Below are 121896 nucleotides of genomic sequence, written 5' to 3'. Positions count from 1 at the left end.
CTTAAAGGATCTGCTGCTAACGTCTTGGTGCCAGATACCACAGCACACCTTCAGAGGTCTAGTGGAGTCCATGCCTCGACGGGTCAGGGCTGTTTTGGCGGCAAAAGGGGGACCTACACAATATTAGGCAGGTGGTCATACTGTTATGGCTGATTGGTGTATATATGTATATATTATATATTACTTGAGTTACATTCTTATCTTCTGCCTAAAATGAAACAAACACAATAATAAGTGTTGTTATTGTTGTGTGAGTGTATTTGTGTGTGTGTGTTTTTTTTGTTAGTTTGTTGTTTTTCTGTAGCGAAAGGTTGCTGGTTTACCAAAACCAAGTTAATTCTTTAGTTAATCTACTCTTCAATAAATTCATTCAACTTCAGCTTCTTATTTAGGAAATATAGAGAGCAAATCTGATAAAGGAAGCAGTCTGAGTTGTGCAAGTATGCCTGTTTAATCTCACTCACCCTCTAATTGAGGGTTCGGATAAAACAGTTGAATAGATGTACATGTGGATACCTTGCAATTGAATGGTGACATGACAGCCTTTAGATTATTTGTCCTGCATTTTCTGTCAGACAAAATACCCAGAAGGCAACACTGGAGTTGTTTTCAGCATTGTTGTTGTTGTTGTTTTTCCAGTAAAGAATTATGATCAAAAAGTTCTAAGACTAATACCACATTCATTTAAATTTCTTTTATTTATATTGCATTATTTCAATTTCAAGAATTACACACTAGTCAACAGTAGTTGATATTTACATGCAGAAATTGGCTGCAATATATTTATATATATTTATATATTTTTTATATTTTGTTTTAATTCCAGAAAATATTTCTTATGACACTACTCATTTACAGTCAACAGTTCACCTATTCCATTCATCCCAGCCCTTGTCAATAGTGGCAAGGAGGACATGATACTTCAATGCGATGTTGCCCACTCGCATTTTTGCATTTTTCTAGTCATCAAAAAAAAGTTGCATTATGTGCATACAAGAAAGGCTACAAGGTATCCCTTGATAAGGCTGATGAAAACTACAGCATGAAAAAGTACTAAATACAGAAAAAAAGCTGATAACTCAAATTTTGCAAAGACAGTGTCCCAACAGAGTATAACAAGTTCATTTTATTTATATATATATATATATATATATATATATATATATATATATATATATATATATATTACTACTGATAGAAACTGGGGTGTACAATCTAGTTTTGGTTATGGACTAAGTCAGCCTAAGATTTCAAATAATCCACATGTCTTCAGTTGCATCTATACAGAAGCTGACCAGTCTTTGTTGTCTGTGCGTCAGGGTCTCAGGTGTGGGTCAGTGTAAGACACAGTTACTCACACTGAATACAGGGGAGGAGGAGGGTATTGCAATAGTAATTGAAATGCCAGTCAGTGTGATTAATTACACTGTACTTGACCACAGCCCTGTGAAAGGCTACATACGTCTTCCTTTCATTGATCACATGATAAAATTGCTATGACACCTTTTTTAATTTATGGCGCAGGAGCTTTATTTTTGATAATCAACTCCAACACCAAAGTATATCTTCAATTTAAGTCTATAATCTTTAAACATAAAGGTAATCCAAAATGTAGACTATACATAGATAGATAGAGAGATAGAAAGATAGATAGATAGATGGATAGCTGGATGGATGGATGTACAAATAGATGAACACATACACAAAGACATAGTTCAGATTTAAAATGTACAGAAGCCGAAAGAGATGAATAGAAAGTATAGTGATTCAGTAAATATCTAATATTGTACATAAGAAGATTCCTTTCTGAACAGCAGCAACAAGAAACATGTGGATTTATATTTTAAAAACTATATACAGTATTTACTGATGATATGTTTCCTATTGGAACTCCATTTATTGAAAACATAAAATCATTTGCCTCTTAGGACATGGCTTTTTGTGAATCACTGCGTGTAAATGCCACACGAATCACTTTTTTTTTTGTATAATATTGTAGGAGCTGCTCTGGGCAGGGGTATAAGGCTTTGACTGTAAACCTGTGCAAATCACATTGTCAGAGTGTAGTATTTCTTAGATGGCAACATTAATTGTTCCTCATCATTCACCAAGGAAATTGACCCTACTAGTAGAATACAGACTTATAAAAATATTAGCAAGAAACTTCAATGTGTGGAATAAATAAAATATATTCAATGTGTTGGAGTTACATATGAAACAATTTTAAGCCAACATAGCTTGATTCAGTCCAATATGTTTCATAAGTCACAGCTGTGCATCCCTTATTTATATATATATTTATATATATAAACAAAAAGTATAGTCAGAGTCCAAAATGCTCTATACACAAATCAGGGCTCAGTCTTGACATAGCCTTCTTGGTGATGATGAGCACAAATTATATTTCACTACATTCTACAAGTTTAAATTATAGAACTGATTAGGTGAAAAGGAATCAAACAAAATTTCATAAGAATTATGGTTTCTGTGGTGGTCTGAGATCCTTGTTAGGTCACTCTTATTGTACTAAAATGAAAGAAAGCAAGACGCGATTACTAAGTGTGCAAGTGACACTTTTAGAAATATTTACATTATTGTTTAACACGTTAGCTTAAACCATGAAATTGCGTTGCATTCGCCTTACAGTAAAGTACAAATTAGGGAGTTAAAAATGTCTTTAAGAAATTCGCTAATATTTACAAGAATATACTGTTCCAGTTGATGGTTACTCACAGGATATCTCATATGTACAACTAGCAACATGTTTTGGAACACGGTAAGTAATCCCCCAACGCCCACCCCCCTGAAAAATGTATCACACCAATACTAAGTTTTTTTTTTTTTTTTTTTTTGTCCTAGTAAGCTATTAATTGAAATCATATTAAAGCACCAACGCACTTAGATGATTTGGTAACATCTTAAAATAGGTGTCATTTGGAAACAAGGAAGCAAATTTAATGACCAAATGCCATTGAAAATATAACGGCAAAGAATAATTATGTGAAGGTGATTTTTAAACATCCATTTCAATATATCATTAATAAATTCATATTTAGGCTTTATGTCTGAGTTACTAACTGTACACTAAAAGCCTCCACTACTGAACCTACAGAGGAAACTTATATGACACACACAGTAGATTCCTATCCTTTCTCACTGTATATTAAGTTACTGGTTAGAGTTTCAAATGCTGACATTGCTTGTTGTAATCTCGTGTTTTCGCAACTTTTTTAAAAAATATATACATTTATCAATGCTATCTTATAATGTCATTAAAAAAACATGTTTGTTAAAAAACATGGTGAATCACAGAAGCAGTATATGGCTAATGTTAAACCAAATGTTATTTTTAACTTCACTGGGTCTACAAGCTCTCACACTTTGATTATTCTTCAGTTCTCCAGTTTAAGACTAATCCAGTTCTTTCCTTATGATATGAAGAGAGTCTTGTAGGTACAGCAGTTTTGTACAGCATGGGAGATGATCTTCAATCGTTAATATAGGGGTGAGTGACACTCCTCTTTATTCAAGGTTTTGATGCATTTTGTCACTATTTTTGTATTTCTTTGGGACCTTAAATGACTGCTTTTCACTCTGTAAATGCTTTCCATAACAAAGTATGCATGGCGTTAAACAGAACTGGATCAACCAAGCTTGCTAGACATTTTCAAAGATTTCTGCTTTCCTTTAATGAAAAAAGCTATCAAAGTGAACTAAAGAAAAAAGACTGCTCAATAAGATAAATGTACTCATAGGTCTTACAGCTAAATGAGCTGTATAAACCATTACTATTGAGATTTGTGTAAACAGTGTTGAGTGTCTACGTGTGAAACATACAAACTACTGACCTTTTGCCTGAATTTAACTATTGTGGAAAAACGAATGTGGGAATTAATGATTCATTGATTATTTAATTTAATGTAATTTATGACATTCTAGTTTTAGCTGTTACCGATCATCTAAGGTTCACTGAACATACGGAGTAATTTAAATAAGAGCAGAAATTACAAAGCCAAAACTTCACTACATTTTGTGCATTTAATTTCCCTGTTTTCTTTTCTTTTTTTTTTCAAAAGTAAGAAAGATAAAACATTTTAGTTTCATTACAGTCTATTTTCATCATTAACAATAACCATTCCATGGATGCCTCTGCAGGAAGGTATACTGTTAAAACAATACAGCCACTATGGCTTTTGAGTTTAGATTTTTGTGCAAACTTTTGGTTTATGACAGCCATCCCTCAAGAGACTGCCTCAAACTATTGTACTTAATTTCCCTTTGGAAATATCTCAAATACAATATTGCTTTGTATGAATAAGTCGGTGATAAATATGTACGAAATAGTTTCATTTACACAAGACTGTATTTTTGTTAATATTTTAGAATTGATATTTACTGTAATGTGAGATTGTTGTAGAAGGGGTGCTTCTGAGATAATTTAGGATTATAAAAAACAAGTGCAAAAGATGTTCTAACATTTGAGCAAGAGCTTCACTTACTTTTGCAGCCAATAACAATAATAATAATAAACAGAAATCTGATAAATCCCCCCCCACTAAAATGCTAATGTCAATCACACCATAACAAAAGAAAACAAAACGCAAAATAAAGTTGAATATGAAACCCGATCAACTTCATTTTCTAGTAGTGACACTTAACAGTGTTGTGCTTTTAGTTATCCAAGTCCCATGGACTGTCTTAATCAGTTTGCTATTGAAGACTTTTTAAAATGCCAGTGTTTCTGTACTGGTACACGTTTAATAAAATTAACAAAATGAATGCAGGTGTAGGTCTATGTACTGGTAACTACGTCCTGTAAATATCTATACTGTTTGTAACAGAAGGAAAAACAAAATGAATAAAAAAGTACTTCAACAGCAACATTTGTTTACAGGTACATTTCTGCATTTTGACTAATGAAAAACATGAAATTGATTCAGTCTTATCCATGGTAATTAACATATTTTCACACCCAGTTTTAAAAGACATGCGTCTGAACTGAATAATTTTAAAGACATAAGCCATTTGTGACCCCCTCCAATTCCCTGAAATACTAAATATAAACATAACATTCCTTATGTAAACATGGAAATATGCTGCATGAATCCTCACTTAAATTGAAATGCATATCATAACTGTTAACAATCATATACAATATATATTTACAGGTAAATTGTGAAAGGTAAAGTTGAAACTGTGCCTTGCTATTTCTCATAATTTATAGTGAAATGTCTATTACAGACCCCCTTAACTGCTGGCTCAGCAACCCAGGCTATTCAAATGATTCACACTAACTGACAGTCCAATGCTTTAAATTTCTTTGCATCTCACACATGAAAGCCTACAGTGTTTTATGAGAAAGTAACATGTTCTGTAAAAATAATATACAGCAGGTGTTAATGGATAGATGAAACTACAAAGTTGAGTTAATTGGGGAAAGAGCAGATGTATTGCTCATGTGTGCAACTTTTGCATGGGAAAATGTTATCCCGAGTTTTACCTGTACGTATCGAGATGGAATCCACTACACGATTTGTTAGATAAACCTTATTACGTGGAGGACAGAGTGTAGAAACACGCATGATTTTCCATCCTTCTTAATTATCCTAATTTATGATCTAAAATTAAACCTACTTTTATATATATATTTAGATTTAGTAAAGGACGTGTAAGTTCAGAAACATGGATAAACAATAAAACAATATACCCAGACTATATGTAAAAAAATCCTTTCAACTGAAATTATACATAACATAAAATGAATAAGACAATGTGATTTTATTTAACTGAAGAAATAATCAGACAGAAAAGTAATCTATTGTGTTCATGATTTGGCTACTATTGATTTAAAAATGAAAAAAATATTATATAAATCGATTATGAAAATGTTTATATTGGTAATAACACTATATACTAAAAGTATGTGGAAATAGTAGTTTCGTTAATTTTCCTCTACTGTTATGTTCTAGAAATCAATTTGATTTTTAAATGCTTTTAAGCATTGATTGATATGTCTATTTAAAAAGCTATTTTAATTATGATTTTATTAAAATCAATCTTTCAATTGGCCATGTTATAAATTTCTAACTAAGCAATATTTAGACACTGTAATTTGGCAATAGAACAAAGTAAAGTCTATGTAGAACTAACAAAATTAAACAATAAAACATATATTAAGACATTAATACATGTTTGATCCATTGTGTAATCCAAGGATTTATGAACTGTATTCTGGAACAGGCACCATGTAATTTTTGTCTCGCACTTCTAAGGTTAGCCAGCAATTAAGGTGTTCCAAGGTCAAATGCAGTTTGTCCTGATTTATTTTGGATGTAGTAATTCAAAGTCTCGCTTGTGTTGTAAAATTAACCAACAAACGGAGCGCGGTTTTCCCTTGTTCCAATTTTCTTAATTGACGTAGTAGAGCCAATACACGATGTTGAAGAAAGAGAAAACGGTGGGGAAAATCATCCTTGACCACCTGTCAATAGAGTTTACGTCAGTCAAGTCGGGGATGGTGATTTTCAGCTGGGATGCACGTCTTCGTAGCCTGCTTTTCTTCTGGGCCACGTGCCTCTCCAGAGCATTTCGCCCAAAGCTGTGCCTGGCCAATCCCGCTTTACGATACTGAAGAGTGGAGCTGTCATATGCAAGCATGGTGCTCCTTGGGTCACCTAAGCCTAAGGTGAGCTCTGAGGCAGCCATCTCATTCTTGATTTCAAGAGTGCTCAACAAAATATTTTCATGGGGGTCCATCTAAAAGAAACACATATTTATCTGTTACTTGGAATGGCAGTAGCAATCTTTTACAATTAACAGCACTAAAAACATTTTACATTTTCTAAAATTGTGGTTGAAATAAATATCACAGAAAAATATCTACTTTTAAGAAATTGCAGTATCTATCTATCTATCTATCTATCTATCTATCTATATATATATATATATATAGAGAGAGAGGAATTTAATAATTGTTTTATATATAATTACTATGTAATGTATTTCTATATATGTATGTGCATAAAATTGCTAGAGCTGCTATTTCTACCGTCTACCCCCAAACACAGTACTCTTAGGATTGATGCACAAACATACTCAGACATCAGAAATAAATTCCAAATTGAACTAGACTTCCACATTCTATTTCTATGTGCTCCCTAGACACACCACAAGACTTGTGTTTCTTGTTGTTTGTGTGTCTTGATGATAAAATAAAAATTGATTTGAATACATTTGTGAGAATCTTTTGATATTTACATAATGAACCTGACATATCAGAGATAAAATTGATTCCCAACAGTCACTGACTATTTAAGGTGGCAAGATAAAAAAAAACAAAGCCTTTAACTAAATGGTTAAAAAGCAAACCATCAATCCATCACTGAACTGAGATAATTTAACAGACCGTTAAAATGTTAAAGTCATTTCTAAGGTCCTTACTGATCACCAAGCTTTTGTTTCTTCTCCCTAGTTGCTAATCCTACATCTACCTGATTTATTTATTCATCTTATATGCCAAACTGCGAGGTCATATATACACAGCGACTTCACACATTGTTATGGTTCAGTTGTAGCTCTACTTTCTGTGATTCGCTTTCTTCTTTTCAATGTATATTTTACACAGCCTCCCTTAGTGGGAGTTGATGCTTTATTTCATTCAACAGAGGACATCCTGAAGTGAATGTGAAACAGAACAACATTTTTAGTTTCATTTTAAAATGCAAACACCAGGCTATACATGATTGTACAATAAACAGAACTGACAAAATACTTAAAAAAGAAACTTAACATGATCAAACACAGCTGTCAATCTGCAATGTTGTTTTTTTAAAGCTTGACATGGAATTGAGAGGAGAAAAGAGACAATGGCGTTGATGGTGATGATCATTTCTTTAAAGTTACAAAATAACTACCAATAAATTACCTTCTGTTTCTAATCAAGTAGTCATGGATATTTAGTGTATTCTTAGTTATTACTTTTAGCTTTAGTCCAGTACCTTATTCTTTTGCTCGCCTAGTCCTATTGCTGCATCCTCCACAAAGATCGGTTCCCACATCGAGTCATGAGCGTCAATTTCCCTCTGTTTCATTCTGGCATACAGAGCATCGTCTCTCTGAACTACATTTCCCACCAACCACTGCAAGCATACAAAGTCATCAGGTCACTTGTGTCAGTTGCTGGGAGATGTAACGCAAATGGAGAATTCAATTTAGCCGTGTTCAAAAAGGGCAATGGGAAACCTGTCACATTCGACTTGAGGGTCTCGGGGGAATGTGGGCTTTTTGGATACGGAGCCACAAAAATGTAACCTCCACATTCCCCCACCTGTTCTCAAAAAAGAATACAAAAATATAGAGATTTTGTTTCTGAAAATGTGCCTGTGTTCCAAATATTCCTGTGCACCTCAGTTCATTATCCGATTTGCTGAGCAACGTATAAATCTGTTTCTGTGTCTGGACTTGAAAGATGCTAAAGTGCTATCATAAGGTACATTTGCTATGGAGCATAACTTATACAGAGCGTTACTTGTCTAGGCACAGGGTGCTATTAATCAGAAAAAAAATCTAAATAAAAAAATGTGGGCAGAAAGGAAATCAGTAACGTGGGCAGAACAAATTAGAACTTTTGAAAAAAGTAACTTATCTGCAACATTTTACTGTTACAGAAATTAAAAAGTATTGAATAACCTCTATTTAAAGCTTTGCATGAGTCACGGTATTAACCACATTTTGACTGGTGTAGGTTATAGCACAATGCTAAATACTATAAATTATTTTCATAGCCCTGGCATCAAAGATTAACAAAACTGATGGAAATAAAATAATGAATCAATCCATTAAGGAGGATTGTGTATAAATCAATAGAGAACTAATAAATATAAAGCTTCATAAACAAGAACAGGGTGCATGTATTTAACATAAATAGATTGCAACCCCCAGAGACTAACTGAAGATACAAGATTCAGTTATTTTATAAATAACTGTAAAATATCTGAAAGTTTAATGAGCTTCATTTATTTTTTCAGATGCCTACCACTCGCCTATAACAGCACTGAAATATCCAAGTTCTTAAAGCTTCTGGCTTGTGGTTAATACACAAAATAAAAGTTTTGGAAAAGTCCTAAAATAGCTGAAAATACCCTTCACAGAAAATAATGATACCAGTGCAGTGAAATGTATTTCAATCGAGAACTGGGGAATTCATAATAGATCACATAGATGTATTGGATGTATAAATGTTAAAATGGCAAGAAATAAAATTTAAAAATGCATTTGCTAGGTTACATGCATTAGAAAGTTGCAAAGTTAATTTTCTGTGAAAGTTTTTCATGTTACAGTGAAGTGGTGTTCATCTTATCACTTTTCCATTTCTTTCATTTTGTCATGCAAAGAGTTTTGAAATATCAAACCATTTTTAAAATTTGGATTCTATCGGAGACTAATTCAGTGTCTACTGTGACGTTACAGGGAACTAAACCTAACCTAAGTGTGTTTCAGGGCATGAAAAAAACATTCCACCTGCTCTTTACCGTTGCTCTTGTCTGCAATGGCTGTAAGTGTACAGAACACATGCATTTTAAGTTAGTCCTTTCACTGATTAGTTAGTAGAAGGTTTTGTTTCATTGTTCAGACTCCTTCTCTTGCCGTGCGTTTCTTGTCCTTTCTAAATGTAACTATCCTCTACAGCAAAAATAAAATAAAGGAAAACAGTGAAATCACAGTGAACACATGGTAAAAAACAGACCAGACAAGCACAATTAATACAGTATTGCAAAGCACAGTCAAACCCATGTTAGCATTGTAACAACAGCATAGTATATGTGGAGAAAATCTGGATAAACAGCAGACTCACACAAACACAAAGCACAGTTTGCTCTGGTAATTGACAGTGTTGTGTTATTAAACTGTCTGCCGTTAAATGGCCAATAATGTGTGTGTGTGGGACATTCTGAATCCTTACAATTATGTTTCAATATGGTTTGCTATGCTTTTGGCACAGAAGGAAGAGGCATTCACTTAGGTGTTACATAATATGTATCTCTGTTTATTCTCTGTATGTTCATTGTGGCCATCACAGATTTAGGAGGAAGAAGAATAAGTAGAAGTAGAAGAAGAAGTAGAAGAATAAGAAAATTGCATTATTCACTCCTTGAAATAAATATGTGTTCTAGAGCTAAAATTATGCACCTCCTTAAACTGCAGTGACAAAGAAAAGGTGCTGGTTCCTACCTTATTGGCCTCCATTCGCATTTTTTCATTATTGGCTGTGGCAGCTTTCTCTGCTGCCTTCTTCTGACGCTGGGGTCCCCTTCCAAAGAAGATGTAATTGACCAGAGCATACTCCAGCAGAGCCAAGAACACAAACACAAAGCAGCCCATCAGGTACATGTCAATGGCCTTGACATAGGGAATCTTGGGAAGGGTCTCTCTCAAGTGAGTGTTAATTGTTGTCATGGTGAGCACCGTTGTAATTCCTGAAATACATCGGTTGACATCGGGAGGAATATCACACAGTGCACTGTGACACAACAACTGCAGCTGCAATATTGCATTGGAGTAATATGAAAGATGGAATGCAAAATCACCAGCAAAAACACAGGAAAAAAACGACAATAAAAAACTTACCGTAAAGTTATCCTTGAAATATAAGTTTTTACATTGTGTGGAACAATTGCGAGGTATGGAATGAAAGTCGGTTACACTGGGCTTTCTTCTTATAACAATCACATAAACCAATGACACCGTTAAAAAGCTGCATGTCCTCTATGTAATATACCTGAAGGTGATTCTACATCCGATTGTGTATGATAACAGGTTTCAACAATTCTTCTGAACTGTCTTCATTCAGAAATACATATTTGAACTTGACAACTTGTCAAAAAGATTCTTAGTTTTTAGTCGATGATCCTGTCACAGGACAATGACACATTGTTTATTGAGCTGCTATAGCTCCACGCTCCTTCAAACTCATAGTATCATTTACAACACGGTTTACATTCTTTCTTTTCTGCATTTGTAATACATTTGTAAATCATCCGTATACACAAACTGCATTTGCTCCAAAACAGGTTGATTAGAAATAGCTCTGCAAAGAACATCCATTTATTATCCAACTGAATACAGACAGGTTAATATTTTCCTGATGCCTGTCTATTCACTTTTTGCATGTACCAGTTGGTTCAAAATGAACAAGGACCAAATCCAGGGATTATAATTCACTGATTACACACTCACCTGTGGCCTTATTAAGGCATGGCGCCAAACAACTGTATCGGTCATTAAGGCACAGAAAATTCACATTCCCCTCCCTATGAAACCACTATACAAGAGGGTTAAATCATGTCTCAGTGAGTTTGTTACTATTAGTGTCCTGGCAGTACTGTATTTGTTATTGTTGTTTTTCTAATTATATATACTGCATTGTCCTCTTAAACACATAAATGAATTAGTAATAGCTTTACAATGCAGCAAAGGGTTTGTAAACCTGACTCCACTCAACTTGAGTGCTCTTCTCACTGAAAGTACAAAACATTTTGTTTTTCCTCCTACACATCTCTGCATTTCAGAACTGAATTAATTACAAATCAAAGATGCAAGAAAAAAAGTGTGATTCTTTAAAAAAAAGGACACAGACTGACATAAAGGAATCAGCAGAGCATCTCTTCATAGTTCTTCATAGCACTGCATAAAGTAAATAACAAAAACTAAACAGACACAATGTCATGCTTAAACATGTAGAAGAAATGCATGTAAATTAAATAACCTCAAACTTAATAAAAAGGTGCTTGGTTTTACAATTAGAAAAGGGATGCAGAGAGAAGGAGTGCACATGTAAATCTTTACAAACGCGGGGCTCTAACACCACCTTGCAAGTCATGATAAGGATTCATACCTAAAGCAACCCTGGCAGCCGAGGCGTCGTAGTTAATCCAAAAGGAGACCCAGGAGAGAATGGTGATCAGAATGGAAGGCATGTACGTCTGCAGGATGAAGTATCCGATGTTTCTCTTCAGTTTGAAGCTGAGGGACAGCCTGGGGTAAGCTCCTGCAAAAGCACAGTCGAACAGAGACATTCCCGGTGTCAGTTAATTAAAAGTAAACACAGAGGTGTGTCTCGTGCCCACTGGGGTCCTGGATAACGCTACATCCAGATGTTTCTGCTGCCTCCCAGACTCACCTTTTATTAATGATTACAATCTCTTACCCAGAAAAGGCCTTGTATCTAGATTGCATTTTGTTTCATAGAGCAGCATCTGACCCCGACATGCCACTTGTTAGACAGTTTTGTTTTTCTATCTTGACTTCAATTTCTCATATTTATTGTCACATGCGACCAAAAAATTGGTATTCGTACACATTTTGCAGAAACACATGCACTTATCAGAAGAGCACGTTTTCATTTTAAAACCGTTCACCGAGGAAAGGGGCTTCCAAACTGGACTGTGGGGGATTGGACTACAGTGTCTGCATATGGGTCACAACAGGGGGCTGCCTGAACCGGGGAAAGGGCAGCAGTTTGTTCTCGAAGTCACGATGGCAAATTCTGATAAGCCCCAAAAGGGAAATGCGGTTGCCGAGAGGAGGAGGAGGAGGAGGAATAAATGAATACATCAAGAAAGGTAGGCTCCAAAATCAGGCCAAGTTTTTAATTATAGACAAAGACTGCGGCATCGATAGATGAGTCAAGAGCTACGCCGACTTGAGTTTTTCTCATAAACAAACGTCCTTTCAAACCTTTCAAATATTGAACCTGAAGTGGCAATGAGGGGATGGGTATTGCTCACATGTTTTAAAGCTGAAAGAATACACTGAGATCCTAATACCTGCTCTTCCTATCCAAATACTAGAAACACTTAGACCAAACCATATGGGACTTCTGACCTTATATGTGTGTGAATTTGATTACACAAAGATATAAGAATTCTAAAATCTTTGAATATTTGATCATTATTATTTTAAATTTAAGAGAAAGCTTGTGTAAACATGGTCTTTGTTTATTAACTCTACAATATTGGCTGCAAAGTCACTGTTTCAAACACTCTACTTACAAATTAACAACGTGTAATGGTTTGAAAGAAGCCTCCAATTTATAACATCACGTGATTTATAATCAGTGTACTCCCCTGGGATTTAGAAAAAGAAAGATGTGCCTACATCAGTCAACGCATAGACCACCAAAAACAAGACCATCCAGAGACGTATGCGCATCTTACAGCAGTGCATTCTGTCTGGACGTGATTTTAATGTTGAAGACAACATTAAATGCTCTCAAAATGACCTACTTACCCACCCAGGGCTGGCTGAAAGAAACCCAGTTATTGGAGAGAGGATGAGAGAGTTATCAAATTAAAACTGTTCAGAGAAAACAAGACCCTGCCACTGATGATCTGAATGGACATTCTGTGTTATTAACTGTGGATTGTCCGCACTTGGGCAGATTATGGGAGTCAGCGGGGTAAGGCTGGTTTGAACTGGGTTTATAGCCCATTAATGAATGTGTAATGCTTTCCCCAGCTAACGTTGTAACAAGCAGAAACTGGTTTTAACCCACATAACGGGACATCCCAAAATATCTCTTGCTCTGTCCTATTGATATCATAGCTCATGCTCCAGTAACATCCACAGAGCAAATTCACTTTTAGCAAGTAGTGCGTAAGGCATTTTTCAGTGATGCAATTTCATAATGAATAATACATTGCAGAATCTGTAAACCTCTGTATAGGATCACACTTTTAGTCCCTGCTCCGGCTCCGCTGAGTGCGTTACCAATGGTCACATGACTGCCACACCTACTCAAGGTCAAATTAGACTCAACATAAATCTAGTTTTTTATGTAGTCAACATCAACCCCAAATTAATTATAGATTTATTTAGTTATGCATTTACTTGCGATTGCGAAGTTCCTATCGATTAAGGAGTTTAAAATTATCTCCCATGTTCTGTGCTCTCTCTCTAAGGCTTTTTTGCGTAACATTCATGAATATGGTAATATGTGCCATGAATAAATTATGATTTTGAAAACATTCTTTAAATAACTAATAAGTTATTTCTCTGTGAGCAGAGGACCAGTCTTAAAAAAACTAAAACAAACACCCCCGCCCCCAAATGCAGATGATGTAATGAAAAAGGGTAAGATACCTGAAGCTCTGTGGGTCTAATTACAATACGCTTGTTTTCCCCCCTTAATGACCACTGCATGTGCCTTTATTAGGAATTCTGGGAAATTGTGTTTCACTAGTGTGACTGGTGTGCAAAAGACACTTCAGCCCATATAGACAGGAGGATGGAATTGTGTAACTGCAGATTGCAACGTCTCTGGAAAGAGGGAGCAGTTCTGCATTACATCTATAGAGAAATGTCAACATTAACATTAAAATGCATGGTTGGAATATATTGACTTATTATATTTTGTTGTTATTATAATTGTGTATTATTATTAATAGAAGTAGTATTTTAATTCTTTCTTATAGGGCTTAAAGATAGGTCTTTTTCAGCATCAGCCTTCTTTGACTTTATTCACATGCTCCAACCTGTTAAAGTGGTTGTTATGCTCTCTCTCTCTCTCTCTCTCTCTCTCTCTCTCTCTCTCTCTCTCTGCACGGTGTTCAGAATGCAGTCTATGTAATGCATGCATGGCTGGCGTTGATGAACAGTATATATGGTGCATTTCCTATAGGATACTGACATACTTCAGAATGAATGCCTCGGCATTAGTATTGAGATAACTGAGCTGGAGGCAGTCCCCTACTTAGTATCCTGAATGCACATTGTTTGAGCATGTACATAATGACATACTGTTGTCTACACTTCAGTAACCCCCATATGCCTGCTTCTCCTGAACACTTAGGAAGAAGACTCTTGATCTGATACAAGATGATGTCTGCAAATGTTTATTTGATGTAGTAGATGAAGAATACATTTTGTTTTCCAGGAGAGGGGGTGGGGATGGGGGGCAAGTAGGGGGAGCACAACTTCCAGTATCTCAATCTCAATTTGGTACCATTTGTCTGTAATTTAGGCATCCTATGACTTGGGAAAATGGACTCTGATGGAAACAGCTGTGGCAGAGCTGTTGATTTTTATACTTCAGGTACTGGGATTCCCAGATTGCTTAGAAAACAATTTAGTTTACTGTTCTTTCAGTGGACTGAGACAGACCCATTACCTGAAATGGGAAACCAGCATCGATCTTCTCTTTAAAAGGTGTAATCTATCTAGTCATTTAAACAAAAAAGAAAAGGGGAAAAAAAAGCCTGTGTTCCTAAACTGAGGAAGCATCACAAAGCTCTGTCACTAAAGTGGAGACAACATTTGATTTGTTAAAATACAAAGTCAAAGGAAGAAACAACTGCTGGTTTTGATGTGCACCTTTCAACATAGTTACGGGATTTAACGACTGAACGTTGCATGCAAATTAATTTATCATCCCTTGCACGTACCTGTGGAGAACACCACATTCTTGGAAATCAGCTTGTAGTCCACAATGGAGAACTGCGGCAGCTCTATCCGCTCCACACCGGTCACGGCATGGTCGCCACCCCGCCAGTAGAACTCAATGTCGTCTGTGGTGTAGCCATCTGTGGGGAGATACACAAACCATCAGTCCATTAACCCTTTGGTAGATTCGGAGAAGAAAGGATGCAGTAGATTCCCGACCCAAGTTTAATAGGTATATTGTGAATATTTATTATGCATCATCAGATAATAGAAGCATAATGTACTATAAATATTGTGCTGAGAAGTTTAAAGAACGTTTTTTTTATTATTTGACCTCTACTTAAATTAAAATTCCTCCTTAACTGTATCCTTTCCTTCTTAGGGGAATATAAGCCACTTATAGTATTCAGATTATTTAACATTTACATTACAAGAAAAAAAGTTCAGAACTGATTAAACTGAGACCAAAAATACAGTAAATCTATTCATGATGTCTTTTGATCTCTGATGTGTCAAACCAAAGAACTCCAAATGGTAAAACGGCGTGCAGTGTCAAGCTGCTCGGCCTGGTCCACAGAAATGTCTGTGCTGCAGCTCTTGACCTAGGGCTCCCAGGAAATACCCGAAGGCAATTTTTTTTACTTTCAAGCTTTAAAGCTTTATAACCAGATTAAGCGCCTCATCCACTTGCTTCCGCGAATTGTCGACTAAGAAAGTCTCTTAGCTCTTTTAATACAGGTGGTTTAAACCGTCCTTTTCATGTCTTTCAAAAGGTCATTATTTTTAGTGCAGTCACAAGAAAATAAAGACACTAATGAAAGAGGGGCACTTGTTCCCGTGATCGCAGAGTATACTGCAGTCAATACATTTTAAAGTCTGCCAGCCGGCCCATTCACGGTTAAACCCTTTCTGTCTCTCCTGGTGCACGAGCAGACAAATTGTTTGTTTTCAGGCAACGAGGGGCGTAAAAAGGGATTATATTTAGAACCGAGAGAGAAACACCACAGGGACAAAAACAGACTAACACACACCAGCCTTTTAAAGCAAGAACAAATATATAAATCCACCTTGTCAGAGTATCCAGAGTCGGGGTTATGCAGCTTCGTAAAATAGAGACATGAGGATAAAAAGCCATTTGCAGAGATAACCCCTTCCCACCAGCTGTAAGCTTATTAACACCATCTTTATTCTTTGCACTGAAAATAAATATTTTTTTATTTAAGATATCATACATGCAACTGTCAGAATGTTGGAAATAATAATAATAATAATAATAATAATAATAATAATAATAATAATAATAATAATAATAATACATATAACTAAACTCTAAATTACCAGATATAAGTGGTCACTTGGTTGTCAGATATTATCATATGGGATTATATGTTTACAATGTCAGGAGTTTTCATCTCAGGCTGCAATAATGTCTTTCTTGAGAATTAGGGGTTTTAGTTTTACATGCAAATGTCAGAGCATTGCTTGAGTCTTGATTTCATGCCACGTAGGCTACGGGTCATATTTTCTGCATCTTTCCTCTCTGTTGAGCGTGCATCATCATGTTTCAAAAAGTTTATTTGGAAAAACCAAAACAAGTGTCAGAATGCCAGAAAAGTCCTCTTTAGCAAGCAATGTTACACCTAGAGGAGGACCACCATTTTGTGAAGTTATAAGAAAATGATAAAACAACAACAACAGAAAGTACAATAATAGAAAAATAATCAAAACAACTGTGGTTATTGTGGCACACAATAGGTTTCAAAAGTGAGGCTTATCATACATTATTTATTGAGCCTTTATTATTTACTGCACACAAAGTTAGGGAATGCAATAAATAATGAACATATGAGATGTTTTAAGGAAATTACTGGTTTCTGGCTTCTATACTGCTTGTGCATGGAACTGCCTACCACTTCTTAATGCTTGAATACCTAATTACTGTATACATGCATACTGCTAATTCAAAATTAGAATTAGAATCAAGGAATCAAAAACGTATACACAAATGAAAAAAACAAATGTCACTGGTATGAACAAAATATTGTGAAACAGATTAAAATGAACACGATCTTTCGATCTTCTACGAACTGTTGTATTGTGCACTAACTATGAGTAGAGCTGCGATGTTACAGAGATAATTGGGTTTATGTACACTACCATGTGTGAGTCTTATATTGATAACAGAATGTGGAATAAAACTTACTGCATGGTAGGTTTAATTGGGTTTATCTACTGGTTTAAAGTCTTCTGTTGATTAGGAAACTGGGCGAGCTCCTGTCTGCTCCTGTCTGAAGTAACTATAAAACCCTTCCAAAACCTGTTAGTTTATATAGAAGTTTTCATAAGGTATCTATATGATGTAGGTTTAAAATGAGATTAGATATATATAAAAAAAAAACGAATACAAACTTTATCAGTGCCCTAAATTGTCAGTCTGTAAAGTCATAAATATCCATCAATGAGAAATTATTGCAATTTCTGTGCACTTCAATGTCTAGGAAACTGATGCGAAAGGAGATACTGGGGCAGTGAATGGGACTGGGACTACATTTATAAATGACTGAGTTTTACTTTAAATAATGCTTGCAAAAGTGATTTTACATCAACCCATAAAACACTGATAGGGGATCTCTCCATAATCTCTCTGCATATCCGTGCAGTTGTCACGGCTCTTGAATCCGGGCTCAGTCTATTTGCACAAGAAGGATAATTGGGTTCTACCGGTCTACTGCACTGGTCAAACAAATGATGTGTCTAAACATTATGCAGTGGCAAGATAATCATGCTTACCCACAAAAATGTTTCCCTCATATTTTCTCGTAGAGACTTCCTTTCATTAAATCTGTTGCAATTTGTATCAAAAGTGCAACTACACATTTTCACATGGTGAGAAGAGGATTCAATGTGTGCAGTTTCAAATTTCCATAGAGGAAGACACAGGGTTCACAAAGCACCCAAAAACAGTGTATTATCTTAATAATTCAAGGTTCAAGATACCACTGGAAGAAACACATCTTCTTTTTTGTGGCTTTATGGCTGGACAATAAAATCAAATGACAATGAAATGTAAAACTTAAAGTTACAATATTGAATATTAAATACATAATCTTCAAGAGCAATGACTTCCCTAGTATACACATCATATATCACGTGAACAGCTTAACCTAGAAAACAAGTCGTATTAAAACAATTACATTGACCTCATCTTTGAGAAATCCTGTCTTTAAGCTGACCTGGTACATATAAAGTACACAAGAGTTGGAGACTTAACATAGACAGATTCCTTGAAAAACATAAGTAACCAAAACATTAAGAGAACATCTGTAATCCTGATTTACAGGGGGTTCAGGATTTCAGACCAAGGGCAGTTATCCTTCCAATCCATCCACAATTTAACCACTGTCCCATTTTATTTATTTATATATTTAAATACTTCTATTTATAGAAATGAAGGCATCTAGCATCTGTGCTTCTACTTGCTGAAATATCCTGTATTAACTGGCAAATAATGCTTTTCTGTTTTGTTTTGTGTTGTTGTTTCCAGGTCTGTTATATTTTTAACGTTTTATTAATTTTATAATTGTATTATTTACATCTGCAGGATTCATTTGCTTTAAATAACTCCAGGATTAGGATGTTTATATTTGAAATGATGGGGGATTACTATGCCATTAACTGTGCACAAAGCAATAAATAATGTCAAAGTGAAGTATGAATGTATACTTTACACATTAATTTCATTTATTCGATATTAATAAATTGTGAATTGCCAGTTAATATAAGGTGTATAAGCATAATCTTTATAGACTAAATCATTTCCAATATTCACAGCAGTATTTTGTTTCCAATACAGAGGTCTATGTAACAATTTACAGCACGGCAAAACAAATCACCAAATTTTTACCTCATATGGGCTGTGTCTCAGTTCCCATTAACTCCATTGTTTCTGTACCATTGTGTTTCTGAGTCTGACTTTGTAAATTATCTCTTGCCCCCAGATTTCTGTCATTATTCTAACATCACTTTATTGGGTTTGGAACAAGGCTGTTACTCGAGTTCAGGCAACAGGCTTCTTGTAAGCAAAGGGAAATAAAATCAATCATTACAGTTCTTGCCACTTCTGCTGCGCAGGCTACAAGATGTATTTTCATCTGTGTCTCAACAACTCACTTTTGGTAATATAAACTACTACATACTTGATATTTTTAAATATGTTTGATGTTTAAAAGGTATTGTACTTCTTCAGTTTTATTTACAGTAAATCCATCATGGGCACTGTGGGGTGGCTACTGTATTCCTTTGACTTCTTCCAGAAGAATGATTTATTAATTTATCTTTTTTAAGTGTTTTGACATCATAGGAGATTGTTGCTGTGATGTGGACAATAGATATCATAATAATAAACCAATAACCTTGTTGTAGTTTTATTTATTCTTCATTGTTCATCTAGATGGGGTCACAGGTTACAACAAAACTCAGATTATCTATCTATCTATCTATCTATATATATATATATATATATATATATATATATATATATATATCTTTATTATTTTTAGGATTAATAATGATCTTCTCAATACCTTTACTAAATAAACCACTAAAGTAAAATCCTATCAGGTTTTTTTTGATATACTGTATGTGTTTGTCTCAATAATAACAAAACAACACTGGAGTCTTTGTAATGATGACTGATGTGATACTGAGGATATTCTCTGCAGTTCAATTCATCTTATGGTTTCCATGATCAATATGTTCAATTAAGTCATTATCTACCTCATTGACAGTGTACTAATTGTAATTGTATGAAATACACTAGCATAATAAGTTTCATGAGGTCATTTGCAGTATTTCCATAATCTATTTGACAAACTAGACTGCAGAGAGTAGTTTGATAATACAGCGATAAAACTTAACTAAAAATAACCAAAAATGATCCAGTCTGTGAACCGCTGAACAGAAATGGAAGAGGTCCAAACTCCCAGCTGCCCTCAAAGTCTACCGCTCTCTACTGTCTACATTCTCCTCCTCACTCACCTCAGCCAAGAAGTCTTATTTCCAATCACTCTTTGAATCCACTGTCAACAACCCCCGCAAACTCTTCTCCACCTTCTCTTCACTCCTTGCCCCCCCTCCCCCTCCTCCTCCCCCATCTCTCACTGCTGATGATTTCGCCTCCTTCTTCTCCTCCAAGATCACAGACATCCGCAAGCTCTTCAACAGTCCCCCCTCCTCTCCCATCACACCCAAACCTCCCACCGGCCAAGCTTCCTTTTCTTCATTCTCACCTCTCTCGGACTCTGAACTTTCCTCTCTTCTCCTAGGTCACAAAATCCACAAAATGTGCCCTGAACCCTCTCCCCACTCGCCTCTTCCAAGCGACAGCTCTTGATCTTCTCCCCTTGATCTCCTCCCTCCTCAACTCCTCCCTCCTCTCTGGCTGTTTCCCCTCTGCATTTAAACAAGCTGCTGTCATCGCATTCCTCAAGTAACCTACCCTTGACCCCACCTCTCCTCAGAACTCCCGCCCTGTCTCCCTACTCCCCTTCATCTCAAAGACCCTCGAGCGTGCTGTCCACTGCCAGCTCTCTGCATTTCTTTCCCATCACTCACTTCTTGATCCTCTGCAATCCAGCTTCCGCACAGCTCACTCCACTGAGATGGCTCTCCTGGCGGTCACTGACTCCCTTAGCTGTGCGCAGGCGGCCTCCCTCTCCTCATCCTCCTCGATCTCTCTGCAGCATTTGACACCGTTGATTACTCCATCCTCCTCTCCTGCCTCGCTGACCTTGGAATCTCTGGGACTGCTCTCACCTGGTTCTCCTCCTACCACACTACCTCAAGCTCAACCTCTCCAAATCTGATCTCCTCTTCTTCCCCCCTCTTCCTCACCTTCTGCTGACCTCTCCACCTCAATCCCCTTGGAAACTACGACGCTCTCTCCCTCTTCTGTAGCTAAAAATCTAGGAGTCACCCTCGATCCTGCGCTCTCCTACACCCAGCACATCACCATGCTGACACACACCTGCAGATTTTTCCTGAGCAACATACGCCTCAATGACTACTTGACTTAGCTGCTCGTCCAGTCACTGGTCCTCTCCCGCCTGGACTATTGCAACTCCCTCCTGGCCGGCCTGCCTGCAACTACTACCCGCCGCTCTCTGCCCCGATTTGCACACACTACTCCACTGCTCCGCTCCCTCCACTGGCTCCCGATAGCGGCACGCATTCAGTTCAAGACACTGACACAAGACACAAGACACTCACAATGAGTTTTGAATGGCCTGATCTCTCTATTAGTTCAATCTATCATTACCACACTGAATATTGTTCTTTTTGCCATTTAAATTTTTTGCCAGCTACTGTTCAACCATATTTCCTGTAATTGTCTGCCTTTGAACAATACAGTAATTATAAGGAACACCAAGGTAGGAATAACTATTTGTTCATATGTTCTGAACATTAAGATGCATACTTTCAGGAAATTGAAATGTGTAAAAATGTGTGAAAAATAAAGCATTGGGATATATCCAAATAGCTAAACTCCTATTCTCATACATGTGCTTTTGCGTCCACTGTTTGTTCAGTACAAATTAATTTTTCATGGTACTAGTCTGAAGTTCCTTTAATCTCATTTCTAGTGTCCAATTAAATCAACTTTAAATCCGGCAGCCAAGAGCTAGATTTCTCCACCCAGTTCCCATCTGTATTGCTTTTCAGATTTGGAAAGGAAAAGCTTATGTCATAGGGGACTGATGCATCTAAAGCAAAAATACAATGCACTGGACATCACAATGTACCAACCCAATTCCTTTATACTGAGCAGATCTACAGCACATTACATGCACTCTGATGTCAAGGTTTCCTCCAGGCCAAATGTTGTATTCCTTTAGTATAAAACAAAAGCAACTCTTTATACTGACCCTTTACTTTCCTTTTTTTCATTATTATTTAAGATGTCATTGAATTGAAATGCTCTCAAAGTCAAGCCTGCCTGTAAATGTTACAAGTGTGTTACATGAACAAAATAATGCCAGTATACATGGGGTCATATGCTGTCTTGTTTGCAAAACACTGATAAACACAAAGAGAAAAAGAACGGTATGTGAAATCCCCCCTTGTTTAAAAAATGAACTAGTAAATGAGCAAAGAATGTCCTGGGTTGTAGTACAATTCTGTCATTATCACCTGTAGTCTTTGCTATTCATCACCATCACAGAACTACCTGACAAATGGGAAATTAAATTCACTATGCAAAAAGACATGGAAATATAAACTAAATGGGCCATTATTTCTGTCAGCATCGTGATGTTAATATATTGTTAAGGCAATGATTTCCACTCCGTATCGCTTCAGAGCACTTTCCAAACCACAGGTCCCACTGGAAGGAAAGGCTTTCAGCAAAAATTTACAAAAGCTCTTTACAATCTAAAAAGTCACAAAATCAAGCAACATGCTCACATAAAGCACTGGCACTAGAAAATGTTTAACCAAGGAAGGCATGCTGATCATTTTCTTTACCATCAATTTAATGAAACATATATATATATATATATATATATATATATATATATATATATATATATATATATATGTTATATATACACACACACGCAGTGCTAAAGAAAATCTACACCCCTTCCAAAATATTCAACTTTTGTTTCCTTAAAGTCTGTAATGAAAATGCTGTAGATTATTATTATTTTAAATGTAAATATACATCCTACCCAACAACTTGCAAGTGAATTAAATATTCTAGAAATGTATGGAAAATGTATTAAACATAAAAATTTAATTAGATCTGGTATAGCCAATCGCCAATCACACAATCACACACCAAGTGCCTCCACCTGTGTTAATCTGTAGTGATTCACATGATTTCTGGATCAATTCATCAGTTCCTATAGGTTCCCTGTGCTGGGGAGTGCAAAGCAAAGCAAAGCAAAGACTCAACCATGAGCACCAAATGGCAATGGCACAAAGCAGGGGATGGGTATAAATATCAAAAGCCTTAAAAATCCCTTGGAGCACGGTCAACAATGATAATTAAGAAGTGGAAGGTGTATGGCACCACCATGACCCTGCCTAGAGGACCAGGCAAGAAGACGATTGATCAGAGAGGCTACCAAGTGACCAATGGCAACTTTACAAGAGCTACAAGCTTTTATGGCCAAGATTGGTCAGGTAGTGCATGTCACAACAATATCCCAAGCACTCTACAAATCTCGCCTGGATGTCAGGGTGGCACAAAGGAAGCCATTACTGAAGCAACCCCACCTGAAACACTCAGGAGATTCTGTAGCTACGCAACAAAAATTGTCCTTCTCCAATAAACACTTCAATCCCCCATTTAGTCATGCTGTTCAATTTCAGCAAAACACTGAACCACTTCAAGTCCTCATGCTCTTCTCCTGCACACCACTCTTTCTCCATTTAACACATCCCTCTGCACTCGGCTCTGGTCTTCGTTACCTTATGTTCTTGTTGTCCCTCAGAATGTGATTCTATTAATATTTACAGCAGCAATAAAACAAAAAAAATCCCGCAATATTCTGTGTGGCTTGTTTTTCAGCTCTTTGCAAAAAGTACCTTTATCAAGCAGAAGCACCAAATATAATAATAATAAGTGCAGTGCCATGGATATGCATTTTAAACCTCTCTCATACACAGATAAAATAGTGCTAAACAAGTACAAGAACAGCCAATGGTAAAAATATATTTGATGTAATGCAAGGATATCGTCTCCAGTCCCCTAAAAAGACAAATTGTTGTTAAAAAGGTCACTACAGAAATATTAAGTAACAGCCCTTAGAGGCCACTCACTGTTGTTCTCTTCTTTTTTTTTTTTAATCCAACAAAGTGCAAAATATGCATTTAATTCCTCAGCTGTGGAACTACTCAGAGTGCTGAAGTCACATGTTGTATAGAGCCGGGAGGTTTTCTTTTCTTTGTATACCCACTTACAAAACAAGCAAACACCACATCCTAGTTTACAAACTGTTTCTGATTACTGGATTTGGGCGAATCTGTGATGAGAGTGACTTTGTGAGTGAGGGATGTTTCAATCGCCATAGATGCTTTAGGTATTCTGTACGTAGAAGGAGCAGGAATAGATCAACGTACACTAAGCAATCCCTGCCCACCACCACGACTACAGGACTGACATTCCTGCAAAGCTGTCTTTCCTGAGAATGTTTTGAAAACCCTGTGGTTTTATAAGCAGTATGTAAACATCAAGCTTTGTTTTTTACTTCCTTCATAACAAGTCTAGGGCAACCATGCATCATAGTCTAAGTGTGCCATTGTGTTGGCATGACGTCATTAGTTATCATTTTCATTTTTGAAAGTTCAGGGTTGAGATCATTCTAGGCAGCTCATGTCTGAAAGCCTAAACAGACATAGTCATATTTAACCCAGTGATTTGCCCTGAGCTATACAGATTGTAATTGAATTGTTGCAAGTACTAAAAATATTTGGCTTCCGAATTGCATTACATAAAGTGATCACCTAGCCAAGATATCATACTGCTAATATCGTAAAATATTGTCCAGTGGCAGGTGCTGTTATTCATGTCAGTTTATCCAACAAGAACTCATTCGTGACAGAAATATGACAGGGTTTATTTCTTGTCTGAAAGCCCTGCTTGCATCATCAATTTGCATTTTACTTCTCAACTTTACTTCCTCAACAACCCTTTCACTGAATTTGACAGTTTAAAAGGGGACAGAATAATTTATGTCAGCTGATAAACAAGGTGATAGTTAAAATGTGACAGGGGAAATGACTGAATTGCAATTTAAACTGAATTCAAAATAAGAAAGTACTTGCTGTGGGGTACATCAGACATAATTATAAGGTATAGTTGATACAGAGAAACAGGAAGTGTTGTTATGAGTTTTTTTCTCAGAGCTGACAGGGTGACACAGTGTTTTTAAAAACCGCAACACTTTATAAGGCATATTCGGTCATTTCCGGTCACTGCAACGCAACACAGCATGACAAAATTAAATATATACTGCATAGGAAAAATATGAATATTGTGTATGATGAAGTATTAGTTTTAAATAAAGTATTGATAGTATAAATATGGGCTAGCACCCATATCAGGTGACCTAGTTGAAACTTAGGTGGCTCCCATGTTGAGGCTAATTCACGCTGAACTAAGCCTTATTGTTTTTATGCCTTTGATACAGAAATCTGTAATCTGTCTGAGGACACTTAAGGACAGCGGTTAAGGTATTTCACCTTCAATAAACAATAATGGGGTTTTATATTCTCTGTGCTTTTAAAATGGAATTGCATGTTAGCTTCAGCTTTTTAATTTGGTATTTTATTTGGATCACAGAAATAGAAAAAAATAAAACAAATTAAAACAAGATCAGTTGGGAAATACAACTACTACATGTCAAAGCATTTCAGGATCCCATTTCTGCTCACAAGCCCATTTGCTTGAAGAAAACAAAACTATTTGCAAGACCCTCTGAGAAACTTCATATTACATGAATTTAGTGACATTTCTAAAAAGCTCATGCAAAGATTTGAGTCTGCAGTATTGTCTTTTTTGTGTACCATCTCATGGACCTACTAAAGTAAAACCTTTTTCAGGAAGTAAGTGTGGTATTGATCACCATGAAGGGACAGTTGTTAACTAAGCAGAGACACAAAGGTCATGAAAGGATGACCCATTAACAGCTGCCTTTACTGCTTTCTGACAAAATGAAGGTTAATTATGCTTATGTCTATCAGGGGAAACAGACTGTGCAGCCCTAATTCATACCAAAGACAGCCAGTCCCTTCTGTCCATAATTATTATTATTATTATTAGTAGTAGTATTCTTTAAAGGATAACAGTGAGAGTCAGTAACCTTACTGATATATATCTTCAATTGAGAATCAGTCGTTTATTTATTTCATTCATTATACAAAATATAAGCTATTGGCCCATCATTGAGTTGTAACTAGTCATTGATATCCACAAATAAAACTAGATCTTTTATTCTATAGACCAATCAGTTATTGGTTACATCAAGGAATTGGATGAGAATACGTGCAGACCTTTCATGGATTAACATTTGGGGGACTTTCTTCATTATTGGATGAAGCAAAGGGAATAATATAAGAACCTGGTGCAATCAGGCTTCATGTGTTGGAGGTCAAGAATGTACTAAGCAAAGTTATTGCAATCCATTGAAGTTTAAATAATGCAAAATCGGATTCCCAGCTTTTGAATCAGTTAGCTTGATTCACACACACACACACACACACACACACACGCACACGCACGCACACACATACAACCCACACCTAGATGTTGCATTCTGAGTGTAATTAGAAAAGAGACAACATCTGGATGCTGAATAATTCTCCACAGTTCTGTGTATTCTCTTGTCTTAAGCTGTGAGCCTGAGTCATTTCAGAAAAGGTACATGCGAGGTGTCCTCTGGGGACTTGTATTTATTCTCCCAGCAAATGATCACTTCTGGGGACAACCATGCTTTATTTACTCCGAAAACCAGTCAGGCAGATTTTTATATATATATATATATATATATATATATATATATATATATATATACATGAGTAGAATAGAGACGTTTTATGCACTACTGGTTTGCAAATAAAATTAGAGTTGTCAGTCTTTGTGGTTCTAAGCAGAGATTGGCCTTTATAAGTATATTTATAAATAATTGTGTCCCTGGTAATAAAAACCTATTTTTAACTAACCTCTTGGACTTCCTTTACGCCTAATAAAATGAACAACTATTGATGCATTTAAATCATCATTCCTTTTTTAGATTTTTATTTCCTGGCTTTGGGACATCTAATAATGATTTATAATGCACTGTTTTATGATGTAATTTGCAGTGTTCCTAATCTGTTTGGTATGCAGTGACCCATCGCAAATTACAGGAAGAAAATTTATTGTGATTAATTTTCGAATGCATTTCTTTTTCATAATTGAATAATTACTAAGAGAAATTAAGTGGAATGAGGAACACTATGTGCTTTACACTTCATTTGCTAAATGGACCTAAATAAACATTTGAGCAAGACTGCTTGATTATATTTTGTAACGTGATCACTATTGTGCATGCCAATTGAGAGGAAAAAAACAAAAAACATTTCAAGTTAGCTGTGTTCCATGTTTAAACATCAAATACATTTTCAGTTGTTTATGCCCGAAGAAAGCCTTTATTGATGTTTTTGTCAGTTTTGAAATATTAAGTTAAAAGTAAGTTTTATTTTACAGCTGACTGACTCCTCCAAACTCCAGGGAATACCTGGAGTGGCAAAAATGCCTCAATATTAAACTAATAACATTTAAAACAAAAATACACCAATTCCAAAACCCAAAGAGAGTCTCTTGACGAATGAGCCAGATCTTAGTGCAGAGTGGTCATCAGTGGCAGAGAGTTCAATAAACAAAATATCCAACATTTAATTTGAGCATTAATTACTGCACTGTATTTCAAGGATGCTACACTTTCTTAGTGCAACAAACTGGTTCATGGTCTGGATTTATTCAGGTTCTGCAGAAGGAATTCAGTACGATTGTGAGATCAAACTTCAAAGTTCTCTAGAGAAAAGCTTGACAACGAAAGAAGGAGTACAACAAGGAGCTGCACAAAAGGAGCTCGATCTGTGGAAGTGTCAGCCTCTCTCCTGCTATATTGTTGCTGCCAGCTATGTGATCAAAAAGCATATTTTTTAGATAGATCCACTGCAGTTTCAAATTGCAGCTTCATGATTCATGACACTGGGGACACGGATAAAACAGTAAAGGCCTCATGTGTTTTTCCATTTTTATTAGCAGAAGCATTAGAAATGCACTTTACACCGTTGCTGCTGCAATAAACAATAAGTCAGTCATCAAATTAGGTGACGAGCTTTGTGAGTAAGAACAAAATTAGCTAGTGTTGCGTGAGATTTTTTCTCACATCTTCTGGTTCTATTATTTTTTAAATGACTTATTGCACTGAACTGTGGTTAAAGAGAAGTTTTGAAAAATCTTAATATAAGTAGAATTTGTTTCTATGATAAAATGAATTGCTGATAAAATAAAACAGGTACAATTTAAGTTTATTATGCACATCTTATACAATTTGACATGGCATTAATGCTCCTGTGAGGGCATTATGCTTTCCCTTGGTCAAGTTGTCTTGACCAAAGCCTTAGGCTATATTTAGACAAATCCTGCTAAAATTAATATACCCTTTCACCATCCCTTGCACTTCTTTATTAACTGGTTCACCTGTTTATTTGGCTGTGTTGGAAATATCTTTTAAATAACAGAGTGTGTTACAAGACCTGTGAAACAGAAATATCTCCAATTTGCTCATAACAAGCTCATATAAATCCCTGCCAAGATTTTTCTTATTCAAAAAACATAAAGAAAGTTTAGTTTAGTCTCATCTATTAAAGTGTATGTTCTGGATACAATAGGCTTAAATTATAGGTGCAGAGTGAACAAATCTAATATGTGACAGATGAGGCGTATTGTGATATTAAATATCCTGTTTGTAATGTAAAAGTTTACTTGAGTTTCAAAGTAAGAAATGACACGTACTAAATCATTGTCTGTCCTGTCTCTCTTAAAAGTTTTTCCATATTGCTCTCATGACTGTTATTAGAAGATATGGGTGTTTTTATCACTATCCTATAAAATATATCGATCACTTTCCCCATCGTATATATAATCAGCAGTCTTTCTTTTGTGGTTATGATTCAAATCATGCATATTCGATAGCAGCAGTTGTTAAAGAAAATGATCCTCTTTGTTTTCTGCCATATCTGCCCGCAGAAAATGATTGTAAGAAAATAATGTGATTCATAAAAGTAAATTCCCAGGACATGAGCATCAATGCCGATTTCACTCAGCAAACATAGGAGATAGTTTGTGTGGTCAGGTTAGCAACAGCAATGCCTTTCTTTGTAATAAAACCCCCTGTGGTTCAAGACATTAGAGCAGATTAAGGCTTTTGCTTCTCAGCCCGGCCCAGTAAAAATTCAGTCCATTTTAATACAATTCATTTTGACAAACAGCACTGAATATTACAGCTTCCTTTACTGCTGTCGGCTCTGCCGTTGAAAACAAATCTATCTCCCTTCTAATTCACTTGCCGCAGTGTCTTGCTTAAATTGTTCAGCTGTTATGGAATATATACGATATCAATGTCTTCAGGAATTAATGTGTCAGAACTGTTATCATCAGTTAATATTTTCATGCATGTGTGCCACGATTGTCTTCACACATTTTCGTTCTTAACCTATTCAATATATCTTCATTTAAAAACGTTAATATGTTTTTGCAGTTGTTGACCACAACACTGAATCAAAACTTGACCCACCTCCCAAAGGCAAATTGCAAAACCAGAGCACGATGGCAAGATTCGGTTTCTGAAACCGAGAGGCTCATTTCCTGTGCCCGGTCAGAACCCGTCACTGGGTGTAAAGTGGGTGTTTTGTTATTGGTGGATGGATGGATTTCCTAAATGAATTCAGTCCAAAATAGTAATCATGTGATAACAGATCAAAGATCGAAACAGATCAAAATGGACATTATGTTTATTTATGTTTTACAGGGTGTTGGACTATAATGTGTTTTTGAATGACAGCACTCCATAAGTCTCTCTACTCACAGCTTTCTATCTCCAGAGTGCAGTTCTGTTCATCCAAAGGGTACCGTCTCAGGTCCATCATGCAAGCCGCAGTGGTGGTGATCCTGAAACAAGAGAAAACATTGTACATAACCATAAATACCTCAGATAGTGATCTTAAGTGAATGCATGCCCTTTGGTAGAAAAGAAAGCGACTTCCCTTGTTTAGTAAAAACCAGAGGATACCTAATAATGCCATCTGTATTCAGCGAGATAAAGCTAATGGTGTAATATGGTTAAGTATTAAGTACTAGAGTATTTTTATTGATATCTAATACAGTTAACACCATTGTTTTATCATCCTTACTGTTCCAGTTTAATTCAGTGGACACATTAGAAACACTGTAATAAACACAAAATTGTTAATGATTAATAGAATGATTGTATGTATTTTAGTGCAATTGATACTGCACAATTATTTTCTATTGCTTTAAGCTTTTTGACCAAACTTTGATCTTGAATTAAAATGTTTTGTTCAATATGGTTAAAATATAATTTGAACTAGTTGGACTACTAAAAAATAAAATATTGTAAATACATTTTCCCTAAATGATATTTCTTATGTTATTTCCCCGACAAACATGGAAACAGAAGAGCAGAACATCTCTTTTATATATGATTTTGTGGGAGTTATCTTGAACTACTTTATATTTTTCTTATATACTTGACACTGATTCCCTCAGAGGTAAAAAGCAATGACAGGAGGTGGGGGATGCACAATAAAACAAACAAATGGTTTCAAGAAAAGGGGTGAAAGTAGTCTGATAAATAAACATTACAGCTTTAACAGTTTACTGAGCGTTACATAATTCTGAATTGTGGGCACAGAGAGCGAGTGGATTAAAATACAAAATGAAATCCTTGTCCTAGTTTATGCCTTCTATAAATCACCTTGCCTACACCAGCTACCTAGAGCTCTTGTACCTCAGAATTCAATCACCATAATATTACAGGAAGGGCTGAAAAATTAGGGCAAAAAAGCTAAATAAAAATAACAGTCTCCACATATTTATAGAACTGTACATTTCTGGATATGTCTTAATGTTTTGTTTCAAAAATCATTCGACTGTCATCTCGGTTTCTGTCAAGGCCAACAGGCTTCCTTTATATAATGTGCATACACACACACACACACAAATAGCAAGTATACAGCAGAAACCTACTTAACAGAACAAGCTGTAAACATTTTCAGCTTTTTAAAATTAAGTCATGATTTTTTAACAAAGTCTCTCTCTCTCTCTACATATATATTATCAGCATCATCATCAGCCATTGTCAATTCACTGCTGGATGTAGGGCTCCCTAAGATTTTTCCACTTGACTACAATCTATCCATCTATCTACCTACCTATCTATCTATAAATATCTATACACACACCAAACTGCAAAAAACAAGTTTTGAAGACAAAGTGGGAGCAGCTGAAGCTGTGTGTTTAATCAAGAAAGCAACTGATGTGGTTAGTTAGTTACCATATCACCAGATTGGCATAATGCTATTATTGTTGCTCTTAAAATATATAACCACAGGAGCACAGGGCAAGTTCAGGCTGCCCTGATGAAACCTCAGATCATGGCGATCTCTGTGTCAGAAGGAACTGACACAAACAGTAAAGCATGAGTACAGATCACAGTGTGCTGCAATTTGTATCTGTTTAACCTAACTCTGCCTGAATCCGCATGAACCAATCTGCCTCAATATGCTTTTGCAATTCTGTGCAGTTTTTTATTGCAAAGCATCAACAGGAAGTTCCTGCCGGTAGCTGTTCATTTATTTTTTTCCGTCCTTTAACTTTAAGAGATACGTGCTCTTTCTGATTCATGTAAATATCACAGCAATCAAAGAAAACACGCTGAGCGTCCACCTCTCCGAGTGGCATGAATCCTAGCTGTGGTGCATGCAAGCGTGATAATTCAATAAATAAAACACTTAGTCATACACTCTTGTGTCAGTATACAGAGGATGCTTTTAGTTGTTGACCTGGAGTAAACAGGAGTTCCTAACAGCAACTTGTAGAAGACTGTAAACGCATTACATGAAAAGTAATACATAGATTATTAAAACATTAATTTATAAACAAAGCTGAAAAAAAATATTATTAATTTCAAAAGTATGAAACAAAAACACACAGCAAAAGATTGCTATGTCCTTTTGGGAATATGTAAATAATAGACATGTTTGCATGTTTTGTGAGAGTGTGTGATAAAACCTCATGATGCATCGCCAAACAGATTTGAACTGCATTCAAACTTGGAATGCAAATGGATTCTATTTGTTTGAGAAATTAGAGACAGAAATTAAATCACTGGACTAATTACAGTAAATGATGAAGTCACATAATTATAGGTCTGAACTGTCAGAAATATCTAAGAGAAGAACATGCTTTAGGAATTAAAGTTTAATTAAAGGAATTAAAGTAGGGGTAAAAAACAACAATAAAAACAGGTATTATTGCCTTAGGGAGTATGCTTTGAGATCTCTACACCACTGCTTTTTCCTTTAGGTCAATGAAGAAGAGGCAACTGTCTCTTTAAACATGAATAACATACAAAATAAATATAAGAATATGAAACCTGACACCATGAAATGCGATTTATATGTAAATAATGTGCAGCTGTAAGTATGCTATATTTAAATGCGTTAAAATCGTAAGTGACGGTAACTAAGCTCCATGAAGTATTTATAACTGCTGCTTCAGATGTGTACAGCTCTCCATCCCTGCCTTCTCACTGATGTACCTTTTTATCTCAGAATAATTCTGTCAATCTATCAGCTTTGTTGTTTCTATCTTATACCCACCCATTTATTTCCCAAAACAATTGATGAATTTAAATTATGTTTTTAGAAAAAGGTGTGTGTGGGGGAGGAGGTTAATTGTTAAACATAAATGACGGCAGTTCTGTTTTCATGTTGTGAACAATTACAAGAATGAAAAGTAATGTGAGTCTGTTCTTCACAATAGGGGCCCGACTGAATTAATACATGTCTATAACACAGGTCACTGTGTGTCATAATACATCAGTGGAAAGAGGGACTTATCAGAAGACAGAGCTCCCAAAGTCTCGTCAAGGAATTGCCTCCACTGTTCTGCTAGGCCCTGCAGTTCCACATATTTATTATGGTCAGCATGAACCGTGCTAAATGTCTAATCCACTGAAATTGGGTGTTGCATTTTATAGCTATTAGCAGATAGAAATCAAATAAATTCATTGGCAATTCTGAGTAAATTAAGATGCATAACAAACACTGCTTCCTCTCTCTGCGGCACAGCAGTTTCAAATTGGAGGAGATTTGGAAAGGGTGGAACGCTGAAAACAAGGTTGTCATGCTGTCGGGAATTCACTAGGTATTTAAGTTTTTGTTTTTTTCTTTGTTTCTGTTTAGTTCGTAGGCAGACGGAGTTGTACTGCCAAAATTTAGTTTTCTTGAACTTTCCGAACTATTTTACAGTTCATCTGATGTACAGGCTTGGACCCCATAGGGAATAATGCACCTTTATTCTAAATGACAATCTCATTGTCTACTGAGGCTTAAAATACTCCAAAGTGGGGCCCAGACATAGTAAAGTTTTACAGTGCTAGAGGCTTGACAAACAAATACGGTGCAAGTTTTTCTCAACAGAAAGAGCAAAATGGTGCACTGATTGGATCCCCCTAATGTGACGCTGCTTGGTTTTTTAGTATCTTCCTTATGATACTTCCATATCATTTCTCAAATTACCAATGCCTCACTAAAAAATAAATCAAATAGTAGGTTGATAGCATAAATATATCTATTTGTTTATTGATAGTGAAGTAAAATAAACAAACCAAAAAAACACTGAGACAGAGGCCTGTCAGGTTAAAACATTCGATCTTGGATCAAATGCAATCACTTTAATGCTTCTATTTGCCACACAATCATGTCCAGGACTTTCTGGCACAGGAAATTCCATTAATTAGAGGCGCTGTAATTAAGTGCTGTTCAACAAACACAGGGCCTCTTTATAAATACTCCATAAATAATGGCAAGGCTAGAATGCAGTCTGTGATATGGTGTATTTTCTTGTAGCACTGAGCTTAAGTATCCTGGTAAAAACCCCAAGTGTTTCTGTGATGAAAAACACTTCGGTGACATCTCATGCATTCATAGCATTCATAGCATTCATCTTCATCATCCGCATAATGGATGTCACTAGGGTTCAAGGCACGTATCAGGCAATGCTGGTGCTGGGTAGTAGTAACCCCCAGAAAAGATAATTGTTATTGAAAGAACAATGCATTGTCACATTGTACTTACTTTGCCACTACAGAACGTGTTCATGTCGAGATTTCTGGAGATTTGCTTATGGGTTACAAGAAGCTTATAAAGGAGGCAAACATCTGGAGCAGCTGTGGGCTCAACACTTGGAAGTAAGCTGCCTGGGAGCATTAGTGAGGTCAGTGGCGTCATATTCTCGAAGAAGGAGCAATAGCAATCCCGTGTCTCGCAAGGGGATCTGTGTATATTATAAGACATTGATGCCACTTATTTAACGGTTGCATTTTGGTGTGTGTATGTGTTTGTCATTCCGCAAAGCAAGACAGGGTATTTATTGAAAGGACATTTTATTATTGATGACCACTCTCATTCTAGAGGTACATGGGTTTCTCAAAACACCATTAAACTGTTTCAAGTGTTCTATGTTTTAAACATGGAGAACTACTTGTACAGATGAAGGCAAATACTACCGAATCTGACAAGTGGTCAAGGTGAACAAGAACAATACAGGGAATGATTGTCCTTCCAAGGAAAGCCCAGGATGACCGACCATTGTATGAAAGTGAATAGGCAGCCCAAGAGAAAGCCAGCATTTATTCACTTTCCCTTTAAGCAGCTTTTCCAGCTCGGGCCTGACCTGCTGTCAGTGTTTCAGTGGGGTGCTTAGTGTGTCTAGTTATTCTGCAGCTGGAACAAGAGAGGAGCCAATTGTACATAGATGAGAAACAACTACTGTGCAGGTGCAGATCACAGAAGCCTCACTGAGGATTATCTGTCAGTTCACAAGACAGCTTATATCAATGTTGTAGTAAAATATATATACACATATACGTAAGGTAACACGTGACATGCTCTGATGGAGAGAAAGTAGAGTTAGAGGTCCCTGTGAAAGCAAACTCTGGCCACATTTTGTGTTTTATATTCTATATGTCATCATTCATTGCATGTTGTTATATCAGGTGATGGGATTTTGTCACTGGGAAGAACACAAATTCTTAATGGAAATGTATATATTGTTCTACGGTGTAGTGAGGGTGTGAGTTTTGTCTAACCCGACCAGCGATCACCTTCTTAACATTGAACATGTATATTCAGGGACCTCCGTCAGCATTTTATTTCACCCGGATGCCTTGATGACGTGTGCTGACTGCTACATCGAGAGATACGTATACACTTGCTGTTGGCTTCTGGAAATAACTCACAGTAAAGCTCAAGCAGAAATCCACAGGACTCTGGCAAATGTCTTGCTGTTCTTCATCCTAAAGCAAAAGGTGAGCCTAGTGGTCTCACCCCACGGTCTCAAAGGGACATCATGTTCGAAACGTTAGGCCAGAGAAAAGAGAGGTAAAGGTTACTGCGCCCCAGAGGGTGGAAACAGAAATGGGGAAAAGAGATGAAGGCGCAGTAAACCAGCACTGTGTGTTTCATATCATAAATAATAATTTGATTCTGAAAAAGGACACTACAAGGTCAACAGAGTTTGCATTGTACTTTTACCGAAGAGTCAGTATGACAGCCTCTACTCCTCTGTGATTTACTCAGTTAGATAATCCAGTCCTTGCATTTCATATATATATATATATATATATTCCTATTTTCTGTCTGCAGGAATTGTACAAATCCTTAGATAATGATGATTTGAGTTATTTTTCACCTGTGCCTTGTAAATGTAATTCGTTTTTGATTTTGATATTTGTTCACAGATATTATAGGACTATTAGAACCTTTTCAGCATGTGCATGTGATGGTTTTGTTGTTGTTTTGTTTTGTTCCATTTTTTTGACTTGTGCAGTAAGTAATTATCCTTCTAAGATTACAGAAACACTCTTGGAATGATATGCCTATAATTCTCATCAGCTATTGTTTTCCTTGCTAAAATTAAGGATTTGTTTCATCTTTTGGATTGCTTTGTGTTTATCTTCTGTAGCCCAAACAGCAGCCCTCTGTACACAACATAATCATGTAAAACACTAATCAGCCGATCTCTATACCTGCTGTGTATACAATTTGTGAATCAAGGATTTCTTTCATGTGCTGTATGACAGGCCAGGCACACCATAATCAGAACAAATCTAACTACATTAACCTTGTCTTGGCATTGTTTTAATTTAAGTTTTTCTATTTTTGACCTGTAGTTAAAGCAGTGAACAGGAGTGTATTATGACAGGGGCTGTGTATTTAAATAACAGCACATGAAAGAACTTTAAAGGCAGCAAAGCAGTCCTGGGTGTATTTAAACTGGAAACTGACATATATATATATATATATATATATATATATATATATATATAAAGTACAGTACTAAGATGAATAAACAAAGAAGAAATCCAGAAAGAAGAAATGATTTTGCCCTCAAACAGTTTTATCTCACAATAAAGTCTATGTAAAAATCAAGTAAATATATTTTTTGCAGCGCTCATTCATTCATGTAATTTTCCTTAATGTCACGTCGTATTGACTGTGCTTTTAGTTAAAGAGAAGAGTTGTTATATATTATTTTCTTTTGCATGGCGTACACTGACTGACAGTTGTAATCTTTTTCATACCTACGTCACCCTGAGTCTTCCAGTGTGCTCAACCGGACGCACTATGCGAAAACAATTGAGTTCACAGGCATTTATTAGGTTTTACAAATCTTGCAATGAGGAACTCTCTCTGCTCTAAGTGATGTACAACGAGGAAAGTATACAACCATTACAAGCACCTGTGACAGTGCAGTCAGTCCTTCGAAGGCATATGGTCTTGCTATGCTTGACAGCATTATCTGTATAGAATTAGTATCTACAAATGTCCTGTAAAAAGGTCTGCCAGACAGGTTGGCAGTGCCTACATTAATGCACCTCCTTCTCTTCTTATACAGCTCCGTAAAGACAGCAGTGAAGATAGAGTGTCCTATTTATAAGTAAGGGTTATGAAACAGTGCTGTCAGGTTTCGTATAATAATAGATTTATTCCATCACCCCCCCCCGCATGCTGTCTATACTGCTTTTCCTCCATGTTGTTGGAAAGCAAATGACCACAAAGTACATCCAAGGAATGGTGAGAATTGGGTCTTTGTGGAGTGCCTACAATTATCTCATTCACAGTGTTAGATGAAGCTGACAGCTTTAAATTATTTTAGCGGGTTAGAAATGCATTGAATTAACCTGGTTGTACTTACACTATTATTATTATAAATTTAATAGTCCCGTACAGCTGACTCGGATTCCATCAATAATACATGACTCAAGTCCTCGGGGGCCAGATTTTCATTCCATCAAATCACTTAGTCTAACTACATTTAACTAATGAATCACCTAATTTTAACTAATAAAATGCTTATCTAAGATCTCAAGATTTCTTTGAATAATTGTGTGTGTCTGGTTCAACCATGAGGTCTCAGAATCAAACAGCACCCTTGAGATATTCAAACGGATCAAAGCAGAGAAAGGGTTTAAATGAGTATATAAATTAAACCTTGGATGATGATGATGATGATTATTATTTAATGTATCTATTTTAAATTATTATTACTCTTTAGCGGGATTAATATGCTGAAAAGTAAATGTCTATCGTTCTTCATTTATGCCTATTATCATTTTCTTCCATACTGACATTTTAAATAACACACAAACACAAAATTCGAACCTCTACATTAATTAGAGTTGTATATTCATAATTCTAATTACTGCATCTTGATCAAATAAAATAAAAATCGAATGGGACCTCTGCTTCTCTTTTTTTGTATTCCCTTTCAGCCTGTGTTGTGTAAGCTTAGCTCCCCTTTTCTATGAGTGACTTTTTACGAAGAAGAAAAAAATCACTTTGTGCAAAGCTCATTCACAGGTCTTGTTTCCTGTTGTCAGCTTCAACAATAAGAAAAACTGAGATCATTATGGATTCAGACATGCTTATAACTGTAAGTGATCTGGTCCCAGTAACAGCAAGGCTTCTGTGGTTGGTATTTTTGATAATCGATGAATCATTGCATTAAACAATTGACTAATTGCTCCAGAGAAAAATAAATTATGTAACATCAAAAGACACAAAAGCTCTACACAACTGAAGCAATTGTAATGGTCCAGCTTATCAGAAGAAAGAATATATACACTTAGGCCCATAAATATTTGGACAATGAAAACAACTGTCATCATTTTGGCTCTGTATGCCACCACAATGGATTTGAAAGGAAATAATCAAAACATTCTTTAAGTGTAGACTTTCATCTTTAATTTGAGGGTAGTTACATCCAAATTGGGTGAATCATGTAGGAATTACTCCCATTTTTATATGTGGTCCCCCCAATTTTAGGGGCTCAAAAGTATTTGGACAAACTAACATAATCATTAATTAAATTGTGAGTTTCAATATTTGGTGGCATTTCCTTTGCAGTAAATGACTGTCTGAAGTCTGGAACCCATATACATCACCAGATGCTGGGTTTCCTCCCTGGTGATGCTCTGCCAGGCCTATAGTGCAGCTTTAGTTATTTTAGTTCCTGCTTGTTCTTGGGCGTTTTGCCTTCAGTTTTGCCTTAGAAATCAAAACAAAACAATCCGAGAGATAGCAAAAACATTAGGTGTGGCCAAATCAACTATTTGGTACATTCTTAAAAAGAGAGCACTGGTGAGCTCAGAAACACCAAAAGCGCCGGTAGGCCACGGAAAACATCTGTGGTGGATGACAGAAGAATTCTTTCCCTGGTGAAGAAAAACCCCTTCACAACAGTTGGCCAGATCAAGAACACCCTCCAGGAGGTAGAGTATCTGTGTCAAAGTCAACAATCAAGAGAAGTCTTCACCAGAGTACATACAGAGGGTTTACCACAAGATGTAAATCATTGGTAACCCCCAAAACAGGAAGACCAGATTAGAGTTTGCCAAAAAACATCTAAAGATCCCTGTACAGTTCTGGAACAACATCCTATGGACAGATGAGACAAAGATCAACTTGGGAAGAGAAGAGTATGGAGAAGGGAAGGAACTGCTCATGATCCGAAGCATACCACCTCATCTGTGAAGCATGTTATGGCATGGGCATGTATGGCTTCCAAGAGAACTGGTTCCCTTGTATTTATTGATGTGACTGCTGACAAAAGCAGCAGGTTGAATTCTGAAGTGTTTAGGGCTATATTATCTGCTCAGATTCAGCCAAATGCTTCAAAACTCATTGGATGGTGCTTCACAGTGCAGATGGACAATGACCCGAAGCATACTGTGAAAGCAACCCAGGTCTTTAAGGTGAAGAAATGGAATGTTCTGCAATGGCCAAGTCAATCACCTGACCTGAATCCAATTGAGCAGCATTTCACTTGCTGAAGGCAAAACTGAAGGCAAAACACCCCAAAAACAAGCAGGAACTAAAGACAGCTGCAGTGCAGGCCTGGCAGAGCATCACCAGGGAAGAAACCCAGCATCTGGTGATGTCTATGGGTTCCAGACTTCAGGCAGTCATTAATTGCAAAGGATTTGCAACCAAGTATTGAAACTCACAATTTAATTAATGATTATGTTAGTTTGTCCAAATACTTTTGAGCCCCTAAAATTGGGGGGAATACATATAAAAGTGGGTCTAATTCCTACACCGCTCACCCAATTTGGATGTAACTACCCTTAAATTAAAGATGAAAGTCTACACTTAATCTTGATTGTTTCCTTTCAAATCCATTGTGGTGGCGTACAGAGCCAAAATGATGACAATTGTGTCACTGTCCAAATATTTATGGACCTAACTGTATATATAAACACAGTGCCTATAGAAAGTTTACACCCCCTTTCACAATCTTCACTTTTTGTTGCCTCATAGCCTGGAATTAAAATGCAGTAAAATAGTTTTCTGCCTCACAACATCCAAGTGAAAAACAATTATAGAAAATGTTATAAAATTAATTAAAAATTTAAACTGAAATAGCTTGGTTGGATAAGTATCTACCCCCCTTGTAATAGCAATCTTAAATTAGCTCAGGTGTAAGCAATCATCTTCAAAATCACACACTAAGTTAAGTGGCCTCTGCCTGTGTTAAATTGTAATGATTCATATGATTTCAGAATCAGTTCAGCTGTTCCTGTAGGGTCCCTCTGCTGGGTAGTGCATTTCAAAGCAAAGACTCAAACATGAGCACCAAGGATGGCGATGACATTATATATATATATATATATATATATATATATCATACACACACACACACACGCACGCACACAAAGCATGTATAAACATTCCACAGAGTAGAAATATTCACACTGACTGTAGAAGCTGGAGCTCAATTTAGATGAGGAAAGCAGCGGGTCTAGCTGTTGTGCAGAGATAATAGCTTTTTTTTTCAATAATGTATTTACACATGAATGTTTTAGCAGTTGTTCAGTTCCCTCTGAATTGATTAATAATAAATTAAACCACAATGCTGATGAGTTATCGGTGCAGTACTGTCCATTGCTGAACTCTTTCTACAGTTATATACTTTGTTTTCAAAGAAAAACATATTTCCTTCATACTGCTGAACAAAGTTGGTAAGTTAGCATTGAGCTCTGAATCCTGTGCATTATAGCAGGAGTGTCTACACATGATACGACAGTTGCATTAACAGAATTTATTCAAGTAAAAAAAAAATAGTGATGAATTTATCTTGAAAAAAGTACATAGAGATATTACATCTTACATTCAATTAACAGTGAAAGAAAACAAGCATCTTACCTTAAGCCATACAGCACTGTCCCATCTGGATGCAGGCGTATCATTCGATTTTTAACTGTGACACCATGTACAAACGACTTTTTGTCATTTAGGAAGTAGGTGTCAGGGACCCAGAGTTGGTCTGCGACTCTGTTATCCAACGTGAGATTGAGAGGAATCTCAGAATATGACAGCCGTTTGTCCCGCCATGCTTGCTGGAAATACATAGTCAATGTATAGTCCTGAAAAATAAAATGAAAACAAAAATCAAAGACACGTTTTTAGCTGCATGTATCACTTTTTCTTCCCTTTAAAATAGCTATTATTTCTCACACTGTTGCCAGGATTTTTAACAGCTTTTTCAAAACCAGCTTCAATTTTAAATGACTCAACTTCAAAGCTATGAGATCACTTCAGGTAAAGAGTCCCAGAGTCCTTGACAACTCCTATTGTGTAACCAATCATTTGGGATGTATCCACCTCTGAATATAATAACTTATTGTGTTTTAGACAACTCAGCACTGAATCTGAGTGCATAAAGTCCAGGAATCCCGTTGTACATGTATTCAAAACAGGATATAAATAGCTTTCAAGGACTCTAAAATGAGTGACTGCACAGGAGGAGAAAAGAGTCCACGCGAAAAAAAAAAAAAGATGCACCATGAATATTAATAACCTCATTCACACCGGTACTATGAATCAAGTTTAAGGCAGAATGTCCTGTATTGTTTCCAACAGCAAATGTTGGCAGGCAATGTCATTGGGCAGCTGTTGGTTTGGATAATGGCTGTTTTTTGCATTTGGAAAATAGGCAAAACAGTGTTTTTCATTCAGATTTGTAGAATATATCAAATGTAAATAACAGGGACTGTATAATCACAAACCAACCAATCATAACATTTGTGTCTCAAAGTAACACATGTCACATATGTAAGTCTGTCAAATACATTTAACTCACTAGTAAATAAAACCGTGTTACTCCACATGGTGCACATGGTCTTGCTGTGGATTGTGTTATGTTGCCAGATGTTCGTGCAAAATGATGAAGAAAGGGGCAGAGCTTTCTTGAATCTGCTTTAGACTCCTTGGAACATGAATGGCGTGTATAGGAAGAACATATATAGTGCTTGGAGGAATTCCAATGCAGATGTCATTATTTATACATTTGAAACATAGTGCTTGCATATATTTGCAATGTTTTATTTAAGTGGAAGAAAAACAGCAACTAAAATAAAGATTGACACTTTAAGTCTCATTGACTTAACAATTCGCTGTCTTGAAATGTGCTGCCGAACTCCAATTCTACTATTCCTATCATTATAGTTATTTGGAGAGCTGTTCCACAAAATACCTTCTGGGAATTGGAGAGCTGTCTAACTCTAAGTAACAAGCTGTCATGCCACAAGTGTCAGTTGGAAATATTGTGAGGCATACATCTGATTCAGCATAACTAATTACCTTCTGCACAATATCAGTTATAAAAACGTGTCCTGTGCACATTAGAAAATCAAATCTAATGATTATGTGAATAGCATGGGCTACACACATGAAACAATTTACATTCAGAATGCACAACAACATGAAATTACATGAATTACACTTTCTCACGATGCCAAGAAGGTAGGCCAGTAGGAAAATAACTGCAGCTCTAATCTACACCTTCTCAAATCCAAAGACTCATTTACTTTAAAAACGTGTTTCTTACTTCTCTTTTCTGATACTTGTAATATCTAAAATGCTCTCCTTCTTGGATCTGCATTTTTCTTATCCTGCCTGCAACATTGATTTTATTATGACAAAAAAAGTACAGTTGCCTATTTATTAAGACTACGTACCTAAATACCACATGCTATGGCTGCAGTTTCACACAGGAGATTGCAACAATATTGTGAAAAAGGGGGTTACACTCAGGGTATTTAAGCCCTTCTAATGGCACATGTATATGAAATGTAATAACTAAATATTTTACACTGCTGTTTCGGTCATAGTAAATATTGCATATTACCGTTTCCTAATCTGAGTTCTGTCAAATAATACATTGATTTAATATTATGTAGGGAAGGTTGGAAACTTTGAAAAGGCCAGCACAAGAGTTCAATATATAAATATGACATTTTATGTACTAGGTATGTAACAAGCGGGGAATACATGCTATTTCTATGTATATGAAATGAGAAGTGGACTAGGTTACACTCCGCTATGAAGCAGAAAACCAAATGGAGGTAATTTAAAAACAATACACAGGTAGGCAGAGCTTCTAAAATGTGATTTTTTTGGTATGAAAAGGCATAACGTACCATTGAAATTATCTGTAAAATGGACCTCTCAAGGCTAAAGAATGATATTCAGTATGTGGAAATTTGATTTAAAAGAGTCTATTTCTTAATCACAGTAGGCATACATTTTGGATTTCACACATTTGAAAAGGGAATTGAAAAGGGAAATGGGAAGACAGTGAAAGAAAATTCGATAGCTATATCAAGTTGATAGACATCTTACCTAAGGGTAATTACCATCTCATTTTAATTCTTAAACATCTTATGTCTTGAACTTCATTTAGAAAATATTAATAATTGAACCAAATGATTTCTTTTTTTTAATATCATGGCATCACATGTGGTATATGGAATTTATTCATAATAGGTGGGTTTGTGCAACAATTTCCTGCAAGATTGTATTAATTCACAAGTGGTACTTTCAAGAATGGGGTTTTATTATTATTATTATTATTATTATTATTATTATTATTATTATTATTATTATTATTATTATTACCTAATCCCAAATTTGGATTTTCCCTGGGCTTGCACAGTGAACTCCGAAAGTGGTGTGAAATAAGTACTTCAAAAGTAGAGAAAGAAACTCCTTTTAGGACCCTTTGCAGTAATCTAAAATGCAGAACTAAAATGATTACATAGCCTGCTAACACACAGCGCGTTTGGGATGTCAGAAAATACAACGATGGACACAACCATGATGCAGCACAGCAAGTGTTTTTCAAATGGTCAGCAAACAAAGAGCAGAACTAAAAGAGTGGATACACGCAGCAGTGGCAGGAATAAAGGCCAATATTTCAAAGGGCTGGTGTTTATGGTACACAAAACAAGTGTCACATGACCAAAACACAGGTTGTCACAAATCCAAATCATATTTCTTTCTCCTTCCTCACAGGGTAGTTTCTCCTCCGGATCGCTGCAACAAGGAGGTCTTCACTGCAAATAGTTTATGGGCAGCATAAAAGCCGGTTTCACTCCATTAACCACGACAAGTAATGAATGGTAGGTAGAGCCGGGCAGAGGAGATGAAGAGACAACGCTGAGGTACTGCTTCATCTCGTGAGCAGCTGGAAAAGCAATCTTACAATTAAAACGGTCTGTCTCTATGGCTTTCCTGCTCACACACGTTGAAACTATATCGAGGGATCATTACCTAATGACACTGCCTCTCCCTCAAGAGAGAGAGAGAGAGAGAGAGAGAGAGAGAGAAAGAGAGGGAGAGAGAGGGAGAGCGCTCACACTTGCTTTTCAGCTGAGCAAACCAGAGTTCATCTTCATTTCAGACTGTAAGTAAGTGAAAACGACGATATGGGATTGAGGACTGTGAAATAATCAAAATAATGTATTAATTAAATGTATTAATAAATACATGTTACAAAAGCAAAAAATGTGCAGCATCAATTACTAATCTGCTGTCTAAAGGTCTCTATCCGATACATATGTTTTCACTTTTCAATTGAAATTATTAATTATTAAGCAACAAGATATAAATGTGTGACAGAGGCATTTTGGAAGAAAATGTATATTTAACCGAGGAGAGGTGCTTTTTAAAATACAGCGAAGATCACTTTAATAATACAAATGTTTCCATGAGCATTCACCATTTCCCACGAAGGCCGGAGGGTGTGTGATCATCACACATCATTTTAAACCCCAAACCGAGCATCACTGCAGGAGCTGAGTACAATGCTGATGGTAATACAATATAGGAAACAAGCTGACACTTGTAATATATATTACACTGTAAAACCAATGTTTCTTCCTATGCATATTATGCGGTATGTTAAGTTATGCTTCCAGATTTCCAACCTTAAATTTTAAGAGCCCTCTTTATTGAAAGTAATATCTCCATTTTAACAATAGGTTGTAAAAGCCGTGCCTGGGAGCGTTCGCTGTGCGGATGGATATTGATGGCTGCCTCTCTGTGTAGGGCAGTAGCCTTGTAAAGTTTTGCAATATGAAGCAAATTCCTCTAAACACATTTGCTCCTCTGTAATTTTTACATTCCATTAATCAAAAACATTTCAATCCAAACTTAATTGGCAAGGCTCTGACAAAAGTAGCGCTTTTATTTTATAACATGGAGGAAGCAGTATGCGCCAGCCTCTGCTTTATCATCATGACTTATACTGCCCGCCACAGAACGGCACACTGAAAAGTAAGAGACACACTGGCAGAACTGTATTCACAAGATACTCTCGTTTACAAGTTTACTGTGGAAAGATGTTGTTTTTCTTGGCATTTAACACATGACTGAATTGTATGGGGAATTGACCATACATGACTATGATTTTTTAAGGATCTCTTTAAAAATATATATATATATTTGCATATTCAATTTTAAGATGTATTTGTCCCCTTTATGTTGGGTCTGACTGCAGCTAAAAACAAACAGTACGAGTGCAATTAACACCTTCAAAGAGTTGCAATCTGCTTTCTAAAATGTCAGCTCACTCAGATCAAAGATTAATTAAAACGGTTTATAATTAGAAAACAATGACACCATTTAACCCCCCATTTTTTAACAGTCTGAGTAGTAGTATAATTAGATGCAAAACCAACCAGAGTGCTTTTAGTACTATATTTATAAAGTGTTAATTGTCTTTCACACAGTTGGCTTTGATATTTAAGAATGACAATTTATAGAAGACCTCATGTTAGATGCACTTTGACTGAATTAACGCAACAACTAAAAAGTAAAGAAAGAAGAGAAAGCAATGAAAGTGGAAGCTATTCCAATCTCATTAACTGGCAGCAGCGTCTTACTAGCCATCCCATAGCTATCATAAAAATATAATGGAGAAAAGTTCAGTAATGATAATCTCCAGAACTATAAACAATAGTCCTTGTCCCAAAAGCCCTAAATGCCAATATAGGACATCTGCTATATTCTTGGCATCCTGTTATACATCTATATGTGGGGTTGGAAATTGGCATCTGGGCTGGGGAATAGGAAACACAGGGCAGAGACGTGGGGAAATAAGTGCGTTTTTATTTATGTACAGTGTGCCTGTGATCGAAATAAACAGACAGACAACTAACTCCTATCGACCCTAACTAAACACATAACCAGGTTCCTCTATACAAATGCAACTGATAATAAACAAACAAGACACACTGGTCAATAATCCATGTCCGTAATCCCAAATCGTAGGTCAATTCTTAAATCCTGTCCATTACCACAAACAACTGGGTTTGTTCTCTTTCTCTCTCTCTCTTTCTCTCTCCAAACACTCCGCTCTCCTCCTGCCTCTCCTCAACAGCAGCTTTCTGCCTTAATATACATATAATTTAAGAAAAGAAAGAATAAAAACCTGCGTGATTTGTTTATTAGGTCTCCCTAACCACTAATGAGCAGCAGGACCATTTATTTTCCCTTGTTAAAAAAAAGGACATTAGTCATAAGTTAAAACACATTCAGTTTGTTCAATATTCACAGCTACTTTATTTGCCGTCAGCAGTTCTTTAACCAATAGATTTCTCCAAATAAACTTCACTCCCGCTGAGCTGAGCTTCACTCCAATGACATGCTGAGATATTGTTTATTTTTGAAAACATCAAATCGTTACGATTATATTATCCACAGCAAAGGTCAGATTTTTTCCTTCTTCCTTACAGTGCAGATTTAATGATGTAGTCATTGTCATGCTAGTATTTGCATTACACTATTGTCACCTTTTACACAGTGTGTTAGAAAGGACACTTGCTTCCCGCAGTGTACAACAATCAGACATTCAGAGAACACACAACTGAATATCAAGTGAATGAGGTACAAAACTGTGACTTCCTGCTAAATGCTTAAACCATAATTGTCATCATTGCTCTAAGTCAGCAAGTCACACTGCAATTACTGTACTTTTCGAAACTGAGTATGTCTGTCTCCCACAACCTCATTAAAAAGCATAACGACTTGCACCATTACACCCCTTGCAATCTATGCAGATACATGTGGATAATCACAGCACATTAATTTAATCTTAAAGGTTACATGGCAGTTTATAAACCTTTCTGCCTTTGCATTTGTTCATTATAAAGCAACTATGTGGACAACATATTTGTCAGTCATGTCTCTTAGATTCTTTAAATTTGATCTTTTAAGACTATTTGTGTAGCCTCAGAATAAAACATAAGCAGTACAAAATACTCCATTTGGCATGTAAGGCAGAAGGACAAGCAATATGTCATTCCTACCATAACATAAAATGCACCCAATATGCACTACTGTGCTAAATCTTCTACTTTACAGTATGAAAAACAAAATCCAGTAATTCAGTAACATCAGAAATATGTGTTCAATGTGGATTGAGAGTGGATTAATCACAGATTAATGTTTTTTTGGTTTCTGTTTCTTGTTTTGCTCATGCATTGCATTCAAGTTGATCATTTAGAGATAGCATTTTCTTCTGACCAATATATATATATATATATATATATATATATTCCAAAGCACATTTATTATTTCAGGGTTCCTGCACAAGAACTCTACCCAGCAAGTATGATGCTGGATTGATTAAATACCTCCAAGGATTTATTTCCAATTGATAAAAAATCCCTCACTGCCCTTTAAAGAATGTCTTTCTGTCATGGAAAGAGCTGTTTGCACAAAAAGTTGAAGCAGGAAAGGGGTGGGGGGGTCTCTAGATGTCAGCTAGACAGATGCCATAAGTGTTTTTTTCCACACATGATACAAAGGGAGGTGTGAAAATATTGATTTGGGCCAGAATATAAGCCAGAGAGAAGGGCAGGATACATCACAGTTACACGTGTCTCATTGGTAAAATGATTGTGATCCTTTATTTGTATCAAGCAAGGTGATTAAAAATATAACACACTTGAAATCTGACTAATTGAAGTCAGTTTCTATGAGATTCATAACCACCAGTTGGCCCCTTAGGCATGTGCTAGGTTACTCCCAATCATGGTCACTGGATTGTGCGGCAAATGGTTGGACACAGTATTCTTAATTACAACTGCAAAAGATACATATATTATTTTATCCCCTCATTCCATCATTCTCATCTGCTGGGCAACATTGTAGTTTTAACCCAATTCCGTGAGTAGAAACTGCTTAATGATTGATCACTATACTCCAGTTTACATTTTTCAGTGGTCCCGGGTGGTATTTTCACCTGGGAAATTAATTAATAGTGGCAGTGACAGTGAGGCAGTATTTTTTTTCCTCCCATAATGGAAATATTGCAACACAGAGAAAGGGTTATGTTTATTTCTTCCAACAGATTGTGCAGATTGCGCAATACAGTTATAATGAAATACCATATGACAGTTCTGTGCCCAGGAAACCAATATTTTGCTGATGTCTAAGAGTACCCAAACCACAGCATGTAAACGGCACAGCTGCAAAGCAAACAACTAAATGACTGTCTTTAGCACTTTCATTTAATTGGTGGCAATGGTTAAAAAGGCCAGTTCTTTAGTTTCATCTACTCCGTTGCCTATTTTTTATAAATAATATAATATATATAATTAAGAGTAGAGTCTCTGTCCTTAAAAGTATATTATTTTCTGAACAGTAATAATTAATTCCAAAACATGCTGTCATGCCTAAGATATTTTTAAGCAGTGATGCAGTATCCCACTGATGTTCTCATTGCTTCAGTGAGCAAAAGTACCTTATGAGCTTCACATCCACTGCACTTGATCTGCTCATTTTGTTCCTGGCGCAGTGCTAAAGCTTATGATGTGAGGTTCATTTGCTTCCGGCCCTTATATGAACTGTCAGTGATGCCTTTTCTTTCAGGACTAAACACTGGAGGATACGGTGGGCTTGGTCCCTGATCACTCTAATAGCGTCACTTAGCTGTCCAATTGTTTGACTTGAGCCAATTCATTTGATCTGATTGGTGTATCTGTCCACCTTGTTTGTATCCTTGGAATGGTGTCAAGTGGAGAGGTTAATGGGTTTTTTTTTTCCATCTTTTTTCCGTAGTCATGATGTTGAGCACAGGACCGGTGATGGTTTTTTTTTGTTTTATTTCCTTTTGATTTGAACTTAATGGGAGTTACTTTAAACTGACATTTCCGGAAAAAGATTATCACTCAGCCAGTCTATCCAAACTCCCCTGTATCTATGCAAAATGCCTACTTCTGTGATGCCTGATTCTCTTCACCCACTTCCACTCCTACTCCACCTCGCACATGGCTTTTGTCTTTCTGGGGGCTGTTTTGGCTCATACGCTTGTTTCCTGTATCATATAAGGCTACAGACGGCTGTGTGTGGGCTCTCAAACACAAAATCATCAGGGAGAGTGCAATGCCTTACAGAATTCATTGTTATACAACGCATAGGCATCAATATAAATCAAATACATATGTTCTAGAGCAATTTGGGTAAAATAATGTCACCTTTTCAGATTCAGAAAGCTACACAATATAGAGTCCAGCACATACACAGTTATAAAGTAACCTATGCAGCTATTACTTTTCCAGTACAGTGGATCTCTAATGAACACCACAATCCTAAATAACAAATAGACCAACACCACTACAATTTGGATACAGGATCTGTAGCAAGAGAACAGAACAATCTAACAATTAAAATGAAGACTTAATTTTTTCTCATTATCACATTAATGCCCTCATGAAACGCTTGCCATTGCCAGCCAGTTTGTGGAAAAGTGGAATCCATTACCCCTAGCAGCTCCCTGTGTGCCAGATGTTACTGCTTAATTAAACTCTTTGAATTGCAAATGTAGAGATAAAACCCTAAAATGTATATTTTTTAGGTTCTATGTTTTAATCACCGAATAATCATTTTCTAGAAATGTGGAAATGTGGAAATCTAATCTGATACTTATTGTCTTTATTTGGAAAGTTTGCATTTAGTTCTCCTCTAACGCAGTTTGATTTATCTCCAGCATCTGACATTTGTTGGTACTACTTGTCCCTGAAAATGCAATACTGCATCTCTGCTGGATTGACCTAAAAACAAAAATAGGGACTGAAGTGGAGGTATTGAGGAAAGATAACAACCAGGGAGCCAACAGCTGCTTCAGCTGTCAGATGGCGTCTCAAGGAAGTGTAAGACCTCCAAAAGGAACAGGAAGGAATCAATAAACTGAAAATTCCACATGAATACTAAGGACGCCATCTGAGACAGAGATCTATAACAAACAAATACAGTGCAAAACAAAACACATTTCCAACCTCTTGCCTGAAAAACTGCCAAGAGGAAATGTCATGCTGTACTCTTCACAGGACTGAAGTGCTCTTGGACAGCTTTCAGTTAATGCTCTTGTAACATATGGAGTTGGAGATGCAATCAAACCACTTTCTCAAGCACATATTCCAGCGCCAAGCTGTACTGCCCACACAACCTACAAGGGACCTGAATCCTCATGAGAGCTCAGAGGAGTGACATCCACTGTGTCACAGTAACAGGGCCATTATTCACGACCGGTCCTGTTACACGCTCTCGGTTTAAACTCGGCCGTCACCTCGTCAACTGATAGGCATCAACTGACATGATCTGGGTCACAGAACCCATGTAGCACATGCAGTCACCCTCTCAGAAACTATTTAGCACCCAAGCCATGAAGCCCAAACATGCAAATATAAGAATTAAAATAATAATAGATTTAAACACCAAAGGGATAGACCCTTGACATGGGGGTGTTCATAGAGCCAGAGGAAAGACCTCATCCACATTAATCAACCCGCATCACAAATAACCAATAACAGATTTAAGATTGAAATCTACATCACATTTGTATTTTTTTAATCAGTGGATTCCATGATTTAAAATATGTTTTGTGAAAAGTCTTTAATTTTTTTTTAACATAAATAATAACTGCAGCTTGATGGGGGCTGGGGGTAATTTGAGGCTCTTCTTACTAATGGGGCAGTGACCTGAAAGTGAACTCTTAAAATTGAATATTGCCTTCTGCCAAAAATATCTCCATGAGGTTGATGAAGTGACTCACGGGTATAAAAGCAGAACGCAGCCCTGCACTAATTGCACAGGAAAAGCAGCACTACAGATCACCATGTCTGCCAAGTTCTGTTTCTGATTCTTGTAGAGCGTCTGCAGAAATTGCAGGTTATGTTTGGAGCAGAGTGTATTGAAATCATGCCACACATTATCGTCAAATTGATCAGAAAACAGATAGTAGTGTCACTAGACCTCTGTGGCCTTCTACATCTTTTGGTGTTCCTCCAAGTCTTTGTGGTAAGATTTAGGGGATTGCGTTTATTTCATTAGTTGAGAATTCAATCCAAATCCTTCCCCCACAGCTGTTGTAACACATGATATGCCTACACGGCATTTTGTTTCAGTTATTACGTTTGATGTGTGGTGCCATCGGAAAATGGGCCGAGCTAGGAATCGTATTTCCTGTGCTGGTAAAAAATAATTTTGATGTTCGCTGTAATTGAAATTCACATTTACTTTTGATGTCACTCTACAAACCTGAAATGAGCTGCGTGCGTCAATAGTGCTGCTACATTTCATTCAACACCACAAAATAGTTTAATGCGAGGTTTCCCTTCCTTGGCTTCTGCCAAGTAAAGCCTAGCAAAAGAGTTATTATGATGGATATTCCAAGTTTTTAAAAGAAGTATAATCAACAGCATGTATCACTGTAACCACACAACAATATCACACTAACCCCAGTACTTTCACACGAGTGTCTCATCTGATTCGCCACAATCAAAATATAATATTTATTTCCTTTCTGATAATATGACAGCAGCAATCAGTAAGTGGTGAGGTTCACACTCAGAGACCCCAGAGAAGTGTAGCTTTCAGACACATTTCCAAAGCATAACACTTCTTTATAGGTTTGACATGTTACAAAATAGTAGTATTTCCCTGTTCTGGTCAATGTGGGTTGAAGAAAAGAGGATGTTTTGTCTACTCAACTATATATATTTTAGTTATTAGCACCTCAAACCACTGAACTGCTACAGTAGTTTGAATATGTACAAGACAGGATGGATTATTATTGCTATTTTCATCCTCAGTGTTACTGCTGATGCAACTAGCTGCCTGAAAGCACACAACCTCTTCTTGGGTTAATTTTCCTCTCCACTTGCTTTGTTCTAAGTAAAGCAAAAACTCAGCATTTTTGCTGCTATTGCATAATACCATTTTAATAGTGATGGCGATCCATCTTCTGCTACATACCAAGCAAAGGAGACATGCCGGCTTTGGTTTTATTACCACTAGAATGCAACATTACAAAGCTTTTACCTTCACAACAGCATCATTTGACAGAGAAGAATTAAAAAATCAGTAATAACTAGGTCTCAACTGGAGGATGAAAGAGATACAATGAAAGGCAGATTGGCCTCCATTTTGAAATAATGAGGACTTTTTTTCTTAATGACATCACAGACAGAATTACAATTATAGCAGATGTGTTTAAGCAGAAAAAACCTAGTTTATACCAAAAAAAAGAAAACAAATATGCTACTTCTTACAAAATCACTTTTATTAAATGTGAAGCCTTGATGCTAAGCTGTATGGTTTACTACATTGTAATCATCAAGAGTAATATGACAAATCTGAAAATATAACAGTAATGTCTCTCCTGCCATTTTCTGCAAACTGCAATTTACATTTTAGTGTATAGTATTAGTTCCTTTGAAACACTGCCTTAAAATAAGAACATAATAGTACTTCAAATGAGAAAAAATACTCACCTAGTAGTTTTCAGTAAGTGTATAAATGTTATCTTGATTTTTTAATCTTATCTTCTTTCTATGGAATATTTACATTATTAAGTTTAAACCTTGTGGAGAATCTCTGCTAGAATATTGCATTGGAAAGAGAAATACTGACTTTTGTATATTATTATTATTATTATTATTAATAATAATAATAATAATAATAATAATAATAATAATATAATTCATAATATTATTAGTATTAATATTAATAATTATAATTAAAAATAATAATATGAATTTTTGTTTTAGTTTTTTTGTTTTAGCTGTACACATGTATTCCACCCCGTGTTTCAGTTGAGGTAAGGTCTTGTACCAGCAAGAGATGAAATCCTATCACCAGCATTCATGCTAACAGCTCATGCTGCTAATATTTTGCCTGCAGAAAAACTGTTAAAAAAATAATTTGTGATCTTGCATACAGGTCACTTCTCACACAGAAGCAATGAATAAACAGCCCTGTGGAAGAACCAGAACAGTGTATCTGGTCATTACAATTCACTGTGCATTTCCTGCAGAAAATAACTTTTTTTTACAACAAAGGTTTCTGATTATTCCACAGTAAATCCTGAAATATCTTTATTTATTCTATTGATGTCCATCAGTTTTATTAGGCCTAATTCAATGCCTACTGCGTATCCACCTTTTAAGTGCTGTATTTTTAATTTTGACAAGTGGGTCAAAGTTTTGAATTGTTCAGGGCTTTTTTATGATACAGAGCTGACATTCCAACCTACTTGGTCTTATTTAAAGCTTGTTAATTTAATATACTCTTAGATTATGTCAAATCAAAATTGTTTTACTTCTTGATGTGCACAGGCAAGGTCAAGCAATGCTCCAAAGTACTGTGAGGTTTTTTGGAATGTCACTCTCTCACATTTGGAAAGTGCAGAATTCTCATATGCACACATAAAAGAGCTTTATTAATTAAAAAGGACGCTGACAGGCAGCAAGATAAAAGATAGTTAAGGGATATCTGAGGACCGCTTGATAGAAATAATTAATAAGTAGTATACTTTTTTTCTCAGGACATCAGAATTTGAGCAGTACTAAAATTAAGCAACGGAGCTGAATACTGAGTGGCAGAAGCAGATTTGTTGTGAAGCGCTGCCCACGACAAAACCCACTTTCGTTTGTCATCCTGGATAATCCATTTCATAGCTAAGATTTACCAATTGTCAAATGTATAGAATGGAGAGAAGGGAAATTATTATTTCAAAATGTGTTACTCAAGACAATATGCTGACATCTGGAACCTTGCCCAGTGACAACAAAGACAGATAAATATAACATGTAGAAATTTTTCATCTTTTAAATGTTGGATATGACAGTAGCACAGTTATTAGCCACAGTTTAAACATTCACTCACTTTCCCCACACACACACACACACAAAAAATCTTCTTACATAAATTTGAGAAATCACATTGAAAGCATATGAATATAGTGGCTAAAGGAGAATTAAACCATTTGTTGTCAATTAGCCAAGCAAACTCAATTGGCTTCGCCTCACAGATACTTTTTAAGCCATTTCCTCTACGCTGTAAGGAATTTGCAAAAAGCATGTGCCACTCTTGCATCTATTGGCACGATGCCATTGACAGCCAACAGCTCAATCTGTCTGTGCCATTAGTCTGCAGTGTCATCTGCTTCCCCTCCTCCCCTAGATTTTGTTTGCTCTCAAACTGGACTCAGTTCTCAGCATTATAAACCCATATACTGTGTGTATACTTGCTGGGCAGAGGGCACAAATTATGACTTCAGTAGTCACATGCGTGTTTGCTCATTTAAGCGCATGACTTCAGTTATACACTGCCTGTATTAGGCGCTTGTTTACTTTACTTTCTGTATCACTAATCATAATTTGCAGTCATGAAGCACACTGCACTGTGAGTAAGCCAGAGACCAAGAACCAAGAAGCCTCTACCTGAATATTTATACACACATTCCTGATGAGTTGAGATTTACCAATACAGAAAAGTATTTGGCTCTTTCCATTTACTCCAAGGAACATTTCCCTATTACACAAATAAACAAATAAGCATGATAATAACAGATTTTGTCTTTTGACTACTTGACCTGGTTACCAAAACTCTGTGGAAGCCGGAGTCACTTGGATAGCCATCCCTGAGGAGCAATCGCATGTTTCTGCTGTACTCGGGGATGCTTGTGAACTGAATCTGTCCATGGTGCTGAAATGTGGGTGCTACTGTACTGAACACTACAGTCAATAATCTAACCAGAGGTAACTGTGAATAATCTAGATAAAACAGTCAAATAATGTTGATTTAAGTATTTTTTTAATGTATTTGTTGTGTGGAGAGGTATTCACGGAATGGTGTACTTATATACTTTTATTTGCACCACACACCGAGCACCAAAACTTCAACAGATGATAGTCGCATCACCAAGAAACAGCTTGTCATGTATGGTGAAAAGATTTTCTTCTTCATATTGTATAGGATGCAGATGCAAGAACAGGGAACACCTGTGCCTGGAACTTGCCTTTTTGCTTCAAGCAGAACGTGAGTATAATCACTGAGGTCACAGATGGTAGCTAATGCATCTTCAGGCTCTGTTTAGCATTCTTTAGATAACAACCTGTCTTGCATAAGGAATACAAATTGAAACAAAAACAAACAATTTAACACTATTACAAGCACGTTGATAAAAGGGTAGAAAATTAATGAGGGAGTTTTACCTTTATGTGCATTATGAGAAAGATATATAAGGATACTAATTAAGAAGGATACTTAAAATATGTTTGAATCTTGCATTTTAATAACATTTTACATATCCTTTTCATCTGATTCATTAACAATACAAACGAATACAACTTTCTTTGACATAGGTTCTAATGTAAGTAGTAATCAAAGTTTAAAATAAAAAAATACTGAGCATTCTTTGTAATTGAATTAGACCAATATTGTAATATGTAACGCACAGGTGCTGAATTCGATTGTGAATGATGCACTTTAATAATATGGAAATCCTTTTTTTTCAATCCCTTCCTTTTATAAAGCATTTAATGATATTCAGCTCATGCAAAAAAAATCTTACATTTTTAATTAAAATACTGTGCAAGGTTTTTAAGCATGCTCCATTTTCATCAGTGGAAATTCAAGGCAGTTTCTGATATTTCGGATCAAATATCTCCGGAGGCAAGAAGATGAGAAATGCAAGGAGCCTAAAGGAGAATATTTTAAATAACAAAATGCATAAAAAGGATAAAAACAAACTCATATAAACCGTAATATTATAAGAAAAGGCAGATAAATAAAACCTGCAAATAAAGAAGACATAATGCTGAACATGTGGACCTTTTGTGGATTCATTTTTAAAAAACTGGGGGAAAATGGTTTGGGAGAGTCAAGTCATATTGGGACACCATGATTTTCTGATCTTTAGCTGAACAACCCATATCTATGTAAGACTACAAAAGGATTTATAAGACTTATGTTTTGGATAGATATGATTTAAAATATAAAACACGTCTGCATTCTGTTTAATGATTTTATTTTAAAAATCCTAATCCCTGATGTTTGTTTCGTGTAATATTAAAATAATAAATTGCTTTGTTGCTAGTTTTATTTATCTTCAACACAAGTGACATGAGAGATTGACATTCTGTTTGTGTTTTTCTTTTTCATTGAAAGTGACAATTACGTTTTCTCTCTACGGGTCTTGAAAGTCACACCACTTTTGACCTAGGAATGCCACTGTCAATTTACTAGACATAAAATCCTTCTTTATACATCTAAAAAATCCCCACTGTGCATTTTGGAAACTGATTTTTAACATCCCTATTTGAACTCAGATATTTTCTCTCTAGTAAATCTGGTTTGAAACACTCTTTCCATGATCATAAAAAAATATATTGTCATAGTACTATTTTGAAAAAGGTCCACTACAGCAACAGAGTTTATTGTGTGTAACCATTGTCGTTATTGTTTTCCCCATGAAAGAGAAATAGGAATATAAATTCATGAGAATATATGATGATACCTGCAGTGTTGGCAATGGACTGCAAACCAGTTCACAGGATGGCAAGAGAAAATAGAAAAGAAAAAGTGGAACCCTAGCAGTGGTCTTCAGCTGCATCAAAGACTTCATTAATAAGATGACATGAATCTAATCCTTAAACAATCAGCTCTCAGACATATGATGAGGGAGATGTTTAGTTGGACTCACAAGCAATTATGGCAACATTCACTACTAATTAGTGAGGACAAGCTTCCCTCAAGCTGGACAGATAAGTGGGTGCCTAAAACTATTAGAAAGAGTGTTTTGTAATTATGACCTTGTTCAGCCTCAGGCCTAAGCTATGGGTGCCAGAGATGTGCAATATTGTGTGTCTACCCTTTAGGTCATTTTTAATCAACTGCCCATATGTAACAATTATATATTCATAATTTATGGTTGAAATATGTGATCATTATATTTTTACCATGCCACAATTGCCCCCTTTTTGGTATATTTCAAATATGTAAAATATATTTGAATCAGTAATCCATATATTATCGATTGGAAATATATGGTGAAGTTAATCTCTACAATATATTTTCAACATATAAAAGAAATGTTTCATTTTACAGACTAAAATATATTTCAAACATAAAAGATAGAAAATAGGGGCTTCTTATTATATGCATTTGAACCACCGAAACTATGAATGAACATAAGAGATTGACAGAAGCGTAAAGTGAGCAATCCTTTTGTACTCTTGTACTCTTACAGTCAGCTTCTCCTTAGACTTTGAATATATGCAATTTGATTGCTCCTATGTCCTTACTGGACATCATATGAATGTTTGATGATCTGAAAGAGCGAGATTACCGAATGCTATAACAGGGAAATGTCGACACAGCAAGAAAAAGACTGAAATTGCTGCACTTTTTGTTAGTCGTGTCTTTGATGCAGTCATAAAAATGCAATACTTATTAACTCAAAAGTCTGTAAGGTGAAATTGCTCTGCCAAGACATCCCAATTAAGCTGCAGAAACATTCATGTTTTCATCCCAAAAACTTGATTTGTTAAAAGAATAACTGAACTAGAAGTTATTTAATTAGATTACAGACAGGAAGGGGCTACTATTATACAATACACTTTTTTATTTCCAGACACAGAATCACAGTTGCCTAAATGAAATTGTAAATCCTAAGACTTGGGAGCTGCCATGGTAGAAATAATTAATTAATGGAAACTCCACTGAAGGAACAAATGGTTTCTTTCTCAGAAAAGAGCCCTTTTCAGCAAACAAACTGTACAAAACTATAAATAAAGCAATAAATAACCTGCATTTTTTTCCCAATAGATTTTTGTCCTAGTACATTACACTAATACCACAATTCTTTGGGAGGAGGGGAGAGGGGGCTATTAATACAACAGAGGACTTGGCAATTAAACTTATCACTGAGCCCTGTTGTGTAAGCAGGAGCACAGCAGAGAGTACAATAAATACACAGTCCTTTTAAAGGTTCCAGACATGTCTAGTTATTTAGAACAACAAACATTGCTTAAAGGCCCTACATGTCTAAAATCATTGCCTGGTCTGGCATTACACAACCGACAACATTAGGTTGAAACTGAAGCATGAAAAAAGCATCTCAAAGAGGAGCATTAAAAGCTAAGGGGTTGGGGTGCGGGATGGGGGTGAGTGGGGGGTACTATTACAGACAATGCTGGTGTTTGAAAGATTTTTTAGAATCTAAATCTATATTGTCATCCAATGTAGGAAGAAAAAATAAAAAATATGAGGCCCTCCAAGCTGTGTAGCTCTCTAACTTCAAGACACATGAATTTCAAATGAGTAACCAAACATCTTGTCACCATGATAGAACACACTGCTCTCTCACTGCGGGCAACGTGCACAGCGACTCTTTAGTTCATACTTAGTGTCTCGCCGCGGCCTGCCTCGTGGCAATGGCATCACTGTGATGTTAGATTATTACAAACAGAAAGACCAAAATAATCTTCTTTCACTACTGACTTTGGTGTCAAATCAATGCATTCATTATGGTAATTAGTCTTCCAAAGAACAAATGCAATAATTAAAATACGCTCTGGTAAAAAAAGCCAATGACTGGAGTCAAAGTCTGTGTCCTCAATACACTCCTACTAACATTATTATTATTGTTGTTGTTGTTGTTGTGTCATTATGAGAAAACTACACTGTGAAATGACAATGACAGTATGTAAAGGAAATTAAGAGCTGCCTGGCAGAGATTATTGCAACTGTGTTTCGAAGCTACTAGAACACACTTTCCAAAATAATCAGCCCAAGTATAAAACCCTTTCACTTGAAGGACTAGCTTTAAGCGGGTTACAGACACACACAATTGTGCTACTGAAACACATTAACATTACACATGCGTGGGCTGGGATCACACTGAGATAGTAAAGTCAGAAAGATAGGATCTTAGGTCTATTAGCATAGCAGTTCATCATACTTAAGTGCCTTACAGACATATATTGCATCTCTCGGGAATACTGGTAACCTCATTGGTCTGCCTAGTTATCCTTTAACATAAAAATAAACTGTAGTTTAAATACAAAACAATAAAACAAAATTGAGAGTATGTGTATTATTATGCATTCCAACAGGGATCATGGAAAGCATTAAAATGGGTTTGACCCCTTTGTATATTGGCCTAAATCTCAATATCTGTGACCTGCCATGATTTTGGTAAACCACTCTCAACTTTGATAATATTAGCATCCCTAAATGGTTGACTTACATTTTTGAAAGAATGTCTGAACAAAGAATACAAAGCCTACTTTTTCTCTTCAAAAAAAAGGATGTCCCGTCCAGCAGGGAGACCTATCCCCAACAACAAACGGTTTTCATCAAGGTTCAAGAAAAGGAAGAAATATGCCCTGATAGGACGTCATCTCTTTCTGTACAAGAAAGTGGTGAATTAGTCTGCCATAGCGCCTGGAGCAAGTTCTGTCTCCTAGTCTCAGAGAAGTAAAGAGCTGGATTCAGGCACTGTCTTTTCTATAGCCACTTTCCATTCACTCAGCCTGACAGACCCAGTTACATCTCTGCAAGCTCAAAGCATTGTTTTCCTAGCTTATTATGATGATGATGATGATGATGATGATGATGATGATGATGATAGTTAAGTTCCAAGCCACTGGGGTCACTGTAATGTCAGATGGATTTTCTTTAAAATAATGTAATAGTAAGTTTACCACAAAACAAATACATATTAATTATATGTATTATTATTATAATAATAATTTTATGTAAATATATGTTAGACAAGCTTGGTATATTAATGGCACTCATAGACCTTCTGTTTTCCAGTTTTTGCTTCACATCCCCTCAATAATCCATGGCCAACAAACATGAAAAAAACATGATGTCAGTTCACTTTATTCATAGTCACATTTTCAAAACACGATGAACACACAGTTTTCAGGTGGCACTCACTTGGTGTACTGTAAAATGAAAAAAGCAAGACAACTGGAAGAAAGTCAGATCAGATCCACCCACACAATAAAGGGGAATAAAGACAAAAAAAAGGAAAATAAAATGTTTTTCATCTGATCAGATCCAGGGTTTTGCGGTTTAAAAAAAAAAAAAAAAAAAACACTTGAATGTCTGCCAATAGTAAACACATGTCTGAAACAGGTGTCTAACTTGAGAATGGGATTGTTATTTTTATGGAGTTTAATTAGAACAATCTGCATCAAATTTCAAATAGAATTAGTCCACATGTGAAAAGACATTACTCACAATGGGGCACCCACATAATTAGGAAATGATCAAGTCTGACTAATAAGGGGTCATATAAACTACAATCGTTATCCACTATTCATTTCACCATTAAAACACAAACATTTTTCAAATATTGTTTAACTAATATTGATGCTTGTTATAAAAATATTAAATGCATCAGCTAACAACATGGTCCAAAACCGAACTCATGAAGAAAAACAAACAAACATTAAAAGCCAAAACATTATTGATGGTGTCCATTTAGAAATGTTAAAGATGCCTAACCCACAAAATATCTTGTGTCACTGTCTCAATGATTAAAGGCATACAATCTCAACAGGTATCATTCCAGAGACATAGCTGACACCAGAAAGGCCTTCCAGATTCAGTATCACTCATATGACACGTATGTCAATAATCCACATCCAAGTAACACACGGCCTGGAGACTTGGTGACTCCCACCTTAGATACTGCATTCAGGAAATGGGTTGTACAGTCAAATCGTGACTGAGTATCAACACATGTTTCGGTGGCAGGGGAACCCCAGTCTTCCACTCTCATATAATCAACTCAGCTCAGGGTCTACCCATCTCATTATGCTTTGAAAAACAAACCCCTTTAAAAGTGAAATAATACTGTCCACATTTTAAGCAATAAACACTTTCCACAGGATTTAAAAGGTTGGTATCACAAGCAATTACCAGAATGTGTCCATTAGTTTTTATTGAGCCACTGGGTTTGTTTTTAAGTGTTTTTAATTAAGGTAAACTCCCACAGACTTTGTGCTCTTTGTCATCTCACTAAAGACTAACTCAAAAGGAGAACATTTCAGTACTTGAGGTGTGTTTCTAAGCAAGTGAAACTAAAGCAGATCAGTCAAGGTGCCTATTAGAGCTTATTATTATCCCTAATATGGTGGACATTCCTTGACCTTCAGGGTCTATTATAATGATCTAGCCAGCAGCAATTCTGGGTCATTTGCTGTCAATGAGAACAAACTGTACAGTTCTAATGCCTACATTGTATCTGAGACGTTGCAGTAATTCCATTCTGTCAATAATTAGTTCTAGACAATATAATCCCAGACACATATCATGGAATGGCTGAGTGGGATTGCTCATGGAAGAAAACCCAAAACATAGCATGGTAAAGAATGGAAATGGTTTTGATTGCATGAGAGGAAAGCAGTTCTTGCACCCACAACTAAGAGACTTTAAACAGCTTGCACATAATTCTTACACATTGCTTACTTTTTAGACATGAGTAGCAGTTTTTGGTTTTCAGATCAACACACACACACACACACACACACGCACGCACGCACGCACGCACGCACACACACACACAGCATATGCAGGCAGAGCCCATGATTGGATTTGAACCACCGTCTCTCAGTCAGACCTAAGCACCCCACTCCACTCATCCTCAACCATCAGAGCAACAAACCCCCTACCCCCAGAAGACCGGTCCCCTGACGTGGGGAATTTGTACACTCTATTACATTCAGAGAGGGATTACATCACTGTAACAAGCTCATACACTATGAGGCCCATTACATACACTGCCTATAGAAAGTCTACACCCCCTTAATTTGTTTACTGTGTCAGGGTCTCATTTATCTATCATACTTCACATTGTTAGGGGGAAAAATACAAACTAAAATTACATAAATGGATATGTTTCCACCCCCCTGAGTTAATACAGCAGTTACAACTGTGAGTCTGTTGGGTAGGTCTCTTGCAATTTTGCACAACTAGATTTGGCATTAAAAAACTGTTCAAGCTCTGTCAAGTTCCTTGGGGAGCGCTGATGGACAGCAATCCTCAAGTCATGCCACACATTTCTGATTGGATTTAGGTCGGGGCTCTGACTTGGACACTCAAGGACATTTACCATTTTGTTCTTTAGCCACTCCAGCGTAGTGGTGGCTGTGTGCTTCGGGATGTTGTGAAGCTAAAAGATGAACTTCTATCCCAGGTTCAGCTTTTTTGCAGAGGGCAGCAGGTTTTCCTCAAGGACTTTTCTGTGCTTTGCTCCATTCATTTTCCCTTCTTTCCCCAGTCCATGCTGATGAGAAACATCCCCATAACATGATGCTGCCACCACCACCATGTTTCATAATAGGGAAGGTGCTCTTTGGTTGATGCATTGAGGCCAGAAAATTCCATTTCAGTTTTGTCAGATCACAACACAGCTACAGAATCTCCTGGGTGTTTTGTTCATACTACAAACAGGATTATTCAAGGAGAACTGTCTTGAGTAATGGCTTCCATCTTGCCACAATACCATACAGGACAGATCTGTAGAGTGCTTGGGATATTGTTGTCACTTGCACACTTTGACCAGTCTTGGCCCTAAAAGCCTGTATCTCTTGGAAAGTTGCCATTGGCCACATGGTACCCTCTATGATCAGTCTCCTGCTTGCTCATCTAGTTTGAAGGGATGGCCTGTTCTAGGCAGTGTCTTGGTGGTGCCATACACCTTTAACTTCTTCATAATTTTCTGGATTGTGCTCCAAGGGATATTCAAGGCCTTTGATATTTCTTATACCCATTTGTTGGGGCTTTCAGAGTTATCCCAGAGTTCTTTTGAAAGCTCATTGGTGCTCATGGTTGAGTATTTGCTTTGAACTGGAACTCATTAATGTATCGTGAAATCACATGAATCATTACAATCTAACACAGGTGTGTGTTTTTCTATGCAATTGAGATATTTAAGATTGCTTTTGCAAGGGGGGTAGACACTTACGCAATTTGCAATAGGATGTGTAGATAAATGGAAAAAATATATATTTTAATGTATTTCAGGCTATAAGCCAAAGGGGCTTTGAAAATGGGTATAGATTTGATATAGACACTATATACATATACAGGCAAAAGTACACAGTTGTATTACTTGCTTTAAAATTGATGGCCTGCTCCTCCCAAATGCATTTCCATTAAACCATCATCATGCTAGTAGTTTTTGAATTGCATGTTTATCCATTAATTGATGTATTAAAGACCAGATAGTTCTGTTTTAGTTTTAGTTTTTGATTTTATATTTTTTTTTAAGAAAAAACTTTCATGATGAAACTTAACAATTCATCGTGAGATTTCATGAATTAATTAACTGAATTTGCAAACACTTTTCCTTAACACAGTACCAGCTTTTATATGGAAAAACCTGTGAATTGCCATGTATTATTCACTGATGCTGGTATTTTAAGACCATCATGTTTTATGAAATGCAGTCAAAGTGCACAACATAACAAAGGTTTTTAGATCATCTCAGCTCACGACTTCAGCAGAAAAACACATTGTATTTTCATTATTTATTAATATTACAGCCTTATACCAAGGCTCATAAATGTTAAAACACAGTAGATTTAGATGCAATCTTTTTCCGGATTGGTTCGGCGCACTGTAACATTTCTTTGTGCAATTAAAAATTGATGACTCTTAACATTCCTGGTTTAGTCAACTTCCTTAAGACTAAATAGAAACTAATATTTTTGAAAGTCCTCAGACAGTTTCACCTGGTGTTCAGGTCCAGCCTCTCTCAGATTGGTTGCTATGAACTGCACTGCAATTCTCCTCTGTGACATCATCTCTTGGTCTTTCCCCTACTAAATCAATACCGAATACAACATCTGCACTTCGGAAAACAATTTAAAACATTTTAGCAATAAAACTATAATTGTGTGCATCTTATTTTCAAGCATCTGCCATGTCAATATGGTAATACCAAACTCAGACGTACATTTATTTATTATGTTTAATTGTACATTAAAAAATACACTATGATAACTATACTCAATTAGCAGCATATGCATATGCATAACGACTGTCAATCATTCAGTCCATTGCTCTGCATTTCCCACATGCCAGGCAGTATGCTCTGCTTAAATGGGAACAAAACAAACACCTTTAATGTAACCACATAAATGAAAGCGTAGACAGATATATTGCACCTTTCATATGGCAAACATCCCACACAAATGATGTACAGAAATCTATTCGGAAACTAATGAAGTGAAACCAAATTATTATTTTGATGTCCCCCAAACTGAACGTTGTTCAACAGGTTGTAAATTCTGTTTACCAAACAACTCCACGGCCTTCACTCTAGATGATAAGTGGCTTGAAATTTAAAACCAACCCTTCTCATTTGCTCAATGTGATAAGGCCCTCATGTTTCATTTGGAACCATCAGTGTTTAAAAACTACGGATGACAAGAGAAGTAAGTTAGATACATGACAGGAAAGACATATGTGAATCCCACCAGTGGATTTCTTTCAGCACACCACTGAGGTCTAAATATGAGCAGATTCTTCCATCTTCCAACCACAGGTTTCCCTGAGTTTATAGTCCCCAACAGCACAACTGCCACCTGATTACAGCATCAAGCATGCAGTATAACCTTTAACTCAGGGGCCACCTTTGGAAAGTCAGTTTAATAACATCACAGGTTGAATACAGCAGTATCAACACATATTTAAAATGAATGACCAAAAAAAGGATTCCGCCAAAACAAGAAGAAAAAAACCCTGCAAATGAAGGGTATAATAAGTAAAGTCAACCCCTGTCCACAGTGGCCAGGGTGTGTGAGATTCTAACAAGCATCTACCTTGCTACTTTTATTCTTCCTAATCAGATACCTTTATTCCCTGTGGTACTGGTATCACTGTCTGCAACATTTCTTTGATAACCCTCCCAAAACACATTCAAATACATCTCTCATCAAAATAACCACAAAACAGACCTGCAGAAGTGGAATGTTCAAAATTGGCGCAACTCACGTTTGGCGTTAAAAATGCAGGTGAGCAAACTCAAATGTCAGATTATAGACCTTGCCAAGATATTACCAGTAAGACAGGCTGGTCACATTTAAACTGGGAGGGACACATTTTAAGTCATTATTGCAGTTTTCACTTTAGTGCACTCACTATAAATCATCTGTGTTACAAAGTTTTATGAAACAAATCTGAATAGACTGAATGGGATTGGTTATTTTATTGGTATCACTTCAGGACATAAACGCCTCATGACTTTATATGAATAGGGATACGCTGATCTGGTACATTGTTTATCCCCCTGTGTTTTGAAAAGCTTTTGTTTTGTTAACTGTAACACGATATCTCCTCTGAGTAGTTCATGCTAATAATTTTATAGCAAATTACTTAGCCAACTTCTCCCGTGCAGAAATATCACTCTGCTTAATTCAATTAACTGATTCATAGTTCATGGTTTTTTCCTCCACATGCACCTCTATATTGAGTCATCTCCACCTGAAATGATTACAGAACATGACCTTCCCTCCAACTTCACCGTAGCTACCTGACCAAAATGTCAGGACGTTCACATCAGCCCCCTTCTACACACCAGTGTCTGGGGTTGACCCAAGGATCTTCATTGCCCAAAATCACATCTAACCTTTGGTCTCTTGTTTAGACCTTTAAAAATGAATTCAGGGCAATGTGTATTTACAACAAAAAATAACAAGCTTTCTTAACGTGATGTGATGGTAAATGCAGTGCACCATGGGAAGTCAGAATACAACACGCTGCTTATTAAATGTTGGTTTTGGCCTCACCTGGGGCTTTTGTTCTGCCCTTCTTAATGAAGAGAAGCAGCTGCCCACCTTAACGTCTAATGACTTCACATAGTTTAGACAAAAGATAAATTCCTCACTGAAATGAGAGAGCAGCGCAGTAAAATACCACTGCACCCGACCATTCCACAAACCGCTTAAGGAAATTAAAGGAACTCCTCTCGTTTCTCCCTCATCAGGGTCGTTAATGAGTCTTCTTGGCAATGCAGCATCTGCTGGCCCTTCTGTAGAGACTTGCTGGAGAGGTAGGGAAAGGGATTTTCAATGGAGTAACTTACTCCACTGGCTTTAATCTTGTGCTGATATAAAAAACAAAGGCCTGTGATCTCTATAGATCAAAGCATCATCCTCAAAGGTGGTCGTACTTTCTGTGCATGGAGATACAGGAGCACAAATTCCTTCTGAGGATCTTTAAATTGGACCAAAGAGAATCTGGGAATTGACCCACTGAGTATGCACTCCCTCACAGGTTAGGATGTGTCCATAGAGGCCCAATGGAAATGCAGAGCCCTGATTTTAAAATGGAAACATTGGAAACAAACTAGGAAACATTTTAAAAAGCCTACCTGAAGAGTGAAATTCTATATAGATTATATTATGACAATGGATTACTATCAATAAATATGCTTCTCAGTCAAACTTCATATATGTATATATAGTTTTGTACCGTATGTATACATGACCTGCATATATTTCCTGTTGTTTGCGGCATGCATCTCATGACCTATACACTGTCTGCAGGACTGTGATTTTTATGTTTCACAAACAAATGTACTTTCCCACTAATTCTGCTAACTGGTCCACTACTGATGTAAATATTTTGTCATTTTAAAAACTGAAACTGTAAAAGGACAAACATAAAACATGACAAAATCCTTGTGTTTAATGCTGACAGGCTTTGAGGATTACCACAAAATGATTATAGTTGCAGAACATATTTGTGGAAAGTATTATACCAAAATCATTATCTAAAACAATAACCCAGGTGCCTTATTTGGCAGTTCAGCAATGCAAGTTCCGGGATTATGGCTTTATTAGGAGATTAAACATGCAGACATATAACCAATGCCAATTTTTGGCATTACAGACAGCATAGAAATATTGTATATTAAATGCCAGAACTGAATGTCCACATTGCTACTGGGAGTTACGTGACGTCAGCATCAATTCATGGTGCACTGCACACTCACATTGGCTACACATTAAAATGAGTGCTTATTCTGGATGAATTCATGTGTACTTTCTAATATAAAAGCGAGACAAATGAAAGGGAGATAATACAAGACAAAAATGTGATCATGGTGTTCCCTGTCTTTCCCTCAATTTCTAAGGTTGTTGTTCTGGATTACTTTGCCGAATTTAGTCTTGACGAGTGGTAACTACCAGAAGGACAATCACATTGATAAAGTTTAATCATGGCTTACTCTTCCAGCAATCGAATAACATCAGGATAAAGGGCCTGTGATGCCTCTCATTACAGATTATGGATTATGGCCTCGACCAAATCAAAACTTTGACCTGCCTGCAATACACAAGTTACAAACCTGTACCCAGTCACTGTTAATTAAATGTCAGATGGCACTTTGTGCTACTTATAAATAAAAATGTGAAATGGGTACAAGTTGATAATTTGCAAATTTAATTAAGTTGATGCATCGTTTCAAATTAATTACTTTTATTGTCATAAATGTCTGCATGTTCTCTATAGGTTGAAGGTGTATCTGTTTGAACATAAACATTTGAGACAATAACAGTAAAAGGTGTCTTATGTTTCTCTGTGGGACATCGTTATTTAATGTATTTTACAGACCTACTGACCTGACACAGAAAATGTGTTAAAAGATTATTCATATTTGTTTATAAACTGAACATGGCAGAGGTATTGCATCCAAAATATTATCAAATGTGCAAGGCTGTCAAAATAATCTCCTGCAAAATATATTCATGCATGATGTTGATAAATGTATACTTTCACAGAAGCAGTATGTTACAATGTCTGTGCTTAATTTAAAAATAAATAAATGATATGAATAATGATTTGTTTTAGTATTGGTTCTGCCGAGAGGAGCCAGGTTAAAATAACCACCATGACTGACTGAATAGGGCGGAAAGCTGCCCATGTCCTGTCCATGAGGAACTGCATAAATAAATAAAAACAAACACAATTTGATATAACAACCAATCAGATGCTCTTATCAACTATCCATTTTGTCATATGTTATTGTTCTGTGTGTGGCTGAAGTATTCATGAAAGGTGGCAGAGATAAATAGATAGATACATGGGTAGATAAACAGAACAAACCAAAAAAAAAAGCATCTTTAAAACAATCATGGTAATAAAAGCCATCTTATTAAATTAGCTTCTGTGCTCTGGTGTAATTCTTTATAATCATCACTAGGGGATGCTCTTGCATGAAGCAAAACTTGTATTTCCTCACACAGTTCCTCGGGAACACAGATGAAGTATTTGCTGAACATGGATACATATGTCCCTGGAACTGTTATTACACTGGCGGGCTGTCAATAACACTGGGTCCGTTACATACATGATGACTCATGATCCCGAAATAACATTGTCCCGTCGCTGTTGTGGTTGTCTGCCATTTTATATGTGTATAAGAACTGGTTATCCACCTCTTGGAGAATGAACTTCCATAATGAACCGGATTTGCAATGTAGCATCAAACGACGCACTGGAAAGGCTGTCTTGGTATTTTAGCTCTGAGAAGCAAATGGCTACACAGGCGGCAGAGCACAAGTATGCCATGGATACATACACCAATACGTGTGTGTACACATATATACACACACACATATATATATATATATATATATATATATATACAGGGAGAGAGAGACACTCGCACACTCGCATTCGTTGTCTTTTTTATTCACAATTGGCTGGCAAGAATAAGGACAATGAGGCTCAGTGTGGGTGAGCAACGTGATTATCGCGATGGTTCATTTTGACAGGGTATGACCCCCACACATACACCTACCACTCCGCCACAACCCCCCCAAGATGCACTGATACATATAGATGTGGCACGAAACGCCAGGCTGGTGCACCGTGCGGACACCCCACGCCGCCCGCTTCCCTCGGACAACACGCAGGCTGGATCCAGAGATCATTAGGAGAAGATAATTATTGAGTACTCACCATATTGACTTCAGATACCATGTCTATGCTGGCAATGTCTATATTCATGCCTACTGCCACCGGGGGACCTGCAACCCAACAAAATGGTCTGCAATGTGATCTTTTCAAGAACTTAACTCTTTGTTTCATAACATATTGTATAAATATAGAGATTTGCTAACATATCAGCTTTTAAATAGCCGCTAAGGAACTGCACATGAGCTTAGGGTCCATGTTTAACATTATTAACTCATCAGCGGCCAGGCGCTACCTGTATTTCTATAACACTGAACGTCACATTAATACAAATACAATTGAACATTTGCACAATACCCCCCAGTGTTCATTGCAAAACACACACAGATACACACTTCACTTTCTCCCCCCTCCCTCCCTCCCTCCCTCCCAGATTATTGCCCATGCATCGCTCCTTTGATTTTAGATTCGTATTCAAAGCGCTTTACATTACAGACCCCCCCTTCCCCTCCATCCCTCCTACCCCCCCACCCCCCTCCTAAATGTAAAGGACAGCTACTACCTGAGTACTCCCGGTACACTGATACAAACATGACATGCCAAATAGAAATTGGAGGCTGATTTTTCATTTTTTTCCCCCCCCATTCCTGATGATAATAAGAATGACCATCATCATCATCATCGTTATTATCAGTATTATTCCATTGCAAAGTTGCATTGCATTTCGTTCCTCTCGCAAGTTAAAAAGAAAAAAAGAAATAAAAAATGCCACCTCCATCAGAGACTGTTTATTAAAACAAGTCATAATCCAATAACGTTTAAGGCATGTTCAATGAAGACTGTCCATTTGTCGGAAATCTGGCCCGATCGCTTTAACACACATCTATACCCTTAATAGAAATGGGAGGTATGTGCGCTTAACTTTAAAATCAGCCCTGGTACAATACAATGCATACAATTCAAGAAGCAATGAAACACGTTCAAGGGCTAATCATCATATTGCAATCAATTAGAACCCTTATTAAATTATTTTAATTACCTCCAAAATCTGGCCTCAAGCGAATGTCATATCCTTTCAACAGTCTATCCACAGTTTCTTTTACCAGTGACATATTGCTAGGGTCATTGACACTAGAGAAAGGAAAGAGGTAAATTCTTAGATGCAGTGCTTTCTATATCATATGGATTATTGAAGTATATCATCATAGTGTATACAGTCATACAAAGTAAGGAACAGCCACCCTTGAGGACTTACCTCTGCGCACAGACCACTGCCACTATTAGAGGAAAGGTCCAGACCCCAAAGTAGCTCCTTTTCCTGATTCTCAACATCGCCATAGTTTTGATATGATTTTGGATTTCAGTGAAGACAGACGAGATCCAACTTATTCTGGCCAGTGCAGTAATTCCAATGTGGGGCGCATGCGCACACTCTACCACAACATCAAGGAGCAGCGGCTGCTGATGCTGGTGGTGGCAGAGCAATTTCCCTAGCAGAGGAGAAAAAAAAAAAAGATTTAAAGGGGAAAGCGAAGAATAAACCAAGATTAAAAAATACTGATGTACCAAAAGAAAAAAAAAAAAAAAAACACAGACGTCCGCCGGATCCCAGTTGTTGCCTTTTCAAAGCATGGGTCCACCATCCATTGTATTATTATAATGATGATTCTTATGTATTATGATTTTTATTATGACTTCACTGAGACTGCAGAGGATGCAAGCAGAATATCATTTCCTATCTCTGTGTTTGTTAGAAAAAATGGGGGCACAAGATGTTCGAGTTGTCTGTACTTCACACAAGAACAGAGAAATGAATCGCAGCCTTGCAGTTTGTGACCAGCAAAATAAATCCGTCTACTTCTTCAGACCCATGCTTGTAGATGTGACATCTTTTGAAGAAGACGGACTATTGCTACTCCAAATTGTCCAAGATTCAATGTGCAGATTTATTTTCTGGAGGGGAAAAAAAAAAAAAAAAAAAGGCAATAGCAATGATAATGATTCAGAAACCCGAGATGCTATTAAGGCAACTCCCACAAAGGTTATACCACCCAAAGATTTAGAGGGGATACAATTTCAGAATAAGCAAACGATGTTACAGATAGTCTTAGAAATGGGGTAACTCGTATTAACCATAGGTGTGCACAGAAAAGGACGGTAATGGAGGATTGCATGTGACTAGCGTTACGGATCTGAATGGGAACTACACGTTTTCAAGCTGGCGTTTAATTTAGAAATCCAGAAGAAACTGCGTTTTTGTGTGTGTTTTTTCTTTGCGCCCCCCTCCCACCCCAGCGCTTTTTTGGATAGGTTGCATGGCATGTTCACACATCTATCCGCCTGCTCTGGGGTTTCATGCTGGTGTTTAACTTTATGCTGAAAAATAAAATACGATTATTGCAGAGCGCTGCTTCCACCATTCGTCAGCTGAACACTGCACACTACAGCCAGCCAACATATTTCACCTAATATGCAGAATACATATATGTGTGTGTATGCATGCATGTCAAAAACAATTTTTTTTATTATAATGCAAAAGTCCCTGCTAAGTCTTCTGTGCATTATTTGTAAATAAATGCGTGAGAATGCTACATTAGAATAGATTCATTGACGTGTTTATTTCTTTAAAGGATTTGGGCATCTGCTATGTAAGATTAGGGAAGAAAGATATCTATGACCATGATGCGGCCATGCGATATGTTTCTATTATAGGCTACACATACTACTACTTACAATCATCATCAAAGCAACGAATTGATCTGCAACCCGCGAATAGTGTCGAGGCAGCAGCACACTCGCAGCCATGCGCAGGTATGGGTGTCCATTGACTCGATGGCGATGCATGTGTTGCCGCTGCCAGGGTGCCCACCGGGGCTGGCAGCGGGGCAGGGGGCAGGGGGCGCATCACATGTCCCGGCCGGCGCACACGGGCAGCTACGGTCTCTGGACAGGTGCAATACAGTGTGTCGCAAGGGAGAAAGGGCGCATGGATGCATATGAAGCCTGTCCGAAAATGAAAGCATCACACCGTCAGCACGGCACCCTCAACCCAGTTACGACATGCACATGCACCCCCGGTGTGAGAGGAGCCCTGGCACACAGCAAGGCCCCTTGTCTCCAAAAACGATTTCAATGAGAAGCTTTGATCACAAACAGGTCAAGCAAAAGCTGTGGATATTTTACAGCGTCTTAAAAATTATGTTTTATATTAAGACATTGGACTGTGGTCTGCTCATACGTGTGATGGAGACAGATAGTACTAACCTGAGTGCCCCTCAAATTGCCTATACACTTGTCAGTTATATCAAAAGATGCACATCATACTGTTTATTTATTTAGTTCGCATTTGTTCTCTGTTAATAAATACAAACATCTTAATGGCTATTATGAAGCTTTCAACAAGAGGTTAAACAAAAAACATGGCGATTTGCAGGGGGTTCTGGGTAATGTGTATAACTATTTCTCAAAATACTTCAGCATTTTGAAGTGTTTTTTTAAAGGCTTGGGGTGGGGGGGGAACATATTTGTCTGCTTGCCAGGAAAAAAATAATTTACTTAATAAAATTGATATTTCTTATTGGAATTGGCAATTCACTATTTTGTTTAAACTTCACAAAAAGTATGCAATGTTTAATTACATTACAAATATAGCAATGCCCTTGCAGTAGACATAGTGGCTATGCTGTTCTCTACTTTAGTGCACAGTTGGAGAAATTACCAGTCCTTGTGTGAATCCAAGAACAGTACTCTATAGTCATACTCAAATTAAAATGTTCCATATTAATAACATTGAGTGTGTCCTGTGTGCTTTAGAGTAGACTTGGCCGGGCCTCATAAGCATACATGACATACTTTGTGATGAATGTGAATGTCTTACTGTCAGACAACATCAAGAGATTAATATTCAAAAAGTACCATCTCCTGAAGTAGGAATGCAGTCCCTGTCTTACACAGATATTCCGTATCTCCCTGATTATGGAACCTACTTGTCTCTTCCTTCCAGTAACTGTGACCAGTTATTGACCCATCAACCCAAACTGTTATCCCAGCCCTCCTCTTGTATCCCACTGTAATTAAATGGCACTGAACAGCAGCTTAGGGATTTTGTCTTCCAAAGGGATCTGTATGCAGATTTTGAAATAAGAGCCTTTAGAATATAACATTATACTGATATTGTACTGTATGAATATATGGCATGTACAGTTGTTGGTGGGGATGGTTGTAATCAATGCATTTTTTAGTAATTTAACTGGGCACAGGTATAAAGGACTTGTTTTGATATTTAGTAAGGCAGTGTAGTGTAGATGTGTACCTAAAAAGTTATTGTTTACTTCTACTTTTGTCATTTATATGTATATGAAAAAGCAATAAGTGATATAACTCATAATTAATATTTAAACAACATGCCTGGAGAATGTAGTATAGACGCCTCACAGGCTGGAATCGGGGGCAATCCATTTCTACGCATATCTATTTCAAACCATCTGTTTTGAATGGAGCTCACCGCTCGTGTGGTGTCAATAAGTCGCAGTGAGCATCTGATACAGACCGAGAGCTGCCAAAATGTGTAATTTGTGGAACGTTACAGTAAGAACTGGGTGCAGAGTACAGCGGGGGAGCGGGTACACGTAATCATAAAGCACTAGCATGGCAATAAGTGAGCAAACCACTCATTACATTATTTAATACACTTTAATCTTTTATGAGATCACACCATTGTTTTTATTTCCATGCTGCATTCCACTGACAGGAGTAAATCCTTGCAGATTAACCCTGCATGTGGTACGGCATAGTATTAGTTAGAGACATTTGGTTCCAAGTACAAGGACTAGTATCCTATATATGTTTTTCCACCCAGAAGATGCAGTCACATCAAGCATTCAAATGATACATTTGATCAAAGCAAGTTACACAAACAGCTTGTATGGTTTAATCAGTATGCTTCATCCTTCTCAGTGCCTCAGTGAGTACATTGTTTTGTTAGAGGGATGCAAATATCTGATGAAGGTAAATAGCCTGCACATTCTTTATCAGTATCTCCCCCTTTTGGGGTAACTGAGGTGGAGGCTCCTTCATGCTTAGAAGTACTATTGCTCCAGGGTGACGTTTCTGGATGAAGCAAACAAGGATGTGATTACATAATTATCCTTATAGCTGTATAGGTATTGGATGGCTTGATCTATTTTCTAAAAACCATGAAAATAAGCAGCCTACATACTGAACATTGATTTTACACCCTAAAACAGTAAATGCTTTTACCAAATTAGATAGATTGAGAAGGCATTTGTATTTTAGCCTCTATTACGTAAATGCAGATGAAATATCCCTGAATTATTTCTCGACATTATTGGATGAACCAATGGGGACATCTGTCAATTTCCGCACACAGGGGATTTCACAACGGGATCTTGCTGCATAAATTCCTGAAGTGAAGAGCACATTAAACCACTTGGCAAGGTTTTCAAATCATTTCAGGTCTAAGACACTTTTTCTTCATCCTACATTAAGCTATTAAGATTAAATATATGATATGGGTGGTACAACTTATTACAATTATAATAAACCCAAGTATTCTTATACCTGTGAATGTTAAAGTTAATTATTATAAAAATCACCATTTAATCAAGAGCATATGATATGATATGAAACAATAGGCTATTTGTCACATAACTAGCTTTGTGTTATGCTCATATTTTGCACATTTAAACACTTAATCTAAATGTTTAAATTGAAATTTGGATTGATTCTATGAATGCACTTTTGTAATGCCTAAATTGCTGATTGCGTAAACTGTAATTCTCCCTGGATAATGGTATCTGGCAAAATAAATATGCATTATTTTAATAAATAATAATAATAATAATAATAATAATAATAATAATAATAATAATAATAATAATAATCTTGCAATGCAAAAGGCTTAAATATGCCCTGCTTTTCACACTGGTTCTAACCACAACTGTGTGATTTATATTTGGTCTGGCTGTGTGTGAAAGGCTATTATATTATGAGAAAACAGCATACTGTATGTACCATTTGTTTTTATTTTTAAATAAACTGTGATTCATATTTTTGTAATATTTCTCCTTGAAATCATTAGAAAACATCTTCAGCACTCATCTTGCCAGGTCTACTTATAATTGAAAAGCAGCACAAGACCCCTCATCAGCCCCCACCTCTCATATACCTTTTTTTATTATTTTTAATAAATATATATATATACACTCACCTAAAGGATTATTAGGAACACCATACTAATACTGTGTTTGACCCCCTTTCGCCTTCAGAACTGCCTTAATTCTACGTGGCATTGATTCAACAAGGTGCTGAAAGCATTCTTTAGAAACGTTGGCCCATATTGATAGGATAGCATCTTGCAGTTGATGGAGATTTGTGGGATGCACATCCAGGGCACGAAGCTCCCGTTCCACCACATCCCAAAGATGCTCTATTGGGTTGAGATCTGGTGACTGTGGGGGCCAGTTTAGTACAGTGAACTCATTTTCATGTTCAAGAAACCAATTTGAAATGATTGGACCTTTGTGACATGGTGCATTATCCTGCTGGAAGTAGCCATCAGAGGATGGGTACATGGTGGTCATAAAGGGATGGACATGGTCAGAAACAATGCTCAGGTAGGCCGTGGCATTTAAACGATGCCCAATTGGCACTAAGGGGCCTAAAGTGTGCCAAGAAAACATCCCCCACACCATTACACCACCACCACCAGCCTGCACAGTGGTAACAAGGCATGATGGATCCATGTTCTCATTCTGTTTACGCCAAATTCTGACTCTACCATCTGAATGTCTCAACAGAAATCGAGACTCATCAGACCAGGCAACATTTTTCCAGTGTTCAACTGTCCAATTTTGGTGAGCTTGTGCAAATTGTAGCCTCTTTTTCCTATTTGTAGTGGAGATGAGTGGTACCCGGTGGGGTCTTCTGCTGTTGTAGCCCATCCGCCTCAAGGTTGTACGTGTTGTGGCTTCACAAATGCTTTGCTGCATACCTCGGTTGTAACGAGTGGTTATTTCAGTCAAAGTTGTTCTTCTATCAGCTTGAATCAGTCGGCCCATTCTCCTCTGACCTCTAGCATCAACAAGGCATTTTCGCCCACAGGACTGCCGCATACTGGATGTTTTTCCCTTTTCACACCATTCTTTGTAAACCCTAGAAATGGTTGTGCGTGAAAATCCCAGTAACTGAGCAGATTGTGAAATACTCAGACCGGCCCGTCTGGCACCAACAACCATGCCACGCTCAAAATTGCTTAAATCACCTTTCTTTCCCATTCAGACATTCAGTTTGGAGTTCAGGAGATTGTCTTGACCAGGACCACACCCCTAAATGCATTGAAGCAACTGCCATGTGATTGGTTGATTAGATAATTGCATTAATGAGAAATTGAACAGGTGTTCCTAATAATCCTTTAGGTGAGTGTATATATATATATATCCGAGAAGAAACCAAATTATATGACATAATGAAAATGTAAAAATGGCAATGGGCCGGACACATTGCAAGAAGAACAGATCAAAGATAGACAACGGAAGCTATTGAACGGATACCAGGAAAATAAAAAATAAGATGGGGCCACATTGTACGTGGGAAGATGAAAACATAAACTTTGCAGGTGTGACATGGAAAAGAGAAGCTGCAGATCAAAGCAAGTGGAAACATCTAGGGGAGGCCTTCATCAGGCAGTGGATCAATATAGGCTGATGGTGAAGGTGTACAGCTTTGGAAAAAATTAAGAGACCAGTCCAAGTTCAGAAATCAATGTTAAGTAGTCTCTTAATTTTTTCCAGAGCTGTATGTATGTATATCTTCACCATATATATACAGGGGTAGCACTTATAGCAGAAATATTAATATGGTCTGGATAGCAACAGTTACACGGAAAGAGAGGCTCTTTCATTACGCATTACTTGTGAAAGGTTTTGATGTACTGTTGCTAAAATAGCAGTCTAAGATTATGGTTCATTTCATATGCAGTAGTACATCAAACTAAATTATACAATAGAAGTTAAAATAAAGTCTTATTCCTATAAAGCATGCTGGCGCTGACTTAACACTCTGTGTAGGGGAGGTCAGCTCCAGCCACAGAGGCCCTGCAGGGTCCTCTGGTTTTCCTTCTGACTGACACAACTAATTATTTTCTTAATTTGACCAATTTACAAGTTTCCACAGGTCTTAAGAAAGCAATGTTTTAAAGGGGCTATATAACAGAGTACCTGGGGTGTTGTGTCCCTGAAGGAGCAGTTGGTAGCCACCTCTTCCTAAAGCAATAACTGAAAAACGAGGTCAACGACCATTTCCCTTATCACCACCAATATATACTTCAACAATCAAATATAACCCAAAAGTTTGCTTCAATAAAAAATAAATGAGAAGAAATGAAAATATATATATATACATGTATAACCTGTGCATCATATATTGTTCGTGTTTGGTAGCTGAATAGGTTTCATTCGTAAATGCACTAAACTGGTGAAGATCCGAAGAAAAGACGGCTGCGTAAACACTGCGGTGCCACTCTTAATGAAAAGCCCAAGCAAGGGGATGCAGCTGAGGTCAGGCTGGACAATATGCAGCTTTTTATTATCTTTTCAACTTTATGATGAATTAACATCTGTGGGAATGCTCTCTCTCTCTCTCTCTCTACCTCTCAGAGCAATAGCAGTCCTCTCTGGCGTAATCTCCGACAGCAGGACATTTGAGCCTTGTCCAAATCTCCTAACGGGTGCCTGTGCTAATTCCCTGCCCAAACTACCCGTGGATTTCTTCCCGGCTTTAATCTCCCATAATGCCTTATTCGATTATTGTCAAGGCTCCGGGTCCGCCTCTAATAAAACTCTTTAGTGTGTCTGCCGAGGCAGGCAGAGGAGGCACAGCCGCACCAAGGATCCGGGGTGGAAAAGCTGCCCGGTTTATACTAGGGCTTAGGATAACCTATTTTGTAGGAGCGTTAAACTATGGGATGCGCAAATTCTCACAGTTGACAAGAGCTTTGTGGTCGCGGTGTGTGCAAAAGGCATGGCTTTCCTGCTCACTTGCTTTCTCCTGGTTTGGTGAGTATGCTGTCTGGCTACAATATTGTTGTGTCACCAGAAGAAGGGGAATACATCGATGTGTTGGTCTGTTTGCGCAACACTGTTTCCATTAGCGCTAGTTGTGATGTATTGGGGTTTCTTTGAACCTGCCGCACAAGGCGATGCCAGGTAAGTTACTTTCTTTTTTTTTTGAGTTGGCAACAAATAACTGGAGGTCTGATTTCAGTTATGGCACTGTCTGGGGAAACCAGCACACTGAAGTGAGCATCTATTCAGAAAACATCACGCGTATTTTGGACAGGCTGCTGGATGGATATGACAACAGGCTACGACCTGGATTTGGAGGTACCGTCGCAAATGTGAAGTGTGTGAGGACAGGGGTGTGAAGTTTTAGACAGATACTGTGACAGGTGTTGAGAAAGTTGGCGCTGTACAAAGGCCGTGGGAGATCCCTGGGACAGCCCCTTTCTTCTGGGACTGTTGAAAGTAGTGTCTGGGTGAAGTGTAGCTCATCTGATTAATTTCCCTGTCATGTACTTTTGCCCTGGAGTGCTTTTTATGTCTGAGCAATTAAATTATGCACTGACCAATTAGACTCTACACAGCACAGGCCAACCAATAAAAAGTGTAATTATTATAGTAATTGCACTGAAAGGAAGTCTTAACTCAGTCAGTGCATTTTAAAGCAGCAGTGTGAAGAATGTGAAATAGAAAATCTTGCCTTATTCCAATTGTAGTGTGTTTCTAAAGCCATTTTGAGTTTGATGACAAGAGTTTGAAGGACTTTAATGATGATTATATTCATGATTTTAAACAAACAACCTATTTTAGGTCCTGTCACTGAAGTCAAAACAGACATCTATGTTACCAGTTTTGGTCCTGTTTCAGATGTTGAAATGGTACGTAGTATTATTGTCCTCTCTATAAAGTTCAGTTGCGTGAACACACATTGTGCACGAGTGTTACTAATGTTTTGTGTTTTATTTTGCCTATTCCTAGAGACAAGCTATTAGAATTGCTAAGCGCTCTGAGCTTTAGCATGTCCACTGCCTCAAGTCATGCTCGTACTGCCTTCGTTATTTTGGCATTTGGGCAGAATGTCATTAAAGCAGATTAGAAAGTTTAATCTGCTTGACAATCCCTGTCAGTGAAGGTCTTAACTGGGCGTTTTATTTTCGTTACATACTGCACTATTTTCACTGCATCTAAATCTATCTGAATCACCATGTGACAAAGTGTGGCATTCCCATAGGCAGATCCAATACTAGGCATGTATAGCTGCAGTTTACATACACCTTTTAATCATGCTTTTTTGACAGACAGAATCATAGATAAGAATTACTAGACATAAACCTTTCATATTAGCAAAATGCATCATGGATTTCCTGTAGTTTCATTAAATTCTTCCCATGGTATTGTTTTAAGCCATAGATTTATGAATTTAATCCACCACCCAAAAAATGATTCTAACATTAATATTTTATCTATTATTTCATATATATAAAAGTATATTCAAACAAGGAGGGGAGTCTGGTGTGGTAGCTTTTGAAAGCTTCTTTAGCAGAAGAAAATCAATGTGATATACAATTTTTCTTGACATTAATATGAATCATTATAAAGTATTTTGGAGTTCACGCTCATCAGGATTTAGAAGTAAACAATTGCTTTTTTGTGACATTGATTTGATTGACTTCTGGATAAATAAATACAAATGTCCACCATTTTACCCATTGTAGGAATACACCATGGATGTATTCTTCAGGCAAACATGGATTGATGAGAGGTTGAAGTTTGATGGGCCCATTGAAATCCTTAGACTCAATAACCTAATGGTTAGTAAGATCTGGACTCCTGACACCTTCTTCAGAAATGGCAAGAAGTCCATCTCGCACAACATGACCACTCCCAACAAGCTATTCAGGATCATGCAGAATGGGACGGTACTCTATACAATGAGGTAGATTATAATAATCATTATTTTATTTGTCTGCTGCCTTTGTCCAAGGTTCTCAACAATGAGCTGTGTGCAAGATATGTAGTGCTAAGGTTACACATAGTAGTAGTACAGCAATAGTGGACCTTAGTGGACAGTGTGAACAACTGCTGTAGTGGTGATAACAGTTGTGGTTCAATAAGATTGCCTTAATTATATAATAGTTAGTGACCTGCAATGTTTATTTATAAATTGAACTGTGATGAAGAACAATACACACAAATAAAATGCAGTAATTTGTTTTTGCAATTGCAGACTTACCATCAATGCAGAGTGTCCAATGAGACTAATGAACTTCCCAATGGATGGGCATGCATGTCCATTAAAATTTGGTAGCTGTAAGATTCATTTTCTTTTATATTGTAATATAAACACACAGGGGTTAGAGACTGAACACACTGTCCCCCTTGCCACTTTATCCCACTCCCTGTGCCCCCTCCCCCCCACCACACCATCTTTCCCCTATCAACCCCTTATTAGGTGCAGTGACACGTTACAATATATACATGTTCTTCTTTTTTGGGGGTGGTGGGTGATAGTAGAGGGGCTCGTTCATTTTCTTAAATTAATATTTTCTCAGAAAACATGACTGACAATATCCTTTTTACTTAAAACATAGATGCCTACCCCAAAAGTGAAATCATTTATACGTGGAAGAAAGGACCACTATACTCAGTAGAAGTACCTGAAGAGTCATCAAGTTTGCTTCAGTATGATCTAATAGGACAGACTGTGTCAAGCGAAACGTTAAAATCCAACACAGGTAAGGGGCATATTTATTTCAGCTGAATGACTGTCAAGTAGACTTGTAGGTTTTTATTTTAAAAACGAGATAGATTTGGAAAATGGTTAATTTAGCCTCTTTGTTTCTCTAAATTCTATACTGCATTCATATACTAAAGCTATCCACCAATGCTTTATGGAGATCCTCTGGAATATCACACATATAACCTGCAATATAATAATGCTGATATTGGCTGAATATGTAAGTAGATCTAAGGAAGAAGGGAAAAGGACAGCTTAGTGTTAATGTTAGTGATTGTTTGAAATACGCTGGATAAATAAATAGTCCAAATATAATCAGACAGCATCAGTGCTAATGCACACAGTCCTGCATGTGAGCACGCCACTGACCCCCTAATTCGCTAGGTATATGGACTTCACGTTTTCCATATACAATGGCTAGTCTCTTCAGAATTCACAATACAAAAATGCTGTGCAAGGTATGCAATTACTTGTTTGTTGTAAGCACAGATTAAATATATTGATCTAAAATGCTGTTTACCCTCGCAGAATGTCCAGATTGAAATGCAAAGGAAGGCTTGTATGCTTTTCTCATATAAGTATAAAGACAAACGTAACTGTAACAGAAGTAATTAGAAAGCTGGTGATATTGTTTGATGGAATGCTGAACTGTTTTGAATTGCTGCTTTTAAACTGTGCTCCCTCCTCCCCCCAAAAAAAATCCATTTGTTTTCTGACAGGTGAATACATAGTTATGACAGTTTACTTCCACCTGCAAAGGAAGATGGGCTACTTCATGATTCAGACATACATTCCGTGCATAATGACAGTAATACTTTCTCAGGTGTCTTTCTGGATCAATAAGGAGTCAGTTCCTGCTAGGACTGTATTTGGTAGGCCATGGGATGTTCTATTAAAGACCAATAATTCAGCTACATTTGCAGTGTTTACATGTAACATTGTTATATACTTTAAAACGCCTCCCACTTCCAACCCCCCCCCCAAAAAACACAATATGCAGGTATAAATCTTAAGGCTGGATTTACTAGATTTACTTTGGACTTTCTCCACTTTTTTGGGTGTCTACTATAAAACTGTGAAGGGTTTGTCTTCAGTATATTGCTATTATTATTAATTGAAGGGTGAGACTCCTTATGGATTGTATTTATATATGTATATGTTCATAAAAAGACTGATGAGCACTTTTAGCTGTATGGCTCAGATTAATTGTATATTTGTGAAAAAAAAAATTAATTGGCAAATCTTTACAGTTGAAAAAAAAAGTTCTTAAATGGGTCATTTTAGGATGCAGATTCTTAATTTGTTGGACTTTCAAGGCTTGTGAAGGCTTGTATTGTGACTGATCCAGTTCAATTGTTACGTTTTTGCCTTAGGAACAAGGAGCGCTTTGTATCATTCTGATCCTTTTAATTTAGATTTTAATTTGCACTATTTGTTTTTACTTGAATGAGTGCAATTGCTGGTCCTTGAAGATTGCAATGTTCTTAGAAGTACTTCAGAACATCAACTGGTCTAAATTGAGGGGACATTCAAATCATTAGGATGGATTTAATTTGGCTACTTTTGATATGGATATCTTTAGAAACTCATTAATGTTATACTTCCTGCTAGGTTCATTTCTTATACAGTGTTTTTTTGTTTTTTAAATGTTTAGATTATATTCAGTTATCTTGTCTGTCCATGAAGATGTCTTATGTAATAGCCAAGCATGTCCTAATACTAAATAGGTTAGAATTTATATTTTTAATTTCAGTTTTTTTGGGGGTGTGGAAGAACATATTATTTAATTTAAATTAGACTCCTGAGTTTGTGTTTTTCTTTACTCTTACAAGACAAAAATGGAACATATTAAATCTGACATTTCTTCGTTCAACTCAGTACAAACATTTATACATTTCAGAAAACATGACACAATTTAAAATGTCCTCAGATTGGATAACAGCCTGTGTTCAAGTGAGCCAATAAATTATGCTTTTGGTGTTGATGACCTCTACATTCTTAAAGCTCTGAACCTTCCGTACGACAGTTTAAGGAGCTTAACTGATCTAAACTCATTTGTACCTTGCCGTTTACCTTAAACAAACCTGGCATGGCTGCGAATCACAAGACACTCTTGCCAGAAGCAGTGGATTGTTTGGGTCTCCGAATGTAAAGGACAATGCAGTGTAACAGGAATGCTACACCTTAGGGAGTTCACAAATGCAAGAGATACTAGGAAATAAGCCTAATGAACTTCCCAAGAGAATGCGTTCAATTCAGTTTCTATGATGGATAGCATATGTGGTGTCACAGTCTAACAAGCTCTTAAGTTATAACTAACATCAGTGGAAAGTATAATGTATTAGGACAGATTCAGCACTGACTAAACATAATTCAAATTAAATGACCCCCGAGTTTGGAAGAGTACCGGTTTGTTCTAGAGCTATATAGAGTACTGAGAGGATAGTGAGGATCATGCTTTGTGGCATTGTCTGGTTACGCCATTGTGCTTACATCGTATGGCCGAGATCAGCTATCCTAGTGTTTGGCACACAGTCTATAAGGCGAATTCTAGGAAGATGGTGTAGGAGATTATTATCGGCAGGAATTGCTTATGTATAGCCCCCACATGCTCAATGGGGTTGTGTGTATGATGTCTCCTTGCTTTTCCAAAATAACGGCCCTCTTTGGACAGGTAGACATTGACAAGAAGAGATGGAAGTCTGTTTTTAGAAGAAGAAAAAAAACAGTCCCTCCCTGAGCACCGGGTTGGAGCGGTCATTGGCCTAGTTGCACTTGACACTAAAAAGAGTCAGGACATCAAGACTGGTGCCATGGCCTGGCTAATTGCTGGAGACAAGCTTCATTGAGCACATGTTGACTGCCCCTAACCAATCCCTACACAAAGCATTGCAGTAATCCAACTTTACTGATATAGGTTCCCACCAGCACAAAGTATTCCACCTAATCTCATTTGGCTAATTCTGTGTATAGTCCCAGCATTCACTGCTGCTCCTTCAAAAAGGTTTACTTTTGACTTACTGCAGACTGTATATAGTGTTTCAGGTTTTAGCACTAAAATGGGGACTTTAGATGGACTGAAACATTATTACACCTCTCCAAAGCCCTGCACTCCTTTTGTCCTGGAAATTAACAATGTGAATATCTAATTAATGAGAAAATTAGAGCGTCATTCCCCTTGAGAGGCCCAGAAACCTATTTTTCATTCACAGTAAATGACAAAGTGGTTGCATAAAAGATGTATATTTTTTCCATATGCCTTTCTGAAGGTGGTCTTTATTTAAAAATAAAATGTGTTTGTTAAATCAATTAATACATTTTCTTAAATGTAAAAATAAAGCACAGTATGCTCTTGCTTTTTGACCAGTTTGGAATTTTGACTTACAACCTATCTCAAAGTATTTACATCACCACTCCAGTGTCCCAGTTTATTCGTTTTGAAAGAAAAGGCAAATTCAGTTGAGTGGATATCTGCGCTTGGTTTCTACAGTTTGCTTTTATGGACTGCATGCGACTAATACTGTTGTCCCAATAACTTTTGTTAGCAACCTATTAACTATGGCAGACACATTCTCAAGAGTGTAAAAACAAGGCTAGCTGTTTACATAAACAGAGAGTCCTTCCTTTAATGTGAGTTAGTAAATCCAGCTGGATCATATTTAAAGCTGCAGTATCTCTCGAATATAAAATTACAACTTGTTTTATCCTAGTAACAGCAACTTGATATGACTGACATTATTGGTTTATAATCTAAAGGAAAATGAAGCAAGCAAACAAACACACTGATTTTTTAATTGTATTTTTTGCAAAGGAAATATCCCAAATGTAGGAGCCCTTTGATCTGAGAGGGGGCCTTCAGTCCATTTGATCAGCAGTAGGCGTATTTGGCTCTGAGTGCTGTTTCTTACAACCCTCATAACCACACTTATATAATAAGACTGTAAGAGAAACTGCATCTTTAAATGAAAGATTTACCACTTTCTTGAGAATTGGTTTTACATTATGTCAAATAACTATTCTTTTAAAAGGGAAGAAATCTGGGAAAGTAACTCAACTTACAAGACATTTAAGGACATCCGAGTCCTCTATTTATTGTTTCCTTCCTTTTAACAAAATGTATTACGCTAATGTGGGCTCTTCCTTTCTCTGAAATTGATGTATCCCAGAACTCAAGTGGATAAGACACTATCTATCCCACAGATTGTTTCTGCAGTAATTGCAATGTCTGGATCAGACAGTATTGTTCTCTCTAAACGTGTTACATGTAAGCCTACATCACTTCATTTGTTTCTTTAACCATCATCATTCTTCATCATGTGTCCATTTCAGGTGAATATGCATTGCAGGTAGTCTGTTTTCATCTCGAGAGAAAACTAGGCTACTATCTCATTCAAACATACATTCCATGCTTCATGACTGTTGTTCTGTCCCAAGTTGTGTTCTGGATCAACAAAGAATCTGTTCCTGCAAGAACTGTAGCTGGTATGAAACCTCCCCAGATCTGTGTATATCTGTTTGATGTGTTAGTGAATCAGTTATGATTTAGGGTGGATTTGTGTCCTGGAACCACAGGAAGCACTTTTTTTCATTGTTATTCTCAGAATGTGTTCCCTGTAACCAAGGGTGCTGGGAATGTACTGCTTCTTCTCAGCTTCTCAATTTGACAATTGTCTCATATCGGTAGATGGGTTCGGGAAAGGGGAAGTAAAATACTCACAATTTAAGTCCATATGCATATTGCATCTCTTCAGTAGGGTGATGATGGCCTTGTGCTGGTTGGTTTTTTTTTGGACACAAATGCATTTTGAATCATATCTCTGTTACGTCTGGATTGTGCATGAGTAGATACATGAATGTACAAGTTTAAATAAAATGATACTAGAACATAGTTATAACAAAATAAATATAGGTTTAAAGGATTTATTGAAACTCAGCTAATTGACATAGTTTTAGAAAAGAACAAGTTCCACTGAAGGAGTCAAATAATGGATTTGGAGATGTAACAAACTGCAAATCAAGGTGGACTGTTTGCTAGGTGTAGTTCTGGAGAAGTTTTACATTATAGTTAAGTATTGGTTTAATGACGTAAAACTATGAGCAATACATTTTAGAATAAACTGATGTAGGTAGCAAGAGACAAGTTACTGTCTCATAAGAACAGAGGAACTACATAGACTAAACAGAGGGTATAGTGAGTGATCTAACCAAGTCCCTTTGATCTCTGGGGAAATAGGTGTGTCTGCTCCTCTTTGCTGTTGCTGTGCTTTCTGAAGTAACCTGCTCTTGTATTTCAAGGTATCACCACTGTCCTTACTATGACCACACTCAGCATCAGCGCTCGGCACTCTCTGCCAAAAGTCTCCTACGCCACTGCCATGGACTGGTTCATTGCAGTATGCTTTGCCTTTGTCTTCTCCGCCCTCATTGAGTTTGCTGCTGTCAACTATTTTACCAATCTTGAGACTCAGAAATCACTGAGGAAGGCGGCCAAGGCAGCAGCATTAGAGGCAGCAACTGCAGGAAGCGAGGAGGAGATTGTCTCGGTAATTTTCTTCGTCTTTGATAATAGGATACAAGACAAGAACAGACAGCCAAAGTGGCTTAGTATGGAACTGATATTGCAGTTACATTTGTAGTACTGCAGCAGATTACATAAGTAAATGAAATCAATTCAAATGCACAAAGTGCATTCATAGATGCTGGAGCAGTATTCAGACATTATCATTGGATGGCTTCATATATTTGGATGCACTTGTGTAAACATGACCCTTTTATGTGGCGCTGGAGTCTGTCAGTTTATGGAGGAGGTTCTGAATGCTAGCAAAAGACCTGGAAAAAAAAACATCACACGGATTGCCTCTTCATATGAAAAAAATAAAAAGGAAAAATCACATGACTCTAAAACAGTGGCTCTGTATTATGTAAAACTGTGCATCTTACATATGCCTTAATAATCTTTTTAAATGCCTTACATTGCTATTTTTAAATATCACCCAATTTATATGGCCTTAAAAATAGACTACTTATATAATGAAAGAGGAGCCTTTTCCTGAAAAGATCAGTTCACACTTTGCAAAAGACTAAATAAGGCAGATTAAATAACAAATCTTGTCAAGGAGCTTTTGAGGCACAGATCGCCTTTTGAAATTAGATTAAACCAAGAGGTCTTTGCTGAGCTGTATTTTTTTTTCCCCTCTCTAAAACCTCAAAATAGGAATTTGGCATTGAGGGCTGTCAGAATAATTGTTAGCTTTCTGAAGAGAGTGATCTTAAAAGGCGTGCAGAGAAGGGGAATGTACATTGTACAGCAGCTCTGCAATTGATGTGAGAAGCAGTCGTTCCTGTCTGAATTTGCATAATGTGGCTACATTATCTTTAACCAAAAACTATATGTTAATTTGTTATAGGCAGCAGAAAAAAAATATTGTGCCTTTTGGGAGCTATCCTACATAAATTGGTAGTCATTGTCATTTTAAAAATAGCACAGTATTAAAATACTAAGCAGCAGTTCCTCCCAGCATGATCTTACACCACAACGGGTAGTGCACAGCGATAGGCAGCTGACATTTGCAGCTACAACCTGGTATGTCATGGAATTTAGTCAAAAATCCACCCCCTTCCTCTACAGCACTGACAAAGCTGTTCAGATTATTCTTAAAGCAAAAGCAGCTTGGTAATTAGAAAGAGACCAATCAAGTCTAAAATACATGTCATTAAAAAAAAAACAGGTTCTGAAGAGGACATTCTCTTAAACATCAATCTGATACATGTAGTAGTGAATACAACAAATATTGATCCATAATTGAAAATTATTCTTCACAAAATCTTCAATCACAGTGTAAAATTAGATTTTATAAGTGTCACAGTGACCCATTAACTTGTTTATTAGAAGTTGAATTAATATAAAATTTAGTTGATTTAAAGGCTTATTGGCTTGTGGTGCTATTTGTATTATCGTTGCTTCAAACGGGATGTCTTTCTTGAATAAATGTGTGCAAATGAGTTGGCAATGACTTCACACTGAGTTCCTAAAGTAAATACCTGCTCATATCAGAATGTTCCTTATTTTCCTCCCATCAGTTTAGCACTGTTCTTTCTGTGTTTATTGTAAAGCAGGCTGTACCGAGCACAGGCCTTTGTTTAGCAAGGTTGGGTGCCAGTGAGGTCTTGTTGATAAAGTGTTAGCTGCCTCCAGGAGGTGTAGTACAAGCATCTCCTGTGACTTGTGTTTTGTCAATTGACAAAACTAATTTCTGACAAGAAAGAAAAACTACAATATTGTTTTATTGTATTTGTAACATGCAGCAGAACTCGGACTCTAACAGCAACCTGAAGAAGAGGGTCAACTCTGTGGTGTCTCGCAGCGAGCCTCCGATTGAGGAAACCTATGTCCCCCGCCAGCAGCCGCAGTTTCTGCAGCAAGGGTCTGCCATGCCTTTAAACCAGCAGCTCACTGGGACGAGCAAAATAGACAAATATGCGCGTATACTGTTCCCGTTGTCATTCGGAGCCTTCAACCTGGTCTACTGGATTGTCTATTTAACGAAAGATACCATGGAGGTGTCAAGTAAATCCTGAAGGTACAGTGATATTTCCTTCTCTCATTTGCTCCCTTTCCAAAGTTATAAGAACTTGAAAATGGGGGTAATCTATTTTTTCAGCACTTTTGTTTAGGGTATACAAAACGCTATGTTCTTCTGGAGGTTTTGAGAAGTCTAGCGCTCAGGTCTGATGTTGGGAACTTGGTTGTTGAAATTGCCAGCTGTCATAGGAAGCTTTTGATGCTGCGTATGGAATGATGTCATGCTACATTTACAAGCGAGCCCCATGAATTGAAACTGCATGGTGTGTTTATGAGGTCTTCTTACAGCTCTCAATGTAGAGTACACTCGGAGGAAAGATCTTTCACACCTTGATGATTGTTAATTAAAAAGGCTGAGAACGATCCAAAGTATTTTCTTTGCGGCCTGAGAGGAAATATGTTCAGTTTCATAAAACGTAATCCCTAAGAGACTATAAATTGTGGAATAATCAACAACATGTAGTTCTGGCCTAATTAATAACTTGCATCTCCCCTCCCCAACTATAGTTCAGAATATATTACATTACAGAAAAAAGCTCTGTTCAATAAATTATTATGCAAAATCAAAAGAAGTACTGCAGCAAATAGATCTGTCCATCAGTGATCGTGAATGTACTTAATTTTAACTGGGTGCATTGGTTTTGACAGAAAGAAATCTAACGCTCTCACTTGGGATATGCCACCTCCACTTCCTATAAGCCAGGATCATAACTCTGGAAGGCATGAAGCAACCTTCCGCCTGTCACATTGCAATCTAAAATTAATATGCATATGTACACGCGTGCACACTTCATGTAATTTATGTTGTTTTCAAATGTCAAGTTTCAATTCCGACTTATTACAGTAGGATCAAATCACACACGCAATCATAATACACTAAATTAAGTGTCAGTATTATGCAGATTAATTTGCCTTAACATATTCTATGATTCTTCTTTAGGACAGGGGTTATGAACATTTCCTCGAGGCCTAAGTGTCCCCTGGTGTTTGTTCCAGCCTGAGTTTCCAATTCATGAATTGTCTCATTAACCAGATACATTCACTTCTTGTTAGGCTTCATAGACTATATACCCAAACCAACAGTAGTCTGCAGGAGAGCTTGAACAAAGTCTAAAATGTCCAAATGAGAAAAATAATTTGACAGACAAAGCCATTTGAAAGCTCTAGTCATCTCTGGCGAAGGCATCACTGCACTGAAACTCTGTTTTTTAGCCACTATGAACAAAACAATTGTTGGAGTGCATTAATACCATTCACCATTTACAGCCCTGCGCTAGGATAGTGACCCAGAGAACCGGGGCCAGCACACAGTTGAATGGGCCATGGCAGCCTTGATTTTGCACTGTGAGGGGTGTGATTTTCAGTTATAGCGGATGTTGACTCAGCATTTTGCCTGCATTAAACCACGGGGTGCATAGAACAGAGAGCTCAGTCTTACATAAGAGGTGCGAATGCCAATCTTTTGGTGCGGTGTCTTAATCTTAATTAATCTCACTTTCCATATGTGTTTTACGCTTGGAAAAAGATCACAAAGAGGCATATTTGTTCTATTTTTCTCTAGAATACGTAAAGGATTTTAGGTGTTAAAATGAGGGGAAATGAATGCTAAATAACCACTAAAGTCAGGACAGCCTAATCTGTCACACTTGAAAGCATCCCAATGTGAAGATCGGATTCACAATTTTCCTCTATTTTAATAACTGGCTGGACACACTGATTACCAAGTGAGATTCTCACTGCAGAGACCCCACGATTTAGATTACTAAGATAGACAAAGAATGAAAAAATAAAAAGCACATTACCATATGTTTAGCAGGAGGGTACAGTACATACACCGTTATTTGAAAGATGTCTTATAACAAAGGAAGAAGCATTACAAGTCTAGACACATGCATTATGCAGTGTTGGATTGCATTCCTAATAAGTGGTATAATGCTCTTGGATTTCTTAATGTTATGAAATCCTTGGCCAAACTCTAAAACCAACATACAATGACAGAAAGAGACACATTTTAGTGTTATCTAGTTACTATATTCTATAACCCTTCCAATTAATTTTATAAAGACTGAAACAAAAGAAATACCTTTCCTGAAGTAGTTCAAAGTGCAGAAATGTGTGCCAAATGCATGTCAGTTCAAAAAAATCCAGATTTATCTGATGCATTGAAGGCTTTACTGTGAACCGTTTTAGTGACCCCCATGCCTGTAGTTGAGTGTACTGCGTGGTGTGCTGCAATATTACATTTTTTCTACATTTCTTTACATTATCAATACAGTTTTTAACCATTAAAGCCACAGAAAATGCTTCCGCTGGCTAAATGCATGGGACTATAGTTTTCTTGCCTCACATAAGCTGTTCGTTAATATATGGAAAATAAATCACTTTTCAACACCCACACCAATAGAATCCATTTTCTTTTTGTTCGTCTTCTACTCTATTCCCTGTCGTTTTTCTTATTACCTCAAAGCTTTCTTAGTCTACAGCAGCCACAGGACATAGCAGCGAAATAAGACCGCTCATTGTGTATATGAGGTTGAAAGTAAATAATGCAATGCCTACTTGGAAAAGAAATCCTCTAGTAGTCGGTTGTTAATGAATAGGCTTTTCAAGATCGCCATATAGAAGATGCATTTGTGTGAGAGGCTTCTTAAGATCCGAGTGAACAACCTCTGAATTTACCTGTGGGCAATAAACTTGCTTTTTATTGCTTGCCAGATTGATAGGCTTGAAAAACTGCTTTCCCTTTCTTGTGATAAATCAGAACCAGTAAGTGTCGTACAAAATTTCTATTTGCCATCTTGGGTCTTTCTTTAACAGTAGCTTCTATTCAATGACAACACAATCAATACTTTTCAGCCCCAAAGATAGCAAGGTCTAAAATGTCAGAAAAATTGTCATATAAAACAGTTTTTTTTCTCAGAAGACAATACATTGTTTCCTTTTTTTGTGCCAATATTGTGCAAATAAATATTACCGGAAGTGCAGACATCAACACTTCATTGTGATGCACACGTATCTGTGTGTGTTTAATTAATACTTTGCTTGTGATGTAACTCAAAAGTTTACACTTTCATCAGCAGGATGAATTAGAGCATTCAATGCTATTTTGGGTTGACATGCCACTGGGAGAATACATGTTGCAGTTTAGCAATAAAACCCAATTTAAGTTCCCAAGTGATTCCATTAAATTTTTTTCCAAGCATTTGTCCTAATATTGGTAAAAACTACAGGATTATTAATTAATCATATAAACATGAAGCACTCTAATTGGGTCTTGGTATCTTGACATAATGGAGTTTTCTGCATAGCACTGACTTATTTTTCAATGAGGCGTCTGTGGTAAGGGGAAGATCAAAATGTAGCATCTTGTCAGACAGAATTGTAATCCTAATCCTGATTTATAGTATGTATAAGTGAAACCTATTGTCCTTGAATTACCAGTTTGCGTTCAGAAAACACATTTTAAAAGCTCTTTAGGGCAATCCAGTCAGGAACAACAGTGCCCTCGTTTTTTAGGTCTCTAGGATCTGAAGATCTTTACTCAGCTGTTTTCTTAAATCATTTAAAATGATGTTTAATATGCTCCAACCTTAGGGACTGGTGCTACAATGGTGTCAGGAAGAAAACAGAATGAACTGATAGGCTTTCTCATCTAGATATGGGTAAAACTGCATTTAAATGGAGCTTCACTCCAGATAGTCTTGTAAACTAAGCACAAAGTCTTGCAAAGTTTCCCGAGACTGAAGATAAAATAAACAAAAACAAAACAATGGACTTGCTTGAGTGTCTCACAAGCTCAGACTGACAGTATTTCTGTTTGGAAGCATTCAGATCAACTTTATTACACATCAAGGGATGAGTGAAATACAATTAGAGCATTTCAAGTGTGCAGTTCCACACCATTCAATACCAACCTATTTCCCAGTGAGTATGATCTGTTCCTCACATAGCTAAAAGCCTTGAAGAAGAAATTCTTCCCTTTTCCCTGAGTAACCTGAGAAGCTCCTGGAATTATTATGTATATATTTTTATCTTTGAGCTTCTTTCCAGTGTCTTGTGTTGTCATCCACGTTCCTTTACTTTGTCTCTCTCTTTTTGATTCCTCTTTGGATTACAGGGAGAAAGCTACTCCACGCTCCGCCACATTTACCCCCATTCTCCCATCCCCGGAAGATTTTGGAAAAGAACCGTTGATTGACTGCAATGAACCATAAGAAGATCATGCTGTTATCTTTCTGATGCTCTTTATTTCTGTGTTGGGGACGTGACACTCCCTGACCTTCCATCCCCTGGACCAAGTGATGGGGCTACTGTTCATTTAGACATTTTGCCTTTGGCCAGACTTTAAGTTTATGCAAGTATTGTATTACCTCTCAAAGCAGGTTCAGGTGTGTTCCTTTCAACTAAATGCCTTTTTCTTTCTTTCAGTTCAAATCAGGGCTTTCAAAGAAGTAGCTGAAATGCTGACTTGACCCCGCAGGCCTGTACAGTACTTTGTCTGTACTAATTGAACACATTAATTACATTCAAAGCAGACATGCATAAAACCTGGGGGTTTGATATTGTGGACTGTGGGAGTTCTTGTCATTGTTGGTTGTCCTTTTTTGTTTAATATACATGTGTGTGTGTGTGTCTGATGTATATGTGTGTGTGTTCTATTTTGGCAAATCCAAGGCTATCAACTGAAACCAAAAATCTGTCCAGACTGTTAACAGGTTATAGACAGCTCATGTTACATCAGCAAACATATTTCAAATCTTTCATTAGTTGACAGTCCTGTGGTCATGTGAGGTTTGGGAGTATTGACCAGCCTTCAGAATCACACATTAATGCAACCGTTTACAAAGCATTCGCTGTGTCTCATGTACACACTTTTAAAACCAAAGCTTGCAGAAGTCACAGGTTCCATCTTAACAGAGAGATCAAACAACAGCACCTACAAGTGAAACTAGGGGTTTAAAGCAATAATATATAATTGGCTACCAACTACATTGTTAGCCCTAAATGTAATACACTGATTGTAAATCCTAGATTGATGTTAAAAAAATTAAAAAAAGCAATCCAGACTCTAGGACTGACAGTTTAAAGGGTCGAGAACTGGATATAGGCTGGCATTAAATCAAAACTTTGACTCACCCGCTAATAGAAAACTACAGAACATGAAACTGCAATGGAGTTCATTTTAGTTGGATAATCATAAATGTAACCGCAATGATGTACAGGTTTGTAGTTTGCTATTAGCGGGTGGGTTTTGATTTAATCTGGCCCATGATCATTTTCTTTTACATTTGTTTTCTTTTCTGGTTTTGCTCTTTGATTATTATGCTATATTTTAAAATGTAAAATAAAGACATAAATCTATATACATATTTAAATAATAACTACAAATATATATCAGGGATCCCATAATTAGCTGGTTGAAATCAGTACCTTTAAATGTTAATTTTTAAAGGGGTTTGCAATAAATCTTAAAATGAAGTACAAAGGTATTATATTTTATATTTGATTATACTTAATTATACTCTTGCTTCTGATACCCTTCTCAGTTGTATGTAGGACATGTAGCCCTGCCATTGTGTGTATAATGCAAAACACTACAGATGCACAGGGAAACAAAATCACAAAGCAGTTACAAGCCTACATGTACAAACATTAAATTACCTTGCATCATTATACTGTATTAACACCTTGCTGTGTCACAATACACATTAGTCTACACTATTAAGTCTTATTTTGATAATATGGAGAGAGAGAAAAAGTTTTGGATACATTATCAGTGATTTACATTCCTTTCAAGTTCCAGAATAGATTTGTTTAAATCTGAACATGTTATATTTCTCATGTTGGAATCATACATTTTCCAACAGTAAAAATACAGAATGTAATGTATTCAGAGCAAAAGTCAGGGTAAGAAATTAAGGTAATAATATTAAAGATACTATGCATTGGGAAGTATTCAGACTTCATTTAAATGTTTTATATTTTATCCCCACGACTACTGGCACCTCCAAACAATACTTAATTACTTTTTACTCTCTTAACTTTAAGGAGTTCCATTTTTTTCATGGTCAACTTTACCTTTTGGAAATAGTTACTATTATTGTTGTTCAATTGTTTTTAATCAAAGGACCAATCTGACAATTTCCAAAAATACTCTCCTATTTCATACATGCATTGATTGAAATGTACTATGTGTATTATTTTATCAGGGCAGGGGTGCATACATACAATACATAACTTTTTAGAATTTATATAAATTATTTGTAGGAGAGAGAAAAAAGTGATAATTAGTGCAGGAATGTTAATCTTTTCTTACCGGTTTAACCAGTGTATGAACAGTTTTACTGAAATTAACACTATTCAGTGTCTTATGTTAATGTATTGTTAATGAAGATAAAAAAAACTGTATTTATGGCTCTGCTTTTAGATATTTTATTCCGTATTGACGGCATGATAAGTCTACAATTTATATATTATTTTTCTAGTACTTAAAGGAGATTTTTTTCTTTTTAATCTAGTGATTTTCCTAAAATATTTTTACCCTAGAAGCTGCCTTCGTGTTGCTTGTTTCCATTAAAGAAGAATATTTTATTATGGACAGAGACATTTTGTGAAGTGTTGTATTTATATCTATTTATTAGATATGTTCTATATTCCGGATATTTATTACTGAGATGTGTATGACTGTTTGTTTATTACATCTGAAATATGTCATTCTTTGAAAATAAACTTTTTCCTGATTCTTTCTTCAAAATAAATATGTTTTATACTATTTCAGCAATACGAGGGATTGGAACCTATTTTTATACATGTTTATCTGTACACTTTGGCTGTATGGTTTCTCATGTCAGTACATATAATAGTCACAATTACTCCCTAGGTTTGTTAATATTCTTTATGAATCCCCATGTGTAACTTTGAAAAACAAGCATGATAAGTTATTTTAGAAACTGCATTTCTATGGGTTGCTATTCTAAATAAAATGTGTTGATCTCTTCACCATGAACAAGACATATGGTTCTGTCTCATAGAAAATGAATTAAACCATTGTTATAATCACTTAACGTAGCAGATCTCATTATGTCAAATTAGACACATTTATAAAGAAATGTGATTTTGCCAGGAGTTCAAGAATATATCCTGTTTTTATGTAATTTCTTGACACGGTGATGGGAGAGGTAAGAGGGTTGAATTACTGTTAACAAGGATCCTCTAAATGGTCCAGTATGTGGGTAACGGAAAGCCTACTCCCGAGATGAAAGGATTACCGTGACATGAAGAATGATGTGTGTTGTACGATACTGTCGCAGTTGCAGGGGTTATGATCACGCAATCATCCGTAGACACGGAAAGCTGTTCAACAAGCAATTTTCATCAAAACATTACTGTTAATTCAGAAGCCTGAAATAAACCCACAATATTGATAAGTTTGGCATCACATTGTTTTTTTCAAGCAGAGCAGGAGTGCAAATTAAATAAAACATTTGTAATTATTTCAGCTGTTAGGCATTGAGGAATGGAAATAACATTGATACATATAATTCCTGTTGCTTGGGATGAATAAGAGAGTATGGTACCAGACATTCCTTGACTGCCTGGGTATTTTCAGAGCACAATAAATGACTGCAAAGCAGGACCCACAGCAAATGACAGTTAACTCATAGATAAGTGAAATGAGACACATCTGTGAGAGTCCCTGCGATAGCTTCCCTCTGTACCACATAGGCAGTATGTCAGAGATAGCTACCGGAGGTTGGATGCTTTAATTTGAATTCAGTTTATAAAGATTAAAAGGGAGAACTACATAATGATGAAACTCTGTCTCTCATAGTTCATCCCTGATCACAGATGCTTTCAGTCTGCAGGCACACATTTCTTGGATAATAATCAGTGTAGTGGGAAAATACATTATTACCCAATGAGCAGAACAGCACGTTTGAACAGCAGAATGGCTGTAGCATTTAAAGAAAAGGAAATGATTGAACTGTAAAAACATCCCAGTGTCTTTTATTTTTGTTTCTTTTTTGATCTAGTTCATTACACTATTAAAAGTGGCTGCACTGTGATATTAGGGAGTATTTTGTTCCTATGAACCTCAGTGAAGCCTGCTTGATGGTGCCGTGGCAGATATTTGAGTGATGCAATGTGACGCTGGGATGTGGCATTAGAATTCCTTTTTCTACGCCAGCAACCTCAGATAAATTATCATAATGTAGCCCAGCCTGTACCTCAATGCCCCCAGGGAAGCAACAGAGAGGGAGAAAGCTTGTGGAGCAGGGATGGTGAGCAATATGCAATGGAAGACATTGCCAATAACATTTCTTGACTTCCCCACTAATGTTTGTCAAGTTCTCCAGTGATGCCTCATAAAGACTGTTCAGTTTGTCAAACCTCAGGTCAAGTTAGCATTCACAACCTGTTCCATTATAATCGGTCTGCCCCGGAGATGAAAATATTCTCGCCATAACTTACGCAGTAATAGGATGCTTCTACATTTCTGTGTCAACATACACAAGAATAGACTGTTACCCTTTTGCTGAGATCCTCCAGTTTGACCCCTAGTTATTATTTTCCAACTTCATCATTTCAATTGCCTACCATTTCTGTCAAACCTATGCCCACCACTGCTTTGGAGGTGCAATAAATCAGAGTAAAAAGCTTCAATCTTGTTGGTTCAAACCTCCTTTAGACATCTGTACAGCTAAAATAAGTCAATTGTATTTAACAGGGTGTGCCTTTGATGCCAGATTTGTTTCGAAATGTGACATGTACTAGACTAAAAACAATCCCCTTAACCAATAAATGTTAAGATTACTAAATCCAAGGCTGTGATGTCACAAAACAGTGACTCCATATTGTGTAAACAAACAGCGGCAGTTTACAGAGAGAGATTGGAGTACCCCTACACTATCCTATTTTATTTTGGTAAAAGTAGTAAGAAATTCTAAAGAAATCAGGTTTATTTCAATATAGCTGTCAGATTAAGTAAACAAGAAGTCATTTCTTAAAACGGCAATTGTTCTATTGCCTAATACTGCATAGAATTCCACATTTGCATGAACTGATGTAATGTTCAGATAATACAAATATGAATGTCCTAATTCGCTACAACTGTTATATAATACCCATAGGCACAAAAATCAGTTTATTGAGAAATAATTAATATTGTGTGTTAAACATTGTTTATTTCTGTTGGCTACCAGAATGCAAGCTGTGCACGTGCTACAAATAAGCATGGGAAATCATGCACCGTGTTGTTTGTGTCTCGGGTAAAACATCACAGACTGTTTTGTTTATTTTAGTAATTTTGTTCATGAATCTATGTATTTTGTGTTTGTCCAGGGTCATCTACATATTACTGATTTTAGAATAGTAACGTTAATCCAGGATCTACATTTGCATGTGTTGAGGGTCATATATAAATGTATATACTGATTTAATGATCAACAAATGTATTTAGATCTGAAATTGGAATTTGTATTTTGGGCCTCATTGAGATATCAATACAAAGCAAAGCACTGATTCAGCACACAGAGAATAGTTTTACCCATTTCATTTAAGTATGTGTGTTTGCATTGTGTGACTTGTCCTGTTCAAAATGTAAGCAATATACAGATTATTTATATGAATAGGAATCTGCTGTGGCTGTTTTTTTTAAATATTAAATTCCATGGTATATTTTTGTTTCTCTTCTCTTCTTTATGGTATTGTAGTTTAAATTGAGTCGGAGGGTTGGGATGTTGCCGAAGTGGTAAGCGCTGCCACCTCACACTGCTCCTGTACGGAAGCTGACTAATGCAAAGCAAACCAGCTACCCAAATAATCTGGGTGGAGAAAGCGTAGAACTTTTCCATTAATGTGTCAGATCAGATTGCCAATATAGTTGCATGATGACCCGGATCCACACATGACAGCCAGATCTGTCATGTCCAGATCTGCCGGAAATGTAGCTTTCCTTCACAGCTGGGGCTTTTCACTAAAGTCCAAAAGACTTGCTGGGGCTGTTTTGTACAATTTGGGAAAACATATTAAGCGATTCAATTCCTGAAATGGACAGAATACAGACAGAAAGACATACAGGAGGGGAATGTTCTTTCAGGGAGACCTTTTCTTGTTGTCCCTGGAGCATGAGCAACACAGCAGAATCAGGATTTGTAGGCTGCTAGATGTACATGTACACTTCGCTGATCAGCACAAATAATGAAACCATATATAGTTCACAGATATTTACCTAGCTACACCATGGACCACAATCCAAAATATTACAACCACTATTTTGGACCACAGAAACCATACCAGTCTCACCACTTATAGATACAATACCTGTTGGAGGGAAAAACCAGGTAAATGGGATTTAGAAATTAGTATACAATGCTGTTTTTTTCCATGACGCTTGTGAAAACCATTGTGATAAAGTAATTGGATTGTTAAAGAATACAGCCTTAGACAAGATACAACTTGGTTTAATGCCTCCTGTCTCCACACTGGGATATTGGATTGGAATTTGTGGTCTAGAGGGAAGAGAGCCACCTATTGGTCCACGAACACCATTTTCTTTCTCTTTATGCTCCTCAGAAGTTTGACTGTGTTAATAGAAAGAGCGAAAGCAAGGGAGAGATGGGGGGTAGAAATCTCTTGAGCTGCAGACCTCCTTTTGGACAGCTGTAGTTTGGTTTGGCCCCACTGAAGTTTGAGATGAGCCATCAAAGTCAACAATTTTAACCACGTCTGCTTTGTTAAAATGTCAGCCTTCAACACATATTTTGATCCGCTAGTTTTCCAGACAGTGTCAGTCTTCGGTGAAAGAGAAATAAATAGACTGTGGAAGAGGCACAGATGCAGAACTCCTGTTTTTCACATCCATAAGTCCAGGTTTGGTTTGTTTAAAAAATAAATGAAAAAAATGCAGCTGCAGCTTTGCTAAATCCAGCTACTTCAAGTGTCACACACTTCACTAAACATGGCACAGTTGTGTTGTTTTCCCTGCAAAAGAGGTAAATAAACTGGAGCAAAATAAGATAAAATATCTGTCTGTTTATATCTCTCTCTCTATAGGTGTATTTTCTATGGTCTTTTAGAAAGATAAGGAAAAAATATGGTTTCATGGTTAAAACGCGTGCTCAGGAATCGGCACGCAATCATGTTCCAAGCAAAACACAGACACCTTTCATCAATCAAGAAAGCTGTGGAGTTCGTGGATTGACATCAGGACTGACATGGTGTGTGGATGAATTTCACTCGGCAGGTAGGGGTGTAAAAAATTTAATAAAAAATATTCTACTTTCTTTTAGCTTCATTTAGTCTTAAATATGTCTTCACTACCAAAATATATAGTTTGGTTTTAAGATTAAATTGCTAAAGTTCTTTTCAAAGCTCTTAGCAAAGATTATGCATGAGGGCCAGGTTACACAGACAAATTGTATTTTATAGAACAAATTGCAGATTTAAACTTGAGAGAAATTATATGCTAATCTTGAAAGAATCTGCTGTCAACTGAGGCATTTATATTGTAACAGCTTTCAGCATTAACCATTGTGGTTTTGTGCCCAGTTTAATAAGAAAAAATGTTCTTGTTTAATTTGCTAGGGAATGGTGTGCTCTAATTAAAGTCCCCGAAGCATTATGGTTAAAAATAACATAAAACAGTGACAAATGACCCCTTTCAATCTGGAGTCTTATTCTTTACATTTCACAGTCTGTCAACAGGACTCAAAGACAATTTTACAAGCCCTGCCCTGTTCCTCTTGCGAACACCAGTGTGTGTTTGAGCTCCTGGGATATGAAGACAAGGTTAAAGGTCGAAAATAAAAATAAATAAAATAAAAACAGCACCACTGTTTGTCAATTTACTTCTTATTTTATCTTCCTTCAGTTCTTAAAATAGCTCACAGTTTCTTTATAATTATGATTCACTTAGGGACAAGTCATGTGACCATGTTGACCCAGTCCTTTGCTGGTCAGTCTCCTCTAACCTGTTTACTAGTTTACGTCAGGTTTACGGACACAACAGAAAATCCTAGCAGAGCGTGATTTGGTCAGATAATATGATGTTAAATCATACAATGAAAGACATGGGTGACAACACGTAACATGAGTACTGTCAGTGAAAGACCAATCACAGCTGGATACTGGAAGCCCAACTCTTCGAGGGGACTGAGACCGAGGCTGATTCCACCACAAATTAAGCTCTCTCTGATACTGACTGGAGTATTGTATCGGATGTCATTTGGAGGTTAATAATACACTTTAGGAAAATGCATAAAGAATGAAGCACTAATGCGTGTTTTTATTGTATTATACTTTTCATAATTATGTAACTATTTTATCCTTCTAATAATCACGATGAGTAATTACAAATGAAGGGTTTGGAAAATGAGCACAGAAGTTAACAATGATTTTTATTTTTTTTCCCCCATGAAAATCATTTCTCTCTCAAATGCCCTTATTCCTCATCCAGCACGAGGACAAATCCTCACAGAACGGACACATGGACACAGGATCAACACGGGACATTCACCTCTTCTAACATCGTAGAACATGGACATCGCTAACAGAATATGGCCGCACACCCCTCTTGTATGCATATGTCCTTGTGGAGGACATGGACAGTGCTGACTCGGGGGGTGGATTGAGGGAGGACAGTGGTTGGGGAATACCATGGGGGAAAAACCCATCAACATACGATATGTTTAATAAATCTTGTAAAGTAAATAAGATGAAGCTTTACCCTTTGGAGTCAGTATGAATAAACCAGCTCAACTGTAGTCCCCAGGCCTCGTGGTGGTTCTTTGCTAAATATTTGCCTCTACACAAGTACTTACATTTTTGTTTATAAGTGATGCTGTGTAGTTATTCAGGAACAATAAATCCCTATTACTCAGCAATTCATGTCTCGTGCATACCTAATCCTTCATTCTGGGAATAAAGCGGCATATATTTTCAAAGTAGTGCAGTCTATGCAAGCATATGAAAAGCATGTCTCCAGACTACTGAGACATGACTGCCTGGCAGCACATTTTAATGTGAGGATGCCAAGATTGTATTGTTTAAAAGCTTTATGAATTGAGTGGTATTTGTGTCAATAAGCATTGGGTTGCTATGCACACTAACATGTGATTAAAATACCATGGCAACATAGTTTTATGAACAGTTGAGTAATATATTGACACGTTAATGGTTTCTAGCACCATGTTTATGGGCTCGCTAAGTTTAATGCATCTGCCCCCTGGCTTCTGAAGTATGTATGGATAACAAGAGCATGAAGAAATGAGTGCGGCCTCAATAATTGGCATTATTAAGAATGCATGAAAGAGTAGGAACAATTCACATGACTCATAACCAGAGCTGTAACATCATCCTGTGGCCTGGAACAAGGCGAACGTATGCTTTACATCAAAAATCCCTAATGAAGAGCCGGTCACCTTATTGATTCCTAAGCATGCAGATGTACTGTATAATACATCACCTTCCACTTATAGATGTGGTACAATATGTTATTGGGGCTAAGATCACAAGAGCATACCATAAGTAATACCGGTATAGTTTTACAGCAGTTTGATCTTTACAGTGATGCCAGTTTCAGATCTTTGCCATGTAGTAAACATGAGGTAAACATCTCTCCTAACATGTATACATTTACTGACAAATCACTGCATACTTTTCATTATTATTTTGTATTCACAAAAAGTATAAAACTATGCATATAGTGGTGAATTGATATCAACAAAAATTCTGGAAGATTTTGGTCTACAAGATATTTATTTAACAAGCAAGAAACTCGGTAAAACTCAACCTGCCCGCACCGCCACCCACCCACCCTCTCCACACACACATACACACACACACACACAACATCTGTTTGTAAATCGTTTATTGTTTGTAGATTTCTATCAGGTCAGCGTGTGTCTTATTAACTATTTTTCCTACTCAGTTGTAACACACAGGCAGGATTCCAGAATATAACAGGATTTTAAGCAAGCATTCTTGTCCACAGGGGATGAAACGGTTCTCAGGTAGGGAAACAAACATATGCTCCCCAATAAACTGTGTAGGCATAGCAAGCAAAATCACGTTGCTGTGATAATGAGACACTGGTAATTTAGATCAAATGCCTGTTGAATTAAAAACAATAACTAAAAACAGATCTTGAGGTGCAGATATACATATAGTCTGCAGTGCACAGTGTTGATTTTTTTCTTGTGTATTTTCATGGAAATTGTACAGTGTTGACACATTATGCTTGTCAGTTCCATTATAGTACTGTACAGTAAATGGCGGGATGTAGGTAAAATAATAATGTGTTCCCTGCTTGTCAGACTGGCTCAGGTAAGCAGCTTAAGTCATATACGAAATATAACCATATGGATGTATTCTTTAAGTAATCCTCCAAGCATTAGATAAACATAAAAAATAAAAATAGATAAAAGTCTAGCACTGGAATATACCTAAAGAAGTGTAACATTCAACTTTTTTCTGCATGAATGCTGCACAAAAGGGTTTGATAGAGTACTCAACTGCATTGTGAGAAGGGATGTACTGTGGCATTTCCCTGTAAATGCCCTGGAAGATCAAAAACTCTCACTTTCCTGGTGTACAAAACCTCCACTTGACTCAATTTCATGTCTATGATGTTTGCATATCTTAAGCTAAAGATGGATGACACCACAAGCAAACTGGACAGTGACTATGCTAATGAGGATGGGAACTAAAACGCTCCTCTCTAGGGTTGTCAGTAGAAGTTGGAAAGAAAGCAGAAGCAGTTTCTAACAGCCCTGCAAGAATTTGTTAAGTCGGAGAAGCAATGATAGAAGAGGTTTGCAGAAAAATTATACATAAATAAGGTCAACCTCAGGTAACCATGGAAACATACAAGAATGTGCCAGAACAGCAACTGTAGCACATTGAATCTCAGGGTAACTAAAGTTTAAGTTTTCATATCACCTCATCTCCATCAGTGTTCCAATAATTTAATAAGCACTATTACTATCAAATATGTGTGTGTGAATACAGTAGAACTAAAAATGAACATGATTTGTTTTTAATCATTTATTGTTTTAAATTCAATTTCCGGTTTGCAAATATAGCAATAATTGGTGTGGTAGTCTACAATGAACTGTGCACTGATACTAATCGGTTGCTTATGTAAGATATTTCACATTACACTATCATGATGTCCAAAGCAGTCTATTGAAGCAAACAAACTAACCTTTGACCTCAGTGGGCGATCAGACAGAAAAGGACCAATGGCACGCTATTCATTGTTATTCCATAAGCATTATCAAGTTGATCATTTATATTATTATTAATACATACAAACATTGAACAATATATTTTTTTAATAAATGCGTTCTGACTCTAGACAAACAAAGGCAGAAAAAACACTGAAAGCCTCCCAGTCCCAGTCATCTGTGATAAATGCCCCTGTTTAAAAAGGTACCCATAAAGTACATTGTAGAGTAGACACTGGATGATGTGAGTAGACAGTTTAGTGTCTACTCATGCATGGCCATAGATCATTCAAACAAATAATACTCCAAACTCAATGCACATGCCTAAAGACATAGTTTTTAAGATCAAACTCATGTTCTGACATTGCATTTATTGTGTAGTCCATTAAAAACTTCAAGGCTTTTTTCTGCGCCATTTGAACATAAGCATCAGATCACTTAAAAACGCATTTGGTATCAAATTAGTTTCGATTTCAAATTAATAATTGAAAAGAAAAACAACTGAAGAATGTTCAGTTCATCATAAACTAAATGTTAGGTAAATGCACTAATTATATCCCGCAACAAGAAATTAAGACCAAATTGTCAGAAATAAAGTTTCTCTGTATGGGTAAGGATTTTCTTCCTTTATTACAGAGATTCAGACAACAAAGTCAATTAGTATTCGTGTTTGATTTTTATTACCAGTCAAAATACAATATCTGATAAATAATTTTCTTCCCAATGGAAAAGACATTGTGTATAAACCGAGTGTACAAAACATTAGGAACACCTGCTTTGTCCATGAAATAGACTGACGAGGTGAATCCAGGTGAAAGCTAAGATCCCTTATTGGTGTGACCTGTTCAATCCATGTAGATGAAGGGGGGAGACAGGTTAAAAAAGGATTTTTAAGCCTTGGCACAACTGAGATGTGGATTGTGTCTATGTGCCATTCACAGGGTAAATGGGCAAAACAGAAGATTTAAGTGACTTTGAACAAAACACAAAAAGCTGTGGTTGCAGTGGGCTAAGAAACATAAACACTGGATGTTTTCAGCAGGATAATGCCCCATGCCATAAGGCTAGGATTGTCCAAGAATGGTTCAACAAACACACAGTGAATTCAGCTCACTGCAGTGGACTGCCCAGTCACCAGATCTCAAATCAATTGAGCATCTGTGGGATGAGATGAGATGAGCTTTTCTGAGTAGAGATCCACCACCAGCCTATTGGAACTATTGGAAGCATTGTAGTCAACATGGGCCAGCATCCCTGTGGAAGGCTTTGACACCTTGTAGAGTCCATGCCCCAATGAATTGAGGCTGTTCTGAGAGCAAAACTCAATATTAGGAAGGTGTTCCTACTGTTTTGTACACTGAGTGTATATAACAATGTTATAACTTTATGCTTACATTATGTATTAGATTAAGTGTAGACAAGGACCAAAGGCCCTGCACTGCACTTTGAGGTCTTAAGGATTTGTCAAACAGGTTCATGCATAAAAAAATAAAATAAAATAAAAATAAAAGTAACATTTAAATGTTTGAATTACTGGTTAATGGTTGAATGTCACTGAAAATGCCAAAATGCACCAGTTACACCTAATTGCTTATGTCTTTTGTGTTTGTATTGCATATAGGAAACCCCATTGCTCCTGGTGTTGTCAATACACGTGTCATACATGTTTTATCTTAGGTGCATGCTGGGCTCAATGAAGCCTCTTGGGGACACATGAGTTTACTGAAGACCTGAATGTGAATAAGGATATTTTCTATCAGTTGACCCTAAAACAGACTAGGGACTGCATTAGGTTAACAAATTGTGTGCGCCAGGGATTATTTGCAGAAGTATTAGCAGTATTAAATCAAATCATTCTCACACTGATAATCTTTCATGGTATTTAAAAAAAAAAAAAGACTTGCGGTGCACAGTGAGCATTTTGCAGCTCTTGTTTCACAAAATGTATTAACACAAAACAAGAGCGGCAAGAAACAATGCTCTCATGGCTTCCCTATTTTTGGGGACTTCAAAGCTAAATGCCTCTCACAGCGATGCCAACAGGTAAACAAATTATACATATAAATAAAAAAGCTTTTATGAAAAATAAATGTATAAGAATGTTGTATGTTCCTGTTGACTTAAATGAAAGCAGTGCACACTAAAGGGCAAGTTTATGGATTTGTGTTGTCTTGTGCGGTTTTGTTTTCTTTCCTTTTAATCACATCCATCAGAAAGCCAACCTTGTCCCTCTTCTTCGGGGGAAAACTGCCCTGACCCTCAACCTCCATTAGCTTCTCAACTTCTGTCAAACCAAGGAGGAGTTTCATATTTTGCTTGCTGTGCTGCTTTCTAAGAGTTGTCATTCATCTTGTTAAATAAGGTGTGGAAAACAACCTGACACATAAGGCAGACATATCAATGGACAGGCCTCACAGCATGCAGCCAGGTTGTAAAGGCAGAAGTGACTCAAGGTCACCTGGAAGTAATGGGAGATACACACACACACATATATATAGATACATACATACATACATACATACATACATACATACATACATACATACATACATACATACACTCACCTAAAGGATTATTAGGAACACCATACTAATACTGTGTTTGACCCCCTTTCGCCTTCAGAACTGCCTTAATTCTACGTGGCATTGATTCAACAAGGTGCTGAAAGCATTCTTTAGAAATGTTGGCCCATATTGATAGGAAAGCATCTTGCAGTTGATGGAGATTTGTGGGATGCACATCCAGGGCACGAAGCTCCCGTTCCACCACATCCCAAAGATGCTCTATTGGGTTGAGATCTGGTGACTGTGGGGGCCAGTTTAGTACAGTGAACTCATTGTCATGTTCAAGAAACCAATTTGAAATGATTCGACCTTTGTGACATGGTGCATTATCCTGCTGGAAGTAGCCATCAGAGGATGGGTACATGGTGGTCATAAAGGGATGGACATGGTCAGAAACAATGCTCAGGTAGGCCGTGGCATTTAAACGATGCCCAATTGGCACTAAGGGGCCTAAAGTGTGCCAAGAAAACATCCCCCACACCATTACACCACCACCACCAGCCTGCACAGTGGTAACAAGGCATGATGGATCCATGTTCTCATTCTGTTTACGCCAAATTCTGACTCTACCATCTGAATGTCTCAACAGAAATCGAGACTCATCAGACCAGGCAACATTTTTCCAGTCTTCAACTGTCCAATTTTGGTGAGCTTGTGCAAATTGTAGCCTCTTTTTCCTATTTGTAGTGGAGATGAGTGGTACCCGGTGGGGTCTTCTGCTGTTGTAGCCCATCCGCCTCAAGGTTGTACGTGTTGTGGCTTCACAAATGCTTTGCTGCATACCTCGGTTGTAACGAGTGGTTATTTCAGTCAAAGTTGCTCTTCTATCAGCTTGAATCAGTCGGCCCATTCTCCTCTGACCTCTAGCATCAACAAGGCATTTTCGCCCACAGGACTGCCGCATACTGGATGTTTTTCCCTTTTCACACCATTCTTTGTAAACCCTAGAAATGGTTGTGCGTGAAAATCCCAGTAACTGAGCAGATTGTGAAATACTCAGACCGGCCCGTCTGACACCAACAACCATGCCACGCTCAAAATTGCTTAAATCACCTTTCTTTCCCATTCAGACATTCAGTTTGGAGTTCAGGAGATTGTCTTGACCAGGACCACACCCCTAAATGCATTGAAGCAACTGCCATGTGATTGGTTGATTAGATAATTGCATTAATGAGAAATTAAACAAGTGTTCCTAATAATCCTTTAGGTGAGTGTATATGTATACATGGATCTATGTATCTCTCTCCCTCTGTATTTATATATAAATCATCCAATATTGATCCACTGCTGGATGAAGGCCTCCCCAAGATGTTTCCAGTTGCTTCGATCTACAGCTCCTCTCTCCCATGTCTATCCTGCAAAGCTTATTATTTAATCTTCCCAACTGTTATGTGGTCATCTTCTAGGTCTTTTTTTTATCTCTTGGGGTCCATTTGATAGCATCCTTTGTCCATCGTTGATCTGCTCTTGCAGTGTGTCAGGTCCCTTGCCATTTTAACATTTTCACTCTTTCAATGACGTCACATATTTTGGAATGTTCTCAGATCCATTCATATATTTTTCTATCTTTCTTGTTATTCTAAACCTACATCTTTCCATTTTTCTTGGAGTTGTCTGCAGTTTCTATAACATCTTTGTGTTTAATGACCAGGTTTCACAGCCATAAGTAAGCACTAATCGTATGCATTGATCAAATACAAATCAGGTAGTAGAGTAGATTAGATTTATTTTCAGAAGCATGCTATTTCTTCCAAATGCACTCCATCCCATTGTCACTTTCCTTTTGATGTCTTCCATAATATCTGTCTGTGCTTATTTGTTGCCAAGGCTGACATAACTGGATTTCTTCAAGTATCCGTTGATCTCCTTCAATTATTTTAGATTTAACAAAGCTGTTAAACATGACTTTGATTTTACTTTTTACTTGAAGTCCAGTTTACTTGCTTGCACCTGAGAGCTCTTGATATTTAAGCTGAAAGTCTTCAGATGTTTTAACAAACATGACAATGTCATCGGCAAATTGTAAGCTGTTCAAATAAGCTTTGTTTAGCTTGATTACTTTGATTATTTTTTCTTCCCAGTCCAACACTTCTTCAACAGTGGCTATGAAGAGGTTTGGAGAGATTGTGCCTACTTGACATTCTCCTTTGCAGATCTTGGTCTTGTCAGTGTCTTGGTGGAGTCATATTGTTGATGTGACATTATTTTAGATATTGTAACGCCACCTGCTGGTTTTGCTGAGTGCCAGTGGCTGCATCTCCCAGTCCCTGAGGTACAAGGGATCAAAGGAAGTGGACCTGAAGACTTTGAGCAGGCTGTTTGGCCAGGGCAGCACCCACTTCACATAATTGTTGTAGGGACTATGGGGGGTGGGACTTGCTGTGCTGTGTCTTCCTGTCCTTGGGTGTGCTCCCTTATCTGTCCACCCTAGCCTGTCTCAGTGAGTGACTGTCACAGCCTTCCTCCCCTTCCCCTCTGTCTGTGAGTGCGGAGTGTCTCAGTTAACAGATTGTTGCTTTTGTAAGAGTAGTGTAGTTGTGGTGTCTGAATAAAAGGGCAGTTCCCGTTATCAATAAAAATAAGTGTGTTCCTTTGCTAAAAGGAAACCTGAACCTAGAACTGAAAAACTAGAACAAAAACTCAAACTGTTACAATATATTGTTATACAGGTGTACTAAATGTTTTGATTTTGTAGCGCTCTGGTGACAGAGTTTGTATCTATTTATGCTGAAGCAAATGCTTTCTTGCAGTTAGCAAAGCGCAAGCAGGCACAGAGAAAGTTCATATTCTCTTCATCTTTCCACTACTTATTGTACAACTTGTATATGATCTATAGTAGTAGATCCACTTCTGAATCCTGCTTGTTCTCTTGGTTGGTTGAAGTACACAGTGTCTCAATGTTGATAATTGTTAATATATTTTTAAATATGCTTTGTAACACACACATATATATATATATATACACACACACACAGTACTGTGCAAATGTTTTAGGCAGGTGTGAAAAAAATGCTGTAAAGTAAGAATGTTTTTTTGTTAATTGATAAATATAATCTATTAACATGTCTATTTTTGAGACATGTTAATAGATTATATTTATCAATTAACAAAATGCAAAGTGAGTGAACAGAAGACACATCTACATCAAATCCATATTTGGTGTGACCACCCTTTGCCTTCAAAACAGCATCAATTCTTCTAGGTACACTTGCACAAAGTCAGGGATTTTGTAGGCATATAGTCAGGTGTATGATTAAACAATTATACCAAACAGGTGATAATGATCATCAATTCAATATGTAGGTTGAAACACAATCATTAACTGAAACAGAAACAGCTGTGTAGGCGGAATAAAACTGGCTGAGGAACAGCCAAACTCCGCTAACAAGGTGAGGTTGCTGAAGACATTTTACTGTCAATAGTCATACACCATGGCAAGACTGAGAACAGCAACAAGACACAAGGTGGTTATACTGCATCAGCAAGGTCTCTCCCAGGCAGACATTTCAAGGCAGACAGAGGTTTCCAGATGTGCTGTCCAAGCTCTTTTGAAGAAGCACAAAGAAACGGGCAACGTTGAGGATCGCAGACGCAGTGGTCGGCCAAGGAAACTTACTGCAGCAGATGAAAGACACATCATGCTTACTTCCCTTCGCAATTGGAAGATGTCCAGCAGTGCTATCAGCTCAGAATTGGCAGAAAACAGTGGGACCCTGGTACATCCACCTACTGTCAAGAGAAGTCTGGTCTGAAGTGGCCTTCATGGAAGACCTGCGGCCAAAAAGCCATACCTCCGACATGGCAACAACGCCAAACGACTCAACTATGCACGATAACACAGGAACTGGGGTGCAGAAAAATGGCAGCAGGTGCTCTGGACTGATGAGTCAAAATGTGAAATATTCGGCTGTAGCAGAAAGCAGTTTGTTCGCTGAAGTGCTGGAGAGCGGTACACAAATGAGTGTCTGCAGGCAACAGTGGAGCATGGTGGAGGTTCCTTGCAAGTTTGGGGCTGCATTTCTGCAAATGGAGTTGGGGATTTGGTCAGAATGAATGGTCTCCTCAATGCTGAGAAGTACAGGCAGATATTTATCTATCATGCAATACCACCAGGGAGGCATCTGATTGGCCCCACATTTATTCTGCAGCATGACAACGACCCCAAACATACAGCGACAGTCATTAAGAACTATCTTCAGTGTAAAGAAGAACAAGGAGTCCTGGAAGTGTTGGTATGGCCTCCACAGAGCCCTGATCTCAACATCATTGAGTCTGTCTGAGATTACATGAAGAGAGAGAAGCAACTGAGGCTGCCTAAATCCACAGAAGAACTGTGGTTAGTTCTCCAAGATGTTCAGGTCAACCTACCTGCCGAGTTCCTTCAAAAACTGTGTGCAAGTGTACCTAGATGAATTGATGCTGTTTTGAAGGCAAAGGGTGGTCACACCAAATATAGATTTGATTTAGATTCTTCTTCTATTCACTCACTTTGCATTTAGTTAATGTATAAATATAATCTATTAACATGTCTATTTTTTAAAGCATTCTTACTTAACAGCATTTTTTCACACCTGCCTAAAACTTGTGCACAGTACTGTATGTAAGTATGTGTGTGTAAGTATGTATAGACTATACACACACATACATATATAGTGCCTATAGAAACTAAACTAAAATAAAGTCATACATGTAAAACTGGTAGATATACTGTATAAACACAATTGACTAAAGAAGAAAGAAGTCATCTAAAAGACAAACATACCTAAAAAAAAGTTTAAAAACCCACTAATTATATGAAGGTTTAAATCAAACCCATTTCCCTACTTGCTGCTGATTTTAAACGTCTTTACATTCAAGAAGACAATAATAAGCTGATAAGATGGGGAGAGTGGCAGCATAAGAAACCTTTTGCGAGACAGCGAAAATGTCACAAATGCCCTGAAAAGTACAGAAGTACAAAGATTGGTCAAGAGAGCACTGAAAATGAGCACTATGAACACATGACATATAGTTTCAGAGGAAACATTATGCCACAACAAATGTGAAAATGTGTACTGGCAGCTGTGCAAATATACATCAAACAATTACAACTGGTGCTGAAATTGCTGTGACTTTCTATCCAGACCCCTGACCTTAACCCCACTAATATGTTATAGCATGGTATTTTGAGGAGAAAAGTTTGCTGTAAAAGGTCAGCAATACTCTGTTGCATTTATTTTCATAAAACAAATGGATAAACACACATGCATTCGTTTATTTCCATTCTTCCTTTCTGAGAAGAGTCTGAATATCCTTTGAACAGATTTTGGGTGGTAATATGTGACCAACAAGCTAACAAATAATGTATATATATTGTGGCACAGGGCAGGGAAAAGCAGGTAAATATGTCCCTGCATCGCAATATATATTTATAAACAATATAATCTAATGATCCCCAAATCATTCTGTTTCAATACTCCCTTTAAGAAAACACCGGTGAAACAGCTCTGTTTAGAAGGGATTGTATTTCCTTGCATGCACTCTTACTATGAGCTTCTCTGTTGTTATAGGGGGGGTCCTGTGAATGTATAATTAGACCACCAATGTGCTGTTAAAAATGACAACTTTGCACTTCAAAAAGAAGCATTTGCATCATGGGGTAGTGAGAATAATCAGCATATGCACTTTTCCTTTTCAAATAGAGTTGGTCCTCTCTGTGGAGCTAATGTTAGACACATGATGTTTCCCTAATTAAGAAAATTAATACTTGCCGAACGCACGCTGAAAGCAGATGGTTCAGGTGGAACAATACCTATTGTGCTGTTATCACCCATAACAAAGGAGCTCGACCTGGTTCTGGAATATCATGTTGGACGAAGCCCAATTTAGTGTAAGCCAACAAGAAGATTAACTAATGGCAGCAGTAGCTGAAGAAAGACCAAAGGATACATTCATGATTTAGCCATTCATTTGCTTATTCTAAATTAAAATAAAACTAGTCAGTCTCTCTGGCATGATGAATCTGAGGAGAACTGAGCCCACATCCTGTCCAATTGTGCATCTCCACTTGGACCTTTCCGCCACACAAGAGCTAGTGACAAAGTCAGGATTGCAAACAATTATTCTCCAGGCTATTGGAAGCATGCTGCACTGTATTATAATACATACAAATGGTATCATATACAAGTGGTTTCATGTAGTATGTTCTATTGTACTGTGACTGTAACAAAGACATCTGGCACTACATTCGATGCTTCACAATGCCTTCCAACACACAGAGAATAATCTCTTAATATTGTCTTCTTTCAGTCTAAAGGTCCTTGAGAATTATATGGTGTCTTGTCAGTGCACATTTTGGTCTCCATCATTCACTTACAAGCATCAGTGTGCAACTCCACCAATCCTGTTTGATCAGAGATGGTGTGTTATTGGTTATCACAAGAACGGGCACACCACTAAAGAGATAACATCCCAGCCCAATAATGTACCTGCTCCTGGAGCCATTCATCACTCTTCTATTCTTTTATGAAGAGCATGGGAATGTCATGCCAATGGGGAGTCTGGGACTGCCTGCCTGGGTCTTTATTTCATTTTCATCCATTATCAAAGAGGGTAAAATGGTCAAGGCTTCCTTGCAATTCCAAGCAAAAATGAACTAAATAAAAAAAAACTCCATGTAATTCAGTCCCATGCCCTCCACACACATTAAATTGTCTGTCTTTTGTTATGTTTTAACGTATACATTTTGAAACACGATTGAAATATATGTACAGCAGACATATAGTTTAAAACTACAAATTATTACTGGGGACAGTTTCTGTTTTTTCTTTATTTGTCCTGAATGTTATTTTATAAAAAATTCTAGGTATATTTGCTTCAGAGATGATTTCATCTGAACTGATCAACTGATCTCATACATGCATACAGGCATGCAAACATACACACATTAGGTATTAATGTTCAAAAACGCACTTTGATCAGATTCAACAACAGCCTGTTAAGTTGTGTGCCTTTTAGAAACAGAAATCCAGCTTTTGCACATGTAACGTGAAGAAATTAGACTGATTTGTAGGTTTTCGACACACACACTGCTGAATTTCAAGTCTACAGCCTTCTTTTATATAGTTGTGGAACAGAATTCAATTACTGATGTGAGTGTGCTTGCACAAACGCTTGTGGTTTCTCACTCTTTGAAGGACTCTGTAAAGAAATGTAGATTTATACAGAGCCCAAGGGACTGTGAGGTGGGAATATGCAGCTTTCTATCAAACCTGGAAAGGCATTGAAATGACATGTTTCTAGAACATTATTTTCTTAATGGGATACACTCCCTCATGGACATCAAACATACATTCCCTTTAGCTTATCATCTTCTATTAAGGTTCACAGAACAAAATCGCACACTACTTTCTTCAGTTACATGTGTGATGCTCCATTTGTGCAAAACACGGTATTTGGAAATTGAAGATTTATGTTTTAAAAATAACACATTCATAAGAATAAAACCACAAAACAATATTTATTTATGAAATATTGCCTGTGTATTGTTTTCTTGTAATTGTAAAAGGGATAAGACAAAGGGCAGTTCTACTGAAAAGGTCAGAAAAAATGAATATGTGTTTTCTGGAAATATTTCTTGATATTTTAAAGTGCTTAGAAAATATTCCATCATATTATTTCCCATCAAGTTTCCCATGAAAGTGTAAGTAGAAAGAGAAATATATATTTCTTCAAAAGGTTAGTCAATACTCAGTGCACTATTACAGCCCTGTCTGATTCTAAAATATGTCAGCTGAAGCTTAGATGCATTTCTTTTAGCATTTCAATAATAAAAATGTAAGGAAAATAAAGTGCTCAACAAAACCAAAAGTGTATTGGTCCTCGTGTTACAGAATGTTAATTATTATTATTGTTGTTGTTGTTGTGTACTTATTTATTTATTAGCAGACACATTTACCCAGTTGTCACATTTCCAGAAATATAGTACAGTACAGTATTTCAAAATACAAAGCAAAGGTCATGGTTTGGTTCATATACAGTAACATACAAATCCATTCACCCTGTGGCTTACACCCAATTCTGACAACAAACTAAATTACTAACAAGTTATGTAATCCTTAGGTCTTTATACTATCCCCATTCTTTACTCTGATTCAGTAGACGACAGACAACATGGTACTACAGTGAAAATTATTGCTACACAAATCCCTCAAGGTCTAAGAATAGATTCAACATAGTCTTAGTGCTACTGTGCTTGGAGTGTTTGAACACTAAGTAGGGTGTTGATTGTGACACTTAAAGAAACCCCTTCTCAAGTGTTTCATTAGACAGGGACACCATTGGATATACATCTGCTCCTGTAAACAATCACAGTAGACATTTTATTGCAGGCCTACTTGATGATGATGACTTAACAAATTAATAAATAAGAATGGAGGGAAAAAAATGAAAAAGCCTTGTCAACAACACAACAGAAAATCCTTCCAGATCTAATGAGAAAAAATCCTAAACATTGTGAAGTTCATATATCAGGCTTATTTTCAACAGATCTTTAAAAACATATTATAATGATTTAATGCTAGTAGAGTATGTTTCACTACATAGTCTAAAAATAAATACAGTGAAGAAAATAGATTTGAAGATAAATGTTCCTGATTCCTCCGGCTTTTGCATTTAACACAGTTTTACAAATGTTATCAATATAATAATGTAGCTCATAAAAGATTAAAACCAATAAACAAATAAAAAAAATACAAGATATCATTGGTCAACTGAAAGCCTTTTATGGAGTTTATGTCTGTCTATTGAAGATACTTCATTTAAATTAAGGTCCATTCCAAGAAAACACATTTAAAGGAAAGAATGCACTAGCAGCTGAACAGATGGTCACCGATGCTTTAATACTACAGCCAAACTGTTGCTTTTTCGTAATTCTCTGGGTTATAATCAGTGTTATGTAAACTGCAGCTTCAGATCAATGTGCCGTCTGTCTCTGCTCTCTGTGCATGTCTCGGCACAATGAGTTGTGTAGACCCGGAGAAAATGTAGCAACGAACCACCAAGAGGTCAGGGGACTTTAGTTGAGCTGGTTTATTGATACAGAGCGCTCTGGAGCCACAGCAGCAAGCAGACTGACTCCAGAGCTTCATCTTATATATTGTACAGGATTTATGTAACATATTGTATGTGGATGGTTTTCCCCCATGGTATTCCCCAACCACTGCCCTCACTCAATCCACCCCTCTGAGTCAGCATTGTTCGTATCCTCCATCAGGACATATGCAGCTCTTGTGCACGTTTACTCCTTGTTGTGAGGATATTTGAATGCCTGTTTTATAAATCTGGTTGCAAAGTCCATGATACAAGAAGAGTGAATGGCAAAGTTCCAGGCTGTCAGAAGAGGTGGACGTCCAGTATTGATACTGTGTTCCCTTAATCTATTTTGTGAGGATCTCTGCTGCAATATTAGGACTTCAGAGAGAAATCAAAAACCATTTTCAGTGTTACCTTTATTAATTCCATGCTAATTTTCCAAACTTCAGCAGTTTTCTGTTTTGTTTTACAGCTGTAGACCCATGTCCTTACACTCTCACAGTCCACAATCAAAACATATATCCTGCACTTTACATGTGCAATATTTTAAACACTGTTAATACACAGTTACCTCCAAATGCATTCATACCCCTGATGATGTGTAAGTAAATGTTGGAATAACAAGAAAAAGGATCACAAATGCAATAATTGTTGTCAAGGTTAAAAGTGGATTCACAAAAAAATGATTGCCATGGTATGAAAATATGTCAAGATCACATATTTAGAAATTGACAAATATGTTATTGTTGCATACAGTACTGAAATGTATAAAATTATTTACTTTTTATTTGTAGAAAAAAATTCTTTGCGTACACCTACATTTTCTTGCTATATACATATATACTTATCATTGAAACTTTCCTTTGTTGAGTTTAGTGTTTCCCCCCCAAGTTTTTAAGTTTTTTCATGTAATTAAGACCTTGAAGACATTGGGGAGGAAATATGATTGTCTTCTGATATAGTCAGATACACGCACTTCAGACTACAGTAGGTGATCGATCTACATTGGGATTTAGCATGAAAAGTCGATGAGGGAGTGCATTTAGGCAGCATTACTTAAACTTGTAAAACACAGCCTTGTCCAATTTCTTCTGTTGTTATTGTTGTGTTTCGTGATTTTGATTTAAATCCATTGAAAATAATAATAAAATCTTGAACATTCTTCTGGTTACAAACAATGGTTGGGTAAAAGGCAACGGATTACATTGCTGATTCTGCTACAGTTGCAACATGCAACATGCTGACAGGTGTTACAATTACCTGTGTATACCTGAGTACAAGAACCTGTGAGAGCATCCCTAGCACAAAGAGTGCAGGTGATAGCCAGGATAGGATACAAATTAATTCCACTAGGAATCAGAAAATAAATAGCAAAACCATTTCTGACAGCGACTGAAGACAGATCTGAAACGAAGGTCTGAACATTGTATTGTATCCAATGTGGTGATCTCTTTAAACATTAGGTAGTATTCACTTATCTCTCTTTTAAATTAAATATTGCACAATAGCAAGTATCTAATTAGCAATTTGCCAGCATACACAGCACTAAGAATAATGACTGCAGTGAACTGAAAAAAAGGAAAGAATCTAAACAAATAACAGTGATTAAAGGTTAGCTAGCCCACTGTGACATGACTCATTGTGTTGTTGATACAAATGCATACCCAGTATTTAATATCTACACCTGATGCTTGTGTTTTACAGTGAAAATAATCAATAATATTCTTGCAGCCTACCTGATTGAAAACCATCATAAGCAAAGGTATACAATTAGAGTGAGTACTGATTCACCTCTTCGGTGATAATGGCCATTTCAAAACTGTGAATGACTTTGTGCAGTCAGTGAGTGGTCTCAGGGTTCACATATTTCTGATGAAGCTGATGAAGTTCATGTTAGAAGGAAGACAAACTCTTTAAGTCAAGCTGGTAAGGGGACAACTTCATTCTTCCAAAAATAATGATCAACCACACAGTTCACCCTGTCAGAGACCTTAGTTCTTTTTATCTAATCTCATTGTCAACAGCTCAGTTTTACTAAACAAACCTTCGTGTGAAAATACAAATATGTGCTTGTGAAGACCTCTGCATTGCTATAAATATCTATAATTATATCTAAGCATTTTGTCTTCAAAAATCTGTGCACAGCCCCACATTAAACAGAATGCATCATAGTGGATGGAAGCCTCCACTGATATGCCATTAGCACACATGAATCATTTATAATTATCTTTAAATCATGAGCAATATAACAGTCCTGTTATTACATGATATCATATAATTGCATCTTAAAGGGGGCATTTTCAACAATGATATTTGGAATAAAAATAGTGATGGACACATGTGCCCGCTGTGTAACGCAGTAGCAAATTCTCAAGAGTTGTAGTGTCTTTGTTCTTCTGTAGAGTCACATTTCTCTGTCAAATGTATTGAGATATAACACATGAAATGACTGTTAGCATGTTTTTTCGTGATGTGTCATGCACTGGAAAGTGATGACAGAAAATATCAACACGTTGCTGTTTAACTGGGGACTATGAGAGAGGCTAGTTGTAAATATACTGAGGTACTTAAGTCCTCGCTGATATAGATTCCATATCAAGAACTGATGAATACAGTAGTAGAAATAGTAGTTATATGAGCAGTTATAGCATTCAATGGTGTAACCTTAAAATTTGGATTCAGCTACTAGATTTGAAGAACATCTATAGAGTGATATTTATGAGGTCATATGCAATTATAATGGAATTACTTGTTTGCATTGGGCTTGAGAGGCCTGTAGGGGACCATACAGATGCCTTTACAGATCCATTATTTTGCTGTGGTGAATGCACTGGTGTGGATTACCGAAAGGATACTGGGGGTGTGTTTCTTATTACTGTTTCATTTCCACTGACCACGGAGCAGCATTACAGTAACATATTCACTGCGTTCCTACATTATGGCTAATATTAGTGTTTGCTCTGAAATAATATCTAACGATGTGTAGAAGGCATCAGCCAAAACACTTTTAATATTGTTGCGATTTATTCGTTTTGTAGTGAGAATGAGTATAGGACCAGAAAACATACTGTAACAACAGGAAGTTGATTAAAAGAATGCAGCGGAAATCATCTGAAGACTACTTTGGTACCGCATTCATATGTGAAGGAACAAGACAGGACTAACCTCTTTCAAGACACAGAATTACATAGGGAGCAACATACTATGGGCATCAGTGAACCACTCTCTATTTATATACAGAATAAAGGGAATTTTTTTAAATACTAGTCTCTTTCTTCCTGATGAAACTGCATTAGTATTCTTATCTCTCATTGGTTTTATAAATGCATTTTCTTTTTGCTTTGAAAAACGTGAAATGTAGAAACTGCCGGTCTGCACTGCTGGACCAAGACTCTGAACTGAAATCACTGAAACAAACTGGTCATAAGTGCTCTCAAAGGCCAGAGAAAACATTGTATTATTCTGTGGTGCAAATGTTTCAGTCCTCGTCTGCTATAACAGTATTATGGTCAACAACTTCAAAAGGAATTTATTTTCTTGTGAACACATAGGATCGTTCTTTATGAAGTTAATAATTGGTGAAGGCATCTTTGGCAGCAAGTCTGTTGGGATAGGTCTCAACCAACTTTGCACAGCTAGATTTGGCAATATTCTTCTTTATAAAACTCTGTCAAGTTCCTTGGGGAGCGTTGATGGACAGTAATCTTCAAGTCATGCCACATATTTCTGATTGGATTTAGGTCGGGGCTCTGACTTGGCCACTCAAGGACATTTACCATTTTGTTCTTTAGCCACTCGTGTAGTGGTGGCTGTGTGCTTTGGGATGTTATGAAGCTATAAGGTGAACTTTTATCCCAGGTTCAGCTTTCTTGCAGAGGGCAGCAGGTTTTCCTCAAGGGCTTTTCTGTGCTTTGCTCCATTCATTTTCCCTTCTTTCCCCAGTCCATGCTGATGAGAAACATCCCCAGAACATGACGCTGCCACCACCACCATATTTCATAATAGGGATGGCGTTTTCTCTGGGTGATATGTGGTGTTGGGTCTGTGCCAAATATTTAAGCTTTGCAATTTTAGTTTTGTAAGACCACAACATTTTGTGCCACCCGGCTACAGAATCTTCTGGGTGTTTTTCTTTTTTCATACTATAAACAGGATTATTCAAGGAGGGCTGTCTCAAGTATTGGCTTCCATCTTGCCACTCTATCATACAATGCTTGGGATATTGTTGTCACATACACACTTTGACCAGTCTTGTCCATCAAAGCCTGTATCTCTTGCAAAGTTGCCATTGGACTCAAGGTTCTCCTTCTTGCTCATCTAGTTTGGAGGGATGGTCTGATCTACGCAGGGTCTCGGTGGTGCCACCCACCTCCCACTTCTTAATAATTATCTTGACCATACTCCAAGAGTTATTAAAGGCCTTTGACATTTTTATACTCAATCCCTGTTTTGGGGCTTTGTCTCAGAGTTCTTTTGAAAGCTCTTTGGTGCTCATGGTTGAGTGTTTGCTTTGAAATGCACTACCCAGCAGAGGGACCCTACAGGAACTGATGAATCGATCCTGAAATCATTAGAATCTCTACAGTTTAACACCAGTGGAGGCCACTTCACTTGGTGTGTGATTTTGAAAGTGATTTGTTGCACTTGAACTTATTTAGAATTGCTATTGCAAGGGACACTTATCCAACCAAGAGCTATTTTGTATTTGTAATTATTTTTCAAAAAAATTCTAGAATATTTTTTTCACTTGGAATTCATGGGGTAGGATGTGCCGTGAAATATATATATAAAAACAAATTTTAATTCCAGTCTATAAGGCAACAAAAAATAAACATTTTGAAAGGAGTTGTAGACTTTGTATAGAGAATGTACCATCAAATATCACTTATTATCACAATGGTTTTTTTTAAATTGTTGCAGCTCTTATGGCTGGGTATTTCTATTACTGATACCACTAATAATAATAATAATAATAATAATAATAATAATAATAATAATAATAATAGATCTTAAGCCTCATGATTCATATGTAACTGTCTTGAGAGGTTGTTTATTTCTAAATACTCTGCTGATCTGGGACCAAGAATTACTCTATTACCTAACACCTAAGCCCTTTAACTGCATCAATAGAACATGTGTAGCACAACATCACTAAAAAAACATGACCCTGGCCCGACTAAACATTTCAGACATTGATCTAGTTATTTCAAAAATTCAATTGTATTTAATGCCAACACACAATCTGTAAAATGACTCAAAAGTTGTATGGCATTGAGCTGTATTTATGCTACTTTATTAAAGCTTTATTAGGGAAAGCATTTAATGTTGCACCAAGACACTACCATGGAGTTTCTGCAGAGCTATGCATGCTGAAATATTAATTTCCCACCATTTAGGTGACATGCTTGGATACATACCAACATTTATTTAACTTGTTACAGTAAACTCTTAGTCCTGATCAGAGCAAGCAATTGTATGCTAGTTAATATTAATAACATCATATATGCACGAATAATGGGAAGCTGCTCTTTGGCATCCCATCTGTTTTACAAACCCCATACGAGCAGAAATCAGGTCAAGTGAACAAATGCTTTAGGAAGCGATTTCTTTCAAAACCAGAACCAGATTTGGCTGTACTAAGTGCACCCCTAACTCACTTGAGTGACAGAAGTGCTTTGAAAGTGAGATCAGTACCTTTTTAACATTGATAGGGTGGGTCTATGTTATGTCAGGCCTATCTATACACATTAATAAATCACTTTCCAGATCCACCCATCTAAATAAGATTGAATTTCAATTCCCTTACTAAATTCTGAACTTACAAACATTACATTACTGTCCCTTTTGTCCTCCGAAAATATAAAGTAGTATACTGTGCATTAGCTGACACAGCTTAGACTGGATCTATTGCCTCTAGAAAACTGGAATACCTGAAAGTATATTAAATATTTCACCCTAATCAATTACAGGACTGCCAATATGATTCTAATCTCCCAAGCTGGAGTCCTTACCAGTGACTAGACCAAACGCCAGCCCATATTGGCGTCAGCAATACATTAATGCAATGAGATGTAATATAAGTAAGCAAATTACCATGATGATAAAGTTTCGATTGGAGCAATGGCAAAATGACATTTTGATATGCTGGAAGTGACTGGTAACCTGACAAAATAAATATGTAGATGAGGTAAAGTTGAGATTGTATTGGGGGGTCAGTGAGGGAGAGGGAGGCCTTGGTAAAGATCCTGACGAAACTGCCTGACGT

At 37.0% G+C, this 121896-nt stretch overlaps 2 protein-coding genes across 5 annotated transcripts; one reads left to right on the top strand and one right to left on the bottom strand.

Moving 5' to 3' along the window:
- Window positions 1-679: 679 nt before the first annotated feature.
- LOC136763188 (gamma-aminobutyric acid receptor subunit beta-2) lies at window positions 680-70964 on the bottom strand. The gene is made up of 10 exons (XM_066716997.1): window positions 70628-70964; window positions 70412-70503; window positions 69418-69485; window positions 41002-41222; window positions 30078-30160; window positions 15441-15578; window positions 11894-12046; window positions 10231-10475; window positions 7998-8138; window positions 680-6756 (listed from the first exon to the last, which is right to left on the bottom strand). The coding sequence occupies exons 1-10, from the start codon at window positions 70708-70710 to the stop codon at window positions 6409-6411; spliced, it is 1572 nt and encodes a 523-aa protein (XP_066573094.1). The 5' UTR covers window positions 70711-70964; the 3' UTR covers window positions 680-6408.
- A 7262-nt stretch (window positions 70965-78226) lies between these two features.
- Window positions 78227-94012, top strand: gabra6b (gamma-aminobutyric acid type A receptor subunit alpha6b). Of its 4 annotated transcripts, none has more exons than XM_066716994.1 (10): window positions 78228-78446; window positions 78655-78773; window positions 79260-79327; window positions 80165-80385; window positions 80677-80759; window positions 81041-81184; window positions 85516-85668; window positions 86482-86729; window positions 88492-88766; window positions 92886-94012. In XM_066716994.1, exons 1-9 carry the CDS (start codon window positions 78412-78414, stop codon window positions 88762-88764), a joined length of 1344 nt encoding a protein of 447 aa, XP_066573091.1. In that variant the 5' UTR covers window positions 78228-78411; the 3' UTR covers window positions 88765-88766; window positions 92886-94012. The 4 variants fall into 4 exon arrangements, with proteins under 4 accessions (XP_066573093.1, XP_066573091.1, XP_066573092.1 ...); XM_066716995.1 differs by lacking the exon at window positions 85516-85668 and adding an exon at window positions 81906-82058 and having other exon boundaries at window positions 78229-78446; window positions 88495-88766; XM_066716993.1 differs by lacking the exon at window positions 85516-85668 and adding an exon at window positions 81906-82058 and having other exon boundaries at window positions 78229-78446.
- Window positions 94013-121896: the final 27884 nt, after the last annotated feature.

Source organism: Amia ocellicauda, chromosome 11, assembly GCF_036373705.1.
Source record: "Amia ocellicauda isolate fAmiCal2 chromosome 11, fAmiCal2.hap1, whole genome shotgun sequence".
Classification (NCBI taxonomy): Eukaryota; Metazoa; Chordata; class Actinopteri; order Amiiformes; family Amiidae; genus Amia; species Amia ocellicauda.
The sequence above is the reverse complement of the archived record's forward strand: the minus strand, read 5'-3'. Positions and strand labels throughout refer to the sequence as shown.

Excerpts from the sequence above, each read along its gene's own strand:
- gabra6b (XM_066716994.1), top strand. The coding sequence starts at position 78,412 with ATGGCTTTCCTGCTCACTTGCTTTCTCCTGGTTTG. Across the intron at positions 80,386-80,676 it reads ACGGTACTCTATACAATGAG|ACTTACCATCAATGCAGAGT; the intron begins GTAGATTATAAT and ends TTGCAATTGCAG. Across the intron at positions 80,760-81,040 it reads TCCATTAAAATTTGGTAGCT|ATGCCTACCCCAAAAGTGAA; the intron begins GTAAGATTCATT and ends CTTAAAACATAG.
- LOC136763188 (XM_066716997.1), bottom strand. The coding sequence starts at position 70,710 with ATGGCGATGTTGAGAATCAGGAAAAGGAGCTACTTTGGGGTCTGGACC. Across the intron at positions 69,486-70,411 it reads CTTGAGGCCAGATTTTGGAG|GTCCCCCGGTGGCAGTAGGC; the intron begins GTAATTAAAATA and ends GTTGGGTTGCAG. Across the intron at positions 10,476-11,893 it reads GGCTGCCAGGGTTGCTTTAG|GAATTACAACGGTGCTCACC; the intron begins GTATGAATCCTT and ends GATGTATTTCAG.